Raw genomic sequence first — 144,179 nt, forward strand, 5'->3', positions numbered from 1 at the left:
GAACGCTTCAACGGATCCCGGTGATTCTGAGATTGTTTTTTCATGACAGTTATAAATTTAGAACGATATTTTTTGCTTTTATTTGTAAAAAAATCGTAAACTTGATGAAAAATTTTAAAATTTTGCAATTTTCAAACTTTTAATTTTTATGCCCATAAACCAGAGAGTTATGTCACACAAAATAGTTAATAAATAACATTTCCCACTTTTCTACTTTAGGTCAGCGCAATTTCTGAAACAAAATTTTTTGGGGTTAGGAAGTTAGAAGGGTTCAAAGTTCATCTGCAATTTCCCATTTTTTCAACAAAATTCACAAAACCATTTTTTTAGGGACCACATCACATTTGAAGTGACTTTGAGAGGCCTAGGTGACAAAAAATACCCAAAAGTGACACCATTCTAAAAACTGCACCCCCTCAAAGTACTCAAAACCACATCCAAGAAGTTTATTAACCCTTCAGGTGCTTCACAGGAACTAAAGCAAAGTGGAATGAAAAAAAGCAAAAAAAAATGTTTACCTAAAATGTTGCTCTACCCCAAATTTATTCACTTTTAGAAGAAATAACACAACAAAATGGACCCCAAAATGTGTTACCCACTTTCTTATGAACGCGTTAATACCCCACATGTGGTCAGAAACCTCTGTTTGGACAAATGGGAGGGCTCGGAACAGAAGGAGCAATATTTGAATTTTGGAAAGCAAAGTTGGCTGAAACAGATTGCGGGCACCATGTTGCATTTACAGATCCACTAAGGTACCTAAACAGCAGAAACACCTCACAAGTGATACCATTTTGGAAACTAGACCCCTTAAGGCTCCTATCTAAGGGTATAGTGAGAATTTTGGACCCACAGGTACTTCACAGATTTTGATAACGTTACATTTTCATATTGAAAATTTTCATTTTTTTTTCCTCAAAAATGTTGCTTTAGCATCAATTTTCTCACTTTTTCAAGAGGTAATTCCAAAAATTTGACCCCAATGTTTGTTACCCACTTTTTTATGAGCGCGGTGATACCTCACATGTGGTCTGAAACCTTTGTTTGGACAAATGGGAGGGCTTGGAACGGAAGGAGCAATATTTGAATTTTGGAAAGGAAATTTGGCTAAAAAAGATTGCAGGCACCATGTCGCATTTGGAGGACCCCTCAGGTACCTAAACAGCAGAAACCCCCCACAAGTGACTCCATTTTGGAAAATAGGCCCCTCAAGGAATTTATCTAGATGTTTGGTGAGTACACTGAACCCCCAGGTGCTTCACAGAAGTTTATAACGTTGAACCATGAAAATAAAAAAATAAAATTTTACCACAAAATTGTTACTTCAACCAGGTAGCTTTTTTTTCACAAGGGTAACAGGAAAAAAAGTCACGATGAAATTTATTGTGCAATTTCTCCTGAGTTTGGCAATACCTTATATGTGGTGGAAATCAACTGTTTGGACACACGGCGGGGCTCGGAAGGGAAGGAGTGCCATTTGACTGCAAAATTGTCTGGAATCAATAGCGGACGCCATGTTGCATTTGGAGAGCCCCTGAGGTGCCTAAACAGTGAAGCTCCTCAACATGTGGCCACATTTTGGAAAATAGACCCCTCAAGGAATTTATCTAGATGTTTGGTGAGTGCCCTGAACCCCCAGGTGCTTCACAGATGTTTATAATGTTGAGCTGTGAAAATAAAAAAAATACATTTTTACCACAAAATTGTTACTTCAACCAGGTAGCTTTTTTTTATCAAGAGTAAAAGGAAAAAATTCAGCATAAAATTTATTGTACAATTTCTCCTGAGTATGCTGATACCTTATGTGTGATGAAAATCAACTGTTTGGGTGCACGGCAAGGCTCGGAAGGGAAGGAGCGCCATTTGACTGCACAATTGGTTGGAATCATTAGCGGACGCTATGTCGCATTTGGAAAGCCCCTAAGGTGCGTAAACAGTGGAGCTCCCCCACAAGTGATCCCATTCCGGAAACAAGACACCTCAAGGCTTTTATCTAGGTGTATAGTGAGCATTTTGAATCCATGAGCACTTCACAGAATTTGATAAGCTTAGGTTGCATATTGAAAATTTTCATTTTTTTCACAAAAATGTTGATTCAGAATCAAATTTCTCACTTTTTCAAGAGGCAACAACAAAACATGGATCCCACAGGTTGTTATCCAATTTCTTGTGAGAGCAGGGATACCCCACATGTGGCAAAAAATCTCTGTTTGGATAAATGGGAGGGCTTGGAATGGAAGGAGCACCATTTGAATTCTGGAATAGTTGAAATAAATTGCACGCACCATGTCACATTAACAGGGCCCCTTGGGTACCTATACATCAGAAACCCCCCACAAGTGACCCCATTTTGGAAACTGGACCCCTCAAGGATTTTATTCAGGAGTATAGTAAGCATTTTGATTCCACAGGTACTTCACAAAAATGTTTCTGTAGCAACAAATTTCTCACTGTTAGGCTATGTGGCCATGATCCAGTGACACGGCATCTAGTACACCGTGTCAGCCTTACTGCAGAGATGTGAGTGTTGTCCACGGGAGAATGCAGCTGCCCGTGCCCACAATTTGGGTTCAGGCTACTGTGGAATTAGCTCTATTCTACGTGCAGAGAACACCCTTGTCTCCGCAGCATAAATTGACATGCTGAGGCTCGGGAAGCTGCACCACAGGTCGGTATATGCTGCGGAGAAAAGAAGCACATTGGGCATGGGATTTCTAAAATTCCTTCCACTGTGTCTCTACTGCACAATGCAGCGTTATGGATGCAGGAAAAACACTCTGCGCCCAAAATGCTGCAAACCCTGATTGTGGGCACACAGCCTAAAATGCTACAGTGGATGAATGGATAGATGTCAAACACATATAACATCCCACCCCCTGCATATTCAAAGCTGGCGCCCTTCAGTGACTTTTATGTGGCACTAAAGGGTGCCTAGCCTTGTATTTAGCCCAAAAAGAAAAAAAAAATAATTAAAATAAATAACGTGAGGTCCCCCCTATTTTTGATAGCCAGCTAGGGTAAAGCAGACAGCTGTAGCCTGCAAACCACAGCTGACAGCTTCACCTTGGCTGGTGATCATTTTGAAGGGCTCCCCAAGCTGTTTTTTTTTTTTTAAATTTATAATAATTAAAAAACAAACGTGGGGTCCCCCCAAATTAGGTCACCAGCCAAGGTGAAGCGGACAGCTGGGGTCTGGTATTCTCAGGGTGGGAAGAGCCATGGTTATTGGACTCTTCCCAGCCTAAAAATAGCAGGCCGCAGCCGCCCCAGAAGTGGCGCATCCATTAGATTCGCCAATCCTGGCGCTTCGCCCCAACTCATCCCGCGCCCTGGTGCGGTGGTAAACGGGGTAATAAATGGGGTTGATACCAGATGTGTAATGTCACCTGGTATCAAGCCCAGCAATTAGTTATGTCACGGCATCTATTTGATACCAGACATAACTAATTGACAGTAATACAAAAAAAAAATTGACAAAAAAAAAAATTTATTTGAAAAAACACTCCCCAACCATCCCTCTTTGACCAATTTATTGAAAAGAAAAAAAAAATCTCCTGTAAGCTATTTTGGAAGTCCCACGATCTTCTAGAATATGGGGGGCACGCTCAGGGAACGTGTCCCCCATTTTCTAGGAGTGCAGACCCTCCATTTGAGGAGAGTGGGTGCAAAGAATCTGCACCCACTCTCCCCGGGTCACAGCTGCAGAGTGCGAGCAGCAGCAGCAGCGTCTCTGCAAGCAAAGCAGGAAGCTGAGCTGAGAGCCGCGTTCTGCACATGTGACCGGCGTGCAGTGTGAAGGAGGAGGGGGCCGCGGGGGATCAGCGCTCCGACAGGTACGGGGGACACCGGGGAACACCGGGGTGGGAATAGGGGGTGACCTGGCAGGGCCTGGGGAGGAGTTTTCTGTCGCATGTGTGATGGCACATGCGACAGAAGTCAAAGGAAATGGGTAAATGCGGGCGGTGCGCTGCTGTGCGCGCCGCCATCTTGGATTTTTGGGGGGGTTTGGGGGTCGGGGGGGGCACTTCGGCGACCCCGGGGGACCGGAGGGGACCGGGGGAGGAGATTTATCTCCCAGCTGACATGTTTGATCATGCCAGATGGGAGATAAATCATTGTTTACCGGCGCTGTGATTTACTATAACATGATCATCGGTATACGGTGTATACCGGTGATCATGTGAGCGGGGACCGGAAAAACCGGCCTGAATCATGATCTCCAGGGTCTCAGCTACCCCCGGTAGCTGAAACCCCGGAGATTTTCTGACGCTGGGGGGCGCTATTTACCTTTTTCTGACCGCCATTTATAGACGGCGGATCAGAATAAGGACCTGATTCTGCCGCCGTTTATCTCCGTAAGGCTGTCGTAATGGGGTTAAAATCTATTTTCTATGATCTGTATTTAAATTATTTGCCATTATGCATTATCTGAATTATCTGAAAAGAAAACGGATTTGGAGGAGATTTATCTGTAAAAACTGGATCTGTGCAACTGACTCAGTTGCCATTAGCAACCAGATTCCACCTTTCAATTTCCAAAGTCTGTGAAGAATGAAAAGTGGAATCTGATTGGTTGATAAGGGCAACTCAGTCAGTTTCACTTTACACCATGTTTGATAAATCTCCCCCTTCATAACCCTGTTATACATACTGTCCACCTACTTTTGGACCACCCTGTATCAGATTATCTCAGCACAGGAACATTTTTTTTTTTAAACACATCCAATTGTGGAACTTATTATTATTCCAAGAGCAATTCATTAAAATTAACTTTGTGGGTGGGAAAACCCATTTAAAACAACTCCAGCAGGGGCATGTTGGGCTGGGGGGGCAGAAGGGCATATGTCCCCAGGGCTGGTCCCCAGGTAGCTGACTGGGTCACTACCTGAGTGAATTTGTAAATGAGTAAATAGCCGGCTAAACCATATCATGGCATTGCATACACTGCTGCACGCTGTGTTTCGTGATGTACTGATTAAAATTAACTTTAAAATTAACTTTGTTCATGAGAAAACTCCTTTAATGCTTTTCATAGGAACATCAAAAGATTACTAAATAGCTACACTTTGAAATCTTAAAGGATTATTCCCAGAAAAACATGTATTTTTTTTTAACGATCAATAAAGGTAAACTTATTATGAAAATACAGACTACGCCCAACATAACGTCTAATTCTTGTACCTTGTGTCTTTTTTCTTCTCTATCTGCCCCTCAGTGCTTTAGATAACTGAATAGATGGTCCTATTCTTAATACTACATTTTCAAGCACCACTCTGCTTCTCCTCAGTGCTGCAGACCCCTTCATTCTTTCCTTTGTACTCCTGACAAGCTCAACCTTTAGCATTAAGCTAAACTAAGAGTAGATTTCACTTTATGCTCCTGTGCTCTTTGTTCTCCTGTACAGTACCACACCTGGACAATTTTATCATCAGTGTAGCTGTCTGAGTTGTTTTACATCAGTAAATGTAATGTGGGATCCTGGTACCAGTTCCACTGCTGCTGAGTGAAAAGGTAATAGATCTGTTGCAGTGTGCCAGAATTCCATTTGGGCACTATGAGTTAGAAAATATATAATGTACTAATTGTTATGCATTTATTGAGGATTGACTAAAGTGCAACATGCTTTGTACTTCACTTCCATCTACTGGCTAATGTAGGTGTATGAGAGTTGGATATCCACAATCTCCTCACCATAAGATTCTATTAGAAACTTCCAAAAAGATGTGGAAGTATTTCCTAGCTCAGTGCTCTCACTCCCGAAAGGCTAAAACAAACCAGTCCAATCCAGTCCTAGTTTAGCCAGGGGAGAAGTTAGGTCTCCCCTACTCTGAGTCATGCACTGAGGATCTTTATGGCAAAGCACCACTACTCTCAGAGTCTCATTTCAGTTGACACTGATTGGATATCATACTACTCCTAGGAGCCTCCACAAAAGAGTGAAGCCTGTTTTTAAGTTAGGAAAAATAGTTCTAATATTTTGCAATACTTTTCTTTTTGTGCGCCTCTGGAGGTAGCAGTGCTACGCCACTCCATAAACTCTATTTGCCCTACTTCCCGCGATAGGAAATGGTAACACAAAGAACCATGAGGAGCTTCTTCAGCAAAGCATTTTGGCTGTGTTTTCCTGTGATTATACTGTAAATATCAAGTGGAGTGAACAGTACTGTAGCCATCCTTGAAAGCTCTAAACCTGCCTATAGTTCACAAGTAGGGATGAGCTGACCCGTGGATGTTCACGTTCGCTGGGCTAGGCCACACTTTAGTTGAAAGTTCAGTTCGGTACCCGGACTTGACCCTGGACCTCATATATTCAATGAGGACCAGAATTTTTCTGCTGTAGAATGGCTGTAAAATTGTCGTAGTGAGGGCTAGGAGGCTGCAAAAGGAAGCAAAATAGGAGTAACAGCAGGAAAATTGCCCTGCAAACAAATGTGGATAGGGAATACATTTTTTAAAAAATTACGTAGGGTCCGCCTATTTTTAATAACCAATTCTTAGAACAAAGCTCCAGCACACTCCAAAAAAATAGAAGAAAATCATGATATTGAAATATTTTTATTTAATTTGTGCATAGAAAAGTCCAACGTTTCCACCTTTATTTAGGTCTTTATCAAGGACATTTTAATAAAAAGATAACAGGAAAAGAAAAAAATTATATTAGACAATGTACATCAAAGATATATTCACACAGTCAATATTTCGCACCTGATATGTACACACACGTGGTATATGCAATCAAGGAAATCTTATATGTGCCATAAATCGGGGTCACAAATTAAATACATGTTCAATGAGAGCTGGGATATCATAATGTTTCCAATCTCAGTATATCAATATGATTATGAAACAAAGGAAGAACATAGACATTAACATACAACCTTGAAAGGGACATATGACAATGAAAAAAGGAGGGGATACTGTATTTCAACCCACCTAAAACACAGTCAATGATTGAGAGTTGCTAGGCAACGGCTGTTGCATCCGATAAAGGTAGTTTATAAGGTGGTATGCCTGAGATGAACAGAACAACATGAGAATACAAAGAAAAAAGATTTTTTTTTTAAATTTCACAAATCCACATAGGTAAAATATGAGAAATTAGTCGAGGTCCACTAGGGGGTGCAGGGACCAGGAGAGAGAAACCAAGAAGTTTCCATGGTATAGCATAATGTCACGGCCGGGCGGTCGGGCAGACCCAGGAGGTGGATCCACTGGACCGAACTCTAAGATGGAGGCAGGGAGTCCGGCAGCTGAAGCACTGAAGGGCAGCAGGATAGTCCGTGCAAGCGAAGACAGCGGAGGAGTCCCTGGGACCACGGAGTCACAGAAGGTAGTCTTGGTGACGTAGCTCAGGTTCGGAGGCCGAGATGATATCAGGCGGAGTCCGGAACCTCTGGAGCAAGATGACGGGTCACCGCAGGGATCCGAGATGGCAGGTGCTGTCGGATGGCAGACGGACAGCGTGCGGGGTTCGGGATACGGCAGACTGGATGGCGAGGCAGGTACGGCTCTACAAAGAGAGATAGGTGAGTACAGGCACATAAACACCAGGAGACCTGACTCCTAGCTCAGGGAACACGAAGATCAGGCCCCGCCCCCTTGGACAAGAACCCCCTTTATACCCTGAACCTGACTAACCTCATTTCCTGTTACTGGACGCTGGCCCTTTAAGAAAGGGTCAGTGACCGCGCGCGTGCCCTAATGCGCATGCGCGCGGCTCGGGTGCCAGAAGCCAGGGAAGGAGGCTGCGAGGAGGACGCAGGAGAGCCGGCCAGGGCCTGGGAAGATGTCGGACGCCGGGATCGGCGACCAGAGGACCTATGGAGGACGGGCACCGGAGGCTGGGACGAGGGGAGCGTGGCAGGTGAGCCGGGGAGCGGAGCTGAGGACCCGGGGAGGGGAGCCGAGGACCCGGGGAGCGTGACAGTACCCCCCCCCCCCACGCCCCCCTCCCCGCAACCGGGACATGAAGGCACGGATAAGAGGAGTGCCTACGTTCTCCCTGGGCTCCCAGGACCTATCCTCAGGACCATACCCTGCCCAGTCCACCAGGAAGAACTGCCGACCTCGTACGGTCTTCATGGCCACGATATCCCTTACCGCATAGATGTCATCATCGGCAATAGGTGGAGGAGCTGGACTGGCAGCAGCGGAGAAGGGACCAAGGACCACCGGCTTGAGCAGGGAGACGTGGAACGAGTTGGGTATCCTCATCGTGGCCGGGAGCTGCAGCTTGTAGGAGACCTCATTGATCCTGGTGAGGACTTTAAACGGCCCAATGTAGCGAGGACCCAGCTTGTATGAAGGTATCTTCAGGCGGACGTACTGGGAAGAAAGCCAGACGAGGTCTCCAGGAGAGAAACACGGAGGATCCAGGCGTTTCTTGTCTGCGTGTCTCTTCATCCGCAGGGAAGCACGGCCTAGAGACACCTTGACAGAGTCCCAAATGGTGGCAAAGTCACGGGCTACTGTATCTGCAGCAGGGACATCCGAAGAGGGAGATACAGGCAATGGGATGGAAGGCTGAAGTCCGTAAACAACATGGAAGGGAGAGCTGGAGGACGACTCACTGATGTGGTGGTTGTGGGAGAATTCGGCCCAAGGTAGAAGGGCGGACCAGTCGTCATGATGGGCATTGACGTAGTGACGTAAGAAAGAGGTCAAGATTTGATTGACCCTCTCTACTTGGCCATTAGACTGAGGATGGTATGCAGATGAAAAGTCCAGAGTCACTCCCAGATGGTTACAGAGAGCCCTCCAGAAGCGGGAGGTGAACTGAGTTCCTCTGTCTGATACGATGTGTAATGGAAAGCCATGCAAGCGGAAGATGTGTTGTATAAAAGCGTCCGCGAGTTCCTGAGCAGAGGGCAGTCCAGCCATAGGAACGAAATGGGCCATTTTTGAGAACCGGTCCACCACGACCCATATGACTGTGTGCCCGGATGACAATGGCAAGTCCGTAATAAAGTCCATTGCTATGTGTTGCCACGGAATCGAAGGTATCGGCAGAGGCAGAAGGCGGCCATGTGGGAGGTGTTTGGGCGTCTTGTTTCTGGCACAAGAGGAGCAGGCAGAGACAAAGGCGGCGACGTCCGTGCGAAGAGATGGCCACCAGTAATGGCGTACAATCGCACCCCATGTTCTCTTCTGGCCTGCATGGCCGGCTGTTTTCGAGGTATGACCCCAGTGTAAGACCGTTAGCCTGTCGGTCTCCGAGACATAGGTCTTCCCAGGTGGTATCTGGGCCAGAGTGACAGGAGCCACCGGAACAATCTTGCTAGGAGAGATGATAGGCTGGATAGTCTCTTCCTCCTGTTCCATGGGCATGAGAGACCTAGACAAGGCATCAGCGCGTACGTTCTTGTCCGCTGGTCGGAAGTGGAGCTGGAAGTCAAACCTGGCAAAGAATAAGGACCACCTGGCTTGCCGTGGGTTCAGTCGCTGAGCGGACCGCAGGTATTCCAGGTTTTTGTGGTCCGTGTAGATAATCACGGGGTACACTGCTCCTTCCAGGAGGTAGCGCCACTCCTCCAGAGCCAGTTTGACCGCCAGTAGTTCTCGGTCACCGATGGTGTAATTACGTTCGGGTGCTGAGAAGCTCTTAGAGAAGAAACCGCAGGTCACCATCTTCCCGGAGGAGGATTTTTGCATGAGCACTGCTCCGGCTCCTGAGGAGGAGGCATCCACCTCCAAGGTGAACTGGCGGTTTAACTCCGGTCGGTGGAGTACAGGGGCGGAGGCGAATGCTCGCTTCAAAGAACAAAATGCGGCGTCTGCCGCAGGTGACCAGTCCTTAGGATTAGCCTCCTTTTTGGTCAAAGCGGAGAGAGGAGCGGTCAAGGCAGAGAAGTGCGGGATAAACTGGCGGTAGTAGTTGGCGAATCCCAGGAAGCGTTGGATTGCCTTCAGTCCAGAAGGCGGAGGCCAGTTGATGATGGCGGAGACCTTCTTGGGGTCCATCTGCAGTCCAGTATCAGAGATGATGTACCCCAGAAAGGGGAGGGACGACTGCTCAAAGACACACTTCTCATACTTTGCGTACAGGCGATTCTCTCTCAGTCTTTGTAAGACCAGCTGTACGTTTTCTCTGTGGGTTTGGAGGTCCGGAGAGAAGACAAGGATGTCATCTAGATAAACAACCACACAGATGTAGAGAAGGTCCCGAAACACGTCGTTCACCAGTTCTTGGAAGACGGCAGGAGCGTTACACAGACCGAAGGGCATCACGCAGTACTCATAATGTCCATCGCGCGTATTAAACGCGGTTTTCCATTCGTCACCAGAGCGGATGCGTACCAGATTGTAAGCACCCCGAAGATCCAGCTTGGTGAACACACGAGCTCCTCTAAGCCGGTCAAATAATTCGGGAATGAGCGGCAGGGGGTATTTGTTTTTCACGGTGATTTGGTTGAGACCCCGGTAGTCTATGCATGGGCGTAAGTCTCCCTCTTTCTTCTTGACAAAGAAGAAACCTGCTCCAGCAGGAGAGGAGGATCTCCGAATGAACCCTCTTGCTAGGCTCTCTGAGATGTAATCTGACATGGCCCTGGTTTCGGCTGGAGATAATGGATATATCCGTCCTCTAGGTGGGGTTGTCCCTGGAAGCAGGTCAATGGCACAATCGTATGGACGATGTGGCGGCAGTACCTCGGATTCCTTTTTGTCAAAGACATCGGCAAAGGACCAATAGGCCGAAGGCAGCCCCGTTAGGGTCTCAGGAACCGGAGGTCGTCGGAGGGGTGGTATGGACTTTAGGCACCTCTCATGACACGAAGAGCCCCAACGGGTGACTTCGCCAGTACCCCAGCTAACCGATGGTTCATGTGTCCGCAACCATGGGAGTCCCAACAGGATCTGGTGGGACATGTGTGGGAGAACGTAGAGAGCGATGTTTTCGGTGTGAAGAGCACCGATGCGTAGTTCGACAGGCCTGGTGATCAAGGAGATGGTATCAGAGAGAGGCCTCCCATCCACCGAGGCAATCACTAGGGGTTTGTCGAGTGGCATGACAGGCACCCGGTACTTGTCCACCGTGGCCTGCTGGATGAAATTGCCTGCTGCCCCGGAATCGAGGTAGGCATCAGCCGTGAACCGCGTCTCTCCCGTGGTCACTTGCACTGTCCATGTAACTGGGTCAGAGAGGGTCCCAGCACCTAGGGTGGCCTCTCCTACCAACCCTAGGCTTTGGAGTTTCCCGGCCTCTCTGGACAGGAGCGTAGCAGGTGGGTGTCCTCACCACAGTAAAAGCAGAGGCCCTGGGCGAGCCGCTCTGCTCGACGTCGTTCAGACTGCCGCACTCGGTCGATCTGCATGGGCTCGTGGACGGGAATCCCAGCTGTTGATGACTGAGGAACGGAGGACTTCTGCGGAGGAGGAGAATGCCGTACCGGGCGTCTCTCCCGAGATAGCTCTTTGGAGCGCTCCTGAAAACGTATGTCCACACGAGTTGCTAGGGCGATCAGTGCATCTAGGGTGGAGGGCACGTCCCGACCCGCCAACTCATCCTTGATGCGACTCGAGAGTCCTTCCCAGAAGGCGGCTGTTAGGGCCTCATTATTCCACCCGAGTTCTGAAGCCAAAGTGCGGAAACGGATGGCGTATTGACCCACCGTCAGTGTCCCTTGACGTAGGCGGAGGAGTGATGAAGCAGAGGCAGAGGCGCGTCCTGGCTCGTCAAAGGTACTGCGGAAGGCCTGTAGGAACTGTTGAAGATCCTTGGTCATGGGGTCCTCCTTCTCCCACAAGGGGTTCATCCACGCCAGCGCCTCGCCCTCTAGGTGGGACATTATAAAGGCGACCTTGGCTTGGTCGGAGGCGAACAGATGTGGCAGCTGCGTGAAGTGAAGGGAACATTGGTTTATGAAGCCCCTGCAGGTCTTGGGATCTCCAGCATACCGAGGAGGTGACGCCAAACGGAGTCGGGAAGCATCTGAAGAGGCTGCCACTGGTACGGGAGCCATGGCTTGCCTGGCGGGGGACCTGGGTGCCGCAGGCGTCATTGATGCTTGTAAGGTGTACAGGCGGGTGTCCACGGAGGTCATGAATTGCAGCATGCGGGTCTGGACTTCACGCTGGCGTTGGAGTTCCTCTTGCAGGGCCATTAGTGCAGCAGCGGGATCCATGGCCTGATCTTACTGTCACGGCCGGGCGGTCGGGCAGACCCAGGAGGTGGATCCACTGGACCGAACTCTAAGATGGAGGCAGGGAGTCCGGCAGCTGAAGCACTGAAGGGCAGCAGGATAGTCCGTGCAAGCGAAGACAGCGGAGGAGTCCCTGGGACCACGGAGTCACAGAAGGTAGTCTTGGTGACGTAGCTCAGGTTCGGAGGCCGAGATGATATCAGGCGGAGTCCGGAACCTCTGGAGCAAGATGACGGGTCACCGCAGGGATCCGAGATGGCAGGTGCTGTCGGATGGCAGACGGACAGCGTGCGGGGTTCGGGATACGGCAGACTGGATGGCGAGGCAGGTACGGCTCTACAAAGAGAGATAGGTGAGTACAGGCACATAAACACCAGGAGACCTGACTCCTAGCTCAGGGAACACGAAGATCAGGCCCCGCCCCCTTGGACAAGAACCCCCTTTATACCCTGAACCTGACTAACCTCATTTCCTGTTACTGGACGCTGGCCCTTTAAGAAAGGGTCAGTGACCGCGCGCGTGCCCTAATGCGCATGCGCGCGGCTCGGGTGCCAGAAGCCAGGGAAGGAGGCTGCGAGGAGGACGCAGGAGAGCCGGCCAGGGCCTGGGAAGATGTCGGACGCCGGGATCGGCGACCAGAGGACCTATGGAGGACGGGCACCGGAGGCTGGGACGAGGGGAGCGTGGCAGGTGAGCCGGGGAGCGGAGCTGAGGACCCGGGGAGGGGAGCCGAGGACCCGGGGAGCGTGACACATAAATATCTACCTTGTGATACTGTATATCGCGAAAAGGGACACGAAGGTCCCAAGAAAGGACTGATATATTTGGCTCTTTAGATCTAGACAAAAAAATGCATGGTGGCATCATTAGTGTTTATAAATGTAAATGATCATAACTTCCTGTAAGATTCTAATACCTTATGTCAAGAATTCGGATGAAAATCCCGGAAAAAGAAAAATAGGTGAAAACGCTGTATGAGCGTCCTAACCACTCCCAGGCTCCTCAAGTGTCTATAGGAACAGATTGAAGGTTCATGTTATACAGGGCACATATGACAGGAGTGCAACATTAGAGTGGTATAACAGGTGAACTTACTTAAGTCTGAGTAGAATCTAGGTACTCTGGCTGCAGAAATATCTTGTGGGATTATGCAAAGGTGCAGTTATATATTCAGCCTGAGGATCATAATAAAATACAACTGAAGTCCCTTTCTTGGGACCTTCGTGTCCCTTTTCCCGATATACAGTATCACAAGGTAGATATTTATGCTATACCATGGAAACTTCTTGGTTTCTCTCTCCTGGTCCCTGCACCTCCTAGTGGACCTCGACTAATTTCTCATATTTTACCTATGTGGATTTGTGAAATTTTTAAAAAAATCTTTTTTCTTTGTATTCTCATGTTGTTCTGTTCATCTCAGGCATACCACCTTATAAACTACCTTTATCGGATGCAATAGCCGTTGCCTAGCAACTCTCAATCATTGACTGTGTTTTAGGTGGGTTGAAATACGGTATCCCCTCTCTTTTTCATTGTCATATGTCCCTTTCAAGGTCGTATGTTAATGTCTATGTTCTTCCTTTGTTTCATAATCATATTGATATACTGAGATTGTAAACATTATGATATCACAGCTCTCATTGAACATGTATTTAATTTGTGACCCCGATTTATGGCACATATAAGATTTCCTTGATTGCATATACCATGTGTGTGTACATATCAGGTGCGAAATATTGACTGTGTGAATATATCTTTGATGTACATTGTCTAATATAATTTTTTTCTTTTCCTGTTATCTTTTTATTAGAACGTCCTTGATAAAGACCTAAATAAAGGTGGAAACGTTGGACTTTTCTATGCACAAATTAAATAAAAACAAAAATATTTCAATATCATCATTTTCTTCTATTTTTTGGAGTGTGGCGGAGCTTTGTTCTAAGAATTGATACTTTATTTTTCTCCGAGCACCCACTTACTGAGTGAGCCAGGTTTATCTTACCTTATCTTATTTTTAATAACCAGCCAAGGTAAAGCAGACAGCTGTGGGCTGGTATTATGAGGCTGGGAAGGCCCATGGTTATTTGGCTTTTCTCAGCCTATAAAATAGCAACATGCAGCCACCCCAGAATTGGCGCATCCATTAGATCCATCAATTCTGGAACTTTGTCAAGCTCTTACCGATTGCCCTGGTGCAATGGCAATCTGGGTAATACTTTTAGGGTTGATGTCATCTGTGAATTTACAGCTGGCATCAGGCCCAGGGGTTTATAATCGAGACACCCCCATTTCTAATGTGGTAAATGTAAAGTAAAAAAAAACGCACACAGGAAAAAATAGTTTATTTAGATAAAGACTGTCCCACACTCCCTCGTTCACCAACTTATTAATTAAAAAGAAATTCTCAAAGTTCCATTGTAATCTAATGGTGTATTGTCCCATGATGTCCATTGAGTCCTATGGAGCCTCGTTCTCAAAGCGTTCTGAAAACAAGTATTCATAGCTCACTCGCGGTCAGCAGCAGACCTGGAATTTCTCACGAGCGTGAGAAATTCTGAGTCTGCTGCTGTCGGCGAGGTATCAGCATACTCAGGAAAAATTGCACAACACAAGGTGCATTTTTTCCTGATACCCTTGTGAAAAAAGCTACCTGGTTGAAGTAACAATTTTGTGATAAAAATGTATTTTTTTTAGTTTCACGGCTCAACGTAAAGGTCCAGTCACACTAAGCAACTTACCAGCGATCCCAACAACGATAGGGATCGCTGGTAAGTTGCTAGGAGGTTGCTGGTGAGATGTCACACTGCGACGCTCCAGCGATCCCACCAGCACCCTGACCTGGCAGGGATCGCTGGAGCGTCGCTACACAAGTTGCTGGTGAGCTCACCAGCAACCAGTGACAAGCCCCCAGCGCCGCGTGGAAGATGCTGCGCTTGGTAACTAAGGTAAATATCGGGTAACCAACCCGATATTTACCTTGGTTACCACCGCACGTGCAGAGAGCAGGGAGCAGCGCACACTGAGCGCTGGCTCCCTGCTCTCCTAGTTACAGCACACATCGGGTTAATTACCCGATGTGTGCTGCAGCTAAATGTGCACAGAGCAGGGAGCAGCGCACACCGCTTAGCGCTGGCTCCTTGCTCTCCTAGTTACAGCACACATCGGGTTAATTAACCCGATGTGTGCTGCAGCTACATGTGCACAGAGCAGGAGCCGGCACTGACAGTGAGAGCGGCGAAGGCTGGTAACAAAGGTAAATATCGGGTAACCAAGGACAGGGCTCCTGCTGCCTGCACATTTAGTTGTTGCTGTCTCGCTGTCACACACAGCGATCTGTGCTTCACAGCGGGACAGCAACAACTAAAAAATGACCCAGGACATTCAGCAACAACCAACGACCTCACAGCAGGGGCCAGGTTGTTGCTGGATGTCACACACAGCAACATCGCTAGCAACGTCACAAAAGTTGTTCGTTAGCAGCGATGTTGCTAGCGATGTTGCTTAGTGTGACGGGGCCTTTATACACTCCTCTGAAGCCCCTCGGGGTTCAAGGTGCTCATCAAACATCTAGATAAATTCCTTGAGAGGTCAAGTTTACAAAATGGGGCTACTTGTGGGGGGAGCTCTACTCTTTAGGCACCTCAGTGGGTCTCCAAACATGACATGGCATCCGCTAATGATTCCTGCTAATTTTGCTTTCAAAAAGTCAAAAGGCGCTCCTTCCCTTCTGAACCCTGCCGCACGTCCAAACAATTGATTTCCACCACAAATGTGAAGAAATTGCTAATAAATTGCATGGTTCATTATTTTCTGACACCCTTGTGAAAATACAAAAAATACAAAATTTTATGACTAAAGTAACATTTTGTGGAAAAAAGTAAAATTTTCATTTTTTCCTTACACATTGCTTTGGTTCTTGTGAAGCACCTAAAGGGTTAAAGGGAACATATCACCAGGATTTTCGTATATAACCTAAAGATAGTGCTGTACTGGCACTATCAGGCTGATTCTCTACATACCTCTAGTAGTCAGCTTGAATGTTTAGGTTTTCCTTGCAGGACCTGTGTGAGATCATACCCATGTGATCAGAAGGGGCGTGGCCTTAGCCAACAAAGCTGATACCACTAAGCAACATTTTTCTCTTGGCTGAGGCTCCGCCCCTTCTGGTCACATGTGTATTACCTCACGCAGGTCCTGCAAGAAAAAAGTGAATCGTTTATATAATACTTATGCTAATTCTAACAGAGGGAGGGGATAACAATGAATACCCCCCAGATATTATCTGATCTTCAGCTGCTGTCACTCAAGAAGCTGCTGATTTTCCAAACTTTACTTTCTTGGGTTTCAAAACCTATACATCCGAGCTGACCACTACAGGTATATACAGAGTCAGCCTGATAGTGCCAGCATAGCACTGGCTTTAGGTTACATAGGAAAATCCTGTTTATTGGTTCCCTTTATAAAGTTCTTGGGTGTGGTTTTGAGCAGTGTGAGGGGTGCAGTTTTTAGAATGGTGTCACTTTGGGGTATGTTCTGTTACCTCGGCCTCTCAAAGTCACTTCAAATGTGATGCGATGTCAGAATCACCAGGATCCATTGAAGCATTCCAGAGTTATAACATGTCAAAGTGATACTGGTCAGAAATGCAAAGAATTGGCTCGGTGGTAAAGGGGTTAAAATCATTAATAAATAATTATAGTGTACTTTGCCCATATGCTAGTAGAAGAGAGGAATTCAGTCAGCAAGCTTGGCTATCATCCATGGCAGATCTGGCAGATTCCTGCATGTGCAAGTTGTTGCTATACTAACTCTTATCACTGCTCTAATCTTCACTCTGCATGTGTCACAAGCACCTTCTTTCCCTGGATTTACATACTAAATTTTTATTTTTCCAACAAAATTTACATAGCCAAATTTTTGTATTAACCACATCACATTTGAAGTTACTTAGAGGGACCTATATGAAAGAAAATACCCAAAAGTTACATTATTTTAAAAACGGTACCTCTCAAAGTTCTAGAAACCACATTCAAGAAGTTTATTAACCATTAGGTGCTTCACAGGAATTAAAGTAAGGTGGAAGAAAAAAAATTAACATTTTAATTTTTCCCACAAAAAATGTTTCTTTATCCCAAAATTTTTAATTTTCACAATGGTAACAGGAAAAAATGGATTGTACAATTTGTTCTACAATTTCTCCTGAGTATGTTCATAACCCATATGTGGTGGAAAACTACTGTTTGGCTGCACAACAGGACTCAGAAGGGAAGGAGAACCATTTGACTTTCTGAGCACAAAATTGGCTTGAATATATAGCAGACACCATGTCGTGTTTGCAGAGCCCCTGATGTACATAAAGCAGTGGAAACCCCCCACAAGTGACCACATTTTGGAAACTAAACCTCTCAAGGAATTTATCTAGAGGTGTGGTGAACTTGAGTTATGAAAATGAAAAACTATATTTTTAAAACAAAAATGTTGCTTTAACCCTGGAGTGGGCAATTAATTTTTTCAAGCTTCCCCAGCAAAGTCTATGAGAAACCAGAATTTACATGCGCACATTGCAGTTTTTTTTATCAATGTTTTATTTGTCAAATATTTGTCAAAATCTTTGACTAAAAAAAAGCAGCACATTCATTCTTTTTGCATTGTTGTCATGTTTTTTTACTCATTGAAATCAATGAGGTGTGTCAAAATGCAAGAAAAATGTTCGCTGTGTGTTTGCACCGTGTTTCTGTTGCGTTTTGGATCCATTTTTGTCAAGAAAAACGCAGGTCACCCACATTGTTCCAGGATAAATTCATTAAAGGCCACTTTACACGCTGCAATCTCGCTAGCGTGCATACCCGCCCCCCCATCGTTTGTACGTCACGGGCAAATCGCTGCACGTGGCGCACAAAATCGCTCAGACCCGTCACACTACTTACCTGCCCAGCGACGTCGCTGTGACCAGCAAACCGCCTCCTTTCTAAGGGGGCGGTTCGTTCGGCGTCACAGCGACGTCACTAAGCGGCCACCCAATCGAAGCAGAGGGGCGGAGATGAGCGGGACAAACATCACACCCACCTCCTTTCTTCCTCATTGCGGCCGGCCGCAGGTATGAGGTTGTTCCTGCGGTGTCACACATAGCGATGTGTGCTGCCGCAGGAACGACGAACAACCTGCGTCCTGCAACAGCAACGATATTTGGGAAATGGACAGCGTGTCATCGATTAACGAATTCCATGACCCCCAACGGCATCGCTTTAGCGATTTCGCTGCGTGTAAAGCGGCCTTAAGTCTCTCTCTCTCCAAGCGCTTCATACTCACAGATCATGGCGCGGCTGTCACGCTGCTCCCACTGCCTATCATTCTTCTTCCGGGGCTGCTCATTAGGCTTCTCCTGAGCACCGGTGTCTGCATTTGGTTGCAGTCAGACGCACCCCCACACTGAGTGACAACTGTCTGACTGCAACTAATCACAAACGCCATTGTGCGGGTCTATATCGTGCAGTAAAATAAGTAATAATTAAATTTAAAAAAACTGCATGTTGTTTCTCCAGTTTTGATACCCAGCGAAGATAAAACCCCACAGCTGGGGGCTGGTGTTCTCATACTAGGGAAGCCTATGGTTATTAGGCTCTCTCCAGCCTAAAAATATCAACCAATAGCCGCCTGGAATTACCGCATCCATTAGATGTGACAGTCCCAGCTCTTTACGCAGCTCTTCCGGATTGCCCTGGTGCGATGGCAATCGGGTTAATAAGAAGTTAATAACAGCCCATATCTGCCACCAAGTCCTAGATTATTGATGGCAGGCGTCTATGAGACACCCTCCATCATTAATCTGTAAGTGAAAGTAAATAAACACAAACAACCCTAAAATCGTTTATTTGAAGTAAAAGACAAAAAAGCATCCTCTTTTACCACTTTATTAACCACAATAACAGCCCTGCAGGTCCGACGTAATCCACACGAGGTCCCATGACGCTTCCAGCACTGCTACACTTGACGCTCACAGCGAGCGCCACAGAACAAGACTGCCCACTGGGAGCTCTATGCAACAACTGAAGTGAGCTGCGCGGTCAGCGGTGACATCAGTCAAGTTAGCCACGGCCACATCTGGAGTCCTCCACCCGTGACAGGAAATCATCCGAGTGACTGAAGTGAGCCGCGTGATCAGCGGTGACGTCACTCAGGTGATTTGCGGTCACAGCTAGAGACTTCTACCTGTGACCGCAAATCAGACCGCGAGTGAAGTGAGTTGTAGGTGGGGGACTCACCTGAGTGACATCACCGCTGATCGCGTGGCTCACGTCAGTCGTGGCCTGTATTTCACAGTGTTGAACCCGTGACGTTACTGCCGCGGCACACGCTGTACTGTGGAGTGTACAGCTGTGACATCAGGGGTTCACCCGAGTTCATTCTGATCGCGCGGCTCTGTCTGCACTCATAGCGAACAGTCATGCTCTATGTTGCTCGCTGTGACAGGACAGGGATGTAGCAGAGCTGAAGGCTGAATCCCCGTGGGATGGACCTTGTGTGGGTTACTTCAGACCTGCAGGAGTGTTTGGGGGTTAATAAAGTGGTGAAAGAGGGTGTTTTTTGTATTTTTTTTGTTCCAAAAAAAGGATTTTTGAGGGATTTCTGTTTATTTACTTTCACTTACAGATTAGTGATGGAGGCGGGGTCTCATAGATGACTGTGTATTGGGACCCGTGGAAGCGCATGGTTAGTGCAAAACGGTCGTAGTTCTGGGGGAGCTCGCATCCAGCTCTGCCACTGCCTTTTTTATGCACACTTTTTCGTACCAATAAATCCTTTTTATGGACCTTGGAGTGGAGCCACTTTTTCTGCTTTTGTGGTTTACTCATAGACGACTGCTATCACTAATCTAGGACTTAGTGGCATCTGTGGGCTGCCATTAACTCCTTATTACCCCGATTGCCACTGCACCAGGGCAACAGGAAGAGCTGGATTCAGCGCCAGAAATGTTGCATCTATTGTTAGGCTAGAAAACGCGAAATAATGATGGCCAGTTCCCACCCTAATAATATCAGCCCCCAGTTGTCTGCTGTACCTTGGCTGGTTTAGAAAAATGGGGGGACCCCACATCATTTAAAAAAAATAAAAATAAATAATAAATCAAATAATTAAAAAAAAGTGTGGTATCCCCTCTATTTTTCATAACCAGCCAAGGTAAAGCAGACAGCTGAGGGTTGCAACCCACAGCTGCTGCTGTTCCTGTGCTGGATATGAAAAACAGGGGGCACCCCACGTCATTATTTTACCTTAAAAAATAAAAAAAAACAGCTGGCCAAGCAAGCTGTCCCTCTATTGGGCTACTCTGTTATTTCTTTCTATCTATTCTATATGTTCTTTCTTATTATCTATTCTATATGTTCTATCTATTCTTTCTATTTTTCTATCTATCCATCTATTCTAGCTATCTAACAATTATCCTAGTCCTATCATATTTTTTTTTCTCCTTTAAAAAATGCATTAACAAAAACGTGTCAAAAACACAGCAAAATGGATGCGTTTTTATTGTCAAACGCAGTGTTTACAATTGACAAACTCAGCCAGAGGGTGCAGTTTTGTTGTCAAACCAAAAACGCAGTGTGCACACATACCATTAAATGCCTTGCATGCTCCTCTGGGAAATTTAATATGCAAATTGCCTCTTCAGAGAGGAAGAAGACATGAACTCTAGTACCACCTATTGGAAGTAGGAATTGTAAAAGTCAATATCGACCCTGTCACGAGCCTTGTCATATGACTTAGGATGTATAAGCCAAACTAACGAGGAGAAATACCCTGAAACACAGTGTCTTCAAAGTGAGATTTTGGTTTGCCTTTTATGTGCTAAGTTATATGACAACGCTCGTTAAAGAGTCGAAATTGACCTTTAGGATTGCTATTTACAATAGGTGGCACTAGAGGTCCAGTCTGCTGATCGGCAAACCCGCAAATATCTGAAATCGGCAGGTCAAACTGGATTTAAAAAAAAAAAAAAACCCAGTTCGGGCCCAGAATTAATTCGGGATATCTGGCGGAACACCAATCCCCATATAAGTCTATGGGGACTGGAATAATGCTCTTTATAATGGTCCAAGAAAGGTAGAAAGGTCCAAGCGGATTAGTGCAGGCATGATATACTTACCGGGTCTTTCATGTGACTGTAACAATACTTCCGGGGCCGCTTATTACCCTCATACATATGCAATGCTTCCCCCGCCAATTGGCAGTCCTGGCATCTCTGATTGGTTGTAGTCAGACTGCATCCACACCCGGTGTGACAGCGTGTCTGACTGCTTGGAGTCACACACACTGTCTGCGTATCTACAGCGTAAAAATAAAGAAAAAAATTGGCTTATGGTCCCCCTCCCCATATTATGATACCCAGCACAGGTGGGGTACCGTGGGAACCTTCAGCTATGACCAGATAACCTGAATGACGTCACCATTCATCACTGCGGCTCAGTCAGCCCAAAACGTGTGAACATGTTCTGTGCCAGCGCACTGGTACTTCAGTATGTATGTAGCAGAGCTGGAATCGTCGTGGGACCTCTTGTGGATTACGTAGGAATCGGGTGTTTGGGGTTAATAAAGGGGTGAAAGAGGTTGGGGTTTTTTGTATTTTATTTCACATAAAATATTTTTCGTGTGTGTGTTTATTTCTTTACACTTCAGAGATCAGAGATCATAATGAAGACCGAAGTGATGTATCAGCCAGCTCCAAAAGCTAAATATAAAGAGCCCATCATCACAGTAAAGACAAAAGCTACAAGCAGTGGACAGATTTATATATCTTGGCAGCACCCTCTCCCGTGCATTGACAATTGACATCGAGGTCAACTGCAAAATCGTCAAGACAACCTTTGCATTTGGCATACTAATGATCGACGTGTGGAACCGTCATGGAATAAGCCTTGCTACAAAGCTCAAAGTCTATCAAGCAATAGTGCTAAGTAGCCTGATGTATGCCAGTGAGACTTGGACTGTATACAGGAGACATGCTTGGCAATTGAACCACTTCCACATGACCTGCCTCCATAGAATTCTCAGGATCCAGTGGCAGGATAAGGTGCCTGACACTGAAGTCCTCTCCAGAGCACCCCTGCCTTCAATTCCCACCTTGCTGACGACAGCCCAGACACACTGGCCAGGCCATGTTGCTAGGATGCCAGACCATCGCATCCCTAAACAGCTCCTTCATGGTGAGTTGTCTAAAGTCCCTCGATATCGACACAACCTCCTCGGAAACACTGGCACGAGATGGACCAACATGTCGCATGCTGATCCACCAAGGCTTCCAGACAAATGAGGCCAGAAGAGCATTCAGAGCAGAAGAAAAGTGAGCACGCCACAAAGCCCGGGCTGAAAATGCTGCGACCATGGTGCCCACATATGGCTGCCCAACATGTGACAGAACATTTAGTGCCCGGATAGGCCTCATCAGCCACATGCGGATACATCGTGTACAACCCATAACCCTTTAGATGTCAAGGTCTTCTTCAAATACGATGGACCAACATCATCTTTTCACTTATAGTTTAGTAATAGGGGAGTGTCTCATAGACGCCTCCCATTACCATCTAGGACTTAATGGCAGCTGTGAGCTGTTATTAATCCCTGATATTACCCCGATTGCCACTGTACCAGGGCAATCGGGACGAGGAAGGTAAAGTCCCCGAATTGCCACATCTAATGGAAATTACAATTTTGGGCTTCTAATTTTAGGAAGGATATAAGGCAATTAATCCAGCAACTGTAGTGAATTAAAAAGAAACAATTTTAATTGAACCATTTAAAAACAAACTACATTGGGGTATCAATTATTACACACAAAAACAGATAAAAATTACCATCAGCGCGTTTCAAGCAATGATGTGCTCTTAATCATGACACAAAAATGTTTAGCCTTATATCCTTGCTGTTCACCTGGTAGCTGTGCACCGTATCCCTTTATACACCCACCGATGAGCTGGCTTTTTGTTTTGCTATTTTTAGGCTGTGGGGTCCCAATAACCATGGGCCTTCTCAACCTGAGAATACCAGCCCTCAGCAGTCAAGCTTTTTCATGGCTGCTATCAAAATTGGGGAGACCACGTGTTGTTTTTTAAAATTACTTATTTAAATAATTAAAAAAAGCTGCATGGGGTCCCTCTTTTTTTGATACACACCCAAAATGGGTATACGTCTGAGGGCTGCAGCCTGTAGCCGTATGCTCTATCTGTGCTGGGTTCCATAATATGGGGGGACCGTACGCCAATTTTTTTATTTATTTTTACAACCTAGATATGCAGACAGCATCTGTGATTCCAAGCCAGACATGCAATCACACAGGGTGGGGGCATGGTTTGACTGCAACCAATCACAGATGCCAGGACTGCCAGTGGGCAGAGGAAGCAGTGAATATGCATGAGGGTAATGAGCAGCCCTGGAAGTAGTGTTACCAATGTGCGGGAGACTCGGTAAGTATAACATGTCTGCTTTATTCCTATTTTATTTCTTTTTCCTTTATTTTTTAATTATCCGGATGGTTGGTATCCTGTGTAGTCCCATATGGATGCAAAATCTGGATGATAAAAAAACAAGACAGAAGAAGAATCAACGCCTTCAAAATGTGATTCTGCAGAAGGATGTTATCAATACCATGGATGGCAAGAAGAACAAACAAACCAACAAATCAAGCAAGACATGTCACTCCAAGCAAGGATCAGTAAACTATGACTTGGACACATCATACAAAGAGAGCAACGACAGGAGAAAGGACATCATGGTTGGAAGAATAGAAGGAATAATGCCGGCGTCACACGGTACGATCTATCGTGCGATTACACGAGCGATCGTACCCGCCCTCATCGTTTGTGCGTCACGGGCAATTAGTTGCCCGTGGCGCACAAAGTCGTTAACCCCCCGTCACACGCACTTACCTGCCGGACGACGTTGCTGTGGGCGGCGAACATCCTCTTCCTGAAGTGGGAGGGACGTTCGGCGTCACAGCGACGTCACACAGCGGCCGACCAATAGAAGTGGAGGGGCGGAGATGAGTGGGACGTAACATCCCGCCCACCTCCTTCCTTCCACTTTGTCGGTGGTAGCAGGTAAGCTGTGTTCGTCGTTCCCGAGGTGTCACACAGAGTGATGTGTGCTACCTCGGGAACGATGAACAACCCGAGCACAGGAGGACCGACTTTTTGAAAATGAACGACGTGTCAACGAGCAACGATAAGGTATTTTTGCTCGTTCACAGTCGTTCGGAGGTGTCACACGCTACGATATGTCTAACGATGCCGGATGTGCGTCACTAACGACGTGACCCCGACGACATATCGCCCGATATATCGTACCATGTGACGTCGGCATTAGGTGAAGAGGAAGACCAGCAACCTGACGGATGTCTTGATACAATCAAGATAACGGAGAAGACCCTGGTGGACCTATCCATAGCTGGAGCTGAAAGCTGTTGTGCTCTTTGTACTCTGTACTTTTGATAGGGGAAATGAATGTATAAGGGTCTGAGTCATAGATGTGGTATTATCAGATTTCCATCTATTGGATGCAGATATCATGTAACCCCACACCCGCTCACCCGTGCATGCACTGACCACCTTGGCATTTGCCTGTAATAATGGCAGTAGACCAGTGCACTACTTCAGTGATATCATTACCACTCTCCTGGTAGATTCTGCCACTAAGTGGAGTACATTAGCCTCAGTAAGGGGCACTGTCATGGGTATAGGACCCTGGGCTAAGCAGCACATGCTATGTGAGTGGGTGCCACTATTGACTACCTGGGCCAGGGAGCGGCTGTCATGTAGGACAGTACCGTGTCACGTGGCTCACATTACTGTACAGTCCTCTAACTGCACTCGTCACCTCACATGACAGTGATCACGTGCTTCCCACCATGCCGGAAATAAAACAACAAGCAAGTCATGCGCGGAAAATCGAAGCAATGCGCATGCGCTTTTGATCAACTTATCGCCCGAACTCTGAGAGGCGTTCCTCTCCGCGGGTGCGGCTTCCTGACCTCATTGGTGTCGTCATCGTGTCATGTGCTGGAACTCCCTGAGTCAGGTGATTGGCTGATTCAGCAGTGACGTATTCAGATGCATCTCGCTCCACACGGAAGTCGCAAAAAAACCCGAGGGTGTTTTTATACACCCGGAAGTGAGTCCCTGCTCCTGTGCTAAGTGGGTGCGTTTGAGCCCAAGTTGTCATAGTACACGGACACCTGCGGGCCACCCGGCGACGGGCTGAGTGGACATGGCGGCCAACGGGACTTTACAGGTAATCACCCCAGTGTGGGAGGTGCAGCCCTCACATGTACATAGGGTGCCCGGCCGTGCTGGTCCTGGAGGGCTGGACACCTGGGCAGGTAATGGGCAGGTGCTGGCTGATGTGAATGGTGGGCTGTAATGGGCGAGGGGGGGAGACGTGACAGGGCACTGTTCACAATTATGGCTCAATCTAGTACCCCTCTGATGGGTCATCTGTGATCAGGCACTATTCACATTATGGCTGAGTCTATTACCCCTCTGATGGGTCATCTGTGATCAGGCACTATTCACATTATGGCTGAGTCTATTACCCCTCTGATGGGTCATCTGTGATCAGGCACTATTCACATTATGGCTGAGTCTATTACCCCTCTGATGGGTCATCTGTGATCAGGCACTATTCACATTATGGCTGAGTCTATTACCCCTCTGATGGGTCATCTGTGATCAGGCACTATTCACATTATGGCTGAGTCTATTACCCCTCTGATGGGTCATCTGTGATCAGGCACTATTCACATTATGGCTGAGTCTAGTATCCTTCTCATGGGTCATCCGTGATCAGGAACTATTCACATTTATGGCCTGAGTCTATTACCCCTCTGATGGGTCATCCATGACAGGGCACTGTTCACTTTTAAAGGGAACCTGTCAGGTCCAATATACACCCAGAACCACGAGCAGTTCTGGGTCCATATTGCTAATCCCTGCCTAACCGTCCCTGTATACACTAGCATAGATAAAGAGATCTTTAGAAAAAGGATTTCTAAAGATCTTTTACCATATGCTAATGAGCGTGGGGGCAAGTCCCAAGGCAGTTACTTCCCTTGCCAGTTGGCCCCATTAGCATGTTAGTACAGCCCTGTGTTTGTGCTAACATGCTAATGAATGCGCAGCGTCACAGGATGATCTCACTCACCTCTCCGCCGCCCAACGCTGGATTTCGGCTCAGTGCACATGACCCCGGAGGTTTGGTCATGCGCGCTATGAAGTCGGGTGTATGCGTCCTGGCTTCAAACTGAAGTAGTGCGCATGACCGAACCTCTGGGAAATCCAGCATCAGGCGGCGATTGCAGTGGAGAGGTGAGTGAGAGCATCCTCTGACGCTGCGCATTCCTTAGCATGTTAGCATGACCAACCACATGGGCGTACTAACATACTAATGGGGCTGACTAGCCAGGGAGGCAACGCCTTTGCGACTAGTCCCCGTGCTCATTAGGATATGATAAAAGATCGTTAGAAATACTTTTTCTAAAGATCCCTTTATCTATTCTACTAGATACAGGAACAGTTGGGCAGGGGTTAGCAATATGCACCCAGAACTGCTCGTGGTTTGGGTGCATATTGGATCTGACAGGTTCCCTGATGGGTCCTCTGTGACAGGGTGCTGTTCACGTTTATGGCCTGAGTCTAGTACCCCTCTGATGGGTCATCCATGACGATCTGGCACAGAGATCTGGCTCCTTAGGGTACATGCCCACCATGAGTTTTTATCACGTTTTTACGCTTTATCAAAAGCAGTGTTTTACAGCTCCAGCAAAGTGGATGGGGATTGACACCTCAAAAACGCATGTAATCTACACCTAAGAATGTCAATACCAAGAAGTATCAAATACAAAGCAGCTTTATTTAACCCCATTCAACCCCCGTCGAGTTTCCATTTTTCATTTTTTCCTCCTTCTTTCAAAAGCCATAGCTTTTTTTTATTTTTTTTTATTTTTCTGTCAATATTGCCATATGAGTACTTGTTTTTCTGCGGGATGAGTTGCAGTTTTGGAATGAAACCATTCATTCTACCACATATTGTACTGGAAAACAGAAAAAGAATTCAAAGTGCAGTGGAAATGCAAAAAAAAAGTGCAATTACATGATTAGTTTTTGTTTTTATTTACCATGTGCACTATATGGTAAAGAAGTATAGCTATACTTTTATATAGGTACATCCTAGGTCATAAAGGGGTTTTATAGGATGACGCACCAAATGGAGACAAACAAGCGCAGCGTCAAGAACGCACACAAACGCAATGGATGCAGAAATTCTGCAGCGTCGAAAAGTCAACAAACGCTGATCATCGGAATTAAACCTTAGGCTACATTCACACGATCGTTCCGTTTTTGCGGGCCTCAAAAATCGGTCCTGTTTTTCCTCAGATGCATCCGTGTGACAACGGCATCCGTCCTGTTCCGTGTGACTTCTGTTTTTTTGCGGACCACAAAAAAACCAAAATGAGTTACGTACAGTCCAGGGTATATGGCCAGATGCTGGTCCCCATTTGAGGTCTATGGGGAACAGAACTAACCTTAGCTAACATCAATAGGTCAGCCCAGGTGACTGCAGGGGATGACGAGCCCTGACTTCATGAGATTAGCTAGGTACATTATCTGCGGTGATGAATGGCACTGCACTCCTGATGTCAGCGCTCAGCACTGACTTCCATTGTCCGCCACATTCACAAATGAAGTATCGCGAGGGGCCTGTGACATCACCGCTAGTCACAGTCTTGTGCCGCTGGCGAGACTTGATGTGAGAATGCGGCAGGCATGGAAGTCAGTGACGAGCGCTGACATCAGGAGTGCAGGACTTCAGCACCGCAGGTAATGAACTTTGCTAACCTCCTGATGTTGGCGCTTGTGATCCCGCAGCTCCTGACACTGTTATGCGGGAGATGCTGACACACTGCAGTGCGAGCAGCTACGGGGATGGCAGGGAGCGGGACACAGACTGCACGGGCACCCGACGGATGTCACACAGAAGTGCTTCCGTGCGGCTTCCGGGGGTTTTGCGAACCATTGACTTGTATTGAGTCACGGTCCGCAATTGCGGAACAAAATAGAACGTGTTCCATAACAACGGAACGGACATACGGTATCTGATGGGGTTTTTTTGTAGGAACTGATGGCACACGGAAGTGCTACCATGTGCCATCCAATCCTACACAAAAGACATTGAAAAGATGGTCCTGTCAGTAGGTCCGCAAAAGAACAGGACAGACTGAACGGTCATCTGAATGAGCCCTTATGGTAATGGGGTCTGGCCCCACTTGTTATTTATAAATGACTAACTGGGGGTAAAATGACAATATGGCAGCCAATGCCACTAACCTCATGTGCCCAGCCTGCAATTCAATGAAAACCCTGAAAATGCAAAGTTATTGGTGGTTGCAGATGACATGGCTGTGACCAACACATCGGGAGGGGTGTGATTTTTACGGTAAATATTGTGCTCACTGACTTGTGATCACATATCGGAGTAGAGATCCAAACGAGCTGGCATTTTTAATGAGCGGAGCCAAGTGCCCAAGATCTCCAAAGAGATCCGGACTGCTCATCACTGTTTGTTATCAATAATAAAGTATTGTGTGACATCCTCATGGGGCTCTATCAGCCAAAATAGTGTCCAGGAAACAATGGCTGACTTTTATTTATCTCACGTTTTTATGGTGTAGACACGTTCCACTGCAATGTACATTGTGTGTTCTCGTGGCAAGAAGAGCCGAGTCTTTCTCCAGCCATTCCACCGGGATGATGCCGTGTTCACGTGTGTGTTGGACACTCGGCGCACGGTGGATCCTTTTTTTTTTCTGGTAAAATGACAAACCCTGTGACTGGAACCCAAGAATTACAGATAAGTGATTTGGGTCAGTCAGGGGCTCCTTGTGTCCGCAAGTGAGATGGAATGAAAAATAAAAACTGCATTGCTCAATGAGCGAAGTCATACTTATAGGGTTCATCAGTTAAGATAATCCTTTAAATACAAGCTGCTGTAAATAAGTTTTGTTTTTGTTTTTTTGTTTTGTTTTTTTTTCTTACCTGGTGTTAATGCTGGTATTCTCCTTAACCTGACGTTTTGTTTGTTTTCTTCTGTACCTCTCCATTGCTCAGGTATGGCACCTTCTTCCCTGTATGTAATGTTATTAGCCAAGTTTGAACGGTCCCTACATCGTCTCTTTGGTCGTCTCTTTGGTCGTCTCTTTGGTCGTCTCTTTGGTCGTCTCTTTGGTCGTCTCTTTGGTCGTCTCTTTGGTCGTCTCTTTGGTCGTCTCTTTGGTCGTCTCTTTGGTCGTCTCTTTGGTCGTCTCTTTGGTCGTCTCTTTGGTCGTCTCTTTGGTCGTCTCTTTGGTCGTCTCTTTGGTCGTCTCTTTGGTCGTCTCTTTGGTCGTCTCTTTGGTCGTCTCTTTGGTCGTCTCTTTGGTCGTCTCTTTGGTCGTCTCTTTGGTCGTCTCTTTGGTCGTCTCTTTGGTCGTCTCTTTGGTCGTCTCTTTGGTCGTCTCTTTGGTCGTCTCTTTGGTCGTCTCTTTGGTCGTCTCTTTGGTCGTCTCTTTGGTCGTCTCTTTGGTCGTCTCTTTGGTCGTCTCTTTGGTCGTCTCTTTGGTCGTCTCTTTGGTCGTCTCTTTGGTCGTCTCTTTGGTCGTCTCTTTGGTCGTCTCTTTGGTCGTCTCTTTGGTCGTCTCTTTGGTCGTCTCTTTGGTCGTCTCTTTGGTCGTCTCTTTGGTCGTCTCTTTGGTCGTCTCTTTGGTCGTCTCTTTGGTCGTCTCTTTGGTCGTCTCTTTGGTCGTCTCTTTGGTCGTCTCTTTGGTCGTCTCTTTGGTCGTCTCTTTGGTCGTCTCTTTGGTCGTCTCTTTGGTCGTCTCTTTGGTCGTCTCTTTGGTCGTCTCTTTGGTCGTCTCTTTGGTCGTCTCTTTGGTCGTCTCTTTGGTCGTCTCTCTGGTCGTCTCTCTGGTCGTCTCTCTGGTCGTCTCTCTGGTCGTCTCTCTGGTCGTCTCTCTGGTCGTCTCTCTGGTCGTCTCTCTGGTCGTCTCTCTGGTCGTCTCTCTGGTCGTCTCTCTGGTCGTCTCTCTGGTCGTCTCTCTGGTCGTCTCTCTGGTCGTCTCTCTGGTCGTCTCTCTGGTCGTCTCTCTGGTCGTCTCTCTGGTCGTCTCTCTGGTCGTCTCTCTGGTCGTCTCTCTGGTCGTCTCTCTGGTCGTCTCTCTGGTCGTCTCTCTGGTCGTCTCTCTGGTCGTCTCTCTGGTCGTCTCTCTGGTCGTCTCTCTGGTCGTCTCTCTGGTCGTCTCTTTGGTCGTCTCTTTGGTCGTCTCTCTGGTCGTCTGGACCAGATTCATGAAAACTGGCGTTTTGCATTACAGTGTTGATGAACGTTGCGCTGGAGTAAAATGCACCATATTAATTTGTACTCTTTTGCCTCTTAATGAATTTGGTGCATCTTTCCGTTAGAGTGCCACTGCGAAAAATATATCCAGTCAGTTCTGTTGCAATTTCCGCCATTTTTATGGTATAAATTAGGATGATGATGACTTTGTTGGCTGTACACGTGAACGCTCGTCCCCCTCCAACATATATACAGATTTTTTAAAAAGCTGCAGAGGTGTGAAAAGACCAATGGCTGCAATATATTTGCACAACTATGAGTCATGATAAAATTTAGTGACTATTCTAACAGCTCTACATTAGAATTCTGACAAACTGAATCATCGGGCCTTTATATTTAGGTAAAAAGGCTCCATATCTCAGAAAAAGAAAACAATGCTGCTAGATTCAGAACCATGGTTAAAAATGACATGTCAATGTCCTCCTTCTTAACCCACTGACCATTAGTGCTGTACATACGGAAGATGCGAGAAGGTGTATGGATCAGGCTCATGGGCTGAGCCTGCCCAATTCCTAGCAGCTGATAACTGGGCTATTCAGCCATCATTTGCCTCTATCAGCAGCTGTGTGGCCCAGGTCCGCCTGCTGCTATTATTACCCTTCCTAAATACCACTGTCAATCTCTCTGAGCGGCATTTATAGGTCATGGCTCAGAGGCGCTGTCACGCTTCAATTGGCCTCTTTGTAATGTGATTGTGGGGTGTCAATGGCTTGCTCTGGCAGACAGTGGTCTCCTGAAGACCCCAATGCCTGCCATATTAGTTACAAGTGAAAAGGTTTTGGTACCGTGTTAGCTAGTTGAAAAATTAGCCATGATATTGTCATGTTGAAAACTAGATGTGATTTTTAGTATATACAACAATAGATTTGCAACGCCAATCAGTAGAAAAAGAAGTTATGAATCTTGGAAAATGGCGGCACAAACAAAAAAATGTTTTAATATTTATTTCTGAATTTTTATATTTTCACAACATAGTTGCAGGGTGGATCTGAGACTTTGCATAAAAAACAAACAAATGTGCCTAAGCACTAACTGGCAAGTAGCTGCTACATACCTGTTGTGCCCATCGCCATTCTTTACCAGCACCGAGCAGTCTCAGACCTCTCCAGCCAGTGATACAGTGACTCCATCAATAGAGCGGAGGCTCTGCTCTGTAGATGGGGCGGGACAGCCGACGTCATGCTGATTTAAATGCTTTTTGGTGTGTGTATGTATAATATAGGGAAACAAGGCTGGTGGGGGAGGCAGCACTGAGGTCATTGTAGGCTGTAGGCTTTCTTGAACAGATGCGTGTTCAAGTTCTGTCTGAAGGATCTCAATATGACAGTCAGAGAGAAGTCTTGGATGCAATCTGGTGAGGAATGTAGGCATGTAGAGAAGAGGAGGTCTTGGGAGGATCGGAGTTAAGTGATGGGAGATTTGTTCGGACATATAAGGAGGAGACAGGTTATGGACAACTTTGTAGGTTAGTGTTAGTATTTTGAATTTGATAGGCTAGGGAATTGGATGCCAATGAAGGGATTTGCAGAGGGGAGAAGTGGAGGAGTAGTGAGGGAGAGGTGGATAAGTCGGGCAGCAGAGTTAACGATGGACTTTAAAAGTGCAAGAGTGTTGGCATGGAGGCCACAGAGGATGATGTTGCAATAGTTGAGGCAGGAGATGATGGGGACATGTACCAGTATTTCAGTAGAATAAAGGGTACTTTACACGCTGCGATATCGGTACCAATATCGCTAGCGAGCGTACCCGCCCCCGTCGGTTGTGTGTCACGGGCAAATCGCTGCCCGTGGCGCACAACATCGCTAACGCCTGTCACACGGACTTACCTTCCCTGGGGCGTCACTCTGGCCGACGATCCGCCTCCCATCTAAGGGGGCGGTTCGTGCGACGTCACACGGCAGCCGTCCAATAGCAGAGGAAGGGCGGAGATGAGCGGCCGGAACATCCAGCCCACCGCCTTCCTTCCTCATTGCCGGTGGACACAGGTAAGGAGATGTTCGTCGTTCCTGCGGTGTCACACCTAGAGATATGTGCTGCCGCAGGAACGACGAACAACATCGTACCTGCAGTAGCAACGATATTAAGGAAATGAGTGACGTGTCAACGAGCAACGATTTTTCACGTTTTTGCGCTGTTGATTGTCGCTTATTTGGTGTCACACGCTGCGATGTCGCTAACGACGCTGTATGTGCGTCACTAACGACGTGACCCTGACGATATATCGTTAGCGATGTCGCATCGTGTAAAGCACCCTTAAGGGTTGATGAACGGCTGTATTCTGGAAATATTTTTGAGTTGGGGGGCCGCAGGAGGTGGTAAGAGCTTGGATGTGTGGGCCGAAGCACAGTGCAAAGTCAAGGGCTACTCTGAGGAGGCAGCGGACGTCCAGTACATGGGAAAGAATTATGTCACTTATTGTGATACATACTTGCGACTGCTAAATATGGTTAATGTTTAATATTTTCAAAGTGATTTTTTTTTTTCTTTTTTTCATATATGTATTATCCAGACTTTTTTTTTTTCTTTTTTTTTAATCACTATTGGTGACCTGAGCTTTTGGAAGGCAAAGATGCTCTAAAAATAAATGATGGTGCTGATGATAATAATAATAGCATGGATGGGACATGGTCACCCCACCCTTCAAATTCATCATAAGTTATGTTACTAAAGTGGTGTAACTTACTACAGAAATGTACATGTATGCCAACCTCCAGCCAGCATACATTTGTGGCGACAGCACACACTGGATATCAGACGCGCCTGATTCATTGTTCATTAAGCAGCGAAATCCGATTAAAGTGAACCTGTCAGGTGCAATATGCACCCAGAACCACGAGTAGTTCTTGGTGTATATTGCTATTCCATGCCTAACCCTGTATACACTAGCATACATAAAGATCTTTAGAAAAAGTATTTCCAAAGATCCTATATGATATGCTAATGAGACCAGGGACTAGTCGCAAGGACGTTATTTCCCTTGGCTAGTCGGCCCCCTTAGCATGCTGAGGGGCAAGCACGGGTATGGCTGTGGGGAGCAGTAACTGTTAATTTTGCATTAGCCAGCAGCTGATGTCAGCGTGTGACTGGGGGTGCCTGCCTGCAAAGTCAGGGAATGATGTGTATTTACACTGAACAAAAATATAAACACAACACTTTTGTTTTTGCTCCCATTTTTCATGAACTGAACACAAAGATCTAAAACTTCTTCTATGTTCACGAAAGGCTTTTTTTTTCTCAAATTTTGTTCACAAATTTGTCAAGGCCTCCTTCACACATCCGTGTGTGTGACACTGACACACACAGACCCATTAAAATCAATGGGTCTGCGCACACGTGTGTTTTCACATGGACCAAGTGTCCGTGTGGAGCATACGTGTATCCGTTTTTCTCCGGCAGCATGGGTGTCGCACGGACCGCACACATGTGATCCGTGTGACATCACTGTGACGACATGTACCAGAGAAAACCACGTTTCTGTGAAATAAAATAATTTCTATACTCCCCTTCTCCAGCACTGCTTTTTCTGCCACTGCTGTCACTTTATTCCGACCCCCGCTCATTATGCTGATCGCATATTCACTGCACTGAGGAGCGGAAGAGGCAGCAGCGGAGAGTCAGCAGGGCCGGAGATCGCAGAGCAGAAGACATCAGCACCAGGGACAGGGAGCATAAAGTTCCTGTTCTTCGTGTATTATCACGGATACCACACAGAACACTTATGTGCCAAAATTACGACATACGGAGGGCCATACGCACCTTTTACATGTCCGTGCGAAACGTGTGGTTGTTCAGACATGTGAAAGAGACCTAAATCTGAGTTCGTGAGCACTTCTCTTTTGCGGAGATGATCCATCCACCTCACAGTTGTGGCATATCAAGATGCTGATTAGACAGCATGATAACTGCACAGGTGTGCCTTAAGGCCCCATCACACTAAGCAACATCGCTAGCAACATCGCTGCTAACGAACAACTTTTGTGACGTTGCTAGCGATGTTGCTGTGTGTGACATCCAGCAACAACCTGACCCCTGCTGTGAGGTCGTTGGTTGTTGCTGAATGTCCTGGGCCATTTTTTAGTTGTTGCTGTCCTGCTGTGAAGCACACATCGCTGTGTGTGACAGCGAGACAGCAACAACTAAATGTGCAGGCAGCAGGAGCCGGCTTCTGCGGAGGCTGGTAACCAATGTAAACATCGGGTAACCAAGAAGCCCTGTCCTTGGTTACCCGATATTTACCTTTGTTACCAGCCTCCTCCGCTCTCACTGTCAGTGCCGGCTCCTGCTCTGTGCACATGTAGCTGCAGGACACATCGGGTTAATTAACCCGATGTGTGCTGTAACTAGGAGAGCAAGGAGCCAGCGCTAAGCATTGTGCGCTGCTCCCTGCTCTGTGCACATTTAGCTGCAGCACACATCGGGTTAATTAACCCGATGTGTGCTGTAACTAGGAGAGCAAGGAGCCAGCGCTAAGCATTGTGCGCTGCTCCCTGCTCTGCACATTTAGCTGCAGCACACATCGGGTAATTAACCCGATGTGTGCTGTAACTAGGAGAGCAAGGAGCCAGCGCTCAGTGTGCGCTGCTCCCTGCTCTCTGCACGTGTAGCTCAGTGCGGTGGTAACCAAGGTAAATATCGGGTTGGTTACCCGATATTTACCTTAGTTACCAAGCGCAGCATCTTCCACGCGGTGCTGGGGGCTGGTCACTGGTTGCTGGTGAGCTCACCAGCAACTTGTGTAGCGACGCTCTAGCGATCCCTGCCAGGTCAGGTTGCTGGTGGTATCGCTGGAGCGTCGCAGTGTGACATCTCACCAGCAACCTCCTAGCAACTTACCAGCGATCCCTATCGTTGTTGGGATCGCTGGTAAGTTGCTTAGTGTGACTGGACCTTTAGGCTGGCCACAATAAAATGTGCAGTTTCTTAGTTGTGGGGTCAGAAAATCAGAAAACCAGTCAGTATCTGGTGTGACCAGCATTTGCCTAGTGCACCACATCTCCTTCATTTACAGTTGATCAGGTTGTTGATTGTGGCCTGTGTAATATTGGTCCTCTCCTCTTCGATGGCTGTGTGAAGTTGCTGGGTATTGGCAGGCACTTGAGCATGATGTCCTGTACACACACATCCAAAGCATCCCAAATATGATGACTGGGTGACATGTCCAGTGAGCATGCTGGCCATGCCGGAACTGGGATGTATTCAGCTTCTAGGAATTGTGTACAGATCCTTGTAACAAGAAGCCATGCATTATGTAGCAACATGAGGTGATGGTCATGGATGAATGGCACAACAATGGGCCTCAGGATCTCAACATGGTATCTCTGTGCATTAATAGTGGCATCCATAAAATGCAACTGTGTTCGTTGTCCATAACATACGGCTGCCTATATTATAACCCCAACGTCCGCATGGGCCGCTTGAATCACAATGTTGACATCAGCATGACCAATCTGGGGCCTCCACTGCTCGCCATCCAGTTCTCTTCTCTTTGCCATGCAATAGCAGATTTCCAATACCTTCGGCCATATTCAATCCAGGCTTCTGAGGTAACTGCACATAAGGTCGCAACCTTTATGCCGCAACCTCATGGAGGGCTAGAACCACCAAGGCCTGAATGCAACCGGAAGTCCTAGCGTATACTGAACAGGTCGAGATGCAGCATGTCATGGTGGGAAGAAGAGGACCGGACTGTGGGCGGCGAGCAGCTGGGTGGCCAGAGTTGGGTATTTGGGAAGAATCCTACAGAACGCATCTAGTTCATGCCCGGGTATTGCCAGTACTTGGATACATTAGGAGATGTTCCAGTAAAGTTTCTGTGGTTATTGAGGTATGTGTCTTCTGTGAGCTCATTCATTACTAATGCTTTCCTCGTGACATAAGGTGTTTCATAAACAGTGACTTGTAAAACAGACATGTTCATGCAGCACTTTACCTACAGAGTTATGACTTGGTGCGGTAGATGTCTAAATACAGCAATTCCTCTACTTACAATGTTGTTTTTTTTCCAGAGGAGACTATTGTAAATTAAAACTAATGAAGATTAAAGAAAAATAAGCAAGTGCTTGATACATAGAAATCCAGTCCTTATATATAAAAGTCAGGAATTGCTGCTGAAAGCTGTCAATCATTTTTCTGTGTTGCTGGTCTCATGTGACTTGCATTCATATGATCACATTTGCATGATATTAAAGGGAACCTGTCAACACTTTTTTGGCGTATATAAGCTGCGGCCACCACCACCGGACTCTTATATACAGCATTCGTACATGCTGTATATAAGAGCCCAGGCCGCTGTGTAGAACATTAAAAATCACTTTATAATACTCGCCTAGAAGGTCGCTCCAGTGCACAACAGTCAGATGGGTGGCACCGTTCTCCGGGTGCGACGCCTCCTCTTTCGGCCATCTTGGTCTTCCTTATTCTGAAGTCGCGGTGCATGAGGCGTATACGTCATACAAATTACAAACCGGTCCTGCGCAGACACACTACAATACTTTGATCTGCCCTGAGCAGGGTAGATCAAAGTGCACCTGCGCAGGACCTCAATGTCTGGACATGTGTATGACGTTGCCGCGTCATGCACCGCGGCTTCAGAATAAGGAAGACCGAGATGGCCGAAAAGGAAGGCACCAGTCCCCGGAGAACGGTGCCACCCATCCAACTGTTGTTCACTGGAGCGACCTTCTAGGTGAGTATTATAAAGTGTTTTTTATGTTCTCACAGAGGCCTGGGCTCTTATATACAGCATGTTAGAGTGCTGTATATAAGAGCCCGGTGGTGGTGGCCGCAGCTTCTAGGGCAAAAAACTGGTGACAGGTTCCCTTTTAAGTACATGTATACAAGAGTTACTCTACAGAAGTTAGGAAGTAGAAAGTTCCCATGTGCTGTTGGGTACGTCTATAGTCCCTGTGATGACACGCACAGCAAGGCATAGTTAGTCAAGTCCTAAAACTCAATTTAAGCCCTTTAACAAGTCTTCTTTCTCTAATTTGAATACCTAATTTCCCAGGAGGAACATTGCATGGCCTATAAGTCTCCTTACACCAGCTAGGTAACTCTACAAGAAGTTACACACTAACTGGAGTAAAAAAAATCAACTATAGAGCCACTATAGAATATACTATAGGTTCTATATTCACCATTTCTTTCATTATTTCTTTTTATAACAGAAGGCTATTGATCTGGCCAGCAAAGCTTCTCAAGAAGACAAGGCAGGAAACTACGAGGAAGCTCTTCGGTTATATCAAGCTGCCGTCCAGTATTTTCTTCACGTGGTAAAATGTAAGTGTAGAGAAGAGTTGTAATACGTGATTTACACTTGTTTCTCTTCTGTAGCCTATACAATGTGGGCATTTGAGTATAGGAAAGTGCTGCTATTTAGTTGGTGGTGTAACCATGAAATGCCTGACCAGTGGATTGTACACATTGAACGACATTATAATAAACCATTGACTGTCTGTCAAATACTGGCTACCGGTACATGGCAGGGCTGTGGAGTCGGTAAGCCAAACCTCCACCTCCTTCATACATGGCTCATGCTTGCCTGATAAATTTGCTGTAATAGTATCAGGCTTTTAATCCCCAATATGATACAATAATCAAGATATTTAGATAGAACATAATATGTATTTATTGGCATACAACTTTAGAACACAAAAAAACTGTAATAAAAGATGATGATGATAAATAAGTTTGTAATGGATGTTATTGGTTTGTTTTACTCTGCACTTTCAGTCTCAGGCTTTTCTCAGGGTACAGCTCACTTAATGTTTCACATAACATTTCAGTCTATGAAGAGGGGAGGAAGGAGGGAATCGTACTACAGACTGAAACTGATATCAGATCTAGACAACATGAAGACTTATCTTTTATACATGTAGTACAATTTGTGTGTGTGTCTATGTACACACGCACACATCCAAAATTGTTGTCACTCTTGAAATTTTTCAGGATAGTGAAGTATTTTTCCTTTTTGTGTGTACTGGAATAACACAAAAAAAAAAACCCGAGAAATATGGCAAATTGGACATTTCACACACAACTCCCAAATGGGCTGGACAAAATTGTTGGCACCTTTCCAAAATTGTGGGTAAGTAACTGTTTCAAGCATATGATGCTTATTCAAACTCACCCGTGGCAAGAAACAGGTGTGGGCAATATGAAAATCACATCTGAAACCAGATAAAAAGGGGAGAAGTTGACTCAATATTTGAATTGTGTGTGCGCCTCACTAAAGGCCGCTTTACATGCTGCGATATCGCTAGCCGATGCTAGCGATGTCGAGCGTGATAGCACCCGCCCCCATCGTCCGGCCGATATGTGGTGATCGCTGCCGTAGCGAACATTATCGCTACGGCAGCGTCACACGCACATACCTGCTCTGCGACGTCGCTGAGACCGGCGAACCGCCTCCTTTCTATGGGGGCGGTTTGTTTAGCATCACAGCAGCGTCACTAAGCAACAGCCCAATCAAAGCGGAGGGGCGGAGATGAGCGGGCCGAACATCCCGCCCACCTTCTTCCTCCCTCATTGCCAGCGGGATGCAGGTAAGGTAAGGTTCCTCGTTCCTGCAGTGTCACACGGAGTGCTGTGTGCTGCTGCAGGAACGAGGAACAACATCGTTACTGCAGCAGCAATGATATTTGGGAAGAGGGGGGCATGTCACAGATTAGCGATTTTGAACGTTTTTGCCAAGATTCAAAATCGCTAATAAGTGTCACACGCAACGACATCGTTAAAGCGGCTGGATGTGCGTCTCAAATTCCGTGACCCCCAACGAGATCGCTTTAGCTTTAGCGATCTCAAAGCGTGTAGAGCCACCTTTAAGTTGAAGAATAGAGAGGAGAATGGTTTGAGGAGTTGAAAACTAAAATTGTCGAAAAATATCAACACTCAAGGTTACAAGTCCATCTCCAGAGATCTTTGTTCCTTTGACTACAGTGTGCAACATAATCAAGAAGTTTACAACCCATGGCACTGTAGCTAATCTCCCTGGTCTTGGACGGCAGAGAAAAATTGATGAAAGGTTGCAACGCCGGATAGTCTGGATTGTGGATAAGCAGCCCCAATCAAATTTCAAAGAAATTAAAGCTGTCCTTCAGGCTCAGGGTCTATCAGTGTCAGCAAGAACTTTCCGTCAACATTTGAATAAAATGAAACGCTATGGCAGTAGACCTAGGAGGACCCCACTGCTAACACAGAGACGTAAAAAATTCTAGATGGCAATTTGCCAAAATGCACATGAGTAAGCCAAATCCTTCTGGGAAAGGGTCTTGTGGACACATGACACCATGATAGAGCTTTCTGGTAAATCACATCATTCTACTGTTTACCAAAAATGAAATGAACCTACAAAGAAAAGACCTACAGACAAATATAGTGGACGTTCAAAGAAGTTTTGCTGCCTCTGGTACTGGTTGCCTTGACTGTGTGCACGGCATCATGAAATCTGAAGATTACCAAAGGAATTTGGGTTGCAATGTAGTATCCAGTGTCAGAAAGCTGGGTTTGCATCCTTGGTCATGGTTCTTCCAGCAGGACAATGACCCAATCTATACTTTAAGACGCCCCAAAACCTGAAAACAAAGCGCTGGAGAGTTCTGAAGTGGCAGCAATGAGTCCAGACCTAAATCCCATTAAACACTTGTGGAGAAATGTTTAAATTGCTGTTGGGAGAGGCCGCCCTTCAAATATGAGAGGCCTGGAACAGTTTGCAAAAAAAGAGTCGTCTAAAATTCCAGTTGGTAGATGTAAGAAGCTTGTTTATGGCTATATGAAGCGATTTATTGTAGTCATTTATTCCAAATGGTGTGTAACCAAATATTAAGTTGCGGGGTGCCAACAATTTTGTCCTGATCATTTTTGGGGTGTTTCTGTGAGATTATGAGATTACCTTTTTTTTTTTTTTTTTTTTTTTTTTTTTTTTTTTCTCAACTTTATTTTTGTTTTTTAATACACACAAAGGAAATAAACATGTTTATCAAAATATTTTTTTCTGTGAGAAATGCTACATTTTCCAAATCAGCTTCAAGGGTGCCAACACTTTGTGGCCTTGTATGTGTGTGTATATCTATCTCTGTGTCTCTATCCTCATCGATCCTATTGCTGTATTTCAAGTTGGGGAAAAAAGTATTTCCACTTTATATTCTTTGTATAGTGTATAGAAACCATCAGAGCAGGTAACTTCTCCAAACATGAGCTCAGAGGAGAATCAAACTAACACATAAAGCATACAGAAAGAACATACACTGGACTATTGATTTTATGCACACTTCATTGAAAGTTTAGATATACTTTAAAAAGTACTTGCCTTAATCCAGTTTTTTTTAACGTTCCTATGGGAGACCCAGACCATGGGTGTATAGCTACTGCCTCCGGAGGACACACAAAGTACTACACTCAAAACGTGTAGCTCCTCCCTCTTAGCATATACACCCCCTGCTAGCCAGTCCTAGCCAGTTCAATGCTTTGTGTTTCAGGAGGTCACACACACATGCATTCTCTGATTTTGATTTTTCCTTTTGGATCAAAGATTTGGAAGAAAAGCGGGTCCAGCTGGACTCCCGGCATGTCCCTTCTCACCCCACTGTGTCGGCGGTGCTGTTAAGGTTGATTTTCCAAGGCTGGAGCCTTCTCATGCCGCGCTCCTTCACCATCCCTTGGGCTCTGGCTTGAAGTGGGAGCCAACACGGTTCTCACTGCTTTGCAGGAGACCGGTCTCCATCCGCAGCCCTTTTTCAGGATCCTGCTGGACGGAGCTATCACCCCCCAGGGACCTGGCAACCTGCGTCTCACAAGCTAAGTATATGAGACGTTATTACCACAGAAAGTGGTCTTTCCAGGGGTCCTTTATACTTTTATTTATTGGGGGAGTGTGTTTTATGTTTGTGTTAACATTTCCGGCCGGTTCTCCAGTTTTCACTGGAGAACCGCGACGATGGTGCCTGCACGCCGGCCGCATGTTTTACTCTAGGCCCCGGCTTCGCCTGAGGCCTAGTTTCGGTTTCCACTGCCTCTGCATGTCAGTCAGGCAGAGGGACAGTGTGGCTCCGCCCAGCGGCTGTGCAGCGCAGGGAAGGGACACTCCTCACTGAGGAAGGATTCCCTCCCCTGGCTACCTCATTTGCCGCTCTCGGAGTAGGCCCCGCCCCCTCTCCTCGCTCCGGTCGCCATTTTCTCAGCGTTCTCTATGCCTGCATGGGCACAGAGATTCCACATTGTGACAAGTGGGGGCCTGGGCTGAGGGTCTGGAGGGCACAGACATGTCTGTTTAAACGATCTGGCAGCCACAACCTCCGGTTTGTGCAGCTGCTTATTTTATCTGTTTATATATGCTGGGGGCCATTCTAGGACAGAGCCCCCACCTCTGCAGCATGTCTCACAGAGCGAGGCTGCAAGGCTGTTTTTTATATGCACTGCATGTAGTCTCGTACGGCTGTACCGAGCTCATAAACACAGTGGCCCCTCAGCCTGGAGGCTCATTAGTGGTCCCTCCAGCTGCTCCGGCTTCGGTGGCTGACCCCTGGTTTGGCTAGAATCCCCTATTTCCAGGGGTCGGCTGTCCCGGAATCTGCTGAGCATGCAGCCCCCTTCTCAGGGCGTTTTCTGCTACAGCTCGCTCAGCAAAGCTCACAGAGGACTCTCCTTCTGGTCTCAGACCCCGTCCTCCTGACAGGGAGACGCAGGGTCCCCTGTCCTCCCCGTCCCGCAGCTCTGATTACGAGCTGACTCACTGGACGAGGAGGATGTCTCTACCAGGGGCTCGGACGCTACTTTATGTACCATTGATCTGTCCGTAGGTGACGCAGATGCTAATGATTGGATTGCGTCCATTATACTTGTACTGGACCTCCATCCGCCTGTATCAGGGGAGTATTCCCCGCTGGCAGAAAGGCATCAGTATACCTTTAACAGGACAAGGAGTGTGTTCCTTAACCACTCCAGTTTTCAGCCCACTGTGTCCAAGCCCACAGCCTGTCCTGTCAGACCCCAAAGCGGGGTTCTGCTGCCTGTTTCCCCCTCCCATCAGAGGTGGTCAAGGAGTGAGCTCATTCGCCAAGGGTGGTCCCTCCGGTGTCTAGACTTTCAGCCCGGATAGTTGTATCAGTGGCTGACGGCACCTCTATAGGGATCCCACGGTACATTAATTTTGTACTGGACCTCAATCCGCCGGAGTTACCTTGCCTAGGAGAACACAATGTGTGTTCCTTAACCACTCCAGTTTTCAGGCCACTGTGACCAAGCCCAGGGTCCGCTCTGACAGTCGCTTCCCATGAAGCGTGATTCTGAGGATTGTTTTTCCCTGTCCACCAATGGTGGTCAAAAAGTGGGCTCATTCACCTCAGGTGGCTCAGCCCGGACCGTTATGTCAGTGGCTGATGGCTCCTCACTTAAGGTTTTGCGGTCCGCCAGGTTGTCCTTCTGGCCAAATCTGTATGGGGGCGGCAGGAGCTTCGTTCTCCTCAGCTTTACAGCAGTGCGTTTTTTTTGTAGCCTTCTCTGCTTCTCTAGAGGAGATGCATTCCCTCACAGGGACTCTATGCCCGAAACGGTTGCCTGAACTTCCAGACTTCAGTCTTTTCATCCTATGCCATGTCTGCCATGCTGGACACCGCACGGCGGTGGCCTCGGCTAATTTCCCCGCTATCCGCAGGCTCCTGTGGCTTCGGAAATGGAAGGCAGATGCTTCTATAGAAGTTCCTTGCTGGGCTCCCTTTTGTTGGGACCAGTCTCTTCGGAACCAACTGGATGAAATTAAGGAAGCTCTTGGCGGGGAGAGTTCTTCCTTGCCACAAACCTAAACCAGGGAACCTGTCCAGGGCAGGAATCAGTTGAGGTTTCGGTTGTTTCCGTTCCTCCATCTGATCGTTCTCTAAGCCCTCGGCCTCGTCCACTAGCTCGGCCAAGGTTCTTAGACCCAAATGGCGCTCGAAGCTGCGTCTTCAGAAGACCGCAGGAGATGCTGCCACTGAGTCAGCTTCCTCCGAGCTATCTAGCCACGCCAACAATGTCCTTGGTCGGTGGCAGGCTCTCCCACTTGGCGACGTATGGTTTTAACACGTCTCCGTTCAGTGGGGGCGGGATTATATCTCCCATGGCTACAGGATGGAATTCTATCCACCCGCCAAACAGTTTTTTTCTGTCAACTCCCCCCGGCTCCAAGGCCGCCGCCTTCTCACAGGCCGTGGCATTTCTTGCAGGCCAATGGAGTAATTGTACCGGTTCCCGACTGGGAACGGTTCTGAGATTTCTGCTTAAATCTATTCCTAGTCCCCGAAGAGGGCGGTGCCTTCCGACCTGGATCTTTAGCTTTTCAAGCATGGTCAGGTGTGGCGTTTTCACATGGAGTCTCGGTCTTGTTCCGTGTGTTTTTCACCGGATCAATCAAGAACCCAAGGAGATTCCCTAGCAGCCATCGGCATCAGAGATGCCTATCTGCAGGTGTCAATCGCAGTTTCACACCAGCGTTGGCTACATTTTGCAATTGGAGTGGTCCAATTCGTGGCTCTTCCCTTGGGGTTAGCCACGGCCCCTCGAGTATTCTCATTGGGGCAGCTGTGATTAGGGTCCTGCACCTCTAGGGATTGGCAGTGATCTTTTGCCCTGGACGGTCTTCTTGTCGGGGCTTCATCCAGTGCAGACTCTTAGCAGAGTGCTTCGCTCACTCTCGCCACTCTAACCAATTCGGGTGGCTTGTCATTCTGTCCAAGTCCACTCTGACTTCGAACCAGAGGTTCCCAGGGACGCAATTCGAGACTCTGTCGGCACTTGTGAAGCTGCTCTTAGTCGAACAGTAGTTCCTCCGCTGGCGGTCGACGTCGTTCTATCAGGCACCGAATACAGGTGCTGGTCAGATGGTGGCGTCAATGGAAGCGATTCCTTGCCCAGTTTCTCCTGCGTCCTCTGAGACTGGATGTTTTCCGCTGTACAAGCGAACTTCCTCCTTCCACGGGGTGGTGGCTTCGCCACTGACCAGGGGCTCGTTTCAGTGGTGGCTTTGGCCACTCTGTCTCAGGGACGCTCCTTCCTGGCCCCGTCCCGGGTGATCCTCACCAGGATGCTAGTCTATCCGCCTTGGGAGCAGTATATCTCCTCCGTGGAGCGCAGGGCGCTTGGACTCTGTCCGAATCAGCCCTCTGGATCAATGTGCTGGAAATCAGAGCTGTATTTCTAGCTCTCTAAGCCTTTCACCATCTGTTGGCGGCTAGGCACATTCGAGTCCAGTCGGACAACATGACAGCGTTTTCCTACATCAACTTCCAGGGCGGGACACTCAGCCGCCTGGCAATGTTGGCGGCTCAACGCATTCTTCAGTGGACGAGGGACTCCTAGTCCACCGTATCCGCAGCCCACATCCTAGATGTGAAAACTGCGAGGCAGACTATTTCAGCTGTCCAACTGTGGTCCACGATCCTCAGGTTTTGCGGCAGACGCACTGGTTCATGTTTGGTCCCAGTTTCGTCTCTTTTACGTGTTTCACCCTCTAGCTCTTGTCCAGAGTCCTGCGCAAGATCAGTAAAGAGGGCCGTCGGGTCATTCTCGTACTCCAGCCTGACCCAGGCAGGCTTGGTACCCTGACCTGCTCCATCTGTCCGTTGGGTTGCCATGGCATCTTCCGGACCGTCCAGACCTTCTCTCAAAAGGTCCGTTTTTTCCGCCAGAATTCTGGACTCTCAGATTGACGGCGTGGCTCTTGAGTCCTGGATCTTGACGACTTCTGGTATCCTTCCTGAAGTCATCTCCACTATGACTCGAGCTCCAAAGTGTCCTTTGGCCTTTTTGGCCTTGCCGACCCTCCTGTCCCTTCCACAGTCCGGTCTACAGCTAGGACTATCCCTCATTAAGGGACAGGTCTCGGCTCTGTCAGTGTGTGCCAGCGGCGTATCGTCCGGCTGGCTCCGGTGCGCTCCTTCAAGGGCGCATCTCACATCATTCCGCCTTACCGGCGGCCTATGGAGCCCTGGGACCTTAATCCGGTCCTCACGGTTCCCGGAAACCCCCCTTTGCGCCTCTTAGGGAGGTTTCTTTGTTTCATCTTTCACAGAAAGTAGTCTTTCTAGTGGCCATAATTTCTCGCCAGAGAGTTTTGGCTGCACTCTCTTCGGAGTCACCCCCTTTTTTGGTCTTTTTCATCAAGACAAGGTGGTCTCCGTCCGACTCCGGACTTTTTCCCTAGGGTGGTTACTGCTTCCACCTTATCCGGGGCAATTTTCCTGCCTTCCTTTTGTCCGGCTCCTGTTCATCGCTTTGAGGAAGCGTTGCATATCCTTGATCTGGTGCGGGCGCTCCGGATCTATGTGTCTCGCACCGCCGTTATTCGGCGGTGCACCTCTCTCTGGTGCTGACCACTGGTCAGCGTAGCGGTCTCTCGGCATCTAAGCCGACCCTGGTTCGTTGGCTTAGGTCGGCCATTTCCGATGCCTACAAGTGTACTCAAGTGCCTTCCCCGCCGGGGATCAGAGCACACTTGATCAGAGCTGTCGGTGCCTTTTGGGCTTTCAGGCACCAGGCTACGGCTCAGTAGGTCTGTCAGACTGCCGCTCGGATTAGTCTGCATACTTTTTCGAAGCACTACCCAAGGCATGCTCATGCTTTGGCAGACGCGGGCTTGGGCAGACGCATCTTTCAGGCGTCTGTCGCCCATTTGTGAAGTTAGGTTTCGCCTGCTTCTCAGTTTGTCTGTTTATTCCTACCCATGGACTGCTTTAGAACGTCCCATGGTCTGGGTCTCCCATAGGAACGTTAAAGAAAAAGAGAATTTTGGTACTTACCGTAAATTCTTTTTCTTGTAGTTCCGTCATGGGAGACCCAGCACCCTCCCTATTGCCTGTTGCCAGGTTTCTTGTTCCGTGTGTCTTCACCGGCTGTTGTTGTAGACAGAGGTTCCGGGTCTTCCGGGTTTTACTCTGTCTCTTCTTGTGGGTGGATGTCCTCCTTCAGCTTTTGCACTAAACTGGCTAGGACTGGCTAGCAGGGGGTGTATATGCTAGGAGGGAGGAGCTACACGTTTTGAGTGTAGTACTTTGTGTGTCCTCCGGAGGCAGTAGCTATACACCCATGGTCTGGGTCTCCCATGACTGAACTACAAGAAAAAGAATTTACGGTAAGTAACAAAATTTCTCTTTTTCCTGTTCACTTTAGCAGTTATGAGATGAGTGCAGGTGTTCCTCCTAGTGCCTTTCTCCTCTAATCTGTAGAGGAGAAGCTTCACTACTGAGCATGTACATAAAGTGCAGCACAGATTAATCTCAACTAAAAGCCTACATCAGGAATAGAACAGACATTTATAGGACATTTCAGAACTTTCCCAAAGGGAAAGGGAAATAAATTTATTATACAGAGTAATTACACAGAGTGATCTATGTCAAGTGTTTATTTTTGTTAATGTTGATGATTATGGCTTACAGCCAATGAAAACCCAAAAGCCATTATCTCACAAAACCAAATGCAAAGGCTTCCTAAGCGTTTAAAATGGTCCCTTAGTCTGGTTCAGTAGGCTACACAATCATGGGGAAGACTACTGACTTGACAGATGTCCAGAAGGCAGTCATTAATAAACTCCACAAGGAGGGTAAGCCACAAAAGGTCACTGCTAAAGAAGCTAATAGGAATAACGTTTGGAACACCATTCTAAGTCCGAACTGGGTGCAAAAACCTAAAAAAAACATCACTATGGGGAGATAAGGTATGCACACCAGTGACTATGTAAGGGGAATACATGAAATAGCAGAAACTGCTGTGTAAATACTGACTTGAAAAATCCAATAGCTATATGCAAGAGTGAATGTGAAAAATGGAATCTGCATTACTGCCATGAACATATGAATCAAGAGAAATTTAGCTACTGAATTGATCAATGCAATAGAGCCCCAACACTACGCCAAAGTATTTCTCTACGTTGGGGTCCCTAGCTTGTGTGTGTCCTCTCATGCAGTTAAAAAACCTACCGTGTATGGGAAGCTGAGACCCAGGCTATATATGCGTATGATATGCATTGGCAATAGGTGTGGTTGGGGAGGGTTCACAAACGAAAAAATACTAACAAATAGGAATAACGTTTGGAACACCATTCTAAGTCCGAACTGGGTGCAAAAACCTAAAAAAACATCACTATGTCACTGCTAAAGAAGCTGACTGTTCATAGAGTGCTGTATCCAAGCATATTAATGCAAAGTTGAGTGGAAGGAAAAAGTGTGGTAGAAAAAGGTGCACAAGCAATTGGGATAATCGCAGCCTTGATAGGATTAAGAAAAGGCCATTCAAACATTTGCGGCAGATTCACACGGAGTGGACTGCTGCTGGAGTCAGTGCTTCAAGAGCCACCACACACAGACGTATCCAGGACATGGGCTACAACTGTCACGTTCCTTGTGTCAAGCCACTCGTGGCCAATAGACAACGCCAGAAGCGTCTTACCTGGGCCAAGGAGAAAAAGAACTGGACTTTCTTTGTCGCTCCATTGGGAGACCCAGACAATTGGGTGTATAGCTACTGCCTCCGGAGGCCACACAAAGTATTACACTTTAAAAAGTGTAACCCCTCCCCTCTGCCTATACACCCCCCGTGCATCACGGGCTCCTCAGTTTTTATGCTTTGTGTTGAAGGAGGCACACATTCACTCATGCTCCCATTTTAGTCAGCAGCAGCTGCTGATTGTATCGGATGGAAGAAAAGAGGGCCCCTAACAGGGCTCCCGGCATGTTCCCTTCTCACCCCACTAAGTCGGCGGTGTTGTTAAGGTTGAGGTACCCATTGCGGGTACACAGGCTGGAGCCACATGCCGTTTTCCTTCCCCATCCCTTAGGGGCTCTGGGAGAAGTGGGATCCTATCCGGTCATCCAGGCACTGGGACCGGGCTCCCTCCGCAGCCCCTTTGGGATTCTGACGGACAGGAGACTGAGTATCATCAGGGACAGGGCCCTGCATCTACAGGTACTCTGTGTCCCCTTGGGGACGGTGCATGGAGCACTTTGGCCTCAGACGCTGCAGCGACTGCGGTGTTGGTATGAGACCGGGACTACCGCGCCGCCCGCGCCTGCTTGCCGGCCGCGGTTTTAACTTTAGTCCCCGGCTTTTGCGGCCTAGTGCCTTAAACTCCCGCCCCCGGGCCTGCCAGTCAGGGGTAAGGGCGGGACGGTCGGTCTGACGCCGACAGTGAGGGCTGGAGCACACTTAGCTGTCCTCCTCCCCCCTCACTAATCACTCTGGGGCACCAGATTCCCGCACTTTTGTAGTTACGCCCACGGCTCCCTCCTCCCCTGTGAACGCCGACAGCCATGTTTTCCTTTCGTCACGACAGCACCCACGAGAGAGGGATCCGCCCCCTTCAGGACAGGAAACCTACAGATAAAAAAGGGGCAGTCCCCCTCCCTCATCAGTTGGTTTCCTGTCCTGCATGGAGAGGAACCTGCAGTGCCTGGGTCCTGTTGAGTCCGTGCGGTCTCCTAGGGAACGGCGGAGCTCTGGATCCGGAAGCACGGTCGGTGGAGCTCCCCTCGTGGACTCCGTCCTCCGGTGCACCTCGTCCTCTTTCTCCTGCCCGGCTTTGCCTCCGGGAGATATGACGCCTGCAGCAGGGTGTGCTTCTCCCAGACGTGTGCGCGGCAGGGGGGGCCCTGCCGCGTCGAAGGTGCACGCTTCCCTGCTGCAGTGACCCGGATGTAATACAGGAGCTCTTCCGGGGGAGCGGCCGGGAAGGTTCCTAGTGAAGCCCGTGGTCCCCTCCATCCGGACCGGTCGCTGCGGTGCGGGTGAGTACATGGCGGTCGGGCTAGTGCCTCTCCCTGACGCGTGCCTGCGTCTTCACCGCCTGTGTGGCCTGTGCGCTGGGCCTGCTGCGTCCAGCGTCGGTGTCCCGAACGCTGTGCTCCTGCTTTTGCGGTTCAGGGGGGGGCTCGGCTGTCGATCTCTGCCAGCCCTTCCCCCTGCCCTTCTGTCCGGGGATTGCTCCCCTTCTCGGTCAGTCCCTCTGCCGGCGGCGTCCCTCCTGCTGTGCTGTGGCCGGCGTCCTGGTGGTGTCTGCCCTGGGGTGTGCGCCGGGGTGCCCTCGGGGTCTGTACTCGGTGGCCTCTGTGCCTCCTGCCTCTGAGCTCCTGGGCCCCTGTGTCCTCCTGACTCCTATGGCCTCCTGGCCTCGGTGGACCTTGGCCCTGTGGTCCTGGCCCCTGTGGCCGCCTGGCCTATGTGGCCTCCTGGTTCCGGTGTCCTCCTGGCCTCTGTGTCCTGGCCCTGGCCTCTGTGGCCTCCGGGCCTGTGTGGCCTCCGGACCTCTTGCCTTCTGGTGGCCTCCTGGCTTCTGTGGCCTTCTGGTGGCCTCCTGGCTTCTGTGGCCTTCTGGTGGCTTCCTGGCTTCTGTGGCCTCCTGGCTTCTTTGGCCTTCTGGTGGCCTCCTGGCTTCTGTGGCCTTCTGGTGACCTCCTGGCTTCTGTGGCCTTCTGGTGGCCTCCTGGCTTCTGTGGCCTCGGGCCTCCTGGCTTCTGTGGCCTCGGGCCTCCTGGCTTCTGTGGCCTCGGGCCTCCTGGCTTCTGTGGCCTCGGGCCTCCTGGCTTCTGTGGCCTCCGGGCCTCCTGGCTTCTGTGGCCTCCGGGCCTCCTGGCTTCTGTGGCCTCCGGGCCTCCTGGCTTCTGTGGCCTCCGGGCCTCCTGGCTTCTGTGGCCTCCGGGCCTCCTGGCTTCTGTGGCCTCCGGGCCTCCTGGCTTCTGTGGCCTCCGGGCCTCCTGGCTTCTGTGGCCTCCGGGCCTCCTGGCTTCTGTGGCCTCCTGACCTCCTGGCTTCTGTGGCCTGGCTTCTGTGGCCTCTGGACCTCCTGCCTTCTGTGGCCACCTGGTCTCCTGGCTTTTGTGGCCTCAGGGTCTCCTGGCTTCTTGGCCCTTCTGCCTGTTTGTCTCGGGGCCTGTTTGCTTCGGTGCCTGTTTGTGGTACCTGTTTGCCTCGGTGGTGCCTGTTTGCCTCGGTGGTGCCTGTTTGCCTCGGTGGTGCCTGTTTGCCTCGGTGGTGCCTGTTTGCCTCGGTGGTGCCTGTTTGCCTCGGTGGTGCCTGTTTGCCTCGGTGGTGCCTGTTTGCCTCGGTGGTGCCTGTTTGCCTCGGTGGTGCCTGTTTGCCTCGGTGGTGCCTGTTTGCCTCGGTGGTGCCTGTTTGCCTCGGTGGTGCCTGTTTGCCTCGGTGGTGCCTGTTTGCCTCGGTGGTGCCTGTTTGCCTCGGTGGTGCCTGTTTGCCTCGGTGGTGCCTGTTTGCCTCGGTGGTGCCTGTTTGCCTCGGTGGTGCCTGTTTGCCTCGGTGGTGCCTGTTTGCCTCGGTGGTGCCTGTTTGGCCTCTGCGCCTGGGTGGCCTCTGCGCCTGGGTGGCCTGTGCGCCTGGGTGGCCTGTGCGCCTGGGTGGCCTGTGCGCCTGTGTGGCCTGTGCGCCTGTGTGGCCTGTGCGCCTGTGTGGCCTGTGCGGCTGTATGGCCTGTGCGCCCGTGTGGCCTTCTGCGCCCGTGTGGCCTTCTGCGCCCGTGTGGCCTTCTGCGCCCGTGTGGCCTTCTGCGCCCGTGTGGCCTTCTGCGCCCGTGTGGCCTTCTGCGCCCGTGTGGCCTTCTGCGCCCGTGTGGCCTTCTGCGCCCGTGTGGCCTTCTGCGCCCGTGTGGCCTTCTGCGCCCGTGTGGCCTTCTGCGCCCGTGTGGCCTTCTGCGCCTGTGTGGCCTCGGGGCCTCCGGACTTCTGTGTTCAGGGCCTCGGTCCTCGGTACCTCCTGGTCTCGTGCTCCTTGGTTTCGTGCTTCCTGGCCTCGTGCTCTGGGTCTCGTGCTTCTTGGCCTCGTGCTTCCTGTCCGCGTGCCTCTGTCCCTCGGTGCCTCTTGGCCTTGGGCCTCTGTGCCTCCTGGCCTTGGGCCTCTGTTCCTCCTAGCCTCGGGCCTCTGTGCCTCCTGGCTTCGGGCTTCTCTGCCTTGGCCTCGGTGCCTCCTGGCCTTGGTGCCTCCTGTCCTCAGTGCCTCCTGGCCTCGGGCCTATGTGCCTTGTGCTCCTGGCCGCCTGCCTCTGTGGCCTCCTGGCCTCTGTGCTTCCTTGCCTCCTGGCCTCCGGCCTTCCCGGTCTCTGGGCCCCCTGGCTTTTTCTGGCCTTTGTGGCTTCTGGGCCTCTGTGGCTTCCTGGCCTTCCCGGCCTTGGACCTCGGGGCCCCGTGCCTCTGTGCCTCCGGACCCCCTGCTTCTGGGCCTCCTGGCCTCGGGCCTCTGTGTCTCCTGCCCTCGGTGCCTCTTGGCCTCTGTGCCTCTTGGCCTCTGTGCCTCTTGGCCTCTGTGCCTCTTGGCCTCTGTGCCTCTTGGCCTCTGTGCCTCTTGGACTCTGTGCCTCTTGGACTCTGTGCCTCTTGGACTCTGTGCCTCTTGGCCTCTGTGCCTCTTGTCCTATGTGCCTCTGGGCCTCTGTGTCTCCTGCTTCGGGACTTCGTGGCCTCTGGGCTTCTGTGCCTCTGGGCTTCTGTGCCTCTGGGCTTCTGTGCCTCTGGGCTTCTGTGCCTCTGGGCTTCTGTGCCTCTGGGCTTCTGTGCCTCTGGGCTTCTGTGCCTCTGGGCTTCTGTGCCTCTGGGCTTCTGTGCCTCTGGGCTTCTGTGCCTCTGGGCTTCTGTGCCTCTGGGCTTCTGTGCCTCTGGGCTTCTGTGCCTCTGGGCTTCTGTGCCTCGGGGCTTCTGTGCCTCGGGGCTTCTGTGCCTCTTGGCCTCTGTGCCGCTTGGTCTTTGTCGTCTTGGCCCTTGTGCGTCTGTGCCTCTTGGCCTCTGGGCCTCTGGGCCTCTTGGCCCTTGTGCCTCGATGCCTCTTCCTTCTTGGCATCCGTGCCTCTGTGCCTCTTGGCCTCTATGCCTTTTCGCCTCTGTGCCTCTTCGCCTCTCTGCCTCTGGGTCTCTGGGCCTCTGGGCCTCTTGGACCCTGTGCCTCTTGGACTCTGTGCCTCTTGGACCATGTGCCTCTTGGGCTCTGTGCCTCTTGGGCTCTGTGCCTCTTGGGCTCTGTGCCTCTTGGGCTCTGTGCCTCTTGGGCTCTGTGCCTCTTGGGCTCTGTGCCTCTTGGGCTCTGTGCCTCTGTGCCTCTTGGGCTCTGTGCCTCTTGGGCTCTGTGCCTCTTGGGCTTTGTGCCTCTTGGGCTCTGTGCCTCTTGGACTCTGTGCATCCTGCACCTGTGCTTCTGTGCCTCGGAGCCTCTGTGCCTCGGTCCCTCCTGGTCGTGTGGGCCTGTGTTCTCCTCCTGCGTCTCTGGGTCTTGCACTTTGGTGCTTGCTCCTTACGGCGCTCCTGCCTTACGCCTCTGCGGTCTTGCGCCTCCCTGACCTTCCGCCTGGCCTGGCGCCTCGGGCTTCCTGCTTCTCCTCTGGGTCTCTTCGCCTCCTCGTCCAGCGCGGTGCTGTGCCTGTTCCTCTGTATCTTGGTCGCCCTTGCCTCTCCTGGGCGTGTTTGTGCCTGTCCGACACTGTCCGTTGGTCCTTCCCTCCTTGGGGCGTTCCGGTCCCGGTTGTTCTCCTGCTGCGCGAGGTGTCTTGGGTTCTTCCCGCGCGGGGTATTTTCTCCGTTCCTTCGTTTCGTGGGGCTCTGTCCTCGCCTCTGTCGCTCGGTCGGCCCCTTGGCGGGGGAGGTTGGTCTTTCTTTGTTCTTGTCTTTCAGGATTCCGACTGTGGTCCTCGCTTGGCGTGCCGTCCCTTGTCCCGATGGCTGTGGGATGCTGTTCCCCATCGTCTGCGGTGCGGCGAGTTCCTCTGGCCTCCTCGGTGTCGGTTCCTTCTTCTGAGCGTTGGGTGGTTCTGGCCGGTGTCTCCATCGCTGGTATTGTACGGCTGCGCCATGGTCTTCTCCGTCCGCCTTTTCGGGCTCTGCCGGCTGGCCTCTGTTCTTCACCTGTCTTCCGTTGGTGGCTTGGCCCTTCGCGCTGTTTTTTTCCCACCCTCTGAGTGTAATCTCTCTAAGTCTCTCGTGGGTGCTGTCGTGACGAAAGGAAAAGACTATATTACTTACCGGTAATGGGATTTTCCTGAGCCCACGACAGCACCCTTTACACCCCTGCCCTTTCTGGTTTGTTTTTTCACCTTTTTTGGTGTCCGGGGAGTTGTCTATTTTGTATATTCATTCCTTGGCGGTTCCTCTCCCGGTTCTCTGCAACCAACTGATGAGGGAGGGGGACTGCCCCTTTTTTATCTGTAGGTTTCCGGTCCTGAAGGGGGCGGATCCCTCTCTCGTGGGTGCTGTCGTGGACTCAGGAAAATCCCATTACCGGTAAGTAATATAGTCTTTTAAGCACATTCTGCCGGTGGAGGACTTCTGGCTGCAGCTCTGGGAGACCCGAGGCAGGGAATCTGGTGGCCACACACCGCTTGAGCGGTCGGTAACCCACACCGGTCACCCGGTGCTGGTCCCCCTAGAGTGCCGAACTGTGTATATATATATATATATATATATATATATATATATATATATATATATATATATATATATATATATATATATATATATATATATATATATATATATATATATATATATATATATATATATATATATATTTGTATACATTTTCTCGGTTCGGCTGTACTGTTAGCTTTTGGCTATATATCCCTCAGTGATCATTCTCCTGGGAGACAACAGCATGTCGTTCACAAGGAGCAAGGGTGCCAAGACACAGGGTTATTTTGCAACCTGTACCTCTTGTGCGGCTATGCTACCTGCAGGTTCCACCTACCCTCACTGTGAGCAATGCTCGGGCCCTGTGGCACTCGCTCAGCCGGAGCCTGGGGCACTGGTAGGACCCTCGGCCCAGGTAGAACCGCCGGCTACCCCTGTACAGGTGGCAGGGACAGAGTTTGCAGTTTTAGCTGAGAAACTCTCTGAGTCACTTTCACAATCCATGGCTCAGTCTATGGACAAATGGTCTGCTAAGATACTAGAAGTCTTGCAGTCCAGACCGGCCCTTACACAGGCCCCGGGCACTGCGGGATCGCCCCCAGGCCCCTCTCGGTCTGCGACGAAGCGTGCTCCTGGGGTGGCCTCTAGTTATTACGTGGAGGACTTCGGCACGGACAGCAGTCCCAGACCGGCTAAGCGGGCTCGCTTAGAATCTTCCCCGACTTCATCACGCTGTTCGGGGTCTCAGCTTGAGGACTCTCTAGAGGATGAGGCGGAGGTCGCAGCCCAGGACTCTGACCCTGACGTTGCTCTCAATCTTGATACACCTGAAGGGGACGCCATAGTAAATGACCTTATAGCGTCCATCAACCAGGTGCTAGATCTTTCTCCCCCAACTCCACCTATAGAGGAGTCGGCCTCTCAGCAGGAGAAGCACCAGTTTAGGTTTCCCAAACGTACTCGGAGTGCTTTCTTCGATCACTCTAACTTCAGAGATGCTGTCCAGAAGCACAGGGCTTTCCCGGACAAGCGCTTTACTAAACGCCTTAATGACACACGTTACCCCTTCCCCCCTGACGTAGTTAAGGGTTGGGCTCAATGTCCCAAGGTGGATCCTCCAGTCTCTAGACTGGCGGCTAGATCCGTAGTAGCAGTGGCTGACGGTTCATCGCTCAAGGATGCCACGGACAGGCAGATAGAGCTCCTAATGAAATCCATCTATGAAGCCATAGGCGCGTCCTTTGCCCCAGCCTTTGCAGCAGTGTGGGCACTCCAGGCTATCTCAGCTTGTCTGTCTGAGATTAATGCGGTCACCCGTACCTCTGCTCCGCAAGTAGCGTCTTTGACTTCTCAGGCGTCGGTATTTTCATCCTACGCCATGAATGCTGTCCTGGACTCGGCTAGCTGTACAGCGGTAGCATCCGCCAATTCGGTGGCAGTCCGCAGGGCCATGTGGCTACGCGAATGGAAGGCAGACTCTGCTTCCAAGAAGTTCTTGACCGGTTTGCCTTTTTCTGGCGACCGATTGTTTGGCGAGCAATTGGATGAAATTATTAAGCAATCCAAGGGAAAGGACACGTCCTTACCCCAGCCCAAACCAAAGAGACCTCAGCAACGAAAAATTCAAGCGAGGTTTCGGTCCTTTCGGCCCTCAGCCAGATCCCAATCCTCCTCGTCCAACAGGCCACAGAAGAGCCAGAGAAACTCTTCGGCATGGCGGTCTAAGTCACGTCCTCCAAAGACCGCCGGAGGCACCGTCTCCAAGGCGGCCTCCTCATGACTTTCGGCCTCCCCAAACCGCATCCTCGGTCGGTGGCAGGCTCTCCCGCTTTTGCGACGCCTGGTGGCCACATGTCCAAGACCGATGGGTGAGGGACATTCTGTCTCACGGTTACAGGATAGAGTTCAGCTCTCGTCCTCCGACTCGTTTTTTCAGAACATCTCCGCCCCCGAGCGAACCGTTGCACTTTTTAAGGCGGTGGACACTCTGAAGACAGAAGGAGTTGTGATCCCCGTTCCCCTTCAGGAACGTGGTCGAGGTTTTTACTCCAACCTGTTCGTGGTGCCAAAAAAGGACGGTTCATTCCGTCCCGTTTTGGACCTCAAATTGCTCAACAGACATGTGAGAACCAGGCGGTTTCGCATGGAATCCCTCCGCTCTGTCATCGCTTCGATGTCCCAAGGAGACTTCCTAGCATCAATCGACATCAGGGATGCCTATCTCCATGTGCCGATCGCTCCAGAGCATCAACGCTTCCTGCGTTTCGCCATTGGGGACGAACACCTTCAGTTTGTGGCACTGCCTTTCGGCCTGGCGACAGCCCCACGGGTCTTCACCAAGGTCATGGCATCCGTTGTGGCAGTCCTACACTCTCAGGGCCACTCGGTGATCCCGTACTTAGACGATCTTCTAGTCAAGGCACCCTCCCGGGTGGCATGTGAACACAGTCTGACCGTTGCTCTGGAGACTCTCCAGAGGTTCGGGTGGATCATCAATTTCCCAAAGTCAAAATTGACTCCGACCCAATCACTGACTTACCTCGGGATGGAGTTTCATACTCTCTCAGCGATAGTCAAGCTACCGCTGGACAAACAGCGTTCGCTGCAAACAGGGGTGCAATCTCTCCTTCGGGCCCAGTCACACCCCTTGAGGCGCCTCATGCACTTCCTGGGGAAGATGGTGGCAGCAATGGAGGCAGTTCCCTTTGCGCAGTTTCATCTGCGTCCACTCCAATGGGACATTCTCCGCAAATGGGACAAGAGGTCGACGTCCTTAGACAGGAACGTCTCTCTTTCTCTGGCAGCCAAGACCTCTCTTCAGTGGTGGCTTCTTCCCACTTCTCTGTCGAAGGGAAAATCTTTCCTGCCCCCATCCTGGGCTGTGGTCACGACGGACGCGAGTCTGTCAGGGTGGGGAGCGGTTTTTCTCCACCACAAGGCTCAGGGACCCTGGACTCCGACAGAGTCCTCCCTTCAGATCAATGTTCTGGAGATAAGGGCAGTGTATCTAGCCCTAAAGGCGTTCCATCGGTGGCTGGAGGGCAGGCAGATCCGCATACAGTCGGACAACGCCACGGCGGTCACGTACATCAACCACCAGGGCAGCACTCGCAGTCGTCAAGCCTTCCAAGAAGTTCGGCGGATTCTGCTGTGGGCGGAGGCCACAGCCTCCACCATCTCCGCGGTTCACATCCCGGGCGTAGAAAACTGGGAAGCAGACTTTCTCAGTCGCCAGGGCATGGACGCAGGGGAATGGTCTCTTCACCCGGACGTGTTTCAAGAGATCTGTTGCCGCTGGGGAACGCCGGACGTCGATCTCATGGCGTCTCGGCACAACAACAAAGTCCCGGCATTCATGGCACGGTCTCAGGATCACAGAGCTCTGGCGGCGGACGCCTTAGTTCAGGATTGGTCGAAGTTTCGACTGCCTTATGTATTCCCTCCTCTGGCAATGCTGCCCAGAGTGTTGCGCAAGATCAGGTCCGACTGCCGCCGCGCCATCCTCGTCGCTCCAGACTGGCCGAGGAGGTCGTGGTACCCGGACCTGTGGCACCTCACGGTGGGTCAACCGTGGGCGCTCCCAGACCGACCAGACTTGCTGTCTCAAGGGCCATTTTTCCATCTGAATTCTGCGGCCCTCAACCTGACTGTGTGGCCATTGAGTCCTGGCTCCTAGTGTCCTCAGGGTTATCTCAAGAGGTCATTGCCACTATGAGACAGGCCAGGAAACCAACGTCAGCCAAGATCTATCACAGTAAGGAATAACGTTTGGAACTCCATTCTATGTCTGAACTGGGTGCAAAAAACCTAAAAAAACATCACTATGGGGAGATAAGGTATGCACACCAGTGACTATGGAAGGGGAATACATGGAATAGCAGAAACTGCTGTGTGAATACTGACATGAAAAATTCAATAGCTATTTGTAAGAATGAAATGTGAAAAATGGAACCTGCATTACTGCCATGAATATATGAATAAAGAGAAATTTAGCTACTGAATTGATCAATGCAGAAGAGCCCCAACACTACGCCAAAGTATTTCTCTACGTTGGGGTCCCTAGCTTGTGTGTGTCCTCTCATGCAGTTAAAAAACTTACCGTGTATGGGACGCTGAGACCCAGGCTATATATACGATGTGGATTGGCAATAGGTGTGTGTGGGGAGGGTTCACAAACGAAAAACTACTAACATTAAGGAATAACGTTTGGATCAATTCAGTAGCTAAATTTCTCTTTATTCATATATTCATGGCAGTAATGCAGGTTCCATTTTTCACATTTCATTCTTACAAATAGCTATTGAATTTTTCATGTCAGTATTCACACAGCAGTTTCTGCTATTCCATGTATTCCCCTTCCATAGTCACTGGTGTGCATACCTTATCTCCCCATAGTGATGTTTTTTTAGGTTTTTTGCACCCAGTTCAGACATAGAATGGAGTTCCAAACGTTATTCCTTAATGTTAGTAGTTTTTCGTTTGTGAACCCTCCCCACACACACCTATTGCCAATCCACATCGTATATATAGCCTGGGTCTCAGCGTCCCATACACGGTAAGTTTTTTAACTGCATGAGAGGACACACACAAGCTAGGGACCCCAACGTAGAGAAATACTTTGGCGTAGTGTTGGGGCTCTTCTGCATTGATCAATTCAGTAGCTAAATTTCTCTTTATTCATATATTCATGGCAGTAATGCAGGTTCCATTTTTCACATTTCATTCTTACAAATAGCTATTGAATTTTTCATGTCAGTATTCACACAGCAGTTTCTGCTATTCCATGTATTCCCCTTCCATAGTCACTGGTGTGCATACCTTATCTCCCCAAAGATCTATCACAGAGCTTGGAGGATCTTCTTAGCCTGGTGCTCTGATAAGGGGTTTACCCCCTGGCCGTTTGCCTTACCCACGTTTCTTTCCTTCCTTCAATCCGGAATGGACAAGGGTTTGTCTCTCGGCTCTCTCAAGGGACAAGTATCGGCGCTTTCCGTGTTTTTTCAAAAGCGTCTAGCCAGGCTTCCGCAGGTCCGCACGTTCCTGCAGGGAGTTTGCCACATAGTCCCACCTTACAAGCGGCCGCTGGAACCCTGGGATCTCAACAGGGTTCTACGGGCTCTTCAGAAACCACCTTTTCAGCCGCTGCGGGATGTCTCTCTATCACGTCTTTCGCAGAAGGTGGCATTTCTAGTGGCAGTTACATCACTCCGAAGAGTGTCAGAGCTTGCAGCGCTGTCATGCAAAGCCCCCTTCCTGGTATTTCACCAGGATAAGGTGGTTCTGCGTCCGGTCCCGGACTTTCTCCCTAAGGTGGTGTCCCCTTTTCATCTCAATCAGGATATCTCCTTACCTTCATTTTGCCCTCATCCAATTCACCAATGTGAAAAGGATTTGCATTTGTTAGATCTAGTGAGAGCACTCCGGATCTACGTGTCTCGCACGGCGCCACTGCGCCGTTCTGATGCGCTCTTTGTCCTTGTCGCTGGCCAGCGTAAGGGGTCGCAGGCTTCCAAGTCAACCTTGGCTCGGTGGATCAAGGAACCGATTTTTGAAGCCTACCGTTCTTCTGGGCTTCCGATTCCTTCAGGGCTGAAAGCCCATTCTACCAGAGCCGTGGGTGCGTCCTGGGCATTGCGGCACCGGGCGATGGCTCAGCAGGTGTGTCAGGCAGCTACCTGGTCTAGTCTGCACACTTTCACGAAACACTATCAGGTGCATACCTATGCTTCGGCGGATGCCAGTCTAGGTAGGTGAGTCCTTCAGGCGGCGGTTGCCCACCTGTAAGAGGAGGGCCGTTGTCGGCTCTTTTTATCGGGGTATTCTTTTACCCACCCAGGGACTGCTTTTGGACGTCCCAATTGTCTGGGTCTCCCAATGGAGCGACAAAGAAGAAGGGAATTTTGTTTACTTACCGTAAATTCCTTTTCTTCTAGCTCCTATTGGGAGACCCAGCACCCGCCCCTGTTCCCTTCGGGCTGTTTGTTCTTTTGTGTACACATGTTGTTCATGTTGAATTGTTCTTTTGGTTCATGGTTTTCAGTTCTCCGAACATCCTTCGGATTGAATTTACCTTAGACCAATTTATAAGTTTCCTCCTTCCTGCTTTTGCACCAAAACTGAGGAGCCCGTGATGCACGGGGGGGTGTATAGGCAGAGGGGAGGGGTTACACTTTTTAAAGTGTAATACTTTGTGTGGCCTCCGGAGGCAGTAGCTATACACCCAATTGTCTGGGTCTCCCAATAGGAGCTAGAAGAAAAGGAATTTACGGTAAGTAAACAAAATTCCCTTCTTTTCTCAGTTGTCCAAGGTGTTGTTTTCAAATGACAGTAAATTTTGCATTTCATTTGGAAATCAAGGTCCCAGAGTCTGGAGGAAGAGTGGAGAAGCCACAATCCAAGCTGCTTGAGGTCTAGTCTGAAGTTTCCACAATCAGTGATGGTTTGGGGAGCCATGTCTTCTGCTGGTGTAGGTCCACTGTGTATTATCAAGACCAAAGTCAGCATAGCTGTCTACCAGGAAATTTTAGAGCACTTCATGCTTCCCTCTGCCGACCAGCTTTTTGGAGATGGAAATTTCCTTTTCCAGCAGGACTTGGCACCTGTCCATACTGCAAGAAGTACCAATACCTGGTTTAATAACCACAGTATCACCGTGCTTGATTGGCCTGCAAACTCGCCTGACCTAAACCTCATAGAGAATCTATGGGGTATTGTCAAGAGGAAGATGAGACACCAAATCCAACAATGCAGATGAGCTGAAGGCTGCTATCAAAGTAACCTGGGCTTCCATAACACCTCAGCAGTGCCACAGGCTGATCGCCTCCATGCCACACCGCATTGATGCAGTAATTCATGCAAAAGGAGCCCTGACCAAGTATTGAGTGCATTTACTGTACAGACTTTTTTCAGTTGGTGTTATATAATCTAATTTTCTGAGATAATGACTTTTTGGGTTTCATTGGCTGTAAGCCATAATCATCAACAATAACAGAAATAAACACTTGAAATAGATCACTCTGTGTAATGTTTCTCTATAATGTATGCGTTTCCCTTTTTGTATTGAATTACTGAAATAAATTAACTGTTCAATATTCTAATTTACTGAGATGCACTTGTATTTTAGGAGTCGGTCCATTTTATACCGACTTCACCAAAATGGACTCCAACTCCACAGCACTGGTAAATGGTGATATGAATTGTGGCATACTAGTCTTCTCTTTAAGAATTTTGTGCAGAAAAGGACTGACATACTGGTTGATTTTTTTTTTTTTTTTTTCTCTCGAGTTTGATGCAAACACTCTTCAGAAACCATGAGTTTAGATTGTAGAGTTTCTGCTCCAAAAACTCCTCAAAAATAATAATTTTATGTGAACATAACCTTAATGAAGCTGATGTTTTTAAAAATTACTTTTTCCCATAGAAAATAACTGTGAAGGATCCCTAACTTTTACATTTTACAGAGTAGTTACACACAACGGAGAGTCACTAGTAAATTGTTAGATTCAATACATCACCTCCGTAGTGGGTTCCGCCCGCCCCCCCACTTCCAGCATGCTCTACGTATGGTGTTTAACCTATTCGTGACCGAAGACTTACCGGTACGTCCTAAATCATGAAGGGGTAATCACCCCAGAGTTGGCTATAACAGAAGATGAGCATTTCTGCTGATCTCCTGATCATAGCTGCACAGCTCAGAAGTGAATGAGCGATCAGACTGCTGATCCTTATAGCCCTCTAGGAGGTCTAGTAAAGTAAAAAAAAAAAAAAAAAAAAGTTTTAAAAAAAAAACCCCTAAAAGTTCAAATCACTCTTATTCGCCCCTTTGAAAATGAAAGGGTTAAAAAAAATACACACATTTGGTATCGATGCATTCAGAAATGCCTGATCTATCAATATAAAATCAATTAATGTGAGCGGTAAACAGTGTAGTGTCAAAAAAAATTCCAAACGCCAAAATTACATTTTTGGGTTGTAGCAAATTTTGCGCAAAACGCAATAATAGGTGATCAAAGCGCAGCGCCGGCAATACATTCATCTGACATAAAGGCAGACAGTGGCTGCCCCCCCTGCACCTGCCGCGATAGTCAACAGGGGCACTGGCCTGGGGGCCGCACGAAGCCGCCTGAGGGGCCGTATGCTGCCCGCGGGCAGTGTGTTTGAGTCCCCTGATCTACATTGTTTCTAAGAAATGGTAGCTAGGTATAAACATTGTATGCTTCCTTTCTGCCTATGTAAGTTGTTAGTAAATTGCCTAGATCTACCATAATTTAGAAGTTAAATGGCTTTGTCCTCCTCAATTACAATTTCACTGTAAAGTTGATTGTTGTACATTGCAGAGAGAAATATTTAGTATTTTTATGTATGACTAATAAAAACTATTTCTAGATGAATCACAAGGTGAAAAAGCAAAACAGAGCATCAGGTCAAAGTGCATAGAATATCTTGACCGAGCAGAACAGCTGAAGGCCTACCTGAAGAAAAGTGAAAAGGCGCCCCCAAAACCAGTGAAGGAAGGCGCTCCTCGAGCCGAAGAGAAAGGGTTTGTGTTGAAACGTTTTCTCAAGATATCTACAATTTATATGCAATTAAGATCTAGTTGTCGCTATTGTGTGATATTTGTGATTTAAAGTCAGTTGTAGTTTTGAATGAAACCATTTATGTATGGGGGCTTTTAGTCTGTTATTAATTGATGTGAAGTTCTTCTGTGTCCTTAAAATGTCAGTAACGTGTGTCTGCGTGTATATATAGTATTTTGCAGCAACAGTGACACAGAACTCTATTTAACACTGCTGTTTATGAAGAACCACTTTTTAAAGAAGGTGAGCTCTATGTATATCAGTGGTTGTCGCAGGAGAAGGATCTCCCCTGGAAGTAGTGATCAGTGTTTTTGTACCCCCATTTAACTCTACATTCGGTGGGGTCTGACATCACTATATTTGTTTATTTCTAGTAGATCATAGCACTATAAGTCAGCGGTGCACTAGTAGGTTTCTGCCCCTTAGAGTAGATCTGAAGAACTAGGCTCATGGTAGTGAAATAGAAGTGATTTTATTTGCTATGTAATATATATAACATTTCGGTCAATAATAGACTGCATAGAGGAAGTGTATAATGGAAAAGCACTAGTAGGAAGGCAGCGTGACCTATGTTCGTATTTCTTCCTATCCTTACACTTCCTGTGAAATTCATCTGATATGCAGTATGGTATGCCTCTCTTTCCATTTTGTCAGTGCTACATTCAATAGCTAGCCATAGATATGGTACCCATCAGCCAAATGTAGTGATGGGCAAACCCAAACTGTAAAGTAGTGTTAGTGCACACGATACCGAACACAAGCTGTCTGGGAAGCTTGTGTTACAGTTCGGGTCCAGGGGCTGCTGCTGCCACGCACCCAGCCTCTGCTGACCTCCACGGGCCGTTACTGCAAGCATTCACCCATCCTCTTTAGTGGCACTGTCACTCCTCTACATACGAGCACACTCTGCAACTGTGAAAGAACCTTACCTCCTTTCATGTATGTCGGTCGTCCTTTGGGACCCGCGCATTCCTGCTGTAACCATTGATGCAACTACCTTGAGAAAGGCTCTTCGCCGAAACGTCGGTGGTGTTGCTCTGGCTAAGGTTCACTTTTGCAGTGTGTCAAATAAATTCTCTTGCATCACAAAAAATTCTCTTGCCTTCATTTTGAGTGCTGGGGTTATATACTATTTATGGCTTTCTTTCCCCTGAAGCACCTATATTAAGTGGTTGAGCCTGAAATTCCCATTGATTTATAGGTAAAACCAGGCAGCTGGCGGCTGTGATTCTCCGCAGCCGCTCCTGGAAATGGCGCATTGTTCCTTAGCGCCATTTCCAGGGGCTTTACCCGACTCGTCCAGTTGCTCTGATGGCGGTGGCACGCTGGGTAATAAAGGAGTTAATAATAATAATCCCATACAATCTCAGATGGTACTAAGCCCGAAATTCATGGTGTCAGTTCAAATTAGACATGGCCACCATGAATTTCTAGTAAACAGTAAAAAAAAACACAGAAAAAGGTTTTGTTTTGTTTTTTTTTATTAGAAATAAAACAAAAAAAAAAAGAAGCTCCATCTTTATTATAAAAAAAAAAAAATCCTTAGCCAGACATAGTCCTCAGGTAGAGCATAGTCAGCTCTGCTTCATCACTCTGTACAGGCAGCGTCTATACAGAGTGAGAAGCAGAGAGAGCCATGTCGGCTCTGCTTCATCGCTCTGTACAGAGCAAGAAAAAGGCTGACAGTGAGGGGATGATTCCACTTGCGTCTTGCATTGTATCACCCAGCACGGCCTGACACTCTCAGGATAGGAGCGCCTCAGCTGCATGAAAATATATGCAGCCGACCCACTCCTGTCGGGAGAGTGTGTGCTGTGTCGGGTGATGCAATGCGACACTCGTACAGTGACAGTCAAAGTTCAGTTAACAGGACCTTCGATGATATCATAGCCATGTGACCAATTTGTAAGCCAATGTCTGTACATCAATACCACCAGACTGGTCACATGGCTATGACCTCACGGAAGGTCTTTTAGTCAGTGCTGGTTATCGGGTGGTACAGCAATGATCGGAGGCAGAAGCGGCCGAGAGAGTCTGCAGGACGTGTCGCGGGACCTGTAAGTATAATGACAATGGTTATTATTGTCTATATTCTTTATTTTAAAAGGCCCTCCCCCCCCCCCCCGGTCCATCCCATAACTGTTAAGCCCGAGTCCGGTGTTCGGACGCAAGTCTGCGTTATCTCAGAACCCGAACTCGATCTTTAGAAAACGATCGGGCGAGGCTCACGATCGCGAACATCAGGGGGGTTCGCCCATCACTAGCCAAATGCTTTTTTAGCTAACCGCTCTCTCCTCCAACTTGCTTGTGTATATGAATGCTTGGCTTATGTGTTTTGGGGAGAGACATCAGTTGTCAGACAGGTCGGAAAACAGCTTATCTTTTGTAACACAGATGATATTGGGAAAAATAAAGGTTTGGTGATCCACCTAATCTCAGTGGACTGTGTCAATTTTTATCAAACTACAGTAATCACAAAAGTGAGTACACTTCTAATTTTTTTTTTCATATATTCTATCTTTTCACGGGACAACACTGAAGATAAGACACTATGATACAATTTAAAGTAGTCAGTGTACAGATTGTAAAACAGTGTAAATTTGCTGTGCCCTCTAACGCAGCACAAAGCTATTAATGTCTAAACTGCTGGCAACAAAAGTGAGTACACCGCTAAGTGAAAATGGCCAAATTGTGTCTAATTAGCTATTTTCCCCATTGTCATGTGACTCATTATGAGTCAATAATTGCCTAGGCTATAAGAAGATTGCCACACCCTGAAACTGAGCTGCAGCATGGTGGTCAAGACCATACAGAAGTTCAACAAGTCAGTTTCCACTCAGAACAGGCCTCGCCATGGTCAACCAAAGAGGTTGAGTGTATGTGCTCAGCGTTATATCCAGTGATTGTCTTTTCAAAATAGAAGTATGAGTGCTGCCACTACTGCTGCAGAGGTTAAGGGGGTGGGGGTCAGCCTATCAGTGCTCAGACCATACGCCGCACACTGCATCAAAATGGTCTGCATGGCTGTCATCCCAGATGGAAGCCTTCTCTTAAGATGATGCACAAGAAAGCCTGCAAAGTTTGTTGAAGAAAAGCAGACTAAGGACATTGATTACTGGAACCATATCCTGAGGTCTGATGAGACCAAGATAAACTTATTGGGTTCAGATAGTGTCAAGTGTGTGTGGTGGTAACCAGGTGAGGAGTACAAAGACAAGTTTGTCTTGGGTACAGTCAAGCATGGTAAGTGGGAGGGTCATGGTTTGGGAGTGCATGAATGCTGCTGGCTGTAGGGAACCACAGTTCATTGAAGGAACCATGAATGCCATCATGTACTGTGATATATTTAAGTAGAGCATTATCCCCTCCCTGCGGAAACTGGGCCACAGTGCAGTATTCCAGTATAACTACCCCAAACACCACAAAGACGACCACTGCCTTGCTAAAGAAACTTAGGCTAAAGGTGCTGGACTGGCCAGGCATGTCTCCAGACCTAAACCCTACTAAGCATCTGTGGGACATCCTCAAACGAAAGGTAGAGAAACGTAAGGTCTCTAACATCCACCAGCTCTGTGATGTTGTCATGGAGGTTGGAAGAGGATTCAGTGGAAACCTGGGAACCTCTAGTGAACTCCATGCCCAAGAGCGTTAAGGGAGTGCTTGAAAGTAATGGTTGCCACACAAAATATTGACACTTTGGGCACAATTTGGCCATTTTCACTCAAGGGTATACTCCCTTTTGTTGCCAGCGGTTTATACACTAATGGCTGTGTGAGATATTTAGAGGGCACACGCAATTTACACTTATACAAGCTGTACACTGGATACTTTACATTGCATCAAAGTGTCATATCTTCATTGTTGTCCCATGAAAAGATATAGTAAGTATTTATAAAAATCTGAGGGGTGTACTCATTTAATGATATACTATATGGAAGCTTTATGCTCTATACAGTTTATTACATCAGCAATGGGTCTATTGTGTCTTGATGCATTGAAATCTACATCTAAGAACTGCTGACTTACTAAGATGTGCATCGATTCTAATAGAACTGAGTAAAACACTAAAATAATATTTATTGGCTGCTTAGGTGTCATTATGATGCCAGGGTCATGGTAAGCTTTTGTTTTTCAGAAAATACAACTATTTACAATGTAATCTCATTATACATGTTTCATTTATTTAGAAATGAAAGTGATGATGGAGATTCCGAGGACCCAGAAAAAAAGAAAATGCAGAGCCAGCTCCAAGGTAAGCAAGGGTTCATTCATTGTCACAATGAGGAAAATAGGGCTGTTTTCTTTCAGTGCACGGTTGTATGTGGTATTGCAGATGAGCCAAGTGATACCACACACAACCCTTAGATGTATAGTACTGGTTTTGAAAAGAAAAACGCTGTTTTTCTAACCCAGGACAAGCCCTTTAACCCTTTAGTGACGGAGCTAATTTTCACCTTAATGACCAGACCAAATTTTGCAATTCTGACCAGTGTCACTTCATGAGGTTATAACTCTAGAACGCTTCAACGGATCCCGGTGATTCTGAGATTGTTTTTTTCGTCACATATTGGACTTCATGTTAGTACCAAATTTAAGACAATATTTTTTGCGTTTATTTATGAAAAAAATTGAATATTGGCAAAAATTTTGAAAATTTTGCAATTTTCAACTTTTGAATTTTTATACCGTTAAACCAGAGATTTCTGTGACACAAAATAGTTAATAAATAACATTTCCCACATGTCTACTTTACATCAGCACAATTTTGGAAACAAATTTTTTTTTCGTTAGGAAGTTAGAGGGGTTCAAAGTTTATCAGCGATTTCTCATTTTTACATCAAAATTTACAAAACCATTTTTTTAGGGACCACATCACATTTGAACTGATTTTGAGAGGCCTGGGTGACAGAAAATACCCAAAAGTGACACCATTATAAAAACTGCACCCCCCAAAGTACTCAAAACCACATTCAAAAAGTTTATTAACCCTTCAGGTGCTTCACATGAACAAAAGCAATGTGGAATGAAAAAAAGCAAAAATTAAATTTTACCTAAAAATGTTGCTCTAACGCAAATTTATTCACTTTTAGAAGAAATAACACAACAAAATGGACCCCAAAACTTGTTCCCCACTTTCTTATGAGCGCGCCGATACCCCACATGTGGTCAGAAACCTCTGTTTGGACAAATGGGAGGGCTCGGAACAGAAGGAACAATATTTGAATTTTGGAAAGCAAATTTGGCTGAAATAGATTGCGGGCACCATGTTGCATTTACAGGTCCGCTAAGGTACCTAAACAGAAGAAATCCCTCACAAGTGACACCATTTTGGAAACTAGACCCCTCAAGGCCTCTATCTAGGGGTATAGTGAGCATTTTAGATCCACAGGTACTTCACAGATTTTGTTAACGTTACGTTGTCATATTGAAAATTTTAATAATTTTCTCAAAAATGTTGCTTTAGCATCAATTTTCTCACTTTTTCAAGAGGTAATTCCAAAAATTTGACCTCAAGGTTTGTTAACCACTTTTTTATGAGCGCGGTGATACCTCACATGTGGTCTGAAACCTTTGTTTGGACAAATCGGAGGGCTTGGAACGAAAGGAGCAATATTTGAATTTTGGAAAGGAAATTTGGCTGAAAAAGATTGCGGGCACCATGTCACATTTGGAGGACCCCTAAGGTACCTAAACAGCAGAAACCCCGCACAAGTGACCCCATTTTGGAAACTAGGCCCCTCAAGGAATTTATCTAGATGTTTGGTGAGTACCCTGAACCCCCAGGTGCTTCACAGAATTTTATAACGTTGAGCCATGAAAAAAAAAAAAATTGTTATTTCAACCAGGTAGCTTTTTTTTTTTACAAGAGTAAAAGGAAAAAATTCAGCATAACATTTATTGTGCAATTTCTCCTGAGTTTGGCGATACCTTATATTTGGTGGAAATCAACTGTTTGGGCGCATGGCAGGGCTCGGAAGGGAAGGAGTGCCATTTGACTGCAAAATTGGCTGGAATCAATAGTGGACGCCAGGTTGCATTTGGAGAGCCCCTGAGGTGCCTAAACAGTGGCTGTCCCCCACAAGTGACTCCATTCTGGAAACAAGACACCTCAAGGCTTTTATCTAGGTGTATAGTGAGCAGTTTGAATCCACGAATACTTCACAGAATTTTATAAGCTTAGGTTGCCATATTGAAAATTTTCATTTTTTTTCACAAAAATGTTGCTTCAGCATCAAATTTCTCACTTTTTCAAGAGACAACAACAAACCGTGGACCCAACAGGTTGTTATCCAATGTCTTATGAGCACAGGGATACCCCACATGTGGCCAAAAACCTCTGTTTGGATAAATGGGAGGCCTTGGAATGGAAGGAGTACCATTTGAATTCTGGAAAAGTTGAGATAAATTGCGGGCACCATGTCACATTTGCAGGGCCCCTTGGGTACCTATACATTAGAAACCCCCCACAAGTGACTCCATTTTGGAAACTGGATTTTATTCAGGAGTATAGTAAGCATTTTGAATCCACAGGTACTTCACAAAAATTTTGCTGTAGCAACAAATGTCTCACTTTTAGGCTATGTGGCCATGATCCAGCGACACGGCGTCTAGTACCCAGTGTCAGCCTTCCTGCAGAGATGTGAGTGTTGTCCACGGGAGAACGCAGCTGCCCATGCCCACGATTTGGGTTCAGGCCGCTGTGGAGCTCTATGCTACCTGCAGAGAACACTCATCTCCGCAGCATAAATTGACATGCTGAGGCTCGGGAAGCTGAACCACAGGTCGGTTTATGCTGCGGAGAAGAGAAACACAGTGGGCATGGGATTTCTAATAATCCTTCCACTGCTTCTACTGCACAACGCAGCGCTATGGACGCAGGGAAAACACTCTGCGCCCAAAACGCTGCAAATCCCGATTGTGGGCGCACAGCCTAAAATGCTACAATGGATGAATGGATAGATGTCAAACAAATATAACGTCCCACCCCCTGCATATTCTAAGCTGGCGCCCTTTAGTGCCTTTCATGTGGCACTAAAGGGTGCCTAGCCTTGTATTTAGCCCCCCAAAAAATTAATAATTAAAATAAACGACGTGGGGTCCCCCCTATTTTTGATAGCCAGCTAGGGTAAAGCAGACAGCTGTAGCCTGCAAACCACAGCTGACAGCTTCACCTTGGCTGGTGATCAATTTGGAGGGCTCCCCAGGCGTTTTTAAAAAAAAAAAAAAAACGTGGGGTCCCCCCCAAATTAGATCACCAGCCAAGGTGAAGTGGACAGCTGGGGTCTGGTATTCTCAGGGTGGGAAGAGCCATGTTTATTGGACTCTTCCCAGCCTAAAAATAGCAGGCCGCAGCCGCCCCAGAAGTGGCGCATCCATTAGATGCGCCAATCCTGGCGCTTCGCTCCAGCTAATCCCGCGCCCTGGTGCGGTGGCAGACGGGGTAATATATGGGGTTGATACCAGCTGTAATGTCACCTGGCATCAAGCCCTGGGGTTAGTGATGTCACAGCATCTGAACAGATACCAGACATTACTAACCCAGTCAAGTAATAGAAAAAAATAAAGACAAAAAAAAAATTTATTTGAAAAAAAAACTCCCCGAAACATTCCTCTTTTACCAATTTATTGAAAATAAATAAATTTCGGTTGCTGTAATCCATTTTGGAGGTCCCACGCCAACTCTGGATCTTCTAGAATATGGGGGGCACGTTCAGGGAACGTATCCCCCATTTTCTGGAAGAGCAAGCTCTCCATGAGCAGTGTGGGTGCAGTAATCTGAGAATACTGCACTCACACTGCCCCGGTCCAACCTAGGGCAGAGTGACCTGCAGTAACCTCATTCTAGAATATGAGGGGCACGCTCACAGAACGTACCCCCCATTTTCTAGAACAGCAGTCTCTCCATGTGAGGAGTGTGGCTGCAGATTACCGCACTCACCCTCCCCCGGTCCACAGTGGAGCAGCCTGTGCAGTAGCGACGTCAGCATCCCTGCTTGCAGGGATCCAGCTGACAGCCGCTGTCTGCGCATGCGCCGCCAGCTTTCAAGAAGGAGGCTGCGTGATCGCGGGGCCGGAGCACCAGCAGCCAGGTAACGTAAAACCGGGGGCTGGGGCCGGTGACGGGGGGGTGACGGCGGGACCTGGGGACAACCTTCTGCCGCATGTGACGTGTCACATGCGGCAGAAAGAGCAGGATGAATGCGGCCGCCATCTTCCACGCTCCGGAGGGGGGAGGCGGCTCTGGAGAACCGGAGGGGGCTCCGGGGACCAGAGATCTCCGGTGGACCGGAGGAGGGGTCAGGGGGAGGACATTTCCCTCCGATCTGAAATGTTTGATCATTTCAGATCGGAGGGAAATGAATGCAGAGCCGGCGGCGGCGGGAGTTTTCAGCGCGCGTCGGCGCCATCTTGGATTTTCCGGAGGGGGGGTAGGGGTGGTGGGGGGGACTCTCCGGTACCGGGGGCTTTGGGGGCACTAAGGGCCCATATTTATTTCTCATCTGACATGTTTGATCATGTCAGATGAGAAATAAATCAATTTTACCGGCCATTTATTTTTTTTTAATGTTGTCGCCGGTATACGGTGTATACCGGCAATCGCATTAACGGGGTCCAAAAAAAACACCCCGATTCATAATCTTGGGGGTCTCTGCTACCTCCGGTAGCTGAAACCCCCGAGATATTTCGTCACTGGGGGGCGCTACAAGCTTTTTCCGGCCTGACGTCTCAAGACGTCGGAACAGAATAAGTACCCTGTTTTTCCGACGTCTTGAGACGTTAGGCCGTCGCTATGGAGTTAAATGGAATTTGCCACAGGTTTCAGCTTCCTCATCTGAGAGCTGCATGAAGTAGCGGCAGAGACCTTGATTACAGCGATGTGTCACTTAACTGGGTGCTGCACTTTTGATTAAAAAGTTTTCTCTGCTGCAGATGTATCAGTTGTCTAAATGCTAAGCTCTGTATAACCCCTCCCACACCACTGATTGGCAGTTTTTAGTGTATACTCTACATAAGCAGAAAGCTGCCAATCAGTGGTGGGGATGTGGTTGAACTACCTGGCAATAGGTTTACTAGTCCTATAATGATAATATCCTGCTGAAAAAACACTGATTTTATAAAAACTACACCAAGCAGCCCAGTAAGTGACATTGCTGAATCAGGGAGGTCCGCTTGCGCTTGTTAACCTGTTAAATCCCACTATTAATCTTTGACAGCTGGAATTGAAAAACACTGGCATGGGGGCGCAATCCTCTTGTCCATCGGCACACCCATGATGTGATTGCAGGAAGCCATTAGGTTGTCGTGACAGCTGGGGGTCTGCTGCTGATCCCCATACTTGTTATTACGATCCTCCTTCATAAGAGATTGATTTCTGCTATACAAAGCTTTGCAGATGCACTACTCTGTATAAAACAAGTGATCGTACAAATTCAGCTTCAAGTCCCCTAAGGAGACTTAAATCCAGTAAAACATTAGGGTGGGGGGGATTATTTAAAAAATCTAGAAAAAAAGATATGAATATATGGCTAAATGGCTTTTTGAAAATCTCTTCTACATTGAAGCCTGAGTGTGCAGTCCATCAATAGATCTGTCTTATGCACATTTGTATGGAAACAAACCTGTTCTTTCATTGACCGCTGTGTTTTCATTACAAATAAAAGCCATCACCAGAAGTTTGTGTCATCGGCAGAAAAATAGTGTCTGTCTTTTCAAAGTATAATTAAAAAAACCAAACCTTTAAATTACAACATTGTATTCTTAAACTACTTGGGATCTTTTGGAACAAAGTCTGTACGATTCTTTTTCTCTGACAATTTTCCAAACTCCTGCTTGGATGCCTACTGTATATTTGTGAAACTTCTGGTGAAGTCTTTGTCATCAAATTCCCTTACTTTGTGTTTCACAAAAATAAGAAATCATTGAAATTTGTGACTGTGCCATGTAATAGAAAATCCTCTTTTTTATATCAGCGAGCTCATCTGCAGAATGTATTATCCAACCTCATTTAGATGACAGGTGAAAAGCAGAAACCCAGTTTGTTATGGGCTATAAATACAAATAAGCAAAGCAAAAAACCCAATGAGTTTCTGTGAGCGTCTATATCTTAACCTTTTAAGATCATTTCTAGGCAAAATATAAGAATGGCTATTTGAGCAGTGGTCATGATTTGTAGATAATCTTTGTGGCTTTCAAGGTAATGTGTTTTATTCTCTTGGCTGTTATACAGGGGATATTTAGGTGTCCAGTTCTCCAGCAGTGACCGCTGTGGAGGAAATGTGACTGGCTTAAGAGTCCCCTGGCTTAAAGGGAATCTGTCAGCAGGTTTTTGCTACCGCCTCTAACAGCAACATAGTGTAGGTAAAGAGATGCTACCGCCTCTAACAGCAACATAGTGTAGGTAAAGAGATTCTGAATCCAACTGTGTATCACATAGATTACTGGGTGCATCAGTTTTTAAACAATCAAAGAATTTAGATTCAGGAATACAGAAGGGCTTCTCCTGCCCACACCAGGCTCTCAATAGAGATTGTGCATGGACTGTGAAGTGTCAATCACGGTAGGGGGTATGCCAGACTTCTCTGCATGTATTTCTAATCCTCTAATGTTAATCACAGGGTAATAAAACCTTTTCATTTATTAAACAATTTTACATACACTGATAAGAGAAGCACAGTTGCTTTTTGTTTTTTAACCCCTTAACGACCGTGGGCAGTAATATTACGTCCAAGCGGTCAGTGTCACTGCCCGCGGTCTGCCGCCGGCAGCATGCCGCGATCAGCGCACATCTCAGCTGATTTTCACAGCTGAGATGTGTGCCTGCTAGGCATGAGCAGAATCGTTATCTGCTCGTGCCGTTTAACCCCTTAAATGGCGCTGTCAATATGTGACAGCACCATTATAATCGCGATCGCGGTAAACATTTACTTACCGCCCGATACCGGAAGTCACGTGACATGATCACGTGACTTCCGGTAGTTGTCATGGTAGCATAGGGTCATGTGATGACTCCTGTACCTGCCATGAATTACTTTCAGTTTCACTGGGCCCGGAGCCGAGTGAACCAGAAAGTGAGCGAATCTGCTGTTTACAGCTGTATAGCTGTGATCAGCAGATAGGGCAGAGCGATCAGATTGTTGAGCATTATAGCCCCCTAGGGGGACTAGTAAAATAAAAAAAAGTGAAAAAAAAAACAAATTTAAAAAAAACCCCTAAAAGTTCAAATCACTCCCCTTTCACCCCATTGAAAATGAAAGGGTTAAAAAAATAAAAAATATACACACATTTTGGTATCGCCGCGTTCAGAAACGCCCGATCTATCAAAATATAAAATCAATTAATCTGATCAGTAAACGGCGTGGCGCCAAAATTACGTTTCTTTATCGTTCCTTTGGGAGACCCAGACCATGGGTGTTTAACTTCTGCCTCCGGAGGACACACAAAGTACTACACTTAAAAGTGTAGCTCCTCCCTCTGAGCTTATACACCCCCTGGTAGCCAGTCCTAGCCAGTTTATTGCTTTGTGTCAGGAGGCATACATCCACACATGCATTCTCATCTGATTTGTTTGACTTTTGGAAAGAGTTTGAAGAAAAGCGGGTCCATGTCTGAACTCCCGGCATGTCCCTTCTCACCCCCACTGTGTCGGCGGTGTTGTTAAGGTTGATTAACAAGGCTGCAGCCTTACATGCCGCGCTCCTTCACCATCCCTTCTGGGCTCTGGCTTGAAGTGGGAGCCAGCACGGTCTCCATGCCTGGCAGGAGTCCGGTCTCCATCCACAGCCCCTTGAGGATTCTGTTGGACCGGAGCACTCATCCCCAGGGACATGGCCCTGCGTCTCAGCAGCTAAGTACCTGAGACGTTTATGTTGGGGGTCCCGGTTCTTTATTGTAAGGGGAGAGTATGCTGTATGTGATTGTTTTAACTTTTCCGGCGGGTTCTCTAGCTTTTGCCTGAGAACCGCGCCAATGGTGCCTGCTTGTCGGCCTCGCCGCTTAAATTTAGACCCTGGCTTCGCCGGAGGCCTAGTTTCATTTTCCTGCCCTCGCATGTCACTCATGCAGAGGGACAGGTTCGGCTCCTCCCGGCGGCCGTTCTACACAGGGGAGGGACACTCCCCACTGCTGGGGCGTCCCTCCTTCCTTGCAGGTCTCTATAGCCCTCCAGTTCCCGCTCTTTTATAGGAACGCCCTCTTCTCAGGCAGAGTTCACTCTGCTCTGGGACATCCTGCATTCTGCATCTCTGCTGAGGTGCTGCGACTGGGGGACCGGGCTTCGGGATCTGGAGGGCACACAACACCGCGCTCAGCGGTCTGGTAAGCCACAGCCGGTCTCCGGTTGTGGACCTCTGTATATTCTCCCTGGGGTTCATTCTCTGCAAAGCCCCCACTCCAGCAGCATGTCTCACACATTGTGATCTCTGCTCTAACTTGGCGGTGCCACAGCCTGGAGTCTCACCCCCAGTGGTGTCTCAGGCTGCTGCTGCACCTGTGATTGAACCCCCGGCCTGGGTAGAGTCCTTTTCTAGGTCCATATCCCAGTCATTTGCTGAGTCCATGGGGCTTTTGTCCAGGACTTTGATGAATATGCATCAGCCCCCCTCACAAGGTGCCTCTAATACTCTTGACAGAGGACTCCTATCCTCTGACCTCCGTCCATCGGAGCTCACGGAGGATTCATCATCTGATCCCAGACCCCGTCCTTCTAAGAGAAGGCGCAGGGTTTCCTCCCCCTCCCCATCCCACGGCTCTGCCTCAAGAGCTGACTCTCAAGATGAGGAGGATGCCCTCACTGGGGGCTCGGAGGCTATGTATCCCATCGATTTCTCTGAGGGTGACTCAGATCTTAGTGATTTGATTGCTTCTATTAATTCTGTGCTGGATCTCAATCCGCCAGTGTCAGAGGAGCAACTCTCTTTGGCAGAAAAACATTACTTTACCTCGCCTAAGAGAGTGAAGAGTGTGTTCTTTAACCACTCCAGTTTTCAGACCGCTGTGACCAAACCCAGGGCCTGCCCTGACAAACGCTTTCCAAAGCGTGGTTCTGATGACCGGTTTCCATTTCCACCTGAGGTGGTCAAGGAGTGGTCTCACTCCCCAAAGGTAGACCCTCCGGTGTCTAGGCTCTCAGCCCGGACCGTTGTGTCGGTGGCTGACGGCACCTCACTTAAGGATTCCACTGACCGTCAGATTGACCTTCTGGCCAAATCTGTGTATGAAGCTGCGGGGGCCGCGTTTTCCCCGACTTTTGCAGCAGTGTGGGCTCTCAAAGCCATCTCTGCTTCTCTAGAGGAGATGCATTCCCTCACCAAGGAATCTATGCCTGAGATGGTTACCTTTAACTGCTCAGGCTTCAGCTTTTTCATCCTATGCCATGTCTGCCATGCTAGAGGCTGCTCACCGCACTGCGGTGGCTTCAGCTAATTCTCTTGTTATCCGCAGGATTTTGTGGCTTCGAGAGTGGAAGGGAGATGCTTCTTCCAAGAAGTTTCTTGCTTTGCTCCCTTTTGCTGGTTCACGGCTGTTTGGTGAACAGCTGGATGAAATCATGAAAGAAGCTACTGGCGGGAAGAGTACTTCCATGCCACAAACCAAGACCAGGAAACCCGCCCAGGGTAGGAATCAATCGAGGTTTCGTTCCTTTCGTTCCTCCAACTGGTCATCCTCTAAGCCTTCCGCCTCGTCCGCTAACTCAGCCAAGGATCAGAAATCCAACTGGCGCCCAAAAGCGCGTCCGCAGAAGACCGCAGGAGGTTCTGCCTCTAAGGCAGCTTCCTCATGACTCTCGGCCCGCTCCAGCCACGTCCTTAGTCGGTGGCAGGCTCTCCCACTTTGGCGACGCTTGGTTAAAGCAAGTCTCCGATCAGTGGGTGAGAGACATCATATCTCACGGCTACAGGATAGAATTCTCTTCCAGCCCTCCAAACAGATTTTTTTCTCTCAACTCCCCCCTGCTCCAAGGCCGCCGCCTTCTCGCAGGCCGTGGCGTCCTTGCAGGCAAACGGAGTGATTGTCCCAGTTCCCGCTCAGGAACGGTTCAGAGGTTTTTACTCAAATCTCTTCCTAGTTCCAAAAAAGGACGGTACCTTCCGGCCCATCCTGGATCTCAAGCTTCTCAACAAGCATGTCCGGGTGCGGCATTTTCGCATGGAGTCTCTGCGATCAGTCATTGCCTCTATGACCCAAGGTGAGTTCCTGGCGTCCATCGACATCAGAGATGCCTATCTACATGTGCCAATCGCAGTGTCACATCAGCGTTGGTTACGTTTTGCGATAGGAGAGGATCATTTCCAATTCGTGGCTCTCCCCTTCGGGTTAGCCACGCCCCTCGGGTTTTCACCAAGGTCATGGCGGCAGTGATTGCGGTCCTGCACCTCCAGGGGTTAGCAGTGCTTCCTTATCTGGACGACCTTCTGGTCAAGGGTACATCCAGCGCAGACTGTCAGCGGAGTGTTTCGCTCACTCTCGCCACCCTAGCCCAATTCGGGTGGATTGTCAATCTTCCCAAATCCACTCCGACTCCGACCCAGAGTCTCACGTACCTAGGGATGCAGTTCGAGACTTTGCCGGCACTTGTGAAGTTGCCCTTAGACAAACAGCTGTCACTCCGGTTGGCGGTGCGCTCTCTCCTGAGGCCCCGCCATTATACCCTCAGGCGTCTGATGCAGGTGCTGGGTCAAATGGTGTCCTCCATGGAGGCGGTTCCCTTTTGCCCAGTTCCATCTGCGTCCTCTGCAGCTGGACATTCTCCGCTGTTGGGACAAGCGGCCTTCCTCCTTACAGAGGTTAGTGGCTCTGTCGCCACGGACCAGGAGCTCTCTTCAGTGCTGGCTTCGACCCCTCTCCCTGTCCCAAGGGCGCTCCTTCCTGACTCCGTCCTGGGTGATTCTCACCACGGATGCCAGCCTATCTGGCTGGGGAGCGGTACATCTCCACCACAGAGCACAGGGCACTTGGACTCCGTCCGAGTCAGCCCTTTCAATCAATGTGCTGGAAACCAGAGCTGTGCTTCTAGCTCTCCTAGCCTTTCACCACCTGTTGGCGGGCAGGCACATTCGAGTCCAGTCAGACAACGCGACAGCGGTTGCCTACATCAATCACCAAGGCGGGACACGCAGCCGCCTGGCAATGTTGGAGGTCCAACGCATTCTTCAATGGGCGGAGGACTCCAAGTCCACCATATCCGCAGTCCACATCCCTGGCGTAGAAAACTTGGAGGCAGATTATCTCAGCCGTCAATCCGTGGACGGTGGCGAGTGGTCCCTGCACCCGGCAGTGTTTCAGTCAATCTGCCGCAAGTGGGGCACTCCGGACGTGGACCTAATGGCATCCCGTCACAACAACAAGGTTCCGGTTTACGTGGCTCGCTCCCACGATCCTCAGGCCTTCGCCGCGGACGCTCTGGTTCAAGACTGGTCCCAGTTTCGTCTGTCCTACGTGTTTCCCCCTCTAGCTCTCTTGCCCAGAGTCCTGCGCAAGATCAGAATGGAGGGCCGTCGAGTCATCCTCATTGCACCGGACTGGCCCAGGCGAGCTTGGTATCCGGACCTGCTCCAACTGTCCGTGGAGATGCCGTGGCATCTTCCGGACCGTCCAGACCTGCTCTCGCAAGGTCCGTTTTTCCGCCCGAATTCTGCGGCACTCAAATTGACGGCGTGGCTCTTGAGTCCTGGATTTTGACGGCTTCTGGTATTCCTCCTGAAGTCATCTCCACTATGACTCGGGCCCGTAAGTCTTCCTCCGTCAAGATCTATCACAGGACTTGGAAAATTTTCCTGTCCTGGTGTCGCTCTTCCGGCCATTCTCCTTGGCCATTCTCGTTGCCGACCCTTCTGTCTTTTTTACAGTCCGGTCTGCAGCTAGGCCTGTCCCTCAACTCTCTCAAGGGACAAGTCTCAGCTCTATCAGTGCTGTTCCAGCGGCGTCTCGCCCGGCTGGCTCAGGTCCGCACCTTCATGCAAGGTGCGTCTCACATCATTCCGCCTTATCGGCGGCCCTTGGATCCCTGGGACCTTAACTTGGTCCTCACGGTATTGCAGAGACCCCCTTTCGAGCCCCTTAGGGAGGTTTCTTTGTATCGTCTTTCTCAAAAGGTGGCCTTTCTAGTTGCCATAACTTCTCTCAGGAGAGTCTCTGATTTGGCTGCGCTCTCCTCGGAGTCACCTTTTTTGTTTTTTCACCAAGACAAGGTAGTTCTCCGTCCGACCCCGGACTTTCTCCCTAAGGTGGTCTCTCCCTTCCACCTTAACCAGGATATTTCCTTGCCTTCCTTCTGTCCGGCCCCTGTTCATCGCTTTGAGAAAGCGCTGCATACTCTAGATCTGGTGCGTGCTCTCCGGATCTATGTGTCTCGCACCGCTGCGCTTAGGCGGTGCACCTCTCTTTTTGTGCTAACCACAGGGCGGCGCAATGGTCTCTCTGCTTCTAAGCCGACCTTGGCCCGTTGGATTAGATCGACCATTTCGGACGCCTACCAGAGTACTCAGGTGCCTCCCCCGCCGGGGATCAAAGCACACTCGACCAGAGCTGTCGGTGCCTCTTGGGCTTTTAGGCACCAGGCTACGGCTCAACAAGTCTGTCAGGCTGCCACTTGGACTAGCCTGCATACCTTTTCGAAGCACTACCAAGTGCATGCTCATGCTTCGGCAGATGCGAGCTTGGGCAGACGCATCCTTCAGGCGGCTGTCGCCCACTTGTGAAGTTAGGCTCCGCCTACTTCTTAGTTTTTTCTGTTTATTCCCACCCAGGGACAGTTTTGGAACGTCCCATGGTCTGGGTCTCCCAAAGGAACGATAAAGAAAAAGAGAATTTTGTTACCGTAAATTCTTTTTCTTATAGTTCCGTATTGGGAGACCCAGCTCCCTCCCTGTTGCCTGTTGGCAATTTTCTTGTTCCGTGTGTTATCACCGGCTGTTGTCGTGGACAGAGTCTCCGGTTGTTGCGGTTCTTACTCGGTTCTACTTGTGGGTGGCTATTCTCCTTCCAGTTTTGCACTAAACTGGCTAGGACTGGCTACCAGGGGGTGTATAAGCTCAGAGGGAGGAGCTAAACTTTTAAGTGTAGTACTTTGTGTGTCCTCCGGAGGCAGAAGCTAAACACCCATGGTCTGGGTCTCCCAATACGGAACTATAAGAAAAAGAATTTACGGTAAGTAACAAAATTCTTTTTTTTTTTTTGGTCGCTACAAATTTTGCGCAAAATGCAATAAGAGGCGATCAAAACGTAGCATCTGCGCAAAAATGGTACCGTTAAAAAAACGTCAGCTCGAGGCGCAAAACATAAGTCGTCACTGAGCCATAGATCCCGAAAAATAAGAACGCTACGGGTCACTGAATATGGCGTAAAACGTGAGCCACTTTTTTCGGACAAACTTCCGATATTTTTTTTTAACCCCTTATATAAAGGTAAACCTATACATGTTTGGTGTCTATGAACTCGCACTGACCTGAGGCATCACAGCAACACATCAGTTTTACCATATAGTGAACACAGTGAATAAAATCTCAAAAACAATAGTGCTATTGCACTTTTTTTGCAATTTTTGTGCATTTGGAATTTTTTTGCCATTTTCCAGTATACTATATGGTAAAACATATGGTTTCATTTAAAAGTACAGCTCGTTCCGCAAAAAACGAGCCCTCATATGACCATATTGACCGAAAAATAAAAAAGTTATGTCTCTCAGAAGAAGAATGGTGGAAAAAAAAAAACGGAAAGAGAAAAAATCGGCCGGCCGTGAAGGGGTTAACTCTAACAGCATGCTGTCCTCCGCTTACATTGCAAAAACCTGTTGACAGATTCCCTTTAAGTGGTATTTTGCTCTCTTTGTTGGCTGCTCCCTGTCTAATTGGAATATGATGGTTGTTTTTCTCCAACCTTTCAAAACTCTGAAATCTACTTTGCTGCAACCATCCCCTTCCAATGCACTCCCTGACATATTAAAAGTGTTACATTTATTAGTAACCACTCGCTTGATATCTATTATTTGCAAAAATAGCCTTCTAGTTAAAATTGGCAATTTAATCGAGTTTTTAGAACCGGTGCCCTTGAACAACACCTGACAAAATGTGAATTCTTTGTGCTCCCATGATGTGGGTTCTTTGTCCACCTGTCCTTTTTTTTTTTTTTATTTTACAAATCTACAAATTTGCATATACGTTGTATTGCTTTCTTTGCCAGTCACCGGTTTATTTTACAATGTTGTAATGGCTGGTGTCCATTTATGTGCAGGCGCTATAGTCATGGAAAAACCAAACGTGAAGTGGAATGATGTTGCTGGACTGGAAGGTGCCAAAGAAGCACTGAAAGAAGCTGTCATTTTACCAATCAAATTTCCTCATCTGTTTACAGGTAAACACAATGTACACGTTTGTATTGTAAGGTTTTTGTGTGTACGTGGCTTTAGATAGCAAGTGATCCAATATATGTGTGTTAGGCTACTTTCACACATCCGGTTTTTGCTCTGCGGCACAATACGGCGCTCTGCAGAAAAACCGCAACCGTTTTTTTTGCCGCCGGTTGCGTTTTTTTTTTGCATAGACTTACATTAGTGCCGTATTGTGCCGCATGGGCTTGCGTTCGGTCCGGTTTTTGCCGCATGCGGCAGATTTAGCCGATGCGGCGGCCGGATGGAATGTTGCCTGCAACATTTTTTGCTCCGGCAAAAAAACCTGCATTGTGCCGCGGCACATTTTCAATGCACGCCTATGGACGCCGGATGCGGCGCGATGCGGAAAAAACGCATCCGGCCGCCGCATGCGGTTTCTTCCACTGCGCATGCTCAGTAGCGTGCCGCAACCGGAAAAAAATGGACCGGCCGCATGTAAAAACTTATGCAAAGGATGCGGTGTTTTCGCCGCATCCGTTGCATAGGTTTCACAGCCGGATTGAGCCGCAGTGCTCAAACCGGATGTGTGAAAGTAGCCTTAGTGTGCCGGTGTCACTGTAAACACAGGAGTGACCTATTATATTTAATATGAAAATCTGAAACTAACCCATTTACTGCAAAAGCCCATCCGATAAGAACGAGCGGTAGAGATCCTACTAGATTATTGTATTTTCTCAGGCAAGAGAACACCCTGGCGAGGAATACTTCTTTTTGGACCACCAGGAACAGGGAAGTCCTACTTGGCTAAGGCTGTAGCTACGGAGGCAAACAACTCCACATTCTTTTCAATATCTTCCTCGGATCTGGTTTCCAAATGGTTGGGAGAAAGTGAAAAGTGAGTAAAACTGGTAATCTCCCTCCACTCCAAAGACCTGGATTTACCCTTTTACATGAAGACTTCTGCATATATTCCATCTGTATGTTAACATGAAAAGGGTCACCAAACTGCCTGCTATTGTTCTAAATAGGGAATTCAATACTTGATATGTTAACATGAGTAGCAAAACATGTATAGAGCAAGGGTTAACCACTTGTGGCAATAAAGATTGAAAATCCATGGCATAAAATGGAAGATCAGCTTTGAAATTTTGCCATGGATTTGCGGCAACTACACATTGTATTTTTTCCTGGTGTGGGAAAACTCCACTGCTGAATTGGAAACTGTCACTAAGTTTTTGCGATTTAATCTGAGACCAGCATGATGAATTTGTAGGGGCTGACACCTTGTAATTCCAGCGACGTGTCACTTACTGAGCTGTTTGCTGTCATTTTGATACAATCACTGTTTTTTCTGCTGCAGATCGAGCAGTGCTCAGGATGCTGAACCCTGTATAACCCTATCCACACCACTGATTGGCAGCTTTCTGTGTACACTGCAGGTTGAAAGAAAGATGCTAATCAATTGTCAGAGTAGGGTAAAACAGACCAGTTGGGTAGGACACATTCACTGGAATCTGGGTCTCTGTACGTTATGCTGTTCAGATTACACAGCAAAAAATTCCTAACATTCCTTTTAAAGTGTATGAAAGCTTTAACACCTTTTTTTAATTTTCTTTAAATTTGCGAGAGGTGCAGAAACACCGTGCATCTCTTGTGTGCACAGTGGTGTTCCAGGCTTATACATTAAGGCTATGTGCCCACGCTGCGGAAAATTTGCGGAATTTGCCGCGATTTTTTTTTTCACGGAAATTCCGCTGATTTTTCAAAAATCCGCAGTACAGCGAGGCCCCAGCCATTTCTATGGCATTTGGGGAGTGCTGTGCCTATGCTGCGTTTTTTTCCTGGCGGAAATAATGCGAATTTCCCTGCGGAAAAATCTGCAGCATGTGAATTATTCCTGCGGATTTACCTGCGGATGTTCCCATACTTACCTGCCTTGATTGCAGACACCCGGTCACTTTCCCTCGGTGCACAGGAGGCTGGAGCGCAGTGGATCCATGAGCAAGAAGGAGGAGGTGGGCGGGGCCTGCACGAGCTCCGGTCATGTGACAGCCAGAGCTAGTTCAGGCCCGCCCACCTTCTCCTGCACAGTGTAGAGACGCTGACAGACGCCGGAGAGAAGTGCTGCATGATAGAGGTAAGTGTGAACTCCCTGATCACTCAGCACTTGTTCTGCATTGAGGATGCAGTGCTGACGCCATGGTACTGTGTCCTCAGTGCAGAATGCCCGCACCATATCCGCAGGACATTCCGCAAATAAACCGCAGCACAAAACAGACAAAGTTGTGCTGCGGTTTTCTGCGAGCTCCTGTGGAATGTCCTGCAGATATAACCGCAGGACACTTTCCCCGTGGGCACATAGCTTTGTATATGGGCTGTAGAGTAAGGCTAAGCGCCTCTGCCCCATGACCAACACAATTCTGACAAGGTTTGTGAGGAATCAGGGAGGGACACACTTTTTTTTTTTTCTCTCTATATATTGTCTCCCCTGGTATATGAAATAAAATACATATATGCTTATGATCTACAGCCCAATGTTAAAAAGGATTTGTTACAGGGATTTCCACATTGTAAGCATTGCTGACTATTGAGCCTTGCGTGTATTACAGGTTGGTGAAGAATTTGTTTCAGCTAGCCAGGGAGCACAAGCCTTCCATCATCTTCATTGATGAGATTGATTCACTTTGTGGCTCCAGAAGTGAGAATGAAAGCGAGGCTGCCCGGAGGATTAAAACTGAATTCTTGGTCCAGATGCAGGGTAAGGGATGATCAGCAAGATTGTGTTTTCCAGTGGAAATTGGAAAAAATGTATGGCTGATCGTTATTACCGATACTTCTAGGTGTTGGTGTCGACAATGAAGGTATTTTAGTACTTGGAGCCACAAATATACCCTGGGTGCTGGATTCTGCAATTAGGAGACGGTATGCCAACTGTTGTTTGTTTTTTTACAATATGATTTTGAACCACATGCCTGTGTGAATCCTTATCATATGATGTGCGATCTACAAATCCATGGGACAAAATGGAGGAAAGAAGACTGGTATGGTTGCAGTTTTTTTTGGGCTGCAACCAAAAAGACTTTTCCCAAAGAAACACTACCTCACATGCTTATGTAGCACTACAATTAAAAAAAGCTATGGTCCTTTTAAAAGGTTAATCCTACATCAGTTACTGCTGAAATGGGAAGATCTGACTATGGGGCTGGCTACAGGAGGTGAGCACTATGGAAATGGCCAAATGCATCATTTCCATTCATCTCTATAGGAGTTAGAAACTATGCAGCACAGCCTGCTTGGCAGGTTTTTAGCGCCATAGACATAGATATTTCTTTCTCAGTCATACATTCCTGAGATTGAAATACTCATTTTACAGCAAAAATTGGCTTACTGCTTAAGAGGTTAAAGGAAACCTGACCAAGCACATAATCAGTGTGATAACTGTACGATAAATGGGCACATTGTAAAGCAGGAAGAAGTATGTTGGTTACCGTTAGATGTGTGTTACCTTCCATATATAAAGAATATTGTAGTGATGTTATCATGATCTTTATCGTTCCACAGATTTGAAAAGAGAATTTATATTCCTTTACCTGAAGCTCATGCCCGGACTGATATGTTTAAACTCCATCTTGGAACAACTCCCCACAGTCTTACAGATGGAGACTTCCGGGATCTTGGAAAAAGAACAAATGGCTATTCAGGTGCAGACATTAGCATTATTGTACGGGATGCCTTAATGCAACCAGTCAGAAAAGTTCAGTCCGCTACTCACTTTAAAAAGGTATGTTTCTGTTCTTTTTATAATTTATTGTTGGTATTCCTATTAGTAGTTATAAAGACCTCTCATATTTTTACTTTCCGCTTTCCGCTCTTGGGAAGTCTGCTCCTGTACTGACTGCCTAAGTTTTCCCCATCTCATGATTGTAGATGGTTGTGGGCTGTCAGTTGTATTCCATCAGGCGTGCCACATTAATCTTTCCATTGCCCTGTTTAACCTTCTCTGTCCTAGACAACCAAGGTTGCAGAAGTTAAAGGGGTGGTTCACCCATATTCATTATTGGCCACAACGATATGCTGACAAACAAGGCTTCTCTCAAATACCTTGTGTTGCCAATAGTGCATGTGAGCAGCGCTATTGTGGACTGCTCTTCCCCATCGCCTGATCCCTCCATGACTCCCCGCATCCCCTCTATGACCTCAGGGATCCGTGATGTTACGTCAACTACCTGCTCACCTGACATCACCGCGGCCGGCCCCAGTCTCCGTGAGTGACTGGGCTGTGGGCGAGTTTCACTGCTCCTCACAGCCCAGCGTGACAGCCCGACATCTCCCTACTCACTCCTTCACTACAGAGCACGCATCATGCTGGGCTGTGATGAGCAGTGAAACGCCATCCACAGCCCGGTCACTCACGGAGACTGGGCCGACCGCAGTGATGTCAGGTGAACAGAAAGTAGACATGACATCACCGGATCCCCGAGGTCACAGAGCCCGGGGGCAGGCGATGGGGAAGAGCGGACCGCAATAGCGCCGCTCACAGGCACTACTGACAACACAAGGTATTTGAGAGGAGCCTTATTTCTCAACATATCGTGGCCAATAATGAATATGGGTGAACCACTTCTTTAATGTCTGCGCAGTTTCATATCCCAGCCATTGGCTACACTAGCTAATTATGCTGCTATTTTGGGTTGCTCAGGCTTTAATGGTGCCTTTATCTAAGGGCAGAGTCACACTTGCATATGTCTCGCATTGCACTCGGCCCCATGTAAGACAATACTGCAGCTCACATCTGTGAGTTTTACCTCAGCCCTAAACTGACTGAGGAAAAAATCGCAGCATTCTGCGATAGTCTGCGAGAGCCATGTCACTCGCACCCATACAAGTTTATGGCTGCGAGAAAAACATCAGACTGCACTCGGATGTCATTCAAGTGCAGTGCGATATACGCACAGGCTAAAAATAGAGGAGATGGGGGGAATAACCCCTCCCTCTCCTTCTTAGCTGTGATGCGTCTCAGGATCGGATCACAATTGCATGACACTCGGACCACGCTGACAGCACAGCAGGAGCTGAGGGTCCTTGGCATATCGCATCCAATTCTCTAATATCAGAAGCAATACACAAGTATGACTCTGCCCTTAGCTGCATATGCTTAGTTTTCTTCTATAGAATCACCCCTCCTAAGCCATCTATAAGGGCATGAAGGTCATAGAAAGCTGATTAAAATGATTTCTTTATCTGTGATCTGATGTCTTATTCCAAGTTCACATTTTTTATTATCTAAATTAGCTGTTAAGTCTATGAGCCGGACATAGATTACCCTGAGAATCTTCCTCCAGAGCTCATTTCAAATGAAACCGGGCCTGACCAGTGTGAAATATGTAGATTAGGAGAGCAGACTGTCAGTCATTACATGTTTCGCACTGGTAAAATTAGCTCTACAGGCAGATTCTCAGAGAGATCAGTATCCGGCCCATGAACAGCTCATTTACTGATTAAGGAAAACGTGATTTTCTCTGAAACCATTAATCGAATTGCAGATATCAAGGTATTATTTTATTCATCTTCCGAAGACCTACTTGCCAATATAGGGGGCTTAGGAGGGCTGAACCTCCTGACAGATTTCCTTTAATAAAGGATACATAGAACAAAGTTGCACAATCTAATGCCCAATGTTTCCTTTCTGCTGTAATAAAGAAACATGTTTGCATATTGTTGAAAGTATGTTTTGTTAAAAAAAAAAAATAATTGTGTAGGACTTAATTTTTATTTATTTTCAACCATATTAGGTCCAAGGTAAATCTCCGCTCGATCCCAATATAATTTGCAATGACTTACTTACTCCATGTTCTCCTGGAGATCCTAATGCGATTGAAATGACATGGGTGGATGTTCCTGGAAATAAGTTATTTGAGCCAGTTGTAAGCATGGTAAGTTTTATTTAGAAACCATCCATATAGTAAGCTACATGGAAGTGTACCACCAGATTTAAGGCAGACCAACTCGTATATTAGTGAACTAATTGCAGTGATACCCTTTTTCAAACCGGGATGCTTCACAACCAACCAGAGCTGGTTCTCCCAAGTACAGGCTAAATGATGCACCCAATACACCCGCACAGTATGGGGCTAGCTCCCTCCCTCCTCCAGAGTGATGTACAAGTACACTTTTTCCATACATATGTGCCGTGTGTATACAAGGAGTTAAAGAAATGGTCTGAACATTCAAGTAGAGAAAAAGTGACCTCCCATACACAGCACAATCCACTATACCAAGACCAGAACCACTCCATGACCGGGCCACATATTACCACCACATAATGATCAAATAATGCCTCTGGAGTAATTAACACCTGATCCAACACGGAGAATCCAAGGCACGGATTCCAGAATCCAAATGAAAAAAATAGTGTCCAGCGGATCACAGGCTCAGTAAAAATAACTTACAACTTTATTCTTGCAATTTAAAATTCCACATCGCAGGTGGTATCCACAGAAACAGGAATATAGAAATTAATTCTTCCAACGTGTTTCGACATAGAAGGTAGTCATAAGGTCTTATCCATGGATACCACCTGCGATGTGGAATTTTAAATTGCAAGGATAAAGATGTAAGTTATTTTTACTGAGCCTGTGATCCGCTGGACACTTTTTTTTTTTTTTCTTCTTCATTTTAATCCCATACTGTCCTGTCTGTATTTTCTCTCTTGCAACTTTTTTTTTTTTTTTTCAAACAAATGCAGCTGTGGAACTTATTGTTACCTAATATACTGTACATTCCTTTTTTATTTAATTATGTAACACTTTAGTTTGAACAAATGTTGCTAAAACCTGCCTGTATTCTTAAGAATCTGAACGTCATCCTTCTGGCCTGCTGTCCAATAATTATGATTGCAGAAATTTCTTTTCTCCATTTATCACATTTAGTATAAATAATAAGGAAAAGTGAAATATTATTTTATTTTGTTAATGACTTGTATAAACATTTCTAATACAGTATAATTGCAGTTGTACAGAATAAATCTATATTTTACATTTGTAAATATACATTTCTTTCCATTACAGCCTGACATGCTCAGGTCACAAGCGCACACCAAGCCTACTGTAAATGATCAGGATCTGGAGAAATTAAAGAAATTTACAGACGACTTTGGACAGGAAGGTTAAGCAGACTGAAACAAAATTGCAAGGTTGCCTTCAATAGCTTTTCCTTTTAATATATATTCCTTTTTGTTATGGCACTACAAAATGATTTGCCAGTAAACTTGTTCTCCCAAGTGATACATTCTATGAACTGTTCTTCTGTATTCTCCTGAAACATCTTCTACACGGTGTATGGCAGACACTCTAGACATTAGGACTTCTGTATGTAGCTTTCAGACAGTAGGTCCACCATAAGGCTTTCCATAGCAAGCCCAGCCTTTGTTTTGGAATGCATAATACTATAAAAGGATCTTGTCCGTTCAGCTGGTGAAGACTATGATTGGCGCTTGTAAAAGTCTGAATTTTATTCCACTTAATTTTTTTTTTTCTGCGCTAAAAAGCAGACAAATTTGATTTTGTGCACTCATTCCATTATTTAAGTACCATTTGTTAACGACTAACTGCAATATTTAAATATTCCGTAGAATGTGGATATTTTTTCTAAGATCGAATTTAAACAAATAATGCTTTTTTTTCCCCAAATCTCCTTAGAAATTGTATTTTCTTGAAAATACAATAATATATGGATGTATATACTTTGTGAAAGTTTCTCTTATAGTCTTGGAAAAGTAGCTGCTTAGCTTGTTATACAGTTTATTATGTGTGTATATATATTTTTTTACATTTACAAGTATATACTCAAGTCAATCACATGCCAAAATATTACAGTGGGGGAAGATATTTTACTCTTGTCTTCCCCTTTCAAATTTCAGAGGATAAGAACATTACTGTTAAATTAAAGGGTTATTGAGGCGTTTGTCAGGTATCATGCACCCGTCCTACTTATCAGAATAGGAAAGCTGCATGCAACCTTGTAGATATCTGTAGACATCACGTCATCAGCACCGCTCGCTTCCCCGTTCAGAAATTAACGGGGCTGGACTAATCTTTTAATAGCAGTTCCTATGGCGGTATTTGCTGGGATTTTGTTAGGTGAATGGGATTCATATTTTCTATACTGTAGATGCCTTGCTTAAATACTCATATGTAAGAAAATAAAAACACTGTAAATGTTTGAATTCTGCAATATGATTGTATTTAGCAGGTTTGTAATATTAAATGACATTGTGCCTTGTAAGTACAAAGGTATTTTTTTTTTTGTTTGTTTTTTTTATAATTACAAAACGCTCACTCCTTGGCTTTGTCTTATTTCATCAGCCTCCTCCTGCTATACCATCACCAAGCACGTTAACAAATGGATGTTTCCTGTTTTTTTAATGTTTGTGGGAGGGTTTCTTCTTCTTTTGTGGCACTCATGGCAGTGGGATATTTTTTGTTTGTTTTTTTTTTTGTGTCCATTCTTTTATGTACTGTTTATACATGAAATCATATGGCTGCTGAGTCTTCTTGTACACTCAATAAAACTCTATTCATTTCTGGACACTTGTATTTATTTTTGATTTGTATACAGCAAGGTTGTAAAACTAAAATATGGCTACACTATTAAAATATTATTCAATCAGTATAAAGTATTATTTATTGATTGTAATATGCTCTGAATAAGAATAAATACTTTTTCTTCATATTTAAGGGTTTAGACCAGTGGTTCCCAAACTCTAGTCTTCACAACCCCCAACAGGTCATGTTTTCAGGATTTCCTTAATATAGCACAGGTGATACCTTGATGATAATTCCATCACATACATGTTCAATAGTAAGGAAATCCTGAAAACATGACTTGTTGGGGGCCAAGAGGACTGGAGTTTGGGAAACACTGGTTTAGACTTGACCATCTAGGCTTTGTGCTTTGGACATCACATAGTTAAAAATTCCAAATTCTGCAGAAGGGTAGAGCTGTTTCCTTGGACGCTTCATTGGAGGACACAGGAAACCATGGTTGTTGGCTGCTGCCACTACGATGCTAACACTTAAAATCATTAAAAATAAAACAGAATTAGACTTACCGGTAATTTCTTTTTTTAGGAACCCTCCACAACCGCACCACAGGAGGTTGCCTCCCCACCCTAATAGGGTCCGGAAACGCAAAGAGATTTAGTAGCGCCTCCTATCCTGTGTTTTTGGGGTTTTTTTTTCTTTTTTTCAAGGACCACAGTATGAATGCTAAAAATATTTATTTACCATCAAGGAATGAATGAACATATAACAACTGAAAAGGTGGGCATTACCTGTGCTGTTGTGGAGGGTTCCTAGAAAAGGAATTACTGGTAAGTCTAATTCCGTTTTCTCCCCTCACCCTCCACAACAGCACCACAGGAGTAATTCCAATGAATAAACATTTTTAGGGGCGGACAGTTTTCTGAAAGACATTTCTCCCAAAGACTAAATCTTTATATTAGGCACCAAGTCTAGTCTATAAGGTGTAGACAAGGTATGGACCGAGGACCAGGTGGCGGCTCTGCAGATCTGCTCTATGGAGACACTGGCCCTTTCAGCCTAGAAGACCAAAATGGCTCTTGTAGAGTAAGCTCTCAATTTTCCTGGAGGACATAGATTCTCACCTCCTATAGGTTTCACTGATCAAGTTTATTAATCCAGTAGGCTATGGTGCTTCTGGAAGCTTTTTTTTTTTTTTTTTTTTTTCTTTCCCCCCCTCTTGTTTTATCCACAGTATTGGAGATTATGGTTCTTCCTCCAGAATTGTGTATGTTGGAGACAATGAAGAATGGTTCTCCGTACATCCAACAAATGAAATTCTGTTTCTTTGTTGCTTTTTGAGTTTGGGAAAAAAAGGGTATAATTATTTCCTGAGACATATGAAGTTCTAATGTCACCTTTGGTAAAAAAAAAAAAAAGACTGGTTTGGATGAAATACAATTCTGTCATCTATAATGTTCAGATAAGGTTTCCTGATTGACAGAGCCTGTAGTTTATGAACGGTTCTTGCCATTGTTATGGCTAAAAGGAACGCCGCTTTCCAGGGCAGTTTAAGTCCACTGAAAGCTAAAGGTTCAAAATTAGACAGAGTTAGACCTTTAAGGACAATACTGAGATCCCGAGGCAGAACGATGTTGGACCCTCTTGTGAGTACCTGCGAAGCTGCGGTCATAAATCTTTGTATCCACCAATGATTTACCAAATCCTTATTTAAAAAAAACATTTAGGCTGACACCTAGACTTTGAAGGTACTAGGTTCTAACCCTTACCCCAGACCATACTGTAGGCAGTCTAGGATTATAGCAATATTTTGAATGGAATGGATCCGTTGCAACAGCCCCACACCATGAGACTTTTTCTACAATTTCCCATAGATTGAGTTGGTTATTTGTTTTCTGCTCTTTTGAAGGGTATCTATGACTTTCTCTGACAGACCTTTTGCCCTTAATATTTTTCTTTCAGAAACCAAATTTAAAACAACACTCGTGGAGCCAAAAATACTCCACAAAAATGTGATTTTCAATATAGTAAAAATTTGTTTATTAGGTAAATATTAAAAATAGACTTATAAAACAATGAGTATAATAAGTAATGGTGCTTCAACAGGAGGGACTATATATCCGCATAAATATTAGAATTATAGTAGGCACGAGTACACAAAACCAAAATATTCGATGCAGATATAATATATTGTTGTCTAAAAAATTCAAATTAGTGAATGTGTATGGTTTATATAAAAATTTAATTATTCACATACAGGAATAAAACTCATTAATAGTGTAAAAAAAATAAATATATAATCTAGATGCAAAATATATTTAAGTAAAAGGTGACATATATCAGTTTCCAAATCATGTAAATTTAAGAGAAGATAAATTGCAACATAGAAAACCTAATATAATCCAATGCAGTGTGTGTATTCCGCAAGTTGTGTGAGGTATTTATGTTGCAAAGTGTTGAGTGCTAATCAGTGACCAGTGAGATAAAGTGCTTCAAATATAAGATGCAATGATGATTACTATAGGCGGACAATAATGCATCTAGATAAGATTCAATGACCGATAACGTAAAGTGCTTTTGTGCCAGTAAACAATGATTACCTGATGTATGGTGCTGTGTCGTCCGTCTACCCAGACGTACATTTCAATATACTATAGTATTCCATATATATTCCAAGTAGTCAGACATAGATCTTGCGGGGTCGGCGGGGAAATTGGACCTTTCGTTGTACAAGATCATGGACTGGAGGGAGGTTCTCGGAGTTCAGGTTGTTTAATATTCCGAACCAGCTCCTTCTGGGCAAGTTTATAAGGCTAGTATTGACCAACTCTATTTTGATTTTCTGTATTTTTGGTAGCATAGGAATTGGGAGTAAAAGCCAACCTGAAGTTCGAGGGGTTGGGCAAATGCGTCCACTCCATGCACCTATCATTTGGATTCAGTGAGAAGCATTGATTTACTTTTTCAGATGGAGTGCTGATAGGGATAGAAGATACAGCTCTGCCCAGTAGAATATTTATTTATTTTTTAAGATTGCCCCTCAGATTAACATATCTCGTACTCCCTTGGTGATGAAGGTGACCCATTGTCGGAATATACTTACATGTGTCCATTAGGGTAACGATACTGCAGCTTTGAGAGTCTTTCATTGCTTTCTGCTAGCAGAAATTTGACAAACGAATGCTTCTCTCCTCTGGCCAGACCCACTGGAAAGAAACTGGAGACCACAGCTTCCCATCCTCTTTTTCTGGAATCTGTCATAATTGTCAGCAAGAACTGAATCCAGGATACACCTTTAGGCCCTGTGCGCACTAGGCGTTTTTACCCGCGGTTTTGCTGCGGAAATTTCTTGAGAAATGTTTGAAATCTCTCTGCAGACATTTCCCAGCAAAACCTATGGGGAAAAAAAAAATAGCTGTGCGCACACTGCGTTTTTTTCTCAAAAAAATTCTTTGTGAAGATTTTCTTGAGAAAAGTTCTTGAGAAAATGTGCATGTCACTTCTTTTCCGCTGGTACCTGCAGTATACCCCTGGTATTTCACTCCATTCACTGTAATGTAATCGTGAAATTCCGGGGGTATTTCCGCAGGTAGCAAATGATGTGCGGTATACCCCCGGTATAGCCGCGATTTACCTGCGGTAATGCTCATCGCTGCCTGTGGTTTTGAAGGAAGTGATGTCAATATGACAGAAGAGGAAGTGGAGCAGAGTAAACACAGATGTCACACTCCCTGGACGCCGCACAGAAGCACTTCCGTGTGACCTCCAGGTGCCCGTGCAGTCTGTGTCCCGCTCCGGCCCCGCGGCTGCCCGCCCTGCAGTGTGTCAGTGTCTGCCCGCAGTATCAGCAGCTTGTCACCCTGCAGCGCAGGCAGACCCTGACACACAGCAGTGCGTGCAGCCGCGGGGATAACGAGCACTACTGTCAGGAGGTGAGATGAGCTCATTACCTGCGGTGGCTATCTCCTGCCTCCTGACATCACCGCTGTCACTGCTGTCTATGCCCATCTCGCGAGCGGCCCGAGACTCACTAGCGGTGACATCACGGGCTCTCGCGATACTGCTGAGAACGCGGTGGGCTTAGAAGGCAGTGACGGCGCTGACGTCAGCAGTGCAGGAGATCATCACAGCAGGTAATGATCTCCTCACAGCAGGTAATGATCTCATCTAACCTCCTGATGGCAGCGCTCGTCATCCCCTGCAGTGACCTGGCTGACATATTGATGTTAGCTCAGGTCACTGCATTACTCTCCCAGCCAATGGGGAACCTTCTGTTCTTCATTGACTGGGACAGTAACTATGGTATGGATCGTCGTGGGACCCCCCCCCCTCCTTATTGGATTACACCGGACCCGGATTTGATTGTTCTTGTCAATAAATTGGTGAAAGAGGGAATGTGGGGAGTGTTCAAATAAAACTTTTTTTGTTGTCTATTTTTTATTTTTTACTGACTGGGTTGGTGATGTCGGGTACCTGATAGACGCGTGACATCACTAACCCCTGGGCTTGATGCCAGGTGACATTACAAATGTGGCATCAACCCCATATATTACCCCGTTTGACACCGCACCATGACAACGGGATGAGTTGGGGCGAAGCTCCAGGATTGGCACGTCTAATGGATGCACCACTTATGGGGTGGCTGCAGCCTGCTATTTTTAGGCTGGGGAGTGTCCAATAACAGTGGACCTCCCTAGTCTGAGAATATCAGACCCCAGCTGTCCGCTTTACCTTGGCTGGTGATCCAATTTGGGGGGGAGGACCCCACGGTTTTTTTGTTTTAAATTATTTATTTAATGTAAAATAACAGCGTGGGGTGTCCTGTGTTTTGGATTACCAGCCAAGGTGAAGCTGCCAGCTGTGGTCTGCAGGCTGCAGCCGTCTGCTTTACCCTAGCTGGCTACAAAAGATGGGGGGGACCTCACGTCAATTTTTTTTTAAATTATTTATTTTTTGGCTAAATACAAGGCTAGGCACTCTTTAGTGCCACATGAAAGTCACTAAAGGGTACCAGCTTAGAATATGCAGGGGGGTGGGACATTATATAGGTCTTTCTCATCTATCTATCCCTCTATCTATTCATCTAGCCATCTTTCCCTCTATGCATTATCTGTCTATCGATTATCTATATTATTTATTGCAGTTCAGCATAAAAAAACGCAAGGACCAATCTGTGGAAAAACCGCGGCAAAAACGGACACGTTTTTCCCGTGTTTTTGGTGCGTTTTTTTACCGCAGGTGCGGTAATCTTCAACTCCCAGAAGTTTCTCAAGAAATATCACTTTTCTAGTGCGCACATAGCCTTAGATGATATTCACACAGGGTGTTTTTTGTTGGGTTTTCTTTTTGCATGTTTTTTTTCATTGGTTTTATGCAAATCCATGTTAATAAAACGCTGGTTTTACAGTACCAGCAAACCTCATGAGATTCCAAGATTCCTGGTGTCGTCCTTCTGTTAGCTCCATGCTTTTGCTCGCCAGAGGGCTGGATGTTGCTGAGCGTTTCAGGGTGGAATGCAGCTGGAAGTGACATATTGAGGAGATGGCGCCTCATGTCACCTCCGGCTCGTGTGCACGCTGGCAAGGGAAGGAGGAGAGGCTAGGGAGCTATGGAAGGACCCCAGCCTTCCACCTTTCAGCAATACTCGGAAGCTCAGGAGACGATGCGGTCCTGCACCGGGAGGAAACTGGAGCAGCAAGATGAGAAAGAAGGTCATATGATCAATCTCTGCTATCTGGCTGAAAACAAAAGTAATCTTTAGGTTGAGCGACTGTTGGCCACAGCACTCCAGGAACCTCTTCATGCCCGTAGGAACAGGAAAAACACTGAGGCTATTGGATGGGGAGGGGCTACTTAAACCTCTTTGTGTTTCCTGTTCTTATTAGGGCAGGGAGGGAACCTACTATGGTGCTGTCATTTGGGGGTGAGAGGAGAAAGTTGAACCCTCTTTTGCAATCTGCACCTGCCTACTGGCACAAGCTAATCAGTTTAGCTTCGGATGACGTAGGAGGCAGACACTGGTCTGGATTCCAGACCTATTTCTCCCTATGGTTTTTCTGTTCAACCTTCTCTCTCCTTCTTTAGGTTAGGAAGCAGAGTGGAATTGCCACTTCTGTCATCCCATTATAGAGCATAGTGCTAAACTGGTCACCCTGTGTCATTTATAGTATGAATGGCAGGACCATATTTCCTGACACACACATGCACAATGTTAATTTGTTAATGTAAGAAAACTCACAATGGTCACTGAATTGAAAATTACTTTTCTCATTTTCAAGTCATTTCAAATGTACTGAATATCAACTAATGAAAATCAGATATTGATTTTGAATTGTGGTTAAGCATAAAAATAAGAATATGGCCTGGGCAAAAATGATGCTACCCCTAGAAAAGATTGAAAATTATTTGACCATAGCTACATGTTAAACTAAACTGTCCTTTAATTAGGATCACAGGTGTCCACAAGGTTGTATTCAGTATGCCTACTAAGCCAAGTGTACACGTATCTAGTGATGTTTTTTTTCTTTTTTTTTGTAAGCCAAAACCAGGAGCTGAACAATTAGAGAAAAAGTAGATTAGAAACACTTCTGCATTTTTTTTTCCCACTCCTGGTTTTGGCTTAGAAATACTGTGGTAAAAAACTCTCCAAATACTGTACACAACAGAGTTATGTTTTGTGGCTGCTTTGCTGCATCTATCACAGGGTAGCCTTTTTTAATGAGTTCAATAGTATGAATCAGCTCACCGTGGAAAAAGCTCAGTCTTGATTTCGTCCTGGAGCACGGACAGGCACTGCCACAGCCCAAAATAATGCAAAAGATGAGGATGTCCAGCTCTTCAGGCAAAAAAATCACGTCTTTATTTTATCATGCAGACACAAAGAATGACATGACCAGCACAACGCGTTTCAGGTGAAAGCACTCACCCTTAATCATGATACTGGATAGATGGTGCTGCAAAGCTTATATGCAAATGCTAATCAATGTAACAGATGTTTAAATTACTTCAGCACCTTACATGCACGAAATAGGTTTTACCATGAAAAACATTACATACATATACAATTAAAAAACAATGATACAATACAATACAATAAAGTACACATTTTTCAATGGTTTTCTGGATTTGACGATATATACGTTTATAACCAAACCAGTTGCAGTGCGCCATTCAGTGTGTGCAGATATAACACCTTCAAGTTTAATGTACATACATATGTGCCAATATATCATATTTAAATAAATAAATCTGCACTCAACAAATAGCGCACACCGGATTTTTTTTTTACAAACATATTTACTCATGTATATCCCCATGTATATGCACACATATTGCCCTTCTATATATGTGCTCAGTTGTCATACTATGTAAAAGCTTTTAAGTTCCGACATGGAAGTTTAATATCTATATTATGTGGATTTTCCTGCACTTCGGAGTACCTAAATGCTTATATATGAACTCAAATGGATTTATATACTTTGAAGGAAGCCTCATTTTTTATTGTCAAAAGTTTGTTTTAATTTTTTAAAAAAAAAAAAAAATTCTTTTTTGAACAACTTTTTTTATTGTTTTCTTTTCCCTTCTCCTTTTCTTTCCTTTTTGGTTAAATCATTATTTAAACTATGCGTCAATGCAAAAAACACATGGTTATTCTTTATTATGGTAGAACACAAAGCGCTATGTTGGATGCAACGCAATATAACCGCACAAGTAGCAGATGGTGTAAATTTGGTGTGAATTAAAAACGCAAGTAGGAGTTTTGGCTATGTATATATGCACACTGCTTCTATATTAGTACTCAATTTATATTGTGTGGGGGCTGTTAAGTTTGAACTAGAAGATTTAATATCTGTGTTATATAAGTTTCATCCTACTTAGGAAAAAATTTTTGTCAATTGATATCTATGAAACATGCTTTAATAAATTTATATGCTTGAAAAGAAATGCCACAGCCAAATATATAATGAGCTGACCTTCAGCTTTAACATTAGGGGTTAACCTGCAACAATTGTTCCAAGGGGCTAAGACACACCCTGTAGTTAGCATTTGTGAAAGAAAAAAAAAAAAAAAAAAAAACTTTTTCTGTTTTTTTAGTTAAATTGTTATTTAAACTATGCTTCGATGTAAGAAACACATTGTTATTCTATATTATGGTAGAACACAAAGCGCCATATTGAATGCAACGCAATATAACCGCATAAGTCGCAGATGGTATAAATTTGGTGTGAATTAAAAACACAAGTAAGAGTTTTGGCTATGTATACATGCACACTGCCCTTCTATATTAGTGCTCGATTTATATTGTGTGGGGGCTGTTAGGTTTAAACTAGAAGGTTTGATATCTGTTATATAAGTTTCATCCTGCTCAGGAAAAATTTATCAATTGATATCTGTGAAACATGCTTTAGTAAATTTATATGCTTGCAAAGAAATACCACAGGCAAATATATAATGAGCTGACTTTCAGCTTTAACATTAGGGGTTAAACTACAACAATTATTTCCAAAGAGGCTAAAACACACCCTGCAGTTAGCATTTGTTGCAACCACACAGAGGGAGCCAAGTATCTCCAACAATGAGGGAGAAAAAAAAAAAATTCTTTTTCCCTTTTCTTTTTTTCCTTCCCCCTCACGCAACAACTAAATAAGTGTGACGCCTGTAGCCACATAAATCGCAAGTGGTGTAAATTAAAAATGCACGTTACAACTTTGGCTGTGGGTTCTTGGATTATAACATAATCATTGATGTATATTTGTTTCCCCTTTTAATTTTTGAAGCCAATATACCAATGTTATAACAATATGGCAATGAATTTATTGGGCACAAGATTGTTTTTCCCACCCACCAAAAGCAGTACAAGACAAGGGTTTAGTTTTTATCACCTAATAGAAAATCATGAGATCCCTGCGGAGATTCAAACCACAGGGGAAGGTGGTTTTTAATTTGAATATCCACCAGGCCTCTCTCTTACGCAAAAGTTTTTCCATGTTGCTCCCTCTATGCGACTTTTGTATTTTTTCTATTCCATACACCCGCAAAGTATCCAATGTGCCTTGATGTTTGTTAATAAAATGTTTTGATAACTGAGCTGTGCCTCCAGAGGTTTTTTTATGTATTACATCGTATATATGTTCTTTTATGCGTGTATGCAGTTCTCGTTTTGTGCTTCCAATATATTTTAGTTTGCAAGTTATGCATTCTGCCAAATACACTATATATGAACTTCTACAATTTATAAAAGTTTTTATCGCATAGCTACTGCTAGCATCACTGTTTTCAAAAGATGTGATCTTTTTAGGAGTCAATGGGCACATCTTACACTGTTTTCTCGCACAATGGTAAAAACCCTTTAAAGACAGCCAGTTGGTGCCTAGAAGATTCGATTGTTTATTTTTATTTTTGATGTCACTTGGAGATAACTTATCTCCCAGTGACATTGCTTTTTTGGCAACTACTCTACAATTATTATTGAGAATTTTTTTCAAGGTTGTGTCTTTTTTTAATATAGTTAGATTGCGGAAAAAAATCTTTCGTATGTCCGCAAACTGATTTGATGATGATGAAAAGAGTTTTTCAAAAAATAATTTTTTTTTTATTTATTTATTTTTTTTTTTTTAAAAAATGAAAACAAACTTTTGACAATAAAAAATGAGGCTTCCTTCAAAGTATATAATTCCATTTGAGTTCATATATAAGCATTTAGGTACTCCGAAGTGCAGGAAAATCCACATAATATAGATATTAAACTTCCATGTCGGAACTTAAAAGCTTTTACATAGTATGACAATTGAGCACATATATAGAAGGGCAATATGTGTGCATATACATGGGGATATACATGAGTAAATATGTTTGTAAAAAAAATTCCGGTGTGCGCTATTTGTTGAGTGCAGATTTATTTATTTAAATATGATATATTGGCACATATGTATGTACATTAAACTTGAATGTGTTATATCTGCACACACTGAATGGCGCACTGCAACTGGTTTGGTTATAAACGTATACATCTTCAAATCCAGAAAACCATTGAAAAATGTGTACTTTATTGTATTGTATTGTATTGTATCATTGTTTTTTAATTGTATATGTATGTAATGTTTTTCATGGTAAAACCTATTTCGTGCATGTAAGGTGCTGAAGTAATTTAAACATCTGTTACATTGATTAGCATTTGCATATAAGCTTTGCAGCACCATCTATCCAGTATCATGATTAAGGGTGAGTGCTTTCACCTGAAACGCGTTGTGCTGGTCATGTCATTCTTTGTGTCTGCATGATAAAATAAAGACGTGATTTTTTTGCCTGAAGAGCTGGACATCCTCATCTTTTGCATTATTTTGGGCTGTGGCAGTGCCTGTCCGTGCTCCAGGACGAAATCAAGACTGAGCTTTTTCCACGGTGAGCTGATTCATACTATTGAACTTTTACTTTCTGCTTATCGGGACTCCCGTGTTTTGCTCTCTATATCAAATTAGCAGACTACTAGTTGGTTTTCTGGACTTTACCCCTCGTGCTCATTCAGCCTTTAACATGAATGGCTGTAGTCAACGTCTGAATAAAGCAAAACTGCTATTTGGAGCCACAGATATCAATGCACCTGCTGTTTTTGCAACAAGCAATGAATCTGTTAAAACACTGCAAAGATTAGCAGAGAAAGAAAATAGAATTTGGTGGAATATAACCACCTTAAAAAATTATGTTGAAAAATCTATTATTCCAAGGGGCTTACGCCTGAAGAAAATTCCTAATACAATTTACTCTGAGAACTTTGTTTCTAAATGGAATGACACGCTATCCTCGTGCTCCTTGAAACTCATGGGCTTGATTATTGAACATGAGGAAATCACACTCAAGGAGACTCAGATAGGCTTGGATGAAGCAAAATCCACACTAAAAACAATCACCTCTGAAGCAGACTACATGGATACATAGTTACATAGTAGTTACATAGTTACTTAGGTTGAAAAAAGACCTAGGTCCATCTAGTTCAACCTTCCTCCACCAGTTCTACATTTAGTCACTAAGTCATTTATAACCAACAATGTTTTGTGTACTGAGGAAATCATCCAGCCCTTTTTTAAAAGCTGTTATAGTATCTGCCATTACTACTGTGAAGCCCCACAGGTGTTGTGTCGGTGCATTACCTTCAGGGACTCCACTCAGCTGGATCTTGTCACAGGTAGGAGATCTTCTTCTTGTCGTGACGCCACTCTCAGTATTGCGGTCAGTGGGGACCGCCACTGCAGGTTGAGGGACGCCTGGGGCTGATGGTGAGTGCAGTTAGTTGGAATAGCCTCCTGAGAGTGAGGCAAGCCCCAGGGCCCTGTGTAGGTGCGTAGTACCACAAGGCGCAGAATAACTCCACACAGGCAGAATGTCTTTCAGGGTTTTTACTCACTTCAGGTGGCAGGGTGAGTAACCCGGGCGTAGCTGGGATGAACCAGGCGGGAACCAGGTGTCCTTCAGGCTGACTTGTGAGGGTGACTACTAACTCGCCTTCCTTAGCCCTTTTTGGTTTGGGGTGACCCCGACTTTTAGTCCCTATGGGGGTCACCCAGGGAAGTTGCTGAAGCCTCTCTCCCCTTCGTTTGCCGTGTGCTTGTTGCCTGGGCCAGATCACTCCAGCTTCTTGCCTCCTGTGAGCTATGGGCCCTAACTGTGGCTACGTGGCTGCGGCTTTTGTGGTGTTGTGGCGTGGGCTTTGAGAGCCCCACACCGGCAGGTTTAGCAAAAGAAAGCTGGATCTATCTCCGCTTCGGGATCTGCCGCCCGTTTGGGCCTGGTACTCCCTAGCAGTCTCCTTACTTCCCACTCCGTGCTCTCTCTTTAGCTGGAGATGGGTTTCGGGTAGCACTCCTAGTTGACCGTTCTCCCCCGTCGGTAGCCACTGCGCGGACGCTGTCAGACTCCAGCAGCCCAGGGGAAGGGGTCAGCTCCTCTCGGAGCTCCCTGGACTCTGCTCTGAACCGGCTCACATCTGGGACCTTCACTGCTGCTGCTCCTGTCAGAGCCTCACTTTCCTGCTCCTCACTCCTCCACACTCTGCTGCATACTCTAGACTGTTTACTCCTCCTTCTCTTTTCCCTTTTTGTGCCTGCCTACGCCACCTAGCAACCAGATTCTCTTACCACACCCCTTGAGAGGAGATGGAGGCTTTTGGCCCCCTCCACTATTCCAGTGAAGGTCAAGGCTTTGCCCCCTCCTGGGATCCCCAGGGGTCCTCTCATGGGTACATGTGTGAGACCTGATCACTATGCGCCTGTGTTCCACACCCCTGTCAGCCTTCTGGATTACCTGTATTGTACTGTCCCCAGCATGGGTGCAGTACTCAGTGGTGCCTGACCAGGTCAGGGGCGCCACACTACCTCTTGTGGTAGGGCATTCCACAGTCTGACCGCTCTAACTGTAAAGAACCCTTTCCTATTTAGGTTTCGGAATCGCTTTTCTTCCACTCGCAGTGAGTGCCCCCTAGTCCTTAGTACTGTCTTTGGAAGGAATAAGTCATGTGCCAGTCCTTTATATTGACCACACATGTATTTATACATATAAATGAGATCTCCTCTGAGACGTCTTTTTTCTAAGCTAAACATATCTAACTTTTTCAACCTGTCATCATATGGGAGGCCTTCCATTCCTTGTAATAGTCTAGTTGCCCGCCTTTGAACTGACTCTAACTTCTGAATGTCCTTTTTAAAATGTGGAGCCCAAAACTGGATCCCGTATTCCAGATGTGGCCTTACAAGTGATTTATAGAGGGGTAACAATACGTTGGGATCACGGGATCTAATCTCTCTTTTTATACACCCTAAAATCTTGTTTGCTTTAGCAGCTGCTGCTTGACATTGAGTGCTGCTGCTCAGCTTATTTGTAATGAGAATACCCAAGTCCTTCTCCTGTTCTGTAGTCCCGAGTTTACTTCCATTTAATGTATATGCAGCTATAGGATTACTCCGTCCTAGGTGCATTACTTTACATTTATCAACATTAAATCTCATTTGCCAAGTATCTGCCCATTCTGACATCTTATCCAGATCTTTTTGTAATATTGTACTATCCAGGTCAGTTTTTAATATCCTACATAGTTTGGTGTCATCGGCAAAGACTGACACTGTACTATCAATCCCATCCACAAGGTCATTAATAAAGAGAGTAAAAAGAATCGGTCCAAGCACAGATCCCTGCGGCACCCCACTGCTGACTACAGCCCATTTAGAGAATGTACCATTTATGACTACTCTTTGTTTCCTATCTTTTAGCCAATTCCTTACCCAGTTGCATATTGTGTCCCCTAGTCCTTGCTTCTGGAGCTTTAGTATAAGGCTATTATGTGGTACAGTTTCAAATGCCTTTGCAAAGTCCAAATAAATCACATCAGCTGCATTACCAATATCCAGGTTTGAACTTACCCCCTCATAGAACCCCAACAGGTTGGTTAGACACGACTTATCTTTCATGAATCCATGCTGTTTGTCAGTTATCATATTATTTTCTGCAATATATTTTTGCATGTCATCCCTTAAAATGCCCTCAAAAACTTTGCATACTACTGATGTCAGGCTTACTGGACGGTAGTTGCCTGGATCTACCCTCTTACCTTTCTTAAATATCGGTACCACATCAGCAATCCTCCAATCCTGAGGCACCAACCCTGTTACAAGTGAGTCTAAAAAGATGAGATACAGCGGTCTGTCGATTACGGAGCTCAATTCCCTCAATATTCGTGGATGAATGCCATCTGGCCCTGGGGATTTGTCAATGTTTAATTTACTCAGACGTAGGCGTACTTCATCTTGTGTTAAATTAATTATATCGGGTGGTGGACTTTGATTTTTCACTTGTTGAATGATCCCTGGTACAGTCAGTTCCTTGGTGAAAACAGATGAGAAATGCCGATTTAATATCTCAGTCTTTTGTTTGTCCTCTATAACTAACTTATTATATTTTAAGGGGCCGATACTATCCTTTGTTTTCCTTTTGGCATTAATGTATTTATAAAAGATTTTGGGATTTATTTTAATGTCATTGGCGATTTTTGTTTCAGTAGCTAATTTTGCTTGTTTGATTTCTTTTTTACATTTCCTATTGATATCTTTATACTCCTGCAATGCTATTTCTGTATTCTCAGCCTTTAAGATTTTAAATGCCCTTTGTTTTTGTTTTATTATACTTTGTACAGTCTTATTTATCCATAGTGGTTTCTTTTTATCCCTGGACATTTTATTACCACTGGGTATACGTTTTTTACAGGACTCTAGTAGTATATCCTTAAACTTACCCCATTTATGTTCGGTATCCCCAGTTACCATGACTTTGTCCCAATCTACACATTTAAGCTCTTCCCTTAATTTGTTGAAATCAGCTTTCCTAAAATTCCAGGTTTTAGCATTCCCCCTTTGAAATGTTCTATTGAATATTATGTTGAAGCTTACCATATTATGATCGCTGGTGCCCAAGTGCTCCCGGACCTGTAGATCTGAAATTGTATCCGGTCTATTTGACAGGACCAGATCTAGCAAATTATCTCCCCTGGTCGGTTCACCTACCATCTGAGAGAGGAAATGGTCTTGAATGGTAGATAAGAACTTACAGCTTTTAGCAGAACCAGAAGATTCTATGTCCCACTGAATGTCTGGATAGTTGAAATCCCCCATAATAAGAACCCGATTATTATTATTAGCTGCCTTTTCAATTTGTGCCAGCATTTCACCCTCTATTTGTTCAGGTATGTTAGGAGGCTTATAGCAAACTCCAATTAGCATTTTTCCATTATTCCCCTCCCCATGTACATTTACCCATACTGACTCTACATTGTTGCTGTTCCCCTCAATGTCATCATACAACACAGGTTTTAGGTTAGATTTAATAAATATACACACCCCACCACCTTTTTGGCCTTTCCTGTCCTTCCTAAATGTACTATAACCCTGTATGTTTGTCACCCAGTCATGGCTTTCATCCAGCCAGGTTTCCGTAATGCCCACCACATCATAATCCATGGTTAACATAAGAGTCTCCAATTCATTCATTTTGTTTGCAAGACTTCTTGCATTTGCCAGTAGACATTTAATCCTATTAACACCTTTATTACTCCTAGCCTCCCTACGTTCCTTGTATGTCCCATCCCCCCCTAATCCTTCATTGACCCCTACCGTCTCCCTGTCTCTATCTGCTCTATCTATCCCCTTATTTGCTCCACTACCCTCCCTCCCCCCCCGATCCTAGTTTAGATTAATCGCATACAAGCAGCAGTTGATAAAATTGAATTAAGCATCATGGATATGAAAAAACGCAAGTTAAACAGAGATTTACATGACTATTCAGCTAACCAGGTGTATGAATGGGGCAGATGGGAAAACACCAACAGATGGAACAGTCCGCGTTCCATACTAAAGACTCCCAGAATAAAATCCAAAGTTTCATTTGGCTCCTCTGATCTAGATACTTCCGTGGGTTACACCACAGATGAATCATCTGCTGAATCAACACTTCAACCTTCAAAAAACTACTACAGAAAACAAAAGTATTTCAGAGGAAATGCAGAAGAAGAGGTAGGAAACACAAATCCAAAAGGCTATACCCTGCGTCCCAAAAAGACATAGACTCTAATGTAAATTTTGATGTCATTAATTTATCTTCCTGAGACATAACGGCAACACAAAGAGCACTTCTTGCTCTGGGTTTAAATTTTGCACCAACTAATAATTTTGATTTGTTTGGTACATTGTGTGATATTAACAAATTTGTTCGTAATGTTGTGGTAAAAAAACATTTTGTTGGGGATGATACTGTGCAATCCGATGCCAATACAGTTGAACATGAAAATATGTATACAAATTTTAAATTTAAAGAACAAATGGCATTGTTAACATTGGAAGAGTTGGGAGATCAATACAAACTAGAGTCCCCCAATGGTAGAGATTCTGCCCCTAGTATTTCCAATCCGGATTTTTATCCGTTAAATGAAAGATGTGAAGCCATAATAAACTTCCAAAAAAATATGGAGAGGGATCTGAGACTGCTACATGAATCTGGCAGAAACAACAATCTCAGTAACTTAAATGTCCAACAGAGAGAGGCACTTTGTCAACTTGAGAAAAATTCAGATATTATAATCAAAAAATCTGACAAAGGGGGATCGGTGGTAATAATGGACAAAGCTGATTATATTGATTGGATGCGCCTTTTGGTGTCTGATACCAACACTTATGTCCCTGTCGCCACTGACCCCACTATTACCATCAATAAGAAAATTCACAAGCTAATCAATGAGGGGGCTTCCCTTGGCTGTTATGACAAAAAATACGCTGAGCGGCTTAAAATTAATGATCCCAGAACACCCATCCTCTATGGGTTACCTAAAACACATAAAGGGGAGAATCCACCCCCCATGCGGCCCATAGTATCGGGCATTGGCTCGGCGGGCGAGAGGCTGGGGCAGTGGATTGACTCTGTTTTGCAGCCCCTGGCCCGCCGTGTTCCAGGTTACCTCAGGGACACTATTAGTGTTTTAAAGGAAGTTAATGATATAAAGTTGCAAAATACCTATGGCTGGATAACAGCAGATGTAATTTCTCTTTATACTTCAATACCCCAACAAATAGCAATAATGGCAGTCCAACATCACTTGGCAAAATATTCAAATTTTGATAACGAAAAAATTTCCTTCATAGTAGAAGCTATCAGGTTTCTTATGGCGAACAATTATTTTTTGTTTGACTCCCAATTTTTTATTCAAAAAACTGGAGTTTCTATGGGTGCTAAGTATTCCCCGTCAGTAGCTAATTTAGTTATGAGCTGGTGGGAAGAGGTATATATCTATTGTGACAGCAATCCATTTGTGGGATGTGTGGTCTGGTACGGGAGATTCATCGATGATGTCATCATGGTATGGGCGGGCGGTGGGTCTCTCGTATCTGACCTCACTATGTACATAAACAATAATCCTTTCAATCTAAAATTTAAGGTGGATTTTCAACAACACACTGTGAATTTTTTGGACTTACGAATGACGGGTCTTAACACTGGGTTAATAGAAACATGCACCCATAGAAAACAAGTATCAGGAAATACAATTTTGCATGCAGCAAGTCACCATCCCTCACATACCATCAAGGCCATACCAGTAGGAAAAATGCAACGAGCGCATAGAAATTGCAACTCTCAGAAAAACCTCCAAACTGAAGTAGACACCATTAATATAAGACTCAAAAAAAGAGGTTACAAAGAATGGATGTTAAATAGAGCACAAAAGGTTGTAAAATCAAAAATTAATTCTACGAAAACCACCACTCAGACCACGACTAAAAAACAACCAATTGCTAATTCAGCCATTACCTTAGCCTTACGATATAGTAATCAGTTTGCGGACATACGAAAGATTTTTTTCCGCAATCTAACTAACTATATTAAAAACAGACACAACCTTGAAAAAAATTCTCAATAATAATTGTAGAGTAGTTGCCAAAAAAGCAATGTCACTGGGAGATAAGTTATCTCCAAGTGACATCAAAAATAAAAATAAACAATCGAATCTTCTAGGCACCAACTGGCTGTCTTTAAAGGGTTTTTACCATTGTGCGAGAAAACAGTGTAAGATGTGCCCATTGACTCCTAAAAAGATCACATCTTTTGAAAACAGTGATGCTAGCAGTAGCTATGCGATAAAAACTTTTATAAATTGTAGAAGTTCATATATAGTGTATTTGGCAGAATGCATAACTTGCAAACTAACATATATTGGAAGCACAAAACGAGAACTGCACACACGCATAAAAGAACATATATACGATGTAATACATAAAAAAACCTCTGGAGGCACATCTCAGTTATCAAAACATTTTATCAACAAACATCAAGGCACATTGGATACTTTGCGGGTGTATGGAATAGAAAAAATACAAAAGTCGCATAGAGGGAGCAACATGGAAAAACTTTTGCGTAAGAGAGAGGCCTGGTGGATATTCAAATTAAAAACCACCTTCCCCTGTGGTTTGAATCTCCGCAGGGATCTCATGATTTTCTATTAGGTGATAAAAACTAAACCCTTGTCTTGTACTGCTTTTGGTGGGTGGGAAAAACAATCTTGTGCCCAATAAATTCATTGCCATATTGATATAACATTGGTATATTGGCTTCAAAAATTAAAAGGGGAAACAAATATACATCAATGATTATGTTATAATCCAAGAACCCACAGCCAAAGTCGTAACGTGCGTTTTTAATTTACACCACTTGCGATTTATGTGGCTACAGGCGTCACACTTATTTAGTTGTTGCGTGAGGGGGAAGGAAAAAAAGAAAAGGGAAAAAGAATTTTTTTTTTTTCTCCCTCATTGTTGGAGATACTTGGCTCCCTCTGTGTGGTTGCAACAAATGCTAACTGCAGGGTGTGTTTTGGCCTCTTTGGAAATAATTGTTGTAGTTTAACCCCTAATGTTAAAGCTGAAAGTCAGCTCATTATATATTTGGCTGTGGTATTTCTTTTCAAGCATATAAATTTACTAAAGCATGTTTCACAGATATCAATTGATAAATTTTTCCTGAGCAGGATGAAACTTATATAACAGATATCAAACCTAGTTTAAACCTAACAGCCCCCACACAATATAAATCGAGCACTAATATAGAAGGGCAGTGTGCATATATACATAGCCAAAACTCTTACTTGTGTTTTTAATTCACACCAAATTTATACCATCTGCGACTTATGCGGTTATATTGCGTTGCATTCAATATGGCGCTTTGTGTTCTACCATAATATAGAATAACAATGTGTTTCTTACATCGAAGCATAGTTTAAATAACAATTTAACTAAAAAAACAGAAAAAGTTTTTTTTGTTTTTTTTTTTTCTTTCACAAATGCTAACTACAGGGTGTGTCTTAGCCCCTTGGAACAATTGTTGCAGGTTAACCCCTAATGTTAAAGCTGAAGGTCAGCTCATTATATATTTGGCTGTGGCATTTCTTTTCAAGCATATAAATTTATTAAAGCATGTTTCATAGATATCAATTGACAAAATTTTTTTCCTAAGTAGGATGAAACTTATATAACACAGATATTAAATCTTCTAGTTCAAACTTAACAACCCCCACACAATATAAATTGAGTACTAATATAGAAGCAGTGTGCATGCATACATAGCCAAAACTCCTACTTGCGTTTTTAATTCACACCAAATTTACACCATCTGCTACTTGTGCGGTTATATTGCGTTGCATCCAACATAGCGCTTTGTGTTCTACCATAATAAAGAATAACCATGTGTTTTTTGCATTGACGCATAGTTTAAATAATGATTTAACCAAAAAGGAAAGAAAAGGAGAAGGGAAAAGAAAACAATAAAAAAAGTTTTTCAAAAAAGAATTTTTTTTTTTTTTTTTTTTAAATTAAAACAAACTTGACAATGAAAAATGAGGCTTCCTTCAAAGTATATAAATCCATTTGAGTTCATATATAAGCATTTAGGTACTCCGAAGTGCAGGAAAATCCATATAATATAGATATTAAACTTCCATGTCGGAACTTAAAAGCTTTTACATAGTATGACAATTGAGCACATATATAGAAGGGCAATATGTGTGCATATACATGGGGATATACATGAGTAAATATGTTTGTAAAAAAAATTCCGGTGTGCGCTATTTGTTGAGTGCAGATTTATTTATTTAAATATGATATATTGGCACATATGTATGTACATTAAACTTGAAGGTGTTATATCTGCACACACTGAATGGCGCACTGCAACTGGTTTGGTTATAAACGTATATATCTTCAAATCCAGAAAACCATTGAAAAATGTGTACTTTATTGTATTGTATTGTATCATTGTTTTTTAATTGTATATGTATGTAATGTTTTTCATGGTAAAACCTATTTCGTGCATGTAAGGTGTTGAAGTAATTTAAACATCTGTTACATTGATTAGCATTTGCATATAAGCTTTGCAGCACCATCTATCCAGTATCATGATTAAGGGTGAGTGCTTTCACCTGAAACGCGTTGTGCTGGTCATGTCATTCTTTGTGTCTGCATGATAAAATAAAGACGTGATTTTTTTGCCTGAAGAGCTGGACATCCTCATCTTTTGCTTTTTTAATGAGCCCTCTTTTAAATTCTAGTGAACATCTGTGGATGGAGCTGAAACATGTCGTCTGGAGAAGGCACCCTTCAAACCTTAGACAGCTGGTGAAGTTTGTTCAGGATTAATAGGCCAAAATACCAATGAACAGGTGGAGATGTCTAAATTAGAGTTACGGACAAAAGGGCACCATTTTTTTTGTCTGTCATTTTCATTAGGTAATGTTTTGGGTTCTTTTTTTGGGGGGGGGGTTCTGTGAAAGGGAAGGGGTCATAAAGAAAAAAAATGTTTTTTCAATAACTGAAAAAATATAAAGTATTAATGTTATAATGTTATAATATTTGTTTTAAATTGAGAAAAATATAAAAAAAATAAAAGTTTGATATTTTCCACTCTTAAACACTAGGGGGGGTATCTCCTGAAATCCTGCTGTAGAACTACTGTAGAACTAGCTCACATTACAACTGCAGTAAAAGTGGGTTGAATCTGCTCTCCTGTGTGTGATGGCACCTCCCCCTCCCAATCTTGGTGTTTTCAAAAGGATAAGAGAGAATGAAGTTTAGGATCACAGTGCAGAGCCATTTTGTTGGTGACCACAAAGTGATCCTAATGTCTAAAGTGTCACTAAGGCAAGCTGCATAGTGCTCTATTGTATCCTGCACCGCACTGTATCCCAATGCCCTGCTTGCTGTTTCTCTGTGCCCCGCTGGCTGTATCCCAATGCCCCGCTGGCTGTTTTCCAATGCACTGCTGTGCTGTGAGCTCCACAAAGATGGTGCTGATCTCCTCCCTCTGCTGTGATCTGGACAGCCCAGGGGGCATCTCCAGGTCACAGCAGGGAGCTCTCCTGTGTTATGTATAAGGGTCAGAGTCCAACTATCAGACCCAATGCCCATGGCACTGCCATAAAGGAGGTAACTGTCGTTACTAACAGCAAATCCATGATGGCAGCCCCCAGTGCTTCAGTAAAACTAGAATTAAATAGAAACTAAATAAACAGTGAGTTTAATTTTGTATTAAAAATAGTTGATTTCATAATCACTATTATTAATATAAAAAAACGCAACACCTTCCCTTTAAACCACAATAAATAGAAATTTACTTTTGTCAGTTTCAAGTTACTTCAGTGAGCATTGTGGGTACCAATGGTTTTATCCAGGAGTGTATCAGATAATTGGGCGGACAGTCCTTGCATTTTTGTTTCCTGCTCCCACACACAGCATGGCTTTGTTACATGGAACAAAGATGAATCCAGGGGCCCCAAACACATCATCTCTTCAGGACAGCTAAGTAGTTCCCAAGTTGCACTTTCTCCAGCAACCTATGTATCTTGGTCTTATTTCTCATTGCGTGCTTATGCTAGTTCTGGTTGTGGCCTGCACGGCTCCCTGGTCTCTGGAGAAGTTGGGACCTACATTTAGTCCTCTGCCTCACTGCAACCTAGCTACCCCTCCAATCAATCAGGTTCATGAGGGCTTTACTCATGTTGCTCCAACCTGTCTTTGTGTAACCATACCCCATGCTTTCCAATCAGGTTTATTGGGGCTTTGTTCACACACTTTACTGTTGCTGCCATTTTCCTTGTGCTGTATAGGAAGAATGATTATCCCTACTCTGGATGCCACCATTACTTTATTGCTACTGACTGTTCCCAGCTCTCCATGACTGGGTAGCCCACCTATCTGTCCAGGAATCGTTACCAGAGGTGCTCCCGAATTGCACTTCCAGGTGACCATAATCTCTTTCCCTCTGTGTCTGTGTGTGACCGCCACAAACCTGTAAAGTTCACCACTGATCACTCAATTTGCTTGTGCGTCATGTAAACTCAAGTTTATGTCAACCTTTTGCAACCTGTGCCACATGCACCCACTTTCAGCCCTTAAGTTGTATCTTCAACCTGCAATGAGAGCGCACCCTCATTTGAATGGGCTGTAGCCCTTTCTAAGTTGGCGGCTGACCTAACCAAGGTATTCCAGTGATTGCTACTGTCATGGAGCGCCAATGTATTTCCTCGGGCACGCCTGATACTCTTAAGTACTTCCTAGGTTCAGTCACACGTATCACTTACTGCACACTAACTTGGCACATTGTGCAGGAGGATCAAGCAGCCTCAAGCGAATTCAGGTCACTTTGTCTCTCCACCCCTGAGCATTTTTATCTTACTCCCCCAAGACCTTGTCGGTGCAAGAATAGGACCTTTGCTCCGACATGGCCCTGTACTCCGACCAGGTGTGTGTAACGCTCACCACCAGAGTTGGTACTGCGGTGAGCTGAAGTGGACCCACTGGACCACAGAAAGACCCCGGGCCTACCCTTTCATGGGGGTAAAGTCCAGGACTGTGTCAGCTGACCCCCAAGGCAGCTTGAGACAGACGGCACAGGCACTATGGACAGGCAGAGTCACTAGCAAAGTGGTTGGCATGGCCAGGATGGACAGGCAGAGTCTCTAGCACCAACAGGGCAGGATAGGCTGGGACCAGGTACAGGCAGGAACAGATCAACCCAAAAAATGTCCCAGAAAAACGCAAGCAATAACAATATAAATTATATCTTTATTGATATCAACAGAACCAAATTAAAAACAATTACACATCAGACATATTTAAAACCATAACAACATATGGCAAGGGAACAGGTCACACTCATGATCCCTATAAATATCATATATATTAAGGTAATAGGGGAAAAAAAAAAGCACAAAACAATTAAGTCAAAATAATTGTATATACAGTGGAACCTCGGTTAACGAGTAACCTAGTTAGCGAGTATTTCACTATATGAGCAAACCTTGCTGTAAATTTGTAACTCCGTTTACGAGCAAGCTTTGCTGTACGAGCAAAATACTCACCGCACACACTTCCGGTTCCGTTCTTCCACCGCGCTCTGACCCGCTCTTGCAGTCCACACAATCACACAGAAATACACATATACTGTATTATGCTCACCTTACCTTCCGTTCCATCGCCGGCCTCCCGGTTCTTGTAGTTCACCGCTGCAGGATGTGTATCGGGTAACCATTGATGATGATGGAGGAACTTCCGCTGTCAGACGCTACTCAAAGGCAGCACGCTGACCAATCAGAGGCAAGCATCTCCTGCCTTTGACGTCAGCGCTCTGGCAGCGGACGTCCCGGCATCGGAGGCGATGATTACCTGATACACATCCTGTACCGGCGAACTGCAAGAACCAGGAGGCCGGCGATGGAACGGAATGTAAGGTGAGCATAATATGTGTGTGTGCTAGTGCGTGTTTGTGTGTGTTTGTGCATGTGTGGAATGGGATATTGAACAAGTTGTGGAAGGAATTATCTGCATTGCAATGATTTTCTATGGGAAATTTTGCTTTGCTAGACTAGTATCTTGGTTTACAAGCACAGTCCCAGAACAGATTGTTCTCGTTAACCAAGGTTCCACTGTACTTAAATCTCCTCAGCCAAGTAACGAAAATACCACCATCATCCCAAAAATCACTGCCAATATCACTTAATTAGTAGGGCTGCAAGGTAAAAGGGCAGCGGCTGTAAAAGGAGAATCCCTACAAGTTACCTGTTGTCATACTTAGAGCCAGGGTGTAATGCTTTTCCCCTGTCACGCACTAAGTAAGTATATATATAAAATATTAATGGGGACATGTACACTCTGCTGTCGGCTAATGTATAACCTCTTTGGCATTTGTTGATTTTATGTGGTTTTAATTCATGTGTGGGTTTTTGTACTAATAAAATAATTAATTGTGATTTACAGTGCCTACAAGTAGTATTCAAGCCCCTGCAGATTTAGCAGGTTTGATAAGATGCAAATAACTTAGAGCCTGCAAACTTCAAACAAGAGCAGGATTTATTAACAGATGCATAAATCTTACAAACCAACAAGTTATGTTGCTCAGTTAAATTTTAATAAATTTTCAACATAAAAGTGTGGGTCAATTATTATTCAACCCCTAGGTGTAATATTTTGTGGAATAACCCTTGTTTGCAATTACAGCTAATAATCGTCTTTTATAAGACTTGATCAGGCCGGCACAGGTCTCTGGAGTTATCTTGGCCCACTCCTCCATGCAGATCTTCTCCAAGTTATCTAGGTTCTTTGGGTGTCTCATGTGGACTTTAATCTTGAGCTCCTTCCACAAGTTTTCAATTGGGTTAAGGTCAGGAGACTGACTAGGCCACTGCAACACCTTGATTTTTTCCCTCTTGAACCAGGCCTTGGTTTTCTTGGCTGTGTGCTTTGGGTCGTTGTCTTGGAAGATGAAATGACGACCCATCTTAAGATCCTTGATGGAGGAGCGGAGGTTCTTGGCCAAAATCTCCAGGTAGGCCGTGCTATCCATCTTCCCATGGATGCGGACCAGATGGCCAGGCCCCTTGGCTGAGAAACAGCCCCACAGCATGATGCTGCCACCACCATGCTTGACTGTAGGGATGGTATTCTTGGGGTCGTATGCAGTGCCATCCAGTCTCCAAACGTCACGTGTGTGGTTGGCACCAAAGATCTCGATCTTGGTCTCATCAGACCAGAGAACCTTGAACCAGTCTGTCTCAGAGTCCTCCAAGTGATCATGAGCAAACTGTAGATGAGCCTTGACATGACGCTTTGAAAGTAAAGGTACCTTACGGGCTCGTCTGGAACGGAGACCATTGCGGTGGAGTACGTTACTTATGGTATTGAGTGAAACCAATGTCCCCACTGCCATGAGATCTTCCCGGAGCTCCTTCCTTGTTGTCCTTGGGTTAGCCTTGACTCTTCGGACAAGCCTGGCCTCGGCACGGGTGGAAACTTTCAAAGGCTGTCCAGGCTGTGGAAGGCTAACAGTAGTTCCATAAGCCTTCCACTTCCGGATGATGCTCCCAACAGTGGAGACAGGTAGGCCCAACTCCTTGCAAAGGGTTTTGTACCCCTTGCCAGCCTTGTAACCCTCCACGATCTTGTCTCTGATGGCCTTGGAATGCTCCTTTGTCTTTCCCATGTTGACCAAGTATGAGTGCTGTTCACAAGTTTGGGGAGGGTCTTAATTAGTCAGAAAAGGCTGGAAAAAGAGATAATTAATCCAAACATGTGAAGGTCATTGTTCTTTGTGCCTGAAATACTTCTTAATACTTTAGGGGAACCAAACAGAATTCTTGTGGTTTGAGGGGTTGAATAATAAATGACCCTCTGAATAAACTTTTCACAATCTAAAAAAAAAAAAAAAAGAAATAACATTCTTTTTTGCTGCAGTGCATTTTACACTTCCAGGCTGATCTACAGTCCAAATGTCACAATGCCAAGTTAATTCCGAATGTGTAAACCTGCTAAATCTGCAGGGGGTTGAATACTACTTGTAGGCACTGTATGGTGGTATGCTCCCTTTATGCATTGTCTTCTCCTTTAATAGCTCCACATCCCCATCTTCCCTGCCAAACAGAGATTTTCACTTCACGTTCCACCAGTTTCACTTTGAGCTTTTGGCTCCCTTTTTGGGGCGGGCCATTGCCCCATGGGTGTTCATCAAAGTCATGGCCCTCCTATATGCCAGGAGGATCGTGGTCATTACCTATCTAGGCAACATTCTCAACAAAGCTAGAGACAGAGATTCAATTAAATCTGAAAACCAACCTGGCGGCGATCTCCCTTCAAATGGATCATTAGCCAAAAGCCCCTCTGATCCCTGGCACGTACCTCGTATTTCTGGTTAAGGTTTTCGCACTGAAGCAAAATAAGGCTGCAAGTAGCAGTCGCTTAGGCCTTCGCCTTACTGCTTATTATTTTCATCCTTTTGTACTCTTGTTCTTTTACTTTTTTTTTTCTCCCAACCCAGGAGACTGATGTAGTACTCACCATAAAATCTTTCTTTTAGCTTTTATCAAGAAACACAGCACCCACCCTTTGTTTAGCCTCGGTGGATGTGTGTTTGTGGCTCCTTTGTTGTGGTGGTTCTTTCTTCCTATGACTTTTCCTATGGCTTTCTCACCAACTGAATAGCTTGGTCCCAGTAGGCGAGTGCAGCATGCTGAGGAGGAGACAACTAGAAGTGATTCCTAGTATCAGTCTCTTGGTAGCAGCAGAAAGTACGTATAGTATTCTGTGTGCCGCCCCTGCAGCGGTCAAACCGCTCAGATCCGGGGGTGGTGATTAGTCGTGGCTCAAGGGTCTCCGGACCTGGGGGCTAGGGGCCACACTCAAATGAAGAGGGGGGGATTTACAGGGGAGATATAGTTCGTGACACCAACCATGGTGTACGGTAATTGGGAGTACCGCCGCTGCCGTTGGAAGTACCTAGGGTGATGGAGTGGGGCAGCTAGATGTCATCACCCTCCACGGGTAGGGGAAGGCCCCGGGACTCTGGATGGTGGGGACAGTGCAGGGGGAGCGCAGGCTCGCTGATTGCAGGGGTTAATTAGGTACTCAGCAATAAAGCAGACGCTGACAATAGGTTAAACCAAGTTTCTGACTGCCGCTGTCTCTTGAGGGGAGCGTGTGCGGGTCCCGTCCCCTGCAGCACTGCCTGGTGGTCCGTGACCTGCCTCCTGGCACAGTAGTTTTAAAGTGTCCTTTGTGGCCCGTCATTCCGGTCCCCGCTCCCCCCTGTGGCTAAGTAGAAGAGCTTGCTCTCAGAAGCTCACGCTTGAGCTGTGCATACGCCGCTTGTTTGGAAAGCCATATCCCTCTCGTTGTGCTAGTGCCCCCGATCTCTGAGCTTCGTGGGAAGGTTCCATAGAGGTCCTGTCCTCCATAGGTTAATTGCCGGGTTGCCTGAAGCTTCTCCCTGGCCTAGGATCCATGTACCCCGTCGTGCCTTTGGTCCCGGACCGGTGGTTAGGCCCAGGCTGCTGACCGTCCTCCAAGACAGGTCCCAGGCACCTAGCCTCAATCCCCTGCGACCAGGGGTCCGACTCCTCTAGGTCCAGACCACCGTCTGCGACCTAGTCTGCTTCACCCCTGGGAGCTACAACTCCCAGCTTCCTCAGAGCTCCTCACAGCTCGAGGGCTACCACTGAACTAACTTGACACCTCCCTGCCTGACCCCTAGGTGGTCGGCCCTATTCCAGCTTAAGCAGCCCACTGGTGTGCCTGATAGGTGTGGTGCAAGGTGTATCTAGCAGTTGTGAATGCTGGTGGAGGCAGTACTGCAAGTTTTGTTCCCAGAACCATGGGGGGTTGAATCCTGCACGGGGAGGGAAATATTGTGCAGAACCCTGTGACGACCTGAGTAGTCCAGGGCGTCACATCTGTGTCCCCCAATATTTTAACAAAAGTTGGAAATAACTTATTGTTAGTTATGATCACTGTTGTAGAACAAACATTGCCATAAATCAATAATACAGTCACATAGGCGATTATATATATATATATATATATATATATATATATATATATATAGATAATCGCCTATAAATATAAAGAGAAATCTTCTTTATGCACATATTAGCTACTTCTCACTCTGGCTTTGAACTTATCATTTATTCTGACATACAAAGAAAATCCTTCCTGCTCAAGACAAGATGGAGGAGATTACAGCCGCCTATAGAAGTCTATGGCGAGGGCATGAGGAAGCAGTTGCATGTGAAAATGAAGGTGAACCAACATAATTGCTGCTGCTTTCTAGTGTTTTATTTACCAACATTGCTGGATTCACAACTTCACTGCTCAATACGGCATACTGCTGCTTCTGTACATGTGCTACCGGAGAGCAGAAATCCCCCAATGTGTATGGGAGACAGCATAGCAGCTAGTCTCTAGCCACCAACTTGAATACATTAAAGCCTGCATAGGGGAAGATTGCAGGGTATAAGTTATATAATGATCAGAAATAGTGCTATACCTCATGTACATACCTGGAACAGCTTGTTCTGAAAGGCCACTTGAGCTTGCCGGTTTGCTTTAACCTCATAATTCATCTTGGGCTTTATCATTTATTATTCTAAATATACAGCATGTGGGGGTTACACTCCAGCAATATAGCAGGAGCAGGGTGGTCTCTTTCAAAAAGGGGTGTTGGTACTGGAGAGAATACAGAAATGGTTTATTATTGCTTCTGTCTTCTATTTCATTAGCTACTTAGTGCTGAATTAGGGCTATGTAGTATACAGAAGCATCATCCTTTCTATAGGACCTGATGATCATTGGGTGTTTGCCAATATAACAGAGGTGCTGGGTCAGTCAAACCAGATAAGCTCTGCCAGTGTGACCTGTCACTCCAGTCAGCTGTCTTCCTTTGTAACTGGGGCGTAATAAAGTGTTCAATAAAGGGGAAAAAAAAAAAGTTTCCTAGAGATCTTTGATGATCTCTTGGGAAACAAATCAAGTAAAATAAATATATGTAAAATGCTATTTTTTAAAAAATAAAGTAAATACAAAAAAAATGAAAAGTCCTAACTGCAAAGAATGTCTATTTTGGCAAATACTGGTATTCTTCTTGGAATAACAACTCTGGAGCTTTCCCCCTCATAAGGCCAGAGTCACACTTGCGTATGATTCGGCGAGTCTCTATTCGGGATCACCCGGGGCAGCCGCACACTCTTGGACAGGAGCGGGTTAACTGCATAGAAATACATGCAGCTGAGAAGCTCCTGTCCGAGAGTGTGCGGCCGCCCCGGGTGATCCCGATGCGAGACTCGCCGAGTCATACGCAAGTGTGACTCTGGCCTTACTCTGTGTTCTGACGGTTTTTTCCCGCCTCCTATAAATGAAGGAATAAATTGTCACCCGGATGATACCCGTTGGGGTTGTGTCTTTATTACAGTTGATCAAAAATATTTTCTGTTTCTACTTCATCTTCTCGGAATTGTCCAGGTCCCTGTTATTAAACAAAAAACAGCTTTATTTACTAATGCTTTTCATAAGCGAAAATGTTTACGATTTACATAAATCTCTGTGTGCTTTATTATCTGCTGCGCCTTGTATATTTGGAACATAGCCCACATTTTTATGTCTCTCTTTTCTTATCTTTTTATGGCTTCACTTATTCCTAATGAAAAAAATATAATGAAAAAAAAGTTAGTGTTTTTTTGCATGTCTCTCCACCCATTCTGGATCCAGTAGAATTCTGAGATTTGGGAAGCGGCATTGGTGTCCCAGGAGATTGGTGGTATGTCCTAGATTCAGCAGTATGTGTGCCCTTAGGCACAGTGACGTTACTAGAATGCACATGCAGGGCCGAGTCTCAAACAAATATAGAGCAGTGTAGGGGTTATACACCGTGTGCAGAAATATTAGGCAAGTTGTATTTTAGAGGATTTTTTTTATTATTGATCAGGAACTATGTTCTCAATCAACCCAAAAGACTCATAAATATCAAAGCTTAATAGTTTTGGAAGTTGGAGTGGCGTGTTTTTTAGATTTGGCTATCTTAGGAGGATATCTGTGTAACTATTACTGTGCAGAATTATTAGGCAACTTATTAAAAACCACTTGTTTATTTTCACCAGGTAAACCAATATAACTGTACAAAATTTAGAAATAAACATTTCTGATATGCAAAAACAAAACCCAAAAAAATTAGTGACTTTTATAGCCACCTTTCTTTATGATGACACTCAACAGCCTACCATCCATCAACATTGCATGCAGCAGCCACTTCAGCCTCCCAGACACTGTTCCAAGAAGTGTACTGTTTTCCCTCCCTGTAGATCTCACATTTTATGAGGGACCACAGGTTCTCTATGGGGTTCAGATCAGGTGAACAAGGGGCCATGTCATTATTTTTTCATCTTTTAGACCTTTACTGGCCAGCCACGCTGTGGAGTAGTTGGATGCATGTGATGGAACATTGTCCTGCATGAAAATCATGGTTTTCTTGAGCGATACCAACTTCTTTCTGTACCACTGCTTGAAGAAGTTGTCTTCCAGAAACTGGCAGTAGGTCTGGGAGTTGAGCTTCACTCCATCCTCAACCCGAAAAGGTCCCACAAGTTCATCTTTGATAATACCAGCCCATACCAGTACCCCACCTCCACCTAACCGGCGTCTGAGTCGAGGTGGAGCTCTCTGCCCTTTACTGATCCAGCCACTGGCCCATCCATCTGGCCCATCAAGAGTCACTCTCATTTTATCAGTCCATAAAACCTTTGAAAAATCAGTCTTAAGATATTTCTTGGCCCAGTCTTGACGTTTTATGTTATGTTTCTTGTTCACAGGGGGTCTTTTTTCAGCCTTCCTTACCTTGGCCATGTCTCTGAGTATGGCACACCTTGTGCTTTTTGATACTCCAGTAACGTTGCAGCTCTGAAATATGGCCAAACTGATGGCAAATGGCATCTTGGCAGCTTCAAGCTTGATTTTCCTCAATTTATGGGCAGTTATTTTGCGCCTTTTTTGCCCAACACGCTTCTTGCGACCCTGTTGGCTATTTGCCATGAAACGGTTGATTGTTCGGTGATCACGCTTCAAAATTTTGGCAATTTCAAGACTGCTGCATCCCTCTGCAAGACATCTCACAATTTTGGACTTTTCAGAGCCGGTCAAATCTCTCTTCTGACCCATTTTGCCAAAGGAAAGGAAGTTGCCTAATAATTAAGCACACCTTATATAGGGAGTTGTGTCATTACACCACACCCTTCCTCATGACAGAGATGCACATCACCTGATTTACTTAATTGGTAGTTGGCTCTCAAGCCTATACAGCTTGGAGTAGGACAACATGTATAAAAAGTAGCATGTGATCAAAATACTCATTTGCCTAATAATTCTGCACACAGTGTATGCTGTAGAGACATCAAACCGTGTGGGTGGAGGGGAATGCATCGTGGAAACATCAGTTTGTTTGTGAGGGACACTTTGCAGAATCAGACTGTGTGAGTGGAGCACTGTGGGGGCATCAGACTGTGAGAGGGACCGGGGGCAACATCAGACTGAGTAAAAGGGGCATGGTGGGATCATCAGACTGTGTATGAAGGACGCATGGCAAACAGACTGTGCGAGTAGGGTATCAGACTGTGAGACAGATAAGGTGGGAGCATAAGACTGTGTGTGAAGGACACTTGGGAGAACTTCAGACTATGTGAGTGAGGCATCAGACTTTGTGTGGGGAATGTACTGTGGAGACAACAGACTGTGTGGGGGGTTATGTCCTGTAGAGACATCATATTGTGTGGAGTAATGTACCTTGGAGACATCAGCTTGTTTGTGAAGTACACTGTGTGAGTAGCATCAGACTGTGCAAGAGAGGCACTGTGAGGACATCAGGCTGTGGGAGGGGCACTGTAGGTGCCTCAAATTGTGCAAGAGGCGCACGGTGAGTGCATCAGTCTGTGCGAGAGCGGCTCTTTAGGGGCATCATACTGTGCAAAAGGGACACTGTGGGCACTAGACTATGTCAGAGGGGGGGGCATCAGACTGAGAAATTCTGTAGGGACACTTTAGGGGACATCCGATTATGTGACAGACACTCGAGGGCATTAGACTGTGTGAGAGGGGCACTTTGAGGGCATAATATTGTGTAGAGGGGAACTGGGGGAATCAGAATATGTGTGAAGGACACTGAGGGACATTAGACTGTGAGAGGGGGACGCTGGGGGCATCAAACTGTGTATAATGGACACTTTGCTGGACATCAGACTGTGTGAGGGACACTTTGCGAGACAGAGTATGTGAGAGGGGTATTGTGTGGTCATCACACAGTGAGAGGGAAGCTGTGGGCATCAGACTGTGAGAAGTACTGTCAGGGCATCAGACTGTGTGAGGTACATTGGGGGAATATCAGACTTTGTGAGGTCATTGTGGGGCATCAGACTGTGGGAGAAGGGCACAGTGGGGGCATCAGTTTGTGTGTGAAGGAAGGTGTGGATGCCAGGCCATGAGGGCTTCACACTCCTACGCCAGAGAGAACCAGTGCTTGTAGACTGATTTGGGTGGGGTGTGCGACACTGTCTTCTTCAGGGAAGCATCCTCCACTCTGCAGCTGATTACTGTCGTAGACGCAGCAGAGAGACACAGGACACTGGAGAAATCTTGGCAAAACAGTAAACGGTTTATTAGATTTTCCGCATTCATGACAGACATAGCCACACTTTTACGGTTCTGTTGCCGCTTTCTTCCTTGGAACTCAGTCTTGGCCTCTCCCGCTGAGTCCTCTAGCTGCCGAGCATATACCTCATCCTTCCCCTTGCTTCCTCTTTGGCTAACCATGGTCCTTTCCGCTGCCCCAGCCAGCTTCTAGCCACTCAAATTCCTTTGGCCTATCCCAGGTACTCTATCCTGACTACCGTCTAGTCCCTAGACTCTTCTAAGCCCGTCCTGAGGTGAGCCATAGGCTCCAGAAACTTTGAGGATTTCTCTGGGTTTCCTGATGGATTCAAGTTACAAGGTTACGACTTTACTCCAGTAACCCCTCTGCCGAACCGGCCCCCTACAAGGCCTGTCTCTCTACCAACCTACTGGCCATCTGTCGCTTCTCCAACCTTCACTCCAAGCTCCTTCTGTAACCAGCTAACACTGCTACATCCGTACAACCTTAATACATTATACATTAAAGGGAGCTTGTAACCAAATTTGGTGACTATAAGCTGCGGCCACCACAAGTGGGCACTTAAATACAGCATTCTAGAACACTGTATATAAGAACCCAGTCCGCTGTGTATAACATAAAAAAAACACTTACAGTATACTCACCTAGTGGGCAACCCGGTCCGATGGGTGTCACAGCTCTCCAGTCTGGCGCCTCCTCTCTGTGTCGATCGCCGTCCACCTTCTGAGGCACGTGTGCATGACGTGTCCTACGTCATCCACACTGGCCGGTATTGAGGTCTTGTGCAGGCGCACTTTGATCTGCCATGCTCAGGGCTGTTAAAAGTATTGTAGTGCGCATGCACGGGTGGTCTGTAACCTTTCCTCGCACCTGCACATTACAGTTCTTTGATCTGCCCTCAGCAGGGAAGATCAATGTGCGCCTGCGCAGGACAGCAATGCTGGTCAGTGTGGATGATGTAGGACACTTTATCCATACTGAGTTGGGAAGAAGGAGGACGGAGATCTCAGCAGAGAGGAGGCGTCGGACCGGAGAGCAGCGACATCCATTGGACCGGATTGCCCCCTAGGTGAGTATTGTAAAAGTGTTTTTTATGTTATACAGAGCGGCCCGGGCTCTTATATACAGTATTCTATAATATAAGAGCTCACTGGTGGTGGCTGCAGTTTATAGTCACCATATCTGGTCACAGGTTCCCTGGCTCTGTTACATAAACAGCATAAAATACAGTGGGAATGGGGGTAACACCACCACCTCTTACATGTGTGAAGGACACTTTGGGGAACAGACTGTGCGATTTGGGCATTGTGGGGGCATCAGGCTGTGTGAGGGGCATCTCACAGTCTCAAACTATGTTAGGCCATGAAAAGGGGTATTGTATTGGATAGGAAAACTAAAGGACTTCATTGGGGCCATTATTAATGTGTGGGAGCACAAAAGGACTGGGAGAGGTTAGTGGGGTGTATTAGCTAACAACACATTTCCCGCTGTCCTCAGTATCTCCTATGGGAGTTATGGCTTTTGTTCTGATTTTCATTTCAATAGCTAGTAGCAGTTTTCAGCTCTGCCACTAGATGGCAGCATACGATCCCCCACCAGCTGCTAAGCACACAGAGCCTTCTTGACGGCAGAAAAGTGTCATATAAACAGGAAGAAGCGCGGGAGGCGGGTCTGTACGGGCACGGTTGCGTCTAGATCAGAGTTGATTTTTTGTGGTCCTCAAAAAATCAACTCTGATCTAGCTGCTTCAGCAGTGAGCCGGCTATATCGGAGTTGATTTTTTGAGGCCTCATTTTTTCCACTCTGATATAGCCGGCTCACTACTGAAGTGTCTAGATCAGAGTGGGTTTTTTGTGGTCCTCATTTTTTCCACTCTGATTTAGCCGGTTCACTGCTGAAGTGTCTAGATCAGAGTTGATTTCTTGAGGCCTCGCTGCAGTCACATGTTTTTGGTCACCTCACTTTATCCACTCCGTTCTAGCTGCTTCACCAGTGAGGTGTCTAGATCAGAGTTGATTTTTTGATGATCTCTGTGATCTTTTCTCCATACAACACAGTTCAGTTTCTACAGCAGGGGCTGGAATCAGATGTATAATTGGAATGATTTCATGTTTTTATTTATTAGATAAACTGTTATATTTATTATTTTTTTCCAAAGGGCAAATTTTTATTTTCATTATTATTATAACTTACATTTTATTATTATTTTTTACAATATAAATAATTCCACACAGCGCTGATTGTTCAGTTTTGCTGGAATTTTAATTTTACCGTATTTCCACAAGTCGTGGCCGCATGACTGACATTGAAAGAGTGGGCGGAGCCTCACAAGGAAAAACGGAACCGCGCAGCTGACAGTCTTCATAACTTACCATATTGGATCAGAGTGGATTTTTTGAGGATCTCTCTGTAGCCTTCATTATGTACATTTGGTACTGAAGTGACTGAAATTCAGTTTTTTGAAGAGTGGGAGGAGCCTCACGGCGAAAAACGTAACAGAGCGCAACCGATAAAGTGCTTATAATTTCACACATTGTGTCGTAGTGGATTTTTTGAGGACCTCATTTTAGCCACTCCGTTCTAGCTGCTTCAGTGGTGAAGCGTCTATATCAGAGTGGATTTTTTGAGGACCTCATTTTAGCCACTACATTATGTACATTTGGTACTGAGGTGACTGAAATGGATTTTTTCGAAGAGTGGGAGGAGCCTCAAAGCAAAAAGCGTAACAGAGCGCAGCTGAAAGTCCTCATAATATCCACATTGTGTCGTAGTGGATTTTTTGAGGACCTCAAAAAAGCCACTCCGTTCTAGCTGCTTCAGTAGTGAGCCGTCTATATCAGAGTGGATTTTTTGAGGACCTCATTTTAGCCACTACATTATGTACATTTGGTACTGAGGTGACTGAAATGGATTTTTTCGAAGAGTGGGAGGAGCCTCAAAGCAAAAAGCGTAACAGAGCGCAGCTGAAAGTCCTCATAATATCCACATTGTGTCGTAGTGGATTTTTTGAGGACCTCAAAAAAGCCACTCCGTTCTAGCTGCTTCAGTAGTGAGCCGTCTATATCAGAGTGGATTTTTTGAGGACCTCATTTTAGCCACTACATTATGTACATTTGGTACTGAGGTGACTGAAATGGATTTTTTCGAAGAGTGGGAGGAGCCTCAAAGCAAAAAGCGTAACAGAGCGCAGCTGAAAGTCCTCATAATATCCACATTGTGTCGTAGTGGATTTTTTGAGGACCTCAAAAAAGCCACTCCGTTCTAGCTGCTTCAGTAGTGAGCCGTCTATATCAGAGTGGATTTTTTGAGGACCTCATTTTAGCCACTACATTATGTATATTTGGTACTGAGGTGACTGCAATGGATTTTTTCGAAGAGTGGGAGGAGCCTCAAAGCAAAAAGCGTAACAGTGCGCAGCTGAAAGTCCTCATAATATCCACATTGTGTCGTAGTGGATTTTTTGAGGACCTCAAAAAAGCCACTCCGTTCTAGCTGCTTCAGTAGTGAGCCGTCTATATCAGAGTGGATTTTTTGAGGACCTCATTTTAGCCACTACATAATGTACATTTGGTACTGAGGTGACTGCAATGGATTTTTTCGAAGAGTGGGAGGAGCCTCAAAGCAAAAAGCGTAACAGTGCGCAGCTGAAAGTCCTCATAATATCCACATTGTGTCGTAGTGGATTTTTTGAGGACCTCAAAAAAGCCACTCCGTTCTAGCTGCTTCAGTAGTGAGCCGTCTATATCAGAGTGGATTTTTTGAGGACCTCATTTTAGCCACTACATTATGTACATTTGGTACTGAGGTGACTGCAATGGATTTTTTCGAAGAGTGGGAGGAGCCTCAAAGCAAAAAGCGTAACAGAGCGCAGCTGAAAGTCCTCATAATATCCACATTGTGTCGTAGTGGATTTTTTGAGGACCTCAAAAAAGCCACTCCGTTCTAGCTGCTTCAGTAGTGAGCCGTCTATATCAGAGTGGATTTTTTGAGGACCTCATTTTAGCCACTACATTATGTACATTTGGTACTGAGGTGACTGCAATGGATTTTTTCGAAGAGTGGGAGGAGCCTCAAAGCAAAAAGCGTAACAGTGCGCAGCTGAAAGTCCTCATAATATCCACATTGTGTCGTAGTGGATTTTTTGAGGACCTCAAAAAAGCCACTCCGTTCTAGCTGCTTCAGTAGTGAGCCGTCTATATCAGAGTGGATTTTTTGAGGACCTCATTTTAGCCACTACATTATGTACATTTGGTACTGAGGTGACTGTGGATTTTTCCGAAGAGTGGGAGGAGCCTCAAAGCAAAAAGCGTAACAGAGCGCAGCTGAAAGTCCTCATAATATCCACATTGTGTCGTAGTGGATTTTTTGAGGACCTCAAAAAAGCCACTCCGTTCTAGCTGCTTCAGTAGTGAGCCGTCTATATCAGAGTGGATTTTTTGAGGACCTCATTTTAGCCACTACATTATGTACATTTGGTACTGAGGTGACTGCAATGGATTTTTTCGAAGAGTGGGAGGAGCCTCAAAGCAAAAAGCGTAACAGTGCGCAGCTGAAAGTCCTCATAATATCCACATTGTGTCGTAGTGGATTTTTTGAGGACCTCAAAAAAGCCACTCCGTTCAAGCTGCTTCAGTAGTGAGCCGTCTATATCAGAGTGGATTTTTTGAGGACCTCATTTTAGCCACTACATTATGTACATTTGGTACTGAGTTGACTGCAATGGATTTTTTCGAAGAGTGGGAGGAGCCTCAAAGCAAAAAGCGTAACAGTGCGCAGCTGAAAGTCCTCATAATATCCACATTGTGTCGTAGTGGATTTTTTGAGGACCTCAAAAAAGCCACTCCGTTCTAGCTGCTTCAGTAGTGAGCCGTCTATATCAGAGTGGATTTTTTGCGGACCTCATTTTAGCCACTCCGTTCTAGCTGCGTCAGTAGTGAGCCGTCTATATCAGAGTGGATTTTTTGAGGACCTCATTTTAGCCACTACATTATGTACCTTTGGTACTGAGGTGACTGCAATGTATTTTTTCGAAGAGTGGGAGGAGCCTCAAAGCAAAAAGCGTAACAGTGCGCAGCTGAAAGTCCTCATAATATCCACATTGTGTCGTAGTGGATTTTTTGAGGACCTCAAAAAAGCCACTCCGTTCTAGCTGCTTCAGTAGTGAGCCGTCTATATCAGAGTGGATTTTTTGAGGACCTCATTTTAGCCACTACATTAGGTACATTTGGTACTGAGGTGACTGCAATGGATTTTTTCGAAGAGTGGGAGGAGCCTCAAAGCAAAAACCGTAACAGAGCGCAGCTGAAAGTCCTCATAATATCCACATTGTGTCGTAGTGGATTTTTTGAGGACCTCATTTTAGCCACTCCGTTCTAGCTGCTTCAGTAGTGAGCCGTCTATATCAGAGTGGATTTTTTGAGGACCTCATTTTAGCCACTCTGTTTTAGGTGATTCAGCAGTGAGCCGTCTAGATCAGAGTGGATATTTTGAGCACCTCATTTTTGCCACTCTATTCTAGATGATTCACTAGTGAGCTGTCGAGATTGGGCCCGTGAGTCACTGTGGCCCCGTGGAGCTCCTGACGACGATCGTACTTTCATTTATATCGGCATCACCATCACAGATGCCAATACAATTGAAAGGAACAATGCGAGGAGGAGCAGAACACTCTATTTCTAATCATTCTACTACTATGTGTCTGTGAGACACTGATGTTTCAGCATGGAGGACTGCGGTTACTAGAGATGAGCGAGCCTCTGAAGGCTCCGTTCGAGGTGCCGTTCGACGAACCGTTTGACGAACCTCTCGAACCCCATTGAAAACAATGGGAGGCAAACACCTAAAAACACATAGAAAACACCTTCAAAGGTGTCCAAAAGGTGACAAACAACTCACAACATACCACAAACACATGGGAAAGTGACAAGGACATATACTCATGCGAAAACGAAACAGCTGGACGAGGAAAAAGAGGAGGAGACACAGATATAGGCATGGCACGCCCTTCTAAAATCATGTAAAACACAGCAAAGGGACTCTAAGCAGAGTCTCCCTTTTTTCCAAAAATTGGGCCACACACACCCCTTCAGTGGCATCACTTGTGCCCCAGTTGCAAATTTGACCTGTTGATTTGCATCAAGCACATTCAAAAATACGCCAGCCTTAACTGTCTTCAGGATGAAACCTGGGTAGGTAGCAAAGTCCTTGCTGAACTATGACTTGTTCATCTTGGATCATTTTTAAAAACACAGCAAGGGGACTCCAAGCGGAGTCTCCCTTTTTTCCAAAAATTGGGCCCCACACACACCACTTCAGTGGCATCACTTGTGCCCTAGTTGTAAACTTCACATGTTGACTTGCATCAAGCACAATCCAAATCCACAAGCCTTTACTCTCCCCAGGATGACACCGGGGTAGCAAAGTCCTTGCTGATCCATGACTTGTTCATCTTGATGAACGTTAGTCTGTCCACATTGTCACTGGACAGACGCGTGCGCTTATCTGTCAGCACACACCCAGCAGCACTGAAGACACATTCAGAGACATCGCTGGCCGCGGGACATGACAAGATCTCCAAGGCGTAAGTGGAGAGTGTGAGGCAAATCCCGGGATATGAAGATGAATTATGACTCCAGTCATAATCCCTCATCACTCCCTGGCAGTGCCCCCTCCCTTCTTGTTCTCAGTGTTCCACTTACACCTCCATGGCCATGTCCTGTGATATGGAAATTAGGTGATGTGGGAACAAAGGACACAGGATGACTCCCTGCCGTCACCCTGTAACAAGAGTTGTATCTCATTACAAGGCTATGGAAATAGCCAGACAGAACGACTCCAGTAAAAAATGGTTCATATCTCGCAAGCCATATTTCCGATAAATATGGCAACCATAAAAATGGTGTCTCCGCATGCGGACGATGCCGGCACACCCTTTTTATGGGAGCAGGACATTGGGAAATGCCCCAGGCGTGATATCAGCCAATGGGGAACTGTCAGACAGGTCATGAGTCCCCTCGTTCTGTAGCTAAATTCATAACTGTCACAATGAGAGCATTGGCGTCTGCCTACGACGCTCCCAGGCAAAGTTATGGCCAATATCCCCTTTGCTGGATAATTCTGATCCATGCAGGGGGAGTGGCAGTGCTTCCCTGTGAGGTCACTAAGGTAGGAGGGGACCTGGATCTGCCCAGGTTGATAACCCTACTTCGGCCATTTTCCAGGGTTCTTTCGCTGGGGGCACGTGTAGGAAACATCTGTGGGAAGGATCCTAGAAACCTGGGTACAGCGCCCCCCTGTGGCCAGACGCAACAAGGTAACTGCTGGAACTGTGTATGCCTGTTTGTAACCCATGCTTTGATTGTAACTGTACTCTGACATATGTATATTCTGTAGATTCCCTATTGTATATATTGTAGTTTCTAGTGTGCTTTAGGCTGATTAAATTATATAACTAATCTTGGGCTGTTCTGTTATCTCGATCTTGAATCCCACGTCTGTGTGTTCGGCTAATAGTTACCGTAAATCGGTTGGTGGCAGCGAATTGTGCCAAGGATTATTGTGGGGAGGCCAGTGAGATTCGGGGAGATTTTATATATTCCGCCCGCGGAGGTCGGGGGAATATATACCTTACTCTCACCGGGGACCCTTCAATAATCGGCATAAGTAGTATAGCGGCCTCCTTGCTTATGGTCGGGCAATTCCATAATTGGCCTGACTATAAGAGGGGCGCTAGAGAGCGCGTCACGTGCTCTGTCTGTCGGTCGGGAGGTATAAAGGAGGGGTGACCCCCCACTTGTTACCCCCCGATTGCGACGTACTGGTAGCCAGCGCGGGGGATTTCTGAGTGACCCCCCCGGTGGTTTGTGACATATTGGTGGCATAGCGGTGGGATCGAGATAATAGTGTGTGTGAGTGTGAGACCCATACTCCCAGACACTAAAGACTGCCTGCAGCAGCTGTGGCTGCTGGGGTCTTCAGACTAGCTCAACACTAGAGTGTCAGAGTGCAGATACTGTAAGGTGTGTGGAGGCATCAGGTGTCAGTTCTGTGTCAGTGACCAAAAGTCTGCAAGAATGGCTGATGGCACCAGGAGCAGAGCTATGCAACTGGCCAATGCTAAAGCAGGAGCCGAAGAGAGGGAGGACGGTGCTGTGGGCAGTAATGAGGAGGTTGCCCACGAGTCCTCCAGGAGCTCGACGCCAGAAAACCGTTCTGCAGAGGACAGCGCACAAGCTGGCAATTATGGACAAGATGAGGAGCAGCTCACCCAAGGGTCCTCAACGAGCCAGATGCCAGCCCTCCGCTCTGCAAGGGACAGTGAATCACCAGGCTCCGCAGCGGGCCGCAGATCACCACGTGCCATTCCACCGAGCCTGGGAGGCTCGGATAGCCTTCTTCAAATGGCTATGGCCCTTCTCCAGGCTGGAGACCAGGAGGGCTACAAGGGACTCCTGGCAGAGCGCAGGGCAGAGCGGCAAGCAGCGCGTGAGGCTGAGGCTGCGGAGCGGCAGGCAGCGCGTGAAGAGCGCCAGGCAGAGCGTGACTACCAGCTGCAGCTAGCTCAGCTCCGGCCCTCATCAGCCACACGTGACCTTCAAGACACCAAACTTCCAAAGGTCCGTGTTGAGGACTTCCCAGTGCTGGAGAAGGATGGAGACTTGGACTCTTTCTTGACTGCTTTTGAACGGACTTGCTTGCAGCACCATCTGAACAAGGACCAGTGGGCCAAATACCTGACCCCCCGTTTAAGGGGTAAGGCCCTGGATATCCTTGGGGACTTGCCTGCTGAGGCAGATCAGGGCTACGACACCATCAAGCGGGCCCTGATCCAACAGTACAACCTCACCCCGGAGTCCTACCGCAAGAAGTTCCGGAGCCTACAGAAGGGACCAAAGGACTCCTGGGCTGACCACCGGCGGGCACTTGCCCGAGCTGCCGACCACTGGACCCAAGGCCTGCAGCTTTCCACCGGACCGGAGATCCTGGACTTGTTCATCACGGAGCAACTCTTGTGGAACTGCCCTGAGGATCTCCGCCAGTTCATCCGAGACCAGAAGCCAAAGGGGTCCACGGCTACAGCTGCCCTGGCCGATGACTACACCAACAATCGGGCTCCTGAAGCCAGGAGAGCAGCCACCAGCAGCACCTGGAGAGGGGGTAAGATGAATTCTGCGACTGCCCCACCTGCCCCTAGACTGCAGGGGGTGTCCCCCTCAACTCCCCTCTCCAGGCCCGTGGCAGAACCAAGACGGTGCCACCAGTGCAACCTACCTGGACACTTCAAGGCCATGTGCCCTCAGCGTCCCAAGGCCCCGGCTCCGTCCCCGTCCCAAGGGCCGCCCAAGGTGTATTGTGTGGGTGGGGGTGGTGGTAGGTCCCTGGACAGCTTCCAACCTGTCACCGTCGGCCGGTCTGTGACCATAGGACTGCGAGACAGCGCCTCAGAGGTGACTCTGGTGCGGCCTGAGATGGTGTCCCCCCAAGACTTGATCCCTGGAAAAACCCTCGCTGTCTCCGGGATTGGAGGCACTGACCCGGCGCTGCCTGTTGCTGACATTTATGTGGACTGGGGCGCAGGGCGAGGGGTGAGGGAGGTGGGGGTAACTGATCGGATCCCTGCAAACGTGCTACTTGGGACAGATTTGGGGCAGATAACCTCCCAGTTTGGGCCCCAACCAAGGGCTGAACCTTCAGCCCGTACTGACATGCCTCCGGACAATGTTAATGTGTTATCTATGAATGATGTAAGGGAGGAGGGAGTGAACTCTGATATTTCTGCTTGCACAGACACCATAGACACACACACAGCTGCAGCTGTGACAGGGGAGGGGGTCAGAGAAAGGTGTGACAATGCCTCTACAAGTAATCAGCCTGTGAGCTGGGATCTGTTGCCCTCTGCAGGGATAAGCAGAGAGCAGGGTGCTGCAGGGGGAGGACCAGTGTGTGGGGTGGGGGCTACCACAGCAAATGTGGGGTCCCCAGAGATTTCACAGCGGGGTTCTGTTGCTGCAGGGGGGGAACAGGCAGGTGAGATTGGGGCCGGTCCAGGAGCGGAAGTGCTCCCAGGTAAGATCTCGGTGCATGGTTCCCCCACAACCGGGGTGTCAGGAAGCCAGGTAGGTCTGCCTGAACCGGCGACTTGGTCAGGAACGGAGGAGGAGCAGGCACGACCCACGGTCGCAGCGGCTGTGGCCGCTGTCACCCGCAGTGGGAGTGCTGGAAGCCAAGGGGCCTCCCGGAGGTCCGATAGCTCTTCCCGTTCTGACCAAGTGGCAGCCGAGTCAGGTGGAGGCCAGGACACAGGTCCCGGGGTACTGACTGAAGATGTGACAGTCTCGTCGATTCTGGCCACATCTAGTCAGGGGTTTCAGGCAGCGTTAGAGGCTGACGACAGCCTGAAAGCTCTTAAGGAGCAGGCGGCACAGCCTCCCTCGGACTCGGACCCGGAGCGAGTGGTCTGGGACCAAGGACGGCTGTACCGGGCCACGGTCCAGCAGGGTTCACCGGAGGCGTGGCCCAGGGACCGACAGTTAGTGGTACCCTATCCGTTCCGGACGGAGTTGTTGCGGATCGCACATGAGATTCCGATGGCCGGACACCTAGGGATCGCTAAGACCAAGGCCAGGTTGAACCAGCATTTCTACTGGCCAAAAATGGGGGCCGATGTGGCTGCCTACTGCCGTTCGTGTGAAACCTGTCAGAGAGTGGGGAAGGCGGGGCCACGCCCCAAAGCCCCACTGGTATCTCTGCCCATCATCGATGAGCCTTTCAGGAGGGTGGCTGTGGATCTGGTCGGCCCGCTGGCCATCCCCAGCAGCTCCGGGAAACGCTTCATACTGACGGTAGTGGACTATGCCACCCGGTACCCAGAAGCAGTGGCCTTGTCGTCCATTCGGGCTGACAAGGTGGCCACCGCATTGCTGGAGATTTTCTCCCGAGTGGGTTTTCCCCAGGAAATGCTCACTGACCGGGGGACCCAATTCATGTCCCAGCTGATGGAGGCCCTCTGTAAGCAAGTCCAGGTGCGACATCTGGTGGCCAGCCCGTACCATCCACAGACTAATGGCCTGTGCGAGCGGTTCAATGGCACCTTAAAGCAGATGCTTAAGATGTTGGTCGACTACCATGGGCGTGACTGGGAGCGGTATCTCCCACACCTGTTATTTGCTTACCGGGAGGTTCCACAGGCCTCAACAGGATTCTCACCGTTTGAGCTCCTGTACATGCGACGTGTGCGGGGCCCCCTGGCTCTGGTGAAAGAGGCTTGGGAAGGGGATTTGGCCACCCCTGGAGTGTCGGTTATCGAGTATGTCATGCGCTTCCGGGACAAAATGCAGGCCTTGACGCAACTGGTACACGACAATATGGCTCAAGCCCAGGCCGATCAGAAGCGTTGGTACGACCAGAACGCTTGTGAGAGGACCTACCAAGTGGGTCAAAAGGTGTGGGTACTGGTCCCCGTACCACAGGACAAGCTTCAGGCAGCCTGGGAAGGCCCATACCTCGTGTACCAGCAGCTCAACCCTGTGACGTACCTGGTCACCCTGGACCCTGCCCGTGGAAGGCGGAAGCCCTTCCATGTGAACATGATGAAGGCACATCATGAGCGGGAGGCATGTGCGCTCCCCGTGTGCAACCTGCCCGAGGAGGGAGAAGCGGAAACCCTCTTGGATATGCTAGCCCAGGTTAGGGCAGGCGGATCCATTGAGGATGTGGAGGTTGGCCACCAGCTCTTGGAGGACCAACGGTCCCAGCTGTGAGCCACCCTACACCCCTTCCGGGGGTTGTTTACCAACCAGCCCGGAAGGACTGACTTGGCTGTCCATCACGTGGACACTGGGGATCATCCCCCGATCCGGCGTTCAGCATATCGGGTCTCCCTGGAGGTGCAGCAACACATGCGCCAGGAGATTGACGAGATGCTGAACCTGGGGGTGATCCAGGCATCCAACAGCGCTTGGGCCTCGCCTGTAGTCCTCGTCCCTAAGAAGGACCGAACCACTCGGTTCTGCGTGGACTACAGGGGGCTCAATGCGGTCACGGTCGCCGATGCGTACCCAATGCCACGCATCGATGACCTGCTCGATCAGTTGGCCGGGGCTCAGTACCTGACCATCATGGATCTGAGCCGGGGATATTGGCAGATCCCCCTGACTCGCAAGGCCAGGGAACGCTCTGCCTTTATTACCCCATTTGGACTGTACGAGTCCACGGTGATGCCATTCGGGATGAGGAATGCCCCTGCCACTTTCCAGCGGATGGTCAACACCCTGCTCAAGGGACTTGAAGGGTACGCGGCCGCGTACCTGGATGACATTGCCGTCTTCAGTCCCACCTGGGAGGACCACCTAGAGCATCTAGCACAGGTGCTCAGGCGGATCCACCGGGCAGGTTTGACCATCAAGCCGGGAAAGTGTCAGCTGGCCATGAGCGAGGTCCAGTACCTCGGTCACCGGGTAGGTGGGAGAACACTGAAGCCCGAGCCTGAGAAAGTGGAGGCCATCGCATCCTGGCCCACCCCCAGGACCAAGAAGCAGGTGATGTCCTTCTTGGGGACCGCTGGGTACTATAGGAGGTTTGTTCCATGCTATAGTAGCCTGGCAAAGCCCTTGACGGACCTCACCAAGAAGAAGCTGCCCTCTGCAGTCGATTGGACAATGGACTGCGAGACAGCCTTCCGGGCCCTAAAGGACGCCCTGTCCAGCCCGCCCGTGCTACAGGCAGCCGACTTCACGCGGCCGTTTGTAGTACAGACCGACGCCAGTGACTTCGGCCTCGGTGCGGTGCTCAGCCAGGTGGACTCTGCGAGCCAAGAGCACCCAGTCTTGTACCTGAGCAGGAAGCTGTTACCAAGGGAAGTTGCCTATTCCACGATGGAGAAGGAGTGCCTGGCCATAGTGTGGGCCCTGCAGCGTCTGCAACCCTATCTATACGGGCGCCACTTCATCGTGGAGACGGACCACAATCCCCTCAGCTGGTTGCACACCGTCTCTGGGACGAATGGGCGATTGTTGCGATGGAGCCTTGCGCTCCAGCAATACAACTTCACCATTCGCCACAAAAGGGGCCGTGACCACGGTAACGCAGACGGGCTGTCCCGACAAGGAGAGGTCGCGGACGGGCGCACGGGGGAACACCGGAGTGTGCTGCCCCCTAGCGCCCTCAAAAGGGGGGAGGTGTGAGGCAAATCCCGGGATATGAAGATGAATTATGACTCCAGTCATAATCCCTCATCACTCCCTGGCAGTGCCCCCTCCCTTCTTGTTCTCAGTGTTCCACTTACACCTCCATGGCCATGTCCTGTGATATGGAAATTAGGTGATGTGGGAACAAAGGACACAGGATGACTCCCTGCCGTCACCCTGTAACAAGAGTTGTATCTCATTACAAGGCTATGGAAATAGCCAGACAGAACGACTCCAGTAAAAAATGGTTCATATCTCGCAAGCCATATTTCCGATAAATATGGCAACCATAAAAATGGTGTCTCCGCATGCGGACGATGCCGGCACACCCTTTTTATGGGAGCAGGACATTGGGAAATGCCCCAGGCGTGATATCAGCCAATGGGGAACTGGCAGACAGGTCATGAGTCCCCTCGTTCTGTAGCTAAATTCATAACTGTCACAATGAGAGCATTGGCGTCTGCCTACGACGCTCCCAGGCAAAGTTATGGCCAATATCCCCTTTGCTGGATAATTCTGATCCATGCAGGGGGAGTGGCAGTGCTTCCCTGTGAGGTCACTAAGGTAGGAGGGGACCTGGATCTGCCCAGGTTGATAACCCTACTTCGGCCATTTTCCAGGGTTCTTTCGCTGGGGGCACGTGTAGGAAACATCTGTGGGAAGGATCCTAGAAACCTGGGTACAGCGCCCCCCTGTGGCCAGACGCAACAAGGTAACTGCTGGAACTGTGTATGCCTGTTTGTAACCCATGCTTTGATTGTAACTGTACTCTGACATATGTATATTCTGTAGATTCCCTATTGTATATATTGTAGTTTCTAGTGTGCTTTAGGCTGATTAAATTATATAACTAATCTTGGGCTGTTCTGTTATCTCGATCTTGAATCCCACGTCTGTGTGTTCGGCTAATAGTTACCGTAAATCGGTTGGTGGCAGCGAATTGTGCCAAGGATTATTGTGGGGAGGCCAGTGAGATTCGGGGAGATTTTATATATTCCGCCCGCGGAGGTCGGGGGAATATATACCTTACTCTCACCGGGGACCCTTCAATAATCGGCATAAGTAGTATAGCGGCCTCCTTGCTTATGGTCGGGCAATTCCATAATTGGCCTGACTATAAGAGGGGCGCTAGAGAGCGCGTCACGTGCTCTGTCTGTCGGTCGGGAGGTATAAAGGAGGGGTGACCCCCCACTTGTTACCCCCCGATTGCGACGTACTGGTAGCCAGCGCGGGGGATTTCTGAGTGACCCCCCCGGTGGTTTGTGACAGAGAGCTCTGGCCATTTTTCAAGATTTGAAGCCCAAAATGAGCAAGGCTCCATTTGCAAAGTCATGGCATCGATGTTCATTTGGAGATACTCCTGTATCATCCTCTCCAGCCGTTGACTATGTGTCAGACTTCTTGTCTCTGGTGGCCTTGCAAAGGAGGGTCTAAAAAATTATGAAACGATTCAATAAAACTGCTGTTACCACCAGATACGGTGCTGCTGGTACGGTTTGACTGTTGATGACGAGACAGTCCCCTGTTTGTCAAGTTACAACTGGGAGATTCACTCCCTGCACCTGCACGGTTGTTTGGTGGAAAAGCCGAGCTAAGATCGAGTAACAGCTTCTGCTGATACTCCTGCATACGTGCGTCCCTTTCTATGGCTGGAATTATTTTGCAAAACTTGGACTTGTACCGGGGATCTAAGAGTGTGGCAAGCCAGTAGTCATCATTACTTCTAATTCGGACAATCCGAGGGTCATGTTGAAGGTAGTGCAGCAAGAAGGCACTCATGTGTCTTGCGCATCCCTGCGGACCAAGTCCTTGCTGTGTTGGTGGCGGCGAGGTGATAACCATGCTGCCTTCCTCTGACATATCCTCCCAACCTCGAACAACCGAAATTTGACCAAGGTCTCCCTCATCAGCTGAGTCTTCCATGCCCATCGACAGTTCGTCCTCCATTTCTTCATGGGCTCCTGCCCCTTCCTAAACAGTTTGGCTGCTACCATGCGCCCTTGTTAATCCCTCTCCCCCACTGTCCCATGCCTGCCGCCTTGGTGATGATGAACGTCTGGTCCTTGTAGATCTTGTTAACCCTTCCGTTGTCATGCTAATAATGGCATTGTCAGCGCTAAACATATTCGTCGCCATGTCGAAGCTGTGCAGAAGGGTGCATAGGTCCTTGATCTGAGACCACTCCATCAGCGTGATCTGCCCCACCTCTGCATCTCGTTGTACCAGGCTATACGTCATAACGTATTGCACCAGGGCTCGGCGGTGCTGCCACAGTCGCTGTAACATGTGGAGAGTCGAATTCCAGCGTGTCGTCACATCGCATTTCAGGCGATGAACCAGCAGGCCGAAAGACCTCTGCAGCGATGCAAGTCGGTCAGCTGCGGCGGTTGAACGGCGGAAGTGAGCAGAGAGTGACCGTGCCCTGTGCAGAAGCCCATCTAAGTCGGGATAGTGGGTGAAAAATTGCTGGACAACAAGGTTCAAAATGTGAGCCATACAAGGCACGTGTGTCACCTTGCCCCGGCGAGGGGCCGCACCCAGGTTTGCAGCATTGTCGCACACGGCCTTACCTGGCTGCAGGTTGAGTGGAGACAACCATTTACGAAACTCTGAGTGCAGAGCTGACCACAACTCCTCAGCTGTGTGACTCTTATTTCCCAGACATTTCAACATAAAGACCGCCTGATGCCGTTGAGCTCTACTGCCAGCATAGTAAGGAGGTGTGTGGGATTCCTTGTGCACAGTTACAACGCGGGTGGCCTTACCACACAGGCTTTGGGCGGAGGTGGAGGACCCAGATGAGGTTGAGGAGGCAGAAGCAGTGGAGGAACTTCGACATACAGAGGATTGACGCACAAGTCGTGGGGACGGCAAGACTTGTTCAGCAGACCCCTCACCATCTCTCACCATAGTTACCCAGTGCCCAGTCAGCGACATGTAACGCCCATGTCCATGCTTACTGGTCCAAGTATCGGTGGGGAAATGCACCCTGTCACACACAGAGTTTCTCAAGGAAGCGGCGATGTTGTGTGCGACATGCTGGTGTAGCGCAGGCATACCTTTCTTGGAGAAGTAGTGGCGACTGGGCATCTGGCACTGTGGCACTGCGACTGATATAAGGTCTTGAAAATCCTCTGTGTCCACCAGGTGGAAAGGCAGCATTTCGGTAGCCAAGAGCTTACAGAGGGTGAAAGTCAACCTCTTAGCTTTGTCATGGCTCGGAGGAAATGGCCTTTTATTTGTCCACATCTGAGGGACCGAGATCTGGCTGCTGTGTGGAGACGGTGGTGAGTAGGGTGTCCCTGGAAAACTGCAGATCTGTGAGGAAAGTGCAGGCGGAGACATGATGTTGCCTTCATCCAAAGTTGATGCTCTCGATGTCTGAGAGAGCTCTACACCAGCACTTGTTTCCCCTTCCAAACCAACTGACAACCTGCCAAGCAAACTGGCTGTTGCGGTTAAAGAGGTGGAAGATCTGCGTGGAAAAACATGTGTGACAGCTGTCCCCACAGTCATAGAAGATGAAGGGCGCGCGGAGGAATTTGAAGGGGCAGGCGGTGGTTGGCTCGCTCCGCTAGGCCGCATTGCAGCACGGTGAGCTTCCCACTGGGACTTATGCTTGTTATTCATGTGACGATTCATGGAAGAAGTTGTCAAACTGGTGAGGTTTTGGCCTTTACTTATAGATTGGTGACAAATTTTACAGATCACATGATTTGGGAGATCCTTTGCAAGGTCAAAAAAGGACCCGGCTAGGCAAGGCTTAGAGGCCATGCGACCTGCAGAGCCACCCCGACTTGTGCTCAGAGGCAGAGTTGTGGCTGAGGATGCAGTTGTTGACGTGCTTCCAGTTCTCCGACTCTGTCCAGGAAGGCGCAAGGTAACTTCGTCATCAGTTGCATCCTCCTCCACCGCCGCTGGTGTCCTCCTCGAGTGCCTGACTGTGGGTTGACAGTAAGTGGGATCTAGAACTTCATTATCAAGTTAAGTTGTCATCCCAATCTGGTATCTGCGTCTCATCGTCATCAGTATGTTCCTCATTGTCTCTACCAACAGGTGTTACAGTTTGGGAATGAGGGTCTACATTATGCTCAGAAACTTGGTCATCAAGGCCTGAATCAGACTCACAAAGCTTCTGGGCATCACTGCAGACCATTTCCTGGTCTGTACTCACTGTAGCTTGGCAACAGACCTCTGATTCCCAGAGGCTATAGTGTGACTGAACAGCTCTGCAGACTCAGCCATCTCTGTTACACCATACTCTTCAGGGCGGGTGGAGACTTGAGAGCTGGGAGAAAGCAAGTGCGATTGGGATGACAACTCAGAGGACTGTTGTTTTTTGGATGTTGACGTTGAGGTGGAGGAGAGGCCACTTGTTGGAGCACTTGAGATCCATTCAAGCTTGTTTTTTTTTGTGCATCATCTACCTTTGTTACAGTTGTTCGGTTCCGTAAAAAAGGAAGCACATCGGATTGTCCACGGAAAGTAGTAGACATCTTACTTTTGCTGGAAGATGGCATTTGTTCAGCAGATGTTAATGTAGCTTTCCCACCTACCCCACGGACACAAACTTTTTTTCCTTTTCCAACACGCCTGTTCCCCTTTCCACCAGCATCTGTCCTTTTGCCACTCATTTTGTTAGCGAAAAGATTGGACACTTAAAATGTGGTAGCAAAAATGGAGAGGTGCTGTAGATTGCAGCGGTGGTCTAGCTTTATTGACAGCTGAAGAACCAACACTGACTATCCCAGACAATTTTAATATGCCCCTAACAGTGGCAGCACAGTTTGCAAATAGAATTGTGTGGGAAAAATGGGCAGTTGGGTAGAATGCCCGGGTGCTGTGGGTAGCAGGACAGCAAAGGGACACTAACGTAGTATTCCAGACACTTTTAGGATGGCACAAAAATGTCAGCTCTTTGGTCAAATAAAATAGCATGGCAAAAATGGGCAGGTGGGTATAATGCACGGGTGCTGTGGGTAGCAGGACAGCAAAGGAACACTAAGGCGGGCTTTGCACGTTGCGACATCGCAAGCCGATGCTGCGATGTCGCACGCGATAGTCCCCGCCCCCGTCGCAGGTACGATATCGTGTGATAGCTGGCATAGCAAAAATTATCGCTACGCCAGCTTCACGCGCACTCACCTGCCCTGCGACCGTCGCTCTGGCCGGCGACCCGCCTCCTTCCTAAGGGGGCGGGTCGTGCGGCGTCATAGCGACGTCACACGGCAGGCGGCCAATATCGGCGGAGGGGCGGAGATGAGCAGGATGTGAACATCCTGCCCACCTCCTCCCTTCCGCATATCCTACGGAAGCCGCGGTGACGCCGGTAGGAGATGTTCCTCGCTCCTGCGGCTTCACACACAGTGATGTGTGCTGCCGCAGGAACGAGGAACAACATCGGACCGTCGCGTCAGTGTAATTATGGATTACGCCGACGCTGCACCGATGATACGATTACGACGATTTTGCGCTCGTTAATCGTATCATCTAGGCTTTACACACTACGATGTCGCATGCGATGCCGGATGTGCGTCACTTTCAATTTGACCCCACCGACATCGCACCTGCGATGTCGTAGTGTGCAAAGCCGCCCTAAGGTACTATCTCAGACACTTTTAGGATGTCACAATAAGTGTCAGCTCTTAGGGCAAATAAAATAGCATGGCAAAAATGGGCAGGTGGGTATAATGCACGGGTGCTGTAGGTAGCAAGACAGCAAAGGAACACTAAGGTAGTATTCCAGACACTTTTAGGATGGCACAAAAAGTGTCAGCTCCTTGGGCAAATAAAATAGCGTGGCAAAAATGTGCATGTGGGTAGAATGCACGGGTGCTCTGGGGAGCAGGACAGCAAAGGAAGCCTCACTTTCTATCCCTGCTAATGAAAAAATGCAGTAAGGAATTGCCTGAGCTGAGGTAGCCAGACGCTGTTATCTAAATCCCTACACCGCATTTGCACGGACATGCTTAGCAGCTATGGCTATGAATGCCTGTAAATCAGCCCTGAAAAGGGCTGAAATAACCAGCAGTCCCTAATCCCTAAAGCGCTGTGTAGATTGCACTGTATCTCTATAGCGCACACAGCAGCAGCAGCAGCAGCGTGAGCGGTGACTGTCACCCACACGCAGAAGACAGATAATAGCGGCGAAGGGGAAAATGGCCGTATCTTATAGGTTAAGGACATGTGACATGCACAGCCTATGACACATGCCCTTGCTTGTCTGGCAAAAATCAACTTAGCTGTGTTTGTGTCTGTGATTTGCTGACAGCTTGGAACGCTCCACTGCACGCGCGGTTAGGGGAAAAAAAAATTAATAAATGGTGATCGGCATACTCTCAGCACTTTGCAGTAGCACAGATCTAAACCCCGTCCCCCCCGCACACTATAAGCTGAAATTTGATAATAGTGTGAATCACAGAGTGACTCACACTATTACAGTGAAAAGCCAGCTAGTAACTAGCTAGGCTTTTTGGTGATCGAACCGTTCTCGAACGTAACTCGAACTGTCGAGCTTTTAGCAAAAATCACTCGAACATGAAATTGGCGAACCTCGAACATCGCTCATCTCTAGCAGTGACGTCACTACTGCGCACTGATGTGCTAAAATGTCAGAGTGGCATAACAGTGGACACACGCTGAGGAGACTGGGGCAGTGGCTGAATGAGGAGAAGTGAGTATATTTGTGTATTTAATCAGGAATTCCAGAGGACTATGGGGAAGCATTTATTGGGGTTGCAAAATAGTATATGGGGCTGCATATTGTTAGGACCAGGATGACGGGTAGGCCCAGGAGGTGGATCCACTGGACTGAGCACCCAACCGAGGGCAAGGTGCCCAGTAGCCGAAGCACTACGGGTAGCAGGACAGTCCGTTCAGAGGAGTGGGTGTAGAAGTCCCTGGGATCACGGAGTCTCTGAAGGTAGTCCGGGTGACGGAGCGCAGGTTCGGAGGCCGAGATGATGTCAGGCAGGGTCCACAACCAGCGGAATGGGGAGATCGGTCACCGCACAGATCCAGGAATCGGAGACGGTAGGGACTGAGAAGATGGCGGACAGTCCGTTCGGGGTTCTGGAACCGTCAGGACCGGTTGGCGGGACAGGAGCGGCTCTACAAGAGAGATAGGTGAGTACGAGACAATGGCACAGGGAGACCTGACTCCTAGCTTAGCAAACACGAAGAACAGGCCCCGCCCACTTGGAAAGGAACCCCCTATATACCCTGTACCTGCATCTTCAATATCCTGTTGGAGGACGCTGGCCCTTTAAGAAAAGGTCAATGACCGCGCGCACGCCCTAATGCGCATGCGCGAGGCCCGGGTGCCAGAAGCCAGAGCAGGATGCGGTGTACAGGAGGCAGGAGTGCCGGGCCGGCTCAGGACAGCAGACGGGCGCCGGGACCGGGGACCGGGTTGCCTGGAGGACGCAGGTGAGGGAGCATGGAGGCTGAGGAGCAGGGGACCGGGGAGCGTGGCACGGGAGTGGGGAAGCGAGGTCCGGGAGCGGGGGAGCGTGGCAGAGGAGCCGGGGAGCGTGGCAGAGGAGCCGGGGAGCGTGGCAGGGGAGCCGGGGAGCGTGGCAGGGGAACCGGGGAGCGTGGCACGGGCACCGGGGAGCATGGCACGGGCACCGGGGAGCGTGACACATATAACTATATGTTGGCGCACAATATTATATTGGGGCACACAATATGGTGGTGCACTATATGGGGGCTGCATACTAGTATATGGCAGAATATAAGGGGTGCATACTACTATATGGAGGAATATAAGGCGTGTACTAAACTATATGAAGGAATATAAGGGGAGCATAATACTATATGGAGGAATATAAGGGGTGCATAATACTATATGCAGGAATATAAGGGGTGCATAATACTATATGAAGGATCCCTTTTACATGGAATATAGGGGTGCATTATACATGGAGGACTATGGAGCTGCATAATCCAATATGAAGAACTATGGGGTGCATTTTAATACATATAGGACTTAGGGGGTTGCATTATATGGAGGACTAATTGGGTTACCTTATACATGGACTTTAGGGGTGCATTATACAGTGCCTACAAGTAGTATTCAACCCCCTGCAGATTTAGCAGGTTTGATAAGATGCAAATAAGTTAGAGCCTGCAAACCTCAAACAAGAGCAGGATTTATTAACAGATGCATAAATCCTACAAACCAACAAGTTATGTTGCTCAGTTAAATTTTAATAAATTTTCAACATAAAAGTGTGGGTCAATTATTATTCAACCCCTAGGTTTAATATTTTGTGGAATAACCCTTGTTTGCAATTACAGCTAATAATCGTCTTTTATAAGACCTGATCAGGCCAGCACAGGTCTCTGGAGTTATCTTGGCCCACTCCTCCATGCAGATCTTCTCCAAGTTATCTAGGTTCTTTGGGTGTCTCATGTGGACTTTAATCTTGAGCTCCTTCCACAAGTTTTCAATTGGGTTAAGGTCAGGAGACTGACTAGGCCACTGCAACACCTTGATTTTTCCCTCTTGAACCAGGCCTTGGTTTTCATGGCTGTGAGCTTTGGGTCGTTGTCTTGTTGGAAGATGAAATGACGACCCATCTTAAGATCCTTGATGGAGGAGCGGAGGTTCTTGGCCAAAATCTCCAGGTAGGCCGTGCTATCCATCTTCCCATGGATGCGGACCAGATGGCCAGGCCCCTTGGCTGAGAAACAGCCCCACAGCATGATGCTGCCATCACCATGCTTGACTGTAGGGATGGTATTCTTGGGGTCGTATGCAGTGCCATCCAGTCTCCAAACGTCACGTATGTGGTTGGCACCAAAGATCTCGATCTTGGTCTCATCAGACCAGAGAACCTTGAACCAGTCTGTCTCAGAGTCCTCCAAGTGATCATGAGCAAACTGTAGACGAGCCTTGACATGACGCTTTGAAAGTAAAGGTACCTTACGGACTCGTCTGGAATGGAGACCATTGCGGTGGAGTACGTTACTTATGGTATTGACTGAAACCAATGTCCCCACTGCCATGAGATCTTCCCGGAGCTCCTTCCTTGTTGTCCTTGGGTTAGCCTTGACTCTTCGGACAAGCCTGGCCTCGGCACGGGTGGAAACTTTCAAAGGCTGTCCAGGCCGTGGAAGGCTAACAGTAGTTCCATAAGCCTTCCACTTCCGGATGATGCTCCCAACAGTGGAGACAGGTAGGCCCAACTCCTTGGAAAGGGTTTAGTACCCCTTGCCAGCCTTGTGACCCTCCACGATCTTGTCTCTGATGGCCTTGGAATGCTCCTTTGTCTTTCCCATGTTGACCATGTATGAGTGCTGTTCACAAGTTTGGGGAGGGTCTTAATTAGTCAGAAAAGGCTGGAAAAAGAGATAATTAATCCAAACATGTGAAGCTCATTGTTCTTTGTGCCTGAAATACTTCTTAATACTTTAGGGGAACCAAACAGTTCTGGTGGTTTGAGGGGTTGAATAATAAATGACCCTCTGAATAAACTTTTCACAATTTAAAAAAAAAATAAAAAAAGAAATAACATTCTTTTTTGCTGCATTTCACACTTCCAGGCTGATCTACAGTCCAAATGTCACAATGCCAAGTTAATTCCGAATGTGTAAACCTGCTAAATCTGC

General features: G+C 46.7%; 2 protein-coding genes across 2 annotated transcripts in view; both read left to right on the forward strand.

Moving 5' to 3' along the window:
* Positions 1–25,205: 25,205 nt before the first annotated feature.
* VPS4B (vacuolar protein sorting 4 homolog B) lies at positions 25,206–89,398 on the forward strand. The gene is made up of 11 exons (XM_075314828.1): positions 25,206–25,418; positions 37,721–37,832; positions 62,297–62,450; positions 66,675–66,739; positions 80,716–80,835; positions 81,551–81,707; positions 83,422–83,570; positions 83,653–83,734; positions 84,374–84,593; positions 86,605–86,745; positions 87,880–89,398. The coding sequence occupies exons 1-11, from the start codon at positions 25,395–25,397 to the stop codon at positions 87,979–87,981; spliced, it is 1,326 nt and encodes a 441-aa protein (XP_075170943.1). The 5' UTR covers positions 25,206–25,394; the 3' UTR covers positions 87,982–89,398.
* Positions 89,399–104,627: 15,229 nt separating this feature from the next.
* Positions 104,628–144,179, forward strand: part of KDSR (3-ketodihydrosphingosine reductase) — a 93,046-nt gene continuing 53,494 nt past the window's right edge. The window contains exon 1 of the mRNA XM_075316080.1: positions 104,628–104,903. Within this exon, the coding sequence (XP_075172195.1) occupies positions 104,628–104,903 (276 nt within the window). The remainder of the gene's footprint in view (positions 104,904–144,179) is intronic.

Source organism: Anomaloglossus baeobatrachus, chromosome 6 (assembly GCF_048569485.1).
Source record: "Anomaloglossus baeobatrachus isolate aAnoBae1 chromosome 6, aAnoBae1.hap1, whole genome shotgun sequence".
Lineage (NCBI taxonomy): Eukaryota > Metazoa > Chordata > Amphibia > Anura > Aromobatidae > Anomaloglossus > Anomaloglossus baeobatrachus.

Coding starts and splice junctions, on each gene's coding strand:
- VPS4B (XM_075314828.1), top strand. CDS start 25,395: ATGGCGGCCAACGGGACTTTACAG. Junction 62,451..66,674: donor CCTCGAGCCGAAGAGAAAGG/GTTTGTGTTGAA, acceptor TCATTTATTTAG/AAATGAAAGTGATGATGGAG. Junction 83,735..84,373: donor GATTCTGCAATTAGGAGACG/GTATGCCAACTG, acceptor ATCGTTCCACAG/ATTTGAAAAGAGAATTTATA.